A 121,896-nucleotide genomic window follows, 5' to 3' on the forward strand; every position below is an offset into this window, starting at 1 on the left:
TAAAAAAGATAATTGCTTGGTGAGCAGATTTTCTTCATTTCTATACTTTTTTTATACGTTATCTTTACAAGGTGCGAACTTTCATTTGCGTAGAAAAATGATCAGACGACCTGGCACCGGGCGGTGTATTATTGACAGGTATAGAGGCATATCTGTCTCGTAGTTTTGCAACACTTTCTACTCACGGGCGGTCAAAGCCGCTGTGACGTCACGGGCAAACGTTTCGTTCACGTTCGGATAAAAAAAGAAAAATGTAGAAAAAAACAGATGACGAAGGATAATCGCGGAACGCTGAGATTACATACTTTTAAATGGAAGGTACATGAGAAGAGAGAGAGAGAATTCATGCATATTAAGAAATTGTAATTTAACATACGTGAACAATTTCCCTCGATGGCAATTTGCTGCGTCTATAATAGCTTCAAGTATTCGCAATATTAGTACACATAGTTTTAGATTTATTTATTGGCACATAGTAGCGCGGATATGATTGCGAAAGTATTCGGTAGATTTCACGTTGTTCTATCTATAACAGTGTTTGTAGCAGTTATTATTACGCGTTGGGCTGGTACTATAAATTTTCCTCTTTGTTCTTTATCAGCGTTTTTATTTCTTGGGTATATCAAATTCTTTTTTCAAAACTTGCTGCTGGATAATCGCGGCATCGACGATAAACGATTGAACAGCAGAGTCGTTAAAATTTTTTATTATTTCTACGCTGCAGTATAAATCTCCAAGAGTTTTCCTTTGCCACAACCAAACTGTATAAGGGTATGAATCAACCGTCAAAGACAACGTAGCCACACTTGCTTCTCTTTCTCGATATTTCACTACTTCTTTTTTTTTCGTTTTAATAACTTTCGGTAAATGTCGATTATCGCGGATAACGTCACTCTTTCGGAGTTCTTCCTCCTCAATTTTTGCGCTATTTGAATGTCACGTGGCTGTAGTCCTTAACGGTCGAATCGCGTGCGATTCGCTCGCACAACTCTTTGATCGCTACTGAGTCAATCGTACTCTTGAGTCGCCGATTTATACGCGGTAACGCTGCCGCCGTCTCAAAACGTTCTCGACGTGTAGGCGGACGTATTTGTGTATTTTATGCGTGTGTATAGGAGGAAAGACTGAAGCTCTTAAACAAGAATTGCCGCAGTTTTGTCATAACGCGTCTTGGAGTTTTCAAAACTTCTGACCGTTTCATTTCCCGTGTCTCGTCGATATGCAATTGTAACAAGGTGAAATGGTGTGTAAATTCAGCTACCACGAAAAATATCGCCACCCATTCAACATCAGGAGAAACCAATAAATTGATTGTGCCATTCTAAATCGTGCTCGGATGTTTACCATTTTTCTCGCTTGTATCATAGAATTCATTTATTCTAGTCAGCGAACTTGTCCAGTAGAATAATACTTCCGTCCAGATTTCATATTTCTATTACACAAAACACGACGTCCATACTCATCTTCATTTTGTTTCATTTTATAATTATTGTTTTTCACACGATTTTCATTCGCATCACGTTGACTCTGCTGCTTTAACGACGCTTGCATTGACTTGTGGTAAAGCGTTGTTACGTATGTTATACGTAAGATGTACATCGACGAGAAGTGACTAAGATCTTCACTATTTTTTCCCCTCTCACCCGCGTTCTTTCCCTCCTCTTGTTTTCTACGTCGCGTGTAAAAAAATAAAGGTACGAACCTGGAAGCGAAGGGCTGAAACTTTCGGAGTACCCGTTCCCTCTCTTGATAGAAATGTCTTGGGAAGAGACGCGATGCACCAATAACAAACACGCGTCATCCCGCACCTGATGATAAAAATAAGGCTAGCCACAGCAAACCTGGTACATGTTGCTCTGTAGCTACTAGGTGAAGTTTACCGCCGCCTAAATGCTACATAACATTGTTATTAATCGTCTCGCACCTGTAATGTATGCATGTATATCAATCGTATCTTCTTAATTCGTTTACAAGTCCTCGAAGAGCACAAACACGATATCTATCTTTTGAATTTCAATTAGAGGGAAAAAAAACTTCTGCTAATGGCGAGAGAACCTGATGGAATCCTCCCGATAACGACTTATGTAATCAATTTATTCGGTTATCGAGCGAGCGAGGCTCCAGAATCTTCTCACAAATGATTATGCTGTATACAGGCTTATTCGTCTTTCGAGATATTTGCCTGGGTTTAGCACATTGGTATAGACCTTACATCTTGCAGCCGGCCAACTTGCCAGAATTTAAACAAAAATCTGAGTTCCAGAACATTCACCGATCATGATTATGTATAAAGCTAACAATAAGCGCTACGCCGGATTGACATCGTCAATGTACGTGTGGCATTTGGTTAGAAATAGTGGTTCAGCTTATTCGCAAAAGTAGTATCTGATCGGTCTTCAAACTAGGGACATCTGTCATCTCGTTGTCAAAAAAATGGCGGTGATATTCCAAGCGCGGTGCACCTCTACCTGTATTTTCACACGCTCATGTCCATCAACAAAAGAGATGACAGGAAAAAGAATGCTGTCCAATCCACTAAATGTAAATTAATTCGACGCACAGTTTCTTTTTTCATTTATTACGGCGTTGTTTCTTGATTCTTTTTATGCGCAGTGCCGCGAGTATAGGCGCATATACATTTGCGCCGGTTAATTATTGCGAAAACAAATAACTTCGAACAACTGCCCATACACGTATTACACATGTAAGGGATACTATAAGTAGTTTAAAGCGAGAAACGAGTTTACTAAATTGAGTCAAAAAAACAAATAAACAAACGATTCTTGCACCGAGAACAAATTCTGGTTAAACCAATCGGAACGGCGGTTACGGGCGGGGAAACGTAGATTTTGTTACATTAACTCGCTATCAGTGAACAAAATTAAATGTTTCCTTGCCCCTTGCATCTGCGGCAAAATATTTAACTGTGTCAATTGATATTTAGATAATGTAACAAAATTTGCGTTTCCCGGCCCGTAACCGCCGTTCCGATTGGTTCAACCGGAATTGTTTCTCAGGGTGTGGCTTCGTTCTCTCAACGTTTAGAAACTTGCGAACCACTCTGTGCAGTTGACTGTTTACTAGTTCGTATTTCAACGTGCAGAACCTAGCTCATCGTCAGCCCAAATCGCCCAATGTCACGGAACAATAATGAGGTGTCTCAAAATCTGACGTGAGAGTTCAACGTTCGTCGAAAAGGTCGCCCGCATAGCGTATGCAATTTGCTGAGAAACAAGTTCCAAACTAGTGTTTTTACGCTGGTCCACATATGATGTTTTCTTCGTTATTTACAGTTTCTGTGCCGCGGGCCGAAAGAACAACAGTAATTAACGTCGCCGATGTACACGGCGTGCAAGGTGGGCGAGTTATATTACACCGTAGAAAAGTCTCCATTCATATCCGCGTGCACTCATGCCTGTTACGGACATCAAGCTCTAATTTAATGCTCCGTGTACGACATTACACAATCGCGTGTTGTCCGCGAGACAAAACGTATGTTGCTGTCGACTGGAGGCGATGAAAAAAATCTGCGCATGATTTTCGGAACGGAAGTCGAAGCGCAAAACTGTTCTTAACGATGTCAACGGTTGTTATTATAATAATTCCAATAATCATAGTTGAAAAAGTTTCGCCAGTTTTGACCCTTACGTAAGTTATTTCCGTCGTGACAAATGCGTCGAAAACCGTTATGCTCATTTTTAATGTCGACTGCGTATAGTACAAAGTGTTCAAAGATAAATGGAGTGGGAAACGAAGCGAATGGCATCGAAGCGCTTCAATTTAAAATATCCTTCTTTCGATTGAATTAGCTGCATAGCGTAGCGGCATGTCGTTTAATCTAGGTACGAACCGTCAGCGAAAAGTATAATAGGAGTGATGAGTGAGGACAAAAATATGGAAATATCAGAAAATTGAAGGGTCGCAACATCGAATTTTTAAAGAAGCGAAGGCTTGATTTATAGAATTTAAAAATGTTGAATGTAGAATTATGGAGAAGTAAAAGAATAGAAAGTTCAGAACGTATAATGACGAACTACAAAATTCTCAGAATTCCTCTCGATGATACAGAATCGTATATAAATTCTTGACTTTGCCGTTTTATGGTTTGACCTTTGTATATTTTGTCATTCTGTACTTCGACTTTCTGATTTACAATTTTCTATACTTGAGCGTTTCACATTTACAAATTTTATGAATAAGATTTTCGCGTCTATGAAAATTCGATACTCTGGTCCTTCTGTCAATCGACAATTCTAGTTTTTTACCCCCTCCCGGAGTGATTGGAACAATTGTAAATCGGGCCCGCTGCACTTGAAATGAAAGCGGTATTATAAATAAGGTGCACCTGAAGCATAATCATAACGATAGACAGCGAGGTGTCCCTGACCTGGGCAACGCTGAAACAAGGTGATGCCGGTTTCAGCCCTCCCATAGAGCAGCAGCAACCTGCAGTTCGTCTATCGCTCGACTCAATCACCGTGGGATCATTTCCACCCGTATCGCGAACCGCCGACTGTAAACAGAGCTGATTTTATCCCCGTTTACGGACCGCACCTCTATCAGCACTCCTGGCACCGATCGAATAATTGCTCATCGGATTTCCCCGATGTCGCAGGCATGAAAAAATAAAACGGAACCACCACCTCGTCTGCATTAAGAGTGCAGACGTGCACGAGGTTTCCGTGAGGTTTGCAGGACCTGGACATGCGTTCGTCGTTATATCGACAGCTGAACAGAACAACATCGTCGTGTAACATCCTCGGAATTTGATTAACAATAAACCACATGGTATCTCAAAATTTCAGTCGAAAACAACGTGTCTTAGAATTTGCTTCAACAACGTCGTACAATCTCAAGTCAATATTTCGTGTGCCGTTGGCGTTGTTCGGCTCTTCGTCAGCCACGGATGTGTATGATAGAACTTCTACAAGATGACGGATTACCAGACTGCAAGACATCTAATTTACGCGTGTGCATAAATATTGGTATGTGGACGTTTAACTAATCGCGGGTTTATTATAGTGATAAGTCCAAGACCGAAAAGCAATTTTACACGCAAGATATCACGGCTGCCCGAGGAAGTGAGATTCGAAAGACAAAAGAGGCTGAAAGAGTAAACCATAGGTATCAACCGCTCGGCAAATTATATCGAGTTACCGTCGATCGAAGGATACGTAAAAAAATTATGAACCGCAATGCGATATTGTAAAACTTCGATTGTTTAATTTCTCTTGTACATTTTGGACCATAATATAACCGTTGCAGCAGCTTAAAACCTATTTTCATTTCTGTCCGTATGCGTGAAAAATACCATCCTTAACAATACCCGTGATTCACTGATGCCAGCCAGCGGTGAATCAACTTATATCGTGTCCTGCGCGGTGTAGGATAATGTACTAGGTAAAAAGGACCCGCGGATAGGCGTTGCAATTGTAATTCTATTAAATTGTAATTGTAACACCGACGGACTTGGCCTAGAATCCCGGGCAATCGTATAAGGCGTCAACGTCTTTCCATTCCATTTTTATCGATAACTTTACCATTTCCAGGAGTTGAGCCAAGGACCGCACGGCGTGGCTGCAGCCGATCCTGGGCGCGCGGTGTGGATGTTGCAGGGTATCGAGGAATATACGACAGATCTAGTTTCGCGGTCCGACACTCACTGGGAGAAGAACGGGCGATTTTTTTAAACCCCGCCAGGCTGCCATTGAGAAACGTGCCCAGCGTATGTAATACCTACACAACTGTATGAAATAAACAAGAAAGATGCAACCGAAAAACATAACGACTCGAATTACTACGTTACTACGATAGAATTCGATTATCAATAAATTTACACACTTTCCTACCGATTCTTGCTTCACGGGTATACATACAGTACCTATGATAGATACGCTTCCGCATTAGTCGAGTACCGTATTCCCGCGTTCTACTAAATTCATAACGATCGGTATGAGAAATCGGCATACCGTGTTGCACAAAAAATTTCAAATGCTGGACCCGCCCCGCGGTACTATACAATGATCCCGATTACATGCCGAGGATAGAAAGTGTTCGACCAATTCTGAGTGGTGGTACACGGCCACGTTCAAGTTCGTGCGAAATTCTACGAAAGCCATTCGGACTTCATTTCGTTCGAAGGACATTCGTACTCGAACAGTTCTCAATTGACCAAATTTTCACACCACGGGTACTTCACAGGTATATAGGTATATAGGTATAGACCTTTTCCTGCCCTCGGACAGATTCGAACGGTTGTTGGCCGCTACGTTCTTGTCGTTTTTACTTCTCATTTCTAATTCATTTCGAACGCTGTTCATTCTGGATATAATATCCACGAACGTGAACGCACATATATTAGCATCGCGATAAACGCGAACGACGGCGAATTGCCGCTTTGAGCGGGGGGAATAACATATGTATACATATACACCTGTGTACATATACATACATACAGGTGTGTTCAGGGCAACTTCCGGCCGGAGGATTAACCTACTTCCGGACACAGGTAAAAACCTTGGACCTTATTTCCTACGACGAGACATATCGATATTATACGAAGCAGGCGTGACCTCCTGTCGAGATCACGGCCTGGAGATAAACGACCGCGACTGCAAGAAAGGTGCCGTCGGTTAATTATGCTCTTACACTCTTGGATGAATTGCTCTGTATGAAATTCTGAAATCGACTTTATTCAGCCTGTAACACCAATGGACCCATCGTCGGTTTCCATGTACTATTTCATCGGACGATCAATCGATCCACTCGCGCATATTTTATTTACCCCTCATCCCATTATATTCCCAAAATTTTCACCGTCGCGGCGTCGGTATCAAAATACTTGCGAAATTCGCGCACTTCAAACCCTCTTATCGTGCGGCTGTTCATACAGCTTATTATATTGCAGTTTTTAATACGTTAAACTTGACCGTACTTTGAGTCGAATGAGCACGTGTCGAGAGTTAAAACAATAACACGTGTGTTAAAGCAACGCCACATTTTGTGTACATGAAAATAACACGGAATTGTGAGTGGACCTTCAATAACCAGGTCAATTCCCCCTCTCTCTGTCTCTGTCTCTCTTTCTCTCTCTGTCTCACTCTATGTTTTCGTTTTGTTTGCTTCATTTTTTTATTTTTTATTTTTCTTCATTTGTACCAAGCAACTGGGTAAACTTACTTCTTTTTCCGCGATTGTTGTTTTTTATACATTTTCCCGTAGTTATCTTATCGCTGAAAATAGATAGCATAGATACCTTCGCAGTGCCTGAACGTACTGTCGTCTTGACACAATTTTTTGTGCCAAATTGTATCCGTTCGCGGAATTATCTAAATGGGTTGTAATATGCAATTGCAATTAGTTTTATCGGGAAATCGATGCATGTATACTTAATTTCACCGATTAACAATATATCTACGAATTCACTGCAATGATTAAAAATTATTTTCAATCATTAAAATGTTTACGCAAGAACAGGCGGAATAATTGACGTTACGTCGGCGCTCTCTAACAATAAATCGAATCGGAAATCGGCCTACGTTCTGTCCCGTTGCGTCACACGACGAATGTTCAGAACCGAACGGTGGCGGATTTTCTAAGCCTGCTTTTGAACGGACTGCAAATGGAATAAAGGACTAAGTATCTTTGTAATTACACCTTTTTATACGTGTTGCATACGCATACGATTTCCGCACTCCAGATGTTTCGCACTCGCATAGGTACTCATATACTTCGTAGCAATTAAACGGTTCAATCGGATTCGCATCGCGTCACTCGCTACACTGGGTCGTAACTATGATTTTCTCCGTAACGTCGACCCGAAACTATAATTACAACACTATACGTATGTATTATATGTAAATAATGATCAACTACGGCTGCAGAAAAATCTCAACGGCCGATTGCGACATATGGCATGCAGCTACTACGAATGTTAAGACACAACAAGACGGATGAGAAAATTGGACACAAATTACGTAAGAGGAAGAAAAAATTGTTTCTAATGAAAATAAATCTCGTGAACTAAGAGCTCATAAATGATTATTTAACGTAATAAGCACACGTTGAATCGTAACAGCGAGTTGTAGAATGATGATTATTATCTGCAACTGATTATCACGTAACGCGCCTGCACAAGAGAACTGTGCAGCGTTGATGGCGATCAAACATGATATTATACCAATATATGTATATGCACTTCATACGTGTAAGAAAGAATTGATTTTGTGACGTTTTTTACACTCGGGAGGTATACTTATGGGGAATAACGAATATATGTGCATTGTGACGCGCACGTCACAGTCTATACCTATGTATATGTTGTACCCGACGGTAATTATACTGCCGTTGTACATTTTTTTCATCATTCCATTTCGTTGATTGTTCTGTCTTGCTTGTATTTTTTCTTCGCGGTCGGACTTGCGGCAATTATATGGATGTGTTGGCCGGTTTGCGAAAATCCGCAATTTTCTCGCTCAGTAACTATAACTCGTTACGAAGTATTGCGGGTATAGAAATTCGATAATGCTGTATCATCGCATGGAAATGAAAGAATTGCTGAAAATTGTATCAATTAATAATAATTTAATTACATGAAGAAAAATAATTTTTATTTTGATTATTAAAGAAAAGATACTTGAAAATTGGACGACCAATCAGTATCCACTTTATCACCGGTTTAGTTTTACATTTTCAAGCTAAATTCACAGAGATTCGTACTGTACAATGTGCAATAAACAATTGCGTTAGTGAAAAGAATCAATTTCGCGTCATCAGGGTCGTCAAGCGTTACACCGGGATTGCAGCGTTCTGTTGGGCTGGTATTCGCCACCGGTGATCTTATCCTTGACTTATTTGAAATTAGAATACAGAATTTTATGATAATCCAGGCAAACGGAGGTAAGAAAGAGGAGGAGATTGCTCAGAATAAATGTCAACAAAATTGGGTACGATAAGGCAGAAAGACCAAAAAAATCTGAAGAAAAAAACAGGAATAACGTAGAGAAAATATGCATATAGGTATACAACTTGTATGACTGGAAGCGATTGATTTTTAATGAATACTTCACGGCGAGCACCACCCACGCTCGGCAGTAGCTGCGACGTTTGGCAATCGTTCAACCACGTATCCCGTATAATAGCGCAAAAGAATAACCCCGCTCTTTTAACATAATGTCGAGGGATTGGTGCGCGGAGATAAATGACATGATAAATTCATAAATAACGCAGCATAAATAATTCATCGGGGAGGTCGGCATCGAATGCATACGATGCAACTCGAGCGAAAGTGCAAAACGATAAGAGGCAATCAAATAAAAGATCTCTGGGAAGGGGTCTTCGTTATTTTTACAGACCGGCAAAGGTTGTGCGTCCCATTATGTCGGCGGGTGTTGAAAATTTGTGTGGGAGAAAATTTATTAACACAATATATGTATAACGTAGTTATCTGATCGCCGAGGCTTCGGGATGATCGTTTAATTCGTAGAGATAATGCGCGATGATACTCTTTCGACATTCGATATAACGTGCCGAATATGTCTAACAGACAATCGAGTTTAAGGAGAACCAGATTTGACATGGTTAAACGGCGCGAAAAGTGTAAACTATTTGAACAAATTTTGCATTCACTTTTTGGCTAAGTTGTAATTTCGAAATCCCTCAATCGAGTTTTCAGGTCAAAGTCAACCTCTCCACAGCCAATTGTATGCATAGTACCCTTATACATAGGTTTTGTGTACATACGACGTGGTAGCTGACTACCTACCTATCTGCCGTCGCGATTTCTATATACCTTCATTTGCATACAACCGTGTTATGGGCGCATGTATGCAACATGTGCCGAGGAAAAAACGAATATATATAACGCGTCTTACGCGTTGTTTCACGCGTGTTTTCTTCCATATCCAAAGTACCCGTCTCTATGACGACAGAGTGAGTCTGCGAATGCGCATGCGCGGAGTTCCGGAAAGACCACTTTTATGTCCTAGGAGTTATAAACGGTCTTTTCTGTACCGTGCGCATGCACTGTCGCGAACAAATCTGACGTTACGCAACCCTAACCTCAATTTCGTGCTTCGTAAAAAGTCCAACATACTCTTATTATACAAGGAATCGTGTGCAACAAGGAGGCAGCGGTCTTTTCGCCTAGCGTATCTGCAATATTCGTCGTTCGCTCATCTACGACTTACATTGCAAACTTACTCTCGGCCAGAAAAGACCGAGTTGGCCTCTTTGTTACACCATACATGGTACTATTGTTAGTTCGATCAATTTCAGTAGAACAACTGCGACAGAGACGATAAAGGGAAGCGGTGGTCTCGACCATTTTCCAAAACAATGCGAAAGAAGTTGAACAGCTACGCCGCGCTGCGCAAATACCTTCGTGGTCGTAGTCCAATAAATTTCACAACTGTATTCGCATGAATGTTATACCTACCAGACGCAAAACTTTCGCGTGGGAGAGACACGGAGACTGACTCATTCTGAATCGCGGTTGAATTTTCATCTCTATTGTAAATTGGGTACGGTAAAGTGACAGACGATTGACTGATAATATTGGCGAGAAGAAAATGAAATACGGAGTATTTTTACGAGAATTCCGCAAGAATCGTAGAAAAGACGCGAGTCGAGGGAAAATGATTAGCTGGATGGACTGCTGTGGACGGATAGATGCGAGGGGGGTATGTGTGTGTTTCATAACGTATGGATGCACATTCGACATGTGACGTTGTTAATGTGTAGATACGTTACACGTAACGCTATTACACAAGCGGTCAGAAGAGGAGAGAAGGCCTTGGCAATGACCAGGCACACAATGCGGAGAGACGCTTTTGCGATGTGGTAACGATGTTATTCCGTGTATCGTGTGTCATTAACTCTCTGCCGAGCTGCATACAAGCCTACACCAAATAGACATTCGATATAGGATCAAATGCGAATTGTTTGTGCAGACGACGATACGCGGATTACTTCCCATTCCTTGTCTCTGTTCAAAGCGAATCTTTTTCATCGCATGTGAGTGTGTGTCGTGTATCGCCATGTATGTATTAATACCTGTTCTATACATTTACATATGCCAAAGCTAGCAATGAGATATGATTTCAATGAAGGAGTCGTGCACCTGATGGAATATTGTACACGGCCAGATAAACGTCGACATTCTGTAAAATTACATCCTGCTCCTGTTATTGTCGGACATGAAAAAATAGTTTTATAATTAGATAAAAACTAGAAGCCTTAGAGAAGCTGTGCAAGAGATTAGAATACCTGAATTCGAAAACAGAGGTATTCCACTAAGCGTATGTACAGGGATAAATATTGATTACAAATGAACCCATGATTACATGAGTTGTTGTTTTTACAATTGAGGATTAGACGCGTGTAATTCGCACTGTGGTGAATTATTATTGAATGAAAATCAGTGGGAAATTTGATTTTCACATTCAATATATTACATGTTGTTGCTATTGTGTTGGTAAAAGGATAAAAAAAATCATTCACGAATGGAAGAGATGTGAAAAGAAGTGCTAAAACATCTCCAATGATAATAAATTTTTCAGAGATAAACTTCGCCAACTTAACAAAGTTGGTTTCAAGAAATAAATGTGGAATCACTGCGTAAATCAGAAAGTTGTGCCTATAGAACTTGAATCAAACTCACGTAATAAATGGTAAGATATTAGTCGTCTCCGTATCAACTTTGCTCAGGAATTGCATAATCTGGAAAAGCAGCGGTGAAGACTGCTCGATTATTTTGAGGAAAAAAAAAACAAAGATAGAAATTTTGTTTAAAAAAAAGTTGATAATGTAATACTAAATGAACGACGTTGTTCGCTTTGTTGGTTGGTGCAACTTTAATGCGTTATTTATACACTCAATCTGTACAGTGATACCTTATCGCCCAGGTAAACGCGACGAATGCGAATTCGACACTACATTTCCTCGCTTGCTTTAAAACTTTCAAATTGAGACCATTAACAATAATTGAAAGTTGTTAACATGCACGCTGGATCATGACAGGGTTAATTAAGAAAGAAACTAAAATTTTCGTAATCTATATCTTATCATGGGAGGATAAGAGCTCTATTGGAAGTTTATTCTCCATCCATGGAGTTGATTTCTTCGAGTGCCTTACGACTGTATCTGTGATACTTGGCAATGCCCGGTCTGTAGTACCATGCCTGATAATCAGTCCTGTCCTTCATCAAGTTTAGGACACGTTCTTCCAAGTGACGGAGCTTTGTTTTTTCATTTTCTTCCCATAAAAAGTGCAATGCTTTTTCGTAGTCCTGCTGATGCGAGGTGAAGATGTAACGAGACAGAAACCGGGATATTGGATTCTGCAACGGGATTTAACTCCAAGTTAAATATTGGTTTCATTGTACGTTACACAATAAAAATAACAGCCAATTTAGACTATCGGTATCCTCGACTATTCACAGCTATTTTTCTCTACCAATGGAAGAGCAGTCCTATAAGCTAGAAAACTAGCTGAGGATAAATTCTAAGGATCCACAGAAAAACTATAGCGTAAAGTATGTTAAAGTACTGTAATAAAGTATGTTACGCACTCTGTAGTATTCCCAATGTTTCGGAACGTAGCCTTCAGGGATTTCTTGCAGAGTGGCAGGTCCGATAAAAATGTAAGATCCTGTAACAATGATGGCGACAGGAATGAGTCCCAGCATCATGTAAAAGTGAAAAAGGTCCTTGGTCTTGTTCCACTGCCATCTGCTCGGCTGAAGGGGGAATATGCGTGGACCATGATCTGACATATTTCTAATGGCTCCTGAAATCGATAGAATAAAATCTCTTGTCGATCATTCTCAGTATTTAAAACACAAAACATAGAATGGAAAACAATCCTAGGAAAATTCCATAAACAATGTAGAATAAGATTGTTTTTCCAAATTCGACAAGGTTCCATTGTTATTTTCATTGTTGTCTAAATGGTCGAAATTTGAACACGTTCTCAGGTCTCCTCAACGAACAATACACGTGAAGTACCAAGCACTTGGTTAGGTTGGAAAATTGCTCCGATACTTGGCGAGAATGAATGAAATGAAAATTGAAGGAGAAGCGAGAGTTGCGTAATTAAAAATTGCTGAATGTGGAACGGAGCATCATCATCTCGTAAAGCTGGTGAACTTCGTAAGTAAGTCCACTCATCGGTGGCTGAGTTATTGACATTGCCTCCGGTCAGGCGAGTTGCGTAACCTTGTTTCATCCGTTTTCACCGAGTCCGGAAGCCCGAGGCCACGACACGTGAACAAATTACGTTAGCTTGTCATTAATGCCAACAACTCACCATTGTTTGGAAATTTTACCGGCACGGTTCCGCGATGTTTGACAATATTTTGACCCAAGGTACGGAGCATGCTACTCCACACCGCCATCTTGGATTGTCTGCAACCCGAAGACTGAAGCCAGAGGTGTGATGAAATTAGGTTGGCAGAGGTTTCTCTCTGTTGGCAGCCACTGACAGACGGAATCTGTCGATCAATTACCGACCGAGCAGGTATGGCGTGGTGATCGCCGGTATTGAATAAAGATTACTGCCGGCTAGTGCCACCGCTCAATTCCCGGGAGAATTTGACTTGAAAATAAGTGAAGAGGCGTAACAATCCGATCGCAATGAAGCCGATTGTTATTTGAACTCGGTTAGAAAATTATCTCGAATTCCGAAGTGTGAGAAGAATGTCTGTCGCGAACTTGGTAAGTATTTCGAGATTAAATATGAGTTACGAACAGGATATGCACAAATACCTTCGCATATTCTAATTGCCATGATCTGTTTGTCGGGACTCTCATGCGATATATTTAGATATCATATATATCCACCGAAATCGCATGGATTTGCGGAGAAATAAAAAATGGTTATTTATTCTCTGAATGTGTATGCGTGAATTTTTGTCACATGACAATCATCTGGACCACACGACATACATGCAGAAAAACAACGCTGCTGTCGGCACACATACCTATAAGAATATATGATGCCTGATGAAATTTCTATGCAACTAAAATATTCCACGAAGCTTGTAATATGTAAATACCTATAAACGCACACATAACACGCTGTGCACACACGTTGTATGCTGCATACAGTACATTAGCACGAATGTAGGTATAATACATATTCGTTTTAACATACCTATTATTAAATGGTGTGCCGAAGAGTCACGAGAATCGTGAGCAATTACGTGAGAACAAGCAAATACTAATTATAATTACATGTTTATCGTCAGTATAATTGTAGCGGATAATCTTTTTACGCTTAGCTCTTCCCCAGTCTCTCTCTCTCTCTCTCTCTGTCTTTCTACTCCTCATCTAGTACGGAAATCTCGCTCATTGTCAGTCTTGCAATGAAAGAATATTTACACAAAATGCCGCGTTACGTATGTGCTTTGGGTATACGTACAATATACATGCGTCAAAGATTCGACTATGCACGAATTCACTTCGGGCCAGCTACGGACTTCGATATCAACCAGTTCGTAATCTGGGACTCACAATCAGATCAGTATTACCGTATTATCAAGCTAACCCGATGAACGCAGAAAACAAACAAAAACTATCTTCTGCATGATGGTAGACCGATTCGTAAGAGAAACATACGAAAAGTCGAAGAAACGTAATCCGGTCAAGTACATATATCGACAACAGTACAGCCATGAATATAAATTGGCATAATAACTGCAGTGTCGGCATTTATTTAAAAAAAAATATTTCCTTTTTCTACCGAAAGTGAGACATTTATACCATGTTGTAAACAGGTTGGAAAATTATCTTTCGTTCGAGCAATACCGCATTCATGTGATTATACGTGTTTGAAGAACCCCAAGGATGAAAGATGGGAGACCGAGCGAAAAAAAAAGAGAGCAAATGCGTGCGAAATGAAGTAACTTATTGTCAACTGATCATCCCCAACTGTTCAAAGACTATAATTTACGTTAGGTATATATGCGATACACACCTATATACATAATGGTGGGGCGATTAAGTGTATCAGGGAAAAATTTCACGTTCTCGTGTCAGTTCATAACCGCGAGAGTGTGCTCTAGCAGTCGAATGTCATGACCCTACCGCAACATCATCCCTAATTGTGACGGTCCTGATATTAAACTACGCGGGGCGATGAGGACCGAAAGGTAATTTTTCACCATTTCTTTTCTTCTCGCGCTTTACTCCTTCGCTTCAATTCCCAATTATTACGCATAATTCGTACCTGATATCTAGTTAACGTCTATTTTATAGCGCAGATTAACATTATGTAGATCTTTTACGGCCCACTTCACCTTCGCATATCGTTCTTACATGGAAAATATTGTGTACCGCGTGAAAAATAAAAAAAAAAAATGAAATAAAAAATGCGTTTGAGGAACAAGAAAAAAAGAAAAGAATTACCGGAAATTGTGCAATTGTTGTGTATAGTCGCGTGATATCCGTACTTCCAAAATATCTATATCGGAACTTTACCCGCTGTTATCAAAGAAACAATCGCAAAAGACATCACGAATTCAACGAGAGCGATTGAAAATTGAAATTACGTCAATAATTATAATTAGAGCTGGTTACACGATCCTGCGGTTGACGTGAAATTGTCCTTTTTGTCCAATTGTCACTATAGCTGATTATTCAATTCTGACAGGGCTATAACGCAAACTGGTAGAGATATCGCGTATAAAAAGCTGAAATACGTTCGCACCCTGGGCTTAATTAATTATACGGTGTCACGCGCGGGGTCAAATGGATTCGGCAAATTCTAGGCCAGACATACAAGAGATGCCGATAGTATACTCTACTTCATTGTCGCATATTCATCTTTTCACGCCAAACGAAGAAAAACGGCATTATAATATTATAATTATATACAATAGCTAGTTACGCTGTATTTACGAAGGTACGGAGTACAGGCATACCCATATATCTCGATATACATTAATACACCTGCCTCTGAAAAGAATCACAACGACGCGCAAAACTGATAATTATAAGCTTGCAGGTAGAAATCATGAATATTATTACGGTATATTATATCTACGTGAATTGCGCAATAGCAAAATTTCGGAATGACAAGCGAGGATGCGGGGTAGAGAGGAAGTAAGAAAACGGCTTGATTAAAAAATCGCGAGATAAGAGCGAGGAACGGAAGTGGTGTAACTCTTCGAGTAGAGGTTTCTCTTCGCGCGAGAATTCGCGTACAAGATATTATGTTTTAATATAAGTCAGTCACGAATCTTCGTACACGCGTGTGTATTATTTGATTTTTTAAATATTACAACGTAGAATTTGGTTTCCTCAATTATAAAAAGATCGCAAACAATTTGTATACACAACTTTACGATACAATGATACAAGCATATATTAGCGTATGTATACCCGTAACCTTATATTACAAAAAAAGGCAGGCATGTCATGCCCCTGGCTTCCGTATGTCTTTGGGTATATAATTTATACGGACTTGATGTACTACGCTACATATAGATATAACTACCGCGTAGAAGTGGCGATAAATTTTTTCTAAAAATAAGTAAAACCTAATCCACACATGAGTAATTATACGTACATTTTACACCTTGTGCCCGTACATGTATCTTTAAACTATTTAAACTAAAGCAAACAGAATATTTTTGCAATATAAATATAAAACAGTGTCAACACGCGACAGGCAGATCCATTGTTTACGTACCTACGTATTATAATTATGTACATAATATTATACGATATATGCATAGATCGTATATATATATATGTGCGTGTTATTAAGTATGAGCAAAAATTTCATCAGTACCCATTATTTAAAATCGGAGTGTCGTCGACTTCGGGTCGCAAAGATAGCCGCGTTATCGCCTGTAAAAATTTCGCGGAATTCGCAGACTCACGTTCTGTATTGCTCGCATTATACTAACTGTCAGTCATACGATACAAGTATAATTATTTATTCGAATGCGATCTACAACGATTTCTATCGTCAACGGTGTGGCTGAAAAATCGTACATGGTGCAGAAGCGTACAATAAGAGATTTGACAGAAGGTGTCGCCGCACGGAGGAAATGAAATTTTTAAACGGCTGCCCTGCGGAGTAAGTTGACAAAAAGAGAAACTCTTTCGAATTTCCATTATTGACTAACATTTATTCTTCGTTTCCCGTAAACTACAGTGGTGGATACGGTAAATTGGGTAAATTTTATAATTTAATTTAAGAAATGGGAATATATTATCGATAAAATGTGTAACGAACGATATTTGGTCACTCTATACACGCGGCTGACTGATTCATGTAAAATATACTGATACAGATGTGTATATACATGTGCACATACATATACACATACACTCGACTCTCAATTCATTGCTCACATGCTGTCTTATCGTTCGGTACATAATCACGAGTTGGAAACGTATTATGACATGTACGAAAGGCGTATAATACTAATCGAGATTTCAACAACATTATAGAATCAATTCTGTAAGTTTTCGAAATATTCGTTGATATCTTTGTTGTAAGAAGAAATGCATTCACCGAGGGTTTCGAAAATTTTTAACTATTCGTCAATAATTAATTAAACAAAAAACATAGATACCTATATATAAATAATAAATACGTTTCGCCACTGCGCATGAGTGAATTTTACGTTTAATCACTTATTTATTCGTTGATAACGCTCAGCAGCTGGTCGCTAGTTACATGAATATACCGTTCGCCAAATTTCATATCCCGTGCATTGTTTGACAAATAAATAAGCTACGACTGAGTTCCGATGTCTACAGGGTACACGGATGTGTGAAAACAATCGCCGTATAGATGTACGCAGTTTTCATTTTTTTTTTTCGTACATTTCATATTTTAACCTTCATATCACGATAACGATCCGATGCCTTATAAAGCCGCATCGCATTATTTCACGTAAGATTTACGATGATATTGAATTGTACGGAGAGCCCGCGTGCCGTTTCATCATCCAGTGGTATCGCAATGGCGCGGGTCAAGTGCCTCGTTGAACCTTATAAACGTTCGCAAATTGTGACGGCATGGCGTACCGAACATCTTTACGGCCCTGTCTCGCGATCCCCTCACAGACAACCGATCGTCATACGTACGTAATAAACGTGCATAACATACAACAATCAAGGGTATAACCTGGTCGCTGAAAAAACGGCGTCGTTTTAAATCACCCACGCGATAAAAACCGCACAAATCGGCATATTTGATCTTGTAATACAGCCGACGAAGGCGACAAGCGTATATCGTCGAAACAACGTGGAAAAAAACGTAGATAATTGGATAATTTCAACGTGTCAACCTGATCTTACGCGAACAACTTGGCAATGAGATATTTCCAACTGATACGACTGATCGCATTGTGCTATACGAACTATAATATTGCCGGATTCGCGATCTCCAGATAATTATTAAACACATACTCATATGTGATTCCGCGTATCGTGTTATAATATTATTTTATTAATCAATGTAGACCTGCGTCAACGCCGTTTGTACAGCACACCCATCCCAAGCAGCCCACAGCTAATGAATCATTGTCTAATTAACTATCGCCCAACGTGGCCGTATATACGACAGGTAAACATCGTATATATTGTATCTATGTATGCGTATGTGTGCCGATCGCCTTATTATATCAATTTATATTTTTATCACAACAGTCGAATAAGCAGCTGTTTCGCGCCATATGTATATAATACACGTAACATAACGTAACGCGAAAGCCATTCGAGCGGTATGAATTATACTTGGCCAAACATGCCTAATTGAAATAAAATCAAGAAAGACGGAGCCATCGGAATAATGTGGACACGAATTACTTGGGAGAGACCCCGTGCTGTGATATAATTAATTATACGGATATAGGCTGTCGAAAATAAAAGAGTAAAGAACGTTACAAATACTTGTGTTGTTTACTTTTGATAAAATTGTACCTACACTAGGCTGATTCAAAAAAAATGGCTAATTTTTTTTTTTCGAAATCCCCACATAAAAACTTCCGAGAAGGTGTGAAAAGACGCCTGTAAAAAGCAGAGCTCTTAATATTATTATTTAGAGGTCGCGCATCGGGAATTTCTATTTCCCATTTAAATAACACAGGAAGAAATTTTTTTAAATTTTGCAATTTCGTATTTTTGCAACGGCTCATTGAATCAGCGGACCAAAGCATATTCTTGTAGGAAATTTGACGCTCTACAAAAAAGGTCCTTACAAAGTTTTCGATAGACACACTCCTTCAAAAGTTATTCGAGGTCAAAGTTGAACTTACAAAAAAATTCAATGTTTTTTTTTTTTTCGATGATACTATGAATCTTTTCTCATTATTTTGTTATAAAGAAGATAGATTTCGGAACAATTACATTTTTAAATAGTCAAGTGCATCAGTTATGGATTCTCCATGATAACATGTTTATTATTTAACATCGCATTTTTGTAAGGTAACTTTATATTGACTCGATGGGAAAATTAATGATTGAAAAAGCCCAATTAGAGTAAGATGTATTTATTAAATATATATTTATAATAAAATAATGAGAAAAGATTCATAGTATCATCGAAAAAAAAAAAAAACATTGAATTTTTTTGTAAGTTCAACTTTGACCTCGAATAACTTTTGAAGGAGTGTGTCTATCGAAAACTTTGTAAGTACCTTTTTTGTAGAGCGTCAAATTTCCTACAAGAATATGCTTTGGTCCGCTGATTCAATGAGCCGTTGCAAAAATACGAAATTGCAAAATTTAAAAAAATTTCTTCCTGTGTTATTTAAATGGGAAATAGAAATTCCCGATGCGCGACCTCTAAATAATAATATTAAGAGCTCTGCTTTTTACAGGCGTCTTTTCACACCTTCTCGGAAGTTTTTATGTGGGGATTTCGAAAAAAAAAAATTAGCCATTTTTTTTGAATCAGCCTAACCTACACTTATCGAAACTGGAGTTTACGTTTCATAGATTTTTCACAATCGCTGCATTCAAATCTTTTTACTGTTCATGTATAATTTTTTCTTGGCCTTGCACGCGCATCCAGGACAAGTTTTGGGGAAGGGGAGAGGGGTGGAGGGGGCAAAGATAAAATTGCATGATAAATTTTATAAATACGAAAAAAAAACGTATATTTATTACTGTAAAAAATACTGCAAATCATGACTGTATATTAAACTTTCATACTTTCAGACTTTAAACTTTTAATCAAGGTTTGCCTTGATAAAACTTATTGCTGCCTATTTTGTCAACAACTAATACGTGAAACAAATTAGTACTAATAGCTTTGACCCGAAAAAATTTTTTCAAATCGCTCCGACCCGATATTCTTTTAGCAAAAACTACTGTGAAAAGTAGAAGTTACCTTGGCCGTTGATATGCAAATGACATTTATGTAACACAAAGATATTTTTTTTGTTCAAATTTGAAAAGTACTGTGGATCAGTTTGTTTTAATGGTTGGGAGTTGAAAGAAAAATTCGGAAGTAGCAAACAAAAATCTTCATGAAGGTTTGTATGCTCAAGAAGCAAAAGGTAAAGTGGAACAATCGGCTTTTAAAACCATATAAATTGGTGAAAGTTCAAAGTTTCTCGAATGCTTGTTTTTTCTAAAAACCGCTGTGTAATCACACGCCCCAGTTGTCGGTACTCTTTAATTAACCTTTGTGAGATTACTAAAAATCGCTAATTTACAACAAATTATTGCGATTTCGAAATCCCTTCACAACGTTTGAAACTTGATTTTTATTGATTTCACGAATGTATTTCAAAGTAATGTAAATTGAACTGTGGACAATTTCATAGAATAAATTTTAAAGGCTCGTTTTCATGGAGCAGTATATTGCAAGCAATGTTGTTTTATACTCACAATCGATTAATTAATTACTTGAAGGAAAAATCGATTAAAATTATAATTATAATATTGATGTCACCATATGTTACATCGTTGAGATAGTTATAAAAAGGCCTTAGGGGGAAAAGTAGAGTGAAAATTCTTCTTGCAAATATCAGAATGATATTTTATGGATAAGTAAGTACTATTAAAATACTAAGATCCTGAAAGTATCGGAGCTCAATATCAATTGGGTATGGAGAAAAAAATAAAATAATAAAAATTATTAAGTGACTAGACCGATTTATTTGAAAAATAATTATATTATTTTAGACAGACATTTATATATATGGGTCATTCCATGTCAATTCAACGACGTTGCGACGGTAACCCTCTTAGATTTTTATGATTTTTTAATATGTTATTATACATATAGAAAGAAGTCCTCAGCTAAATTTTTAGCTCTTTATCTCTTCCCATTCCGGAGTTGTCGATTTTTGAAGAAATTAACGAAAAAAATTCATGTTTCTGACAACAATTGAAATGACCTAATTAAATACACAAATTTTTAAGTATTTTTTTATGCTTTTTATAATGGGACACTTTTGATTTTATTAAAAAAAATTTACCAAATTCTACGTTAAAAATCAAAATTTTCGAGCCAAATATAAGATGGGCTTTCAATAACTTCTAGTTAAAATAATTTAAAAACAAATTTTTTTTCGGTAATTTTGATTTATTTTCCGAAAAAAAATTTGGTTAACCTAATTAAATACAAGAATTTTTAAGTATTGTTTGATGTTCACTCAGAAAAAAAATACAAAAATTGAAAAAAAAAATTTCTTCATGCTTTTTTGGCCATTTTTAATCGAAAAATTGGATTTTTAATTGTTTTTCTGAAAATAAATCAAAATTACTGAAAAAAAATTTGTTTTTAAATTATTTTCACTAGAAGTTATTGAAAGCCCCTCTTATATTATGGCTCAAAAATTTTGTTTTTTAACGTAGAATTTGGTAAATTTTTTTGGATAAAATCAGAAGTGTCCTATTGAACGAAAATCCAATTTTTCGATTAAAAATGGCCAAAAAAGCATGAATAAAATTTTTTTTTCAATTTTTGTATTTCTTTTCAGAAAGAGCATCAAAATATACTTAAAAATTTGTGTATTTAATTAGGTTATTTCAATTGTTGTCAGAAACACGAGTTTTTTTCGTTAATTTCTTCAAAAATCGACAACTCCGGAATGGGAAGAGATAAAGAGCTAAAAATTTAGCTGAGGACTTCTTTCTATATGTATAAAAACATATTAAAAAATCATAAAAATCTAAGAGGGTCACCGTCGCAACGTCGTTGAATTGACATGGAATGACCCATATATATATTTAAACAGGGTGATATTGACAACGTCAAGAATCTTGGTAGACACAATGGACAGATTTTGAGCTTCTTAAATTCATGATAAGAACAATTATTTTCTCTCAAATTTTTGTTCCTTACTGTGATACTTTTCGGGCATAAAGACGAATAAACTAAAAATCTGTCCATTGTATCTGTAAAAGCTCTTGACTCTCTCAATATCACATTAAATTTTCAATTAAATCGGTCAGGTCAATCCTGAAAACAAAATTATTTTGTACTTTATGTATTTTTTTTTTTTTTTCTCACATCCAATAAGTTTACGTCTGATACTTTTAGGTCTCATAGTACTTTAATTACGCCTTGCGGATTCCCGAAATCTCGGAGGGAAAAAGATCGGATTCGAAACGGGTTTGTATCGAATCGGGTTTTTTTACCGATACCGGAATGGTCGGGAAAGTTGAAATCTTCGGGAAACTCGGGACTGTCTGACAACCCGGAATCTTCGTAAAACCCAATATCTTCGGGAAACCAGAAATTGTCGAGAAACCCGAAACGCGGATAACCTAACTCATCTAATATTGGACATGTAATATTGGACAAATGCTAAATACTAATAGTGAATAGTATATATCTAAGTGACATCAATATTTTCAGTTAAAAGTCATCTTTCATCGGGAGATACTGGCATCCCGGAAATTTCGATAAAACTGATGTTTTCGTGAATCCCGACATTTTCACGAATCCAGAAGTTTTCGAGACCCCGACCCGATACTTGTAGATTTTTCCAGCCTCGACCCGATCCGAAGAATCCTGATACCCTCAGAGCCCTGATTGTAATAGTAAACACATGGAAATTCATTCCGCGACAGCAAACTTTTCTCCCTAGTTAATTACGTTGGCAATGAACTACGATCGGAGAATTGCATTTTTATCTTGTTTGTCCCTCTATGGCCGTTAATTTATTGGTGTGCAATATTCTTAGGTAATGTTAGATCAGTGAAAAAATATTTGTCGCGGTATTGGTTCATCAAAATAAGTCTCAAGATTTGAAGACCTGATTTGTCTCAAAGCCGAAGAAAAGTAATTACACATATACGAGCTCTGCTCCCCCCCGGCCATGGATTCGCGCCTGGTCCTGGGTATTACCTTTCTTATTTATCGGATCACCTACATTTGTTCACTGCCTATATATAGCAGCAATCACTTAACGAACGTCAATTTTTTTCGTTGCGTATGCCAAACATTCTCCACGAAGCAAAATACTCGCATGAGGAATACAAAAAGACAGTAATTCAGCAAAGTAAAACGTACAAATAGACTCCAAGATAGACCGTCTACAATATGTACATTATCCGTAATTAACGGATTTTACGGATAGGTACTATACGTATTTTAGACGGTCACTCAGACATTATCTGTACGCGTGTTCTATCTGGGTTCTTACGACATTTCTTTAACCGCATGAAACTCGACGGTCAATTATAACTGGGGGAATCAAATTATTTGCACGTATACCAATGCACGGATCAGTTCGGAAATATCGTATCGTATCGATGTGTCCGGAGCTGCGAATGTTCCAGAAACACTATCCGGCTATCGCAGGATGATATGCTTTGTGCTTGTACAAGTATAGGTGCGCAAGTGAGGATTTCTGAAATAACGAAAGAGTACAACAACTTTAGAGACACGGTTTTCTACACCTTCCGTATTTCGAATATGTACACGTATATCTCGCAAAGACGCTGCGGCAGGAAGACAAGAAAACAGACCTATAATATCATCGCGACGTAAGGAAATGTAATTTACAATTACAAGTCAGTCCGATCGTAAGTAAGCACAGCCCATTGCCAAAAAACACGTACGATTGTCGGAGGCAAGAGATAAAGACATTTAAACACGATATAATAATCATTTCCAGTTGGTATTGTTCCCGATGTTGTTCCGGGTAATTACCAATTAAGAAAATCGTGTATCTGATAAGTGATCCGATCTAGTATCGAGCGATCGGTACGTCGTGTATCTAATACGCGAGATCGGCGTGCAATTAGCGTGAAAATTAAACGGATTGGCGAGCGATAATGTCGACCGGCGTCATCGGCGGAATTATGGGGCGGCTGGTAGCCAATGTCTGATGTATGATGACTGTGAGGAGTACTGCAGCCGGCGCATGCCGTTCCGGGGTTGGCTCATTGTCAGATCTCCTGAATTAAGAGCCGGTCCGTCGATGGTCCGTAGCTGCGAAACTCCAGAGGTCTGATCAGTCGCGGTTGTTTGGCCGTGCGGTCCGGCAGTCAGTCGGTAAGTCAGTCAGCCACCACTGGAGAGGGTCACACGCATACATCCACTCGCGGTCTAACGCTCTACCTACGCATCCTCATCCCGACCGAATAACACGTTCGTGTCCATTGTCCTTTGCACTCCCGTACGTCCTAAGCTTCCTCTTCCTTCTTCGTATACTTCTCCTAGTGCTTCGTGACTTTCGAACTCGTCGTCGTCTGCACGAGTATTCGACAATTTAACGCGACCCACTGACTTTTGGTGGAACAAGCGAGGAACGATCGAAGGAAGGATTAGAAGGGAAAAAACCCCGGCGACGCCTGAGCGGAGGGGTGAAAGTAAGTACGGTATTATTGTATGATGTACATAAGCGTGTGTGTATATAAATTGAGGATTGTACGAGCGACGGCGAATGAAATTACAATTACTTGCTACACGTGATAAATCGTATACTGTATATCGTAGCCTGGCTTCTTCTCTCACTCTATGTTTTATACGGCAGGTTGCTTTACGGCACGATAACGACGCGCGAAAATTTTACGAGTATTCAATAACGCGTATTCGAATCGAGACGTTTTTAAATAGTTTTATCTGTTCGACAATCGAGAGAGAGAAATACAGCACCGAGAACCTGGAACGCGTTGTATCATGCGTTGATAACAAGAGAAACGTACACATCGCGCGTAATCTGAGAAAAACATAAATTTTGCTAAGTCTCCGTGTAACGTGTCAATAACGCCATCGTCAATCTCTGGTTGCCCGAGATAAGAAAATAAATCATATGTGTCATATCGTGCTCTCCTATCTCTCGATAGTGTATAACGCAAATTTCACTTCACGGACATAGACACGGCACGCCTGTCGTATATACGCCAGCAAGGATATGTACTCATGCATTACATTATGCGGAACCTGCACACCCGACCGCGGCCTTAGCAACTTACAACAAAGGCAAAATACAAAGTAGCTCGGCTCTGCAAATGATTGCTGCTGTACACCCGGTATATCGTATTACGTACAACAGCATTGGCTTACGCGAGACTTGAACTCGCTTATCGTCAGACGTTTTGTATCTCGAGCCTTGGACGGTGTCTAGTGTTTTAGAAATATGCACGTGACTTGTGTCGCGCGAAATTAAAGTCATCCTGCACGTAAGAAGTAATAAATATAAAAAATATATACTGGAACAACATTTTTTTTCCCTCGTTACACTATACGATTTATCATTGTTATTACAGTATTGTTGCGTTTGAAAAAAAACGTTCGATGTTTCTTCACCCACAGATTTGATCTCTTCTTACGTTTCAGGAGGTAATATGAAAACGAGGTTTTCACCGCACCGGAACGGAAGGAGTTGACGAGAAACAAATTTTTAGAACACAGTCACACACACACATACACACACACGCATTCGACTTTTTTACTATACGTACAGATGAGTGAATTTTAATTCGAAGACATATATCCACACACCGCAGCAACCGGAGACCAATCAAGGTTAACCATAAAAAGAAGAGACGCGACAAGAAGAGCGAGAAAAAAAAAGGAAAAAGATACGAAAAGCCGAAACTAAATTTAACAGAGCGTGAAGTGTGACATACGCATGCATATGCATGTGTCTACATAATTCGTAAATAAACAGAAGAGGCAACAAGGCGAAAACTCCCAACTAGTACTACACTACCACCACCACCACTACTACTATTACTACTACTACCACTACTACTACTACTACTACTCTACTACTATTACTACTACTACCACTACTACACTACTACACTCCAGCTAAGAACATGGATCCGTACTCGCTGAGGTGAGTTGCACGTGTAATTTACCCACACATACAATAGGAATCGGCCGTCCTCGAACGCCAGCGGCAACATTGTTCAGTAATTCTAATCCATCCGAGGATTGTATGACGATGATACGAAAATCATGGGAATGCAAACCACGCGCGGCACGTGTTCTCCTTTACGTCGAGAAAGAGAAAGAGCCGGTATCAACTGTTGCACAGCGTGGGGCGGCATTGCTGTCATCGTTTCAATCCGCGATCAGAATTCCCCGCAAAGTCAACGGAAACTTTTACAATCGTTGACGACTGGCACGAGATGACGGCTTTGCGGGCGCGTTCTTTTTCTTCCACGTAATATACGTTCACTCAACGTTTACCGCTAGTGAAGAGAAATAAAAAATAAAATCATTCAAAACGTGTGGTAAAAATCAGAAGGAAAAGAGAAAAAAAAAAGAGTAAAAGAAAATAAATAGAAGAACGATACTCATTGTCAGCTGGTAAAATTGCTCAAAGCAATTTGAAAACGTGTGCGTTTGTAATGCGTAAGAATCTGTGGAAGCGTGAATGTATTTCGATTGATACGTTTGACCGACAGATATGGGGGGCAAAAAAAAAGAGAGAGACGGAGGGAACCCGACCCGATAAAAAGTGTAGCCTCTTTTTCTTCCCACCAACTCATTGTAGGTATATATCTATAAGTAACGGAAGGTATATAGTATACACGTAGCGAAATGTAGGTATTCGTGCGAGTCGTAGGAATGATTTGCAAATCTGACTTTCTACAGTCGGGTTTGTTACATATGTTATACATTACAATCCGCTGCTGCTGATATTTTCACCCCGAGTAAAAAAGGGATTAATGAGTCGACAAAAAGAGAAAGAGAGAGCGTGAAGGCGGAATGATTAAGTAATACATATAGTAAAATATGTTATCTAACCAGACATTATTTGCAAATAAAATCCTTGATATACGCCGCGGCGATTGATATATGTGTCACGTACATATTGGTTATCTGTAAATATACTTGTTGCGGTGTATTAAGGCCAGGGCAAATGGAAAACAGAAAAGGTTAGAGAAGGAACACTACTGAAAATGTTTATGTGTCAAATCATATCATGTTTTCAAAGAATTCAGCGTGTAATTTATTAAATGATTTATTTTGTAAATCCGATAAGATATATAAGAAATAACGTAATAAATCACGAAAGCACGAATCATCAGATATACTAGATAAATTTTGATCCAGTATATTTGATGATTCGGGCTTTCATAATTAGTTATGCGATTTCTTATACATTTTATAGAATGTTCCAAACAAACCGTGTAATAAATTACACGCTGAATTCTTTCAAAACATTATACGACTTGACACATGAACATTTTCAGTAGGGAAGACACCGCACTGTCGATCGCAGAGAACCGTCGTTCCAAAAATAATTGAAAAAAAAAAAAAAACAATCAACGGCATGTAATCTCGTCGTAAAGTTGAGATATAAGGGAAAGGAAGAATCGATTCCACGTGATAATACATGTTCGTCACGGCGGAAGGACGAAAGGTTGGGTATTCTTTGGAAGGGGATATGCAATGATCGATCGCGCGCGGAGAATACAGCTGATCGTGAGCTGCTACACGTGCGCGTGGCTTTTGCCGCTAACGCCGTAAAGTCTGACAGAGGCGAGTGCAACGCTCCTCGACCTCCCCCCCACTCCCCGACTTGGACACACATGCATGTCCCAATGCATTATGCATGTCGCATGCTACTGCAGGTGAGTGCATAGGTGTAACGGAGAGGGAGGAGGAGGAGGAGGAAAGAGGAGCTTAGGTACATACACTTTAACCGTATATTATAACTACTTCTGACGCTCCCCGTTTCAGTGAGTCTTATATACCGTGTAAGATGTAAAGTATGATAAACGCGTTGCGAGTATAAATCAGACCGTTTTTTACATAGCTATTATTGCTTCCTATTTGTTATTTATTTATTTTTATTTATTTTTTTTTTTTTTTTTCATTTGCATTTGTCAAATGATTGATTATGTAAATTTTTTTTCCGATATGGATCGGAAACCGCGGGGGGGGGGGGGAGGGAGGGGGGGAATCGCGTAAAACAACGGAAAATTATTTCAAATCATTTTCCTCGTTACCATTTGTAGCTAATATACCTAAACGTTACGCGGCGATGTCTATATGAGCATGAAGTGACGCGGGGTCTAGAGTTACACAAGCATAGCGGGAGATGAGACAGGAAAACGGAGAGAAAATACAAGGTCACCACAATACACAAGAGCCGTACGACTGTATTTACACGTCGATAGGAATGCGCTATCGATCCTTCGACAGCAATCATCGGACGCTATCGATTCTTAAGCCACGGTGTTGCTCGTATCTTGTTACCTACCTCCAATGCTGCCGTTCCGTTTAAAAACAAACGATATATAACGATGTAGATTGGGGCGGGGGGGGGGGGGGGTATCGAGCTATTATTATACTCGCAACAACTTTTCTGGGATAGGATACGATAATTAATATTCCGTACGTAAGAGAGTCGAGCGAACTTTTGGTCAGTTGGTTTTTTCTTCACATACATTAAGCATTTCACACCAAACCGACCTACGTCTTACCCTACCATCGGCGATTTTTTTATATATTTAAATATCGTGTGTAGTGTGCAAAAAACAAAAAAAAAACCATATGTATATATATATATATATACGCACGCACGCACGCACGCACGCGCATATATAATGACTCGAAGAGACAGATTAAAATATTTTTACCGAGACTTGTTCATGCTGCAAAAAAAAAACTTGCACGCATTGCATATATGTACCATATTACGTGAATGCGCGATTTCAATATAGGTATTCAATGGGAATAAATTCAGCTGCAACGCTTAATTAACGAATTACCGACTTCTCTTGCGTCGCGTACAAATCGAATCAGGTCTTGTTGTTGTCGTTAACCAACTGGTCATTTACAGCTTATACGTACAACACGCATCTGTTTGCCATATAGGTATAAGGATTATTCTGCAAGATTCGCACCTCTCTGAAATTTGTTTTACGTACATTATAAATACGTAGTATGTCGAATATTATTATCTGGATACGTACCTGGTAGCAGTAGGCCTAGGCAAAATTAATTATCGACGGTGTAAGATCCGCGCGGGAATAATTATACACAAAGCTCCTGTTGTTCGACACGTCGGCGTTTGGCCAAACTACGTAATCGCGAATGAGAATTGAAAAAAAAAAAACGATAAAAACGATAAAATGTCATCAAACGAAAGAGAAGATAAACACAACGATGGAAGAATTCACTCGTCAAGTGCGAAAGGATGAAAAAATATTCAAAGCTAAACTATCGGGATTTTTCGTACACATATTTTGTAACTCTTTCCTTAGCCATCGATGCCGCGAATAAACGAAAAAAAAAGAAGTAAAACAAACACAAGTATAACGACACAGCGCAGTGAAACTTTGGACTTACTTCCTTGATTCACGTGCCAAGTTTGTAGTCTCGCAATGCTGGATGGTTCAAGGGCTCAGAGTTCTATTGATGTATTACATACACCTACGATGTAGATACCCGAGAAGCGAAATGTTGTCGACAATGGCAAAGTATTTTTTCCAACAACATACTCGAGGAGCCTCCTTTGGCCTTCTTTTCGTTCGCGATATATATCTCACTGCAGGATATGACTTGCACCTATCCTATCGTATTATACCTACTTCTCAGAAGTTAGATTTCCAGTTACTGAATACGAAATTGCGAATTCGTAGGCACATAAATTAAGTCGTCCCGAACAGCTGACGATAATAGTGACTATTTTTTTTATATCCCTAAGCTGAACGAATATATCGTTTACATATACGCTCCCAACAATCAGTCGTTATTGAAAATATCCAGTTGCGAACAGCCTGAACTTATCGCTGTGACATTTATTTATTGCACATTTTATATTCAGATGCAGGTATTATTCCACTCAACGATGTATGCTGAAAATTTTTGCTGCCGCGTATTTACGCGTACGTGCTTTGAGAATTATGCTGACCGGAAAAAATGGCGAACCGATTAAAATATCTTAATTTCTTCGTCTAGTTTTCTTTTCGCTTCAAATTGTTTCGCATAGAATTGTGAACAGTGTTCGTAGCAGTTGAAAAAAAAATTAATACAATCGTGATAAAAAGAGCCGACATCTTCGCGTGTTAATTCTATATTTGACACTAAAGGCTTAGATTGCTTGTCGGAAAAGGTAACACGGTTTAATTGACACCAATTGGATCTAGTTGTTATATGTTGTCTGATTAACAAGGGTCTTCGAGTCAAATACATAAGGCATATGTAAGATATTGAATCAATGATTGATTGTGTATAAAAAGAAATGCAATACGTCTTCATAGGCATCGTCTTTAGACAAGCTAGAGATCACATCATATCTGCTATATAAACTACAGTTTGGATCGTTACAGTAATATATTTCCAACACGTGCGAGCATAATCGCACATGTAATATAACCTATTTAATTATTTTTTATCCGCACAGTCCGATTCGCGTCTTCGTCGTCACATAAATTTCACTCGTCAACATACACATAAGTATATAATGCCTACTCTATTCCTTCGTTGTTATTATTATTTCAAGGTTTCTGGCCATATTTTCTTAATTCCGACGCCGTAATGGGTGACAATCGTAATGGGAAGAACTTTAATAATAATCATGGTAATAATAATAATAACCGTATTAAACTGACGTCGCTTGAAATCAGTTTTAATTGCTATTAATTCTGGAAGTTGCGGTGTGTAACCGCGGACCAAGAGCTCGTAGTATTTAGCGAAAATAACACGCGTTACCATATAGGCAGATCTTGCAACGTATACGCCTATTTATTACCATTATTACATATTCTCTACTTAGCTATTCTGCAGCAGTTGAAAAATAGGGATTATTATTCTCGCTACAATGGGGAAAATATACTCGAGAGAGTTCGTGGAATGTGATTGCTCACAATTCGGTTTACACTTAGTGCGGTAAGACTTGATCTAATGGCAGGCGAAAAGCGGTGAGAAAATAAAGGGGAATGAAAAAATGTACAATCTTGAACCGTTGTATAGAAATGAGCAAATACAATAGGAAACACGATCGACGCTGTACATCATAATCTGATACTCGAGCACGCCCTGCTGCTGAAACAGGCGTCGTCGTCGTAAAAAGGAGACGTGTATCCATCCTATAAGCTTCAGATTTGGCAACTAATAATTATTCCTGTACGGCTGAATATGTATAAACATAATGTCTAATTGTATATACGCAGTAAACATTGTCTGGGCTTGATACACGTACATACAGGCAGAATTCTGTTATCAACGCAATACAACCGTATTTGATGTGCTCTCTTTCAAATCTGGATATTTAAACCATCCCCAAATGCTGGTTCTCTTATCTTTGCGTTGATCAGCTGCCAAGATTTTATTAGTTTATTATAGGGCAATGCTGTACTGCACGGTGCAATAATCCTCTACAACTCCTCTACTAATTCCGATCTACCTTCCTTAAATCCCTTATTGTTAGTCTCGACACTTCGCGATTATCATGTCTGACAATATCTGTGTCATTTGTTCTCGGTGAAAAATAACACATACAATCGTCCACCTCGAATGGCGCCGTAATTTACACAAATTTCTGCGCACATTCGTTCCTCCGCTTCCTTACCCCTTAGATATGAAAAGAAACTCTCCACTTGTCTACCAAATCGTTTAACTGGCCCATAAAGATATGATATCTTACTAATTGACTTGCGACGACAACGAATTGCTTCAATTTTGACGCAATTTTTCAATGCCACATGCAGCACATAGGTGAATATTGTGTTTCACGTCACGGTTAATCACAGCTGACCGCTGTCGTTTTTTATCGCAGCACAAGGCAGCGCGTGTTGGCTGTAATTGAAACTCTGCAGCGCTTTTTCCGCAGGCCTCGGCGTTGAAGAATTGTTCTTCATTTCCTCTTCGCGTAAAATGAAAGGAATTCCACAATATAGTGTTTCAAACGATACGCGAGTCTTGGTTGCATGAATCGGAATTTCCGAATAAATTTCTAATCGAAGGATCATTTTATCGATATGAGCCTCGTGCAGACTTTTAGTATTAGTATTACTAAATTGCTATAATTTCGAAATACCATGCGCTCGACATTAATATTCAATCGACGATTGTGCAATACTCGTGGTTTACGTTATATTTGTAGACAAGTGCCATTGAAATTGCAGTGGCGTAACGCGTCGCGGTCGCAAACGTCGCGCAATCGACGACCACAACCTCGTGATCGCGTCCTCCGCAATTCGGATGGGGAAAAAAGTAGAAAAATATGCAACGTCTGTTACCATGCGAAACAACGAGGAAACGATCTTGTTTTCGGCAATCCGGATTATCAGCGAGCTCTATGTTTTCCGGGTGAAGAGTAAGAAAACGTCGCGGTACTACTGCCAGAAGAGCGTATGATTCTTGTTTTTTTTTCATTGACAAAAAAAAAAAGAAAAACAAATTTTATAGCCAAAAGGGCGTATATACTTTTTTTCAATATTTAGCTTGAAAGTAAGTCTACGGAACCACTGGCGATAAAAAAAAAATTATACACCCTTTTGGCATTAGCACCGCGACATACCACCGTTAGGAGTGTGTCCAATTCTTATTTCTCGCTTGTTCGTCAATGTTTTAACAAACGCCATCGACGCCTGCACCAAATCGGCCAGTGACCTCATAGTGTCTGTTAATGCTTTATACACAAGTCTTCACGGTGATACAGAGATGATCCCGAATTGTACTCGCGAATGTTCATGTATATATGTACGTAGAAAAACGAAAGAGAAACCGGCGACAAAAGCTTGGAACTATTCTACGAAACGTATAACATATTTCTGCAATTAGTAAGTTCTTTGTTTTCGCGAACAAGATGAACCCAATTACTACGAATAGAATCTTATTGTTTGATCCGTTCTATTTTCACGCTGTTCGCGTGCCGGTTCCAACTAACAATAATACGCGACAGCGGCGCTGCTCTGTATCACATTGATTTTCATTATCTGAGTAGCCTGGGTTACATAAATTCGTCCTTCGCCGTTTGCAAAGACTCACTTCAATTGATACGACTCCTGCGATCAGACAACCACTCTGGTCGCTTTACCTACGTACATACCATGTACTTACGTATGCATACACACGCTGAATGCATCAATCGAGTTAGAATACCAACATGTATACCTAGGGTATTTATGTGTATGTATTTACGTATTGTGAAACCATTAAAACGATTCGCATATTTTCGAGAGCTGCGCGTGAAAAACTCGATTACCCTGTAATTACAGAATTATGAAAGTTGCTGTACTAGCACGTGGGAAAATTATACCTTCATTCCTACTGTTGTGATACGCGTTTATTTCGAACCGACACAAGGGCTGATGTTCAAGGTTTCATTGGCTCTTTGGAGCAGGCGCGAATAAATTGGAAATACGATTGAATCGACATGCTCACGTGCTGAGCTGAACCGTCCGAGAATCGGGCAATAACCTAAAGTGCGACAACAAAAACAGTTGAGGGCTGATTGACAAGGTTGAAGTAAGTAACGTTAACGTCACGAAACATCAGGAAGAATCTCATTATTTGGCCATTTTGGAGTGACTTTCAAGAAGTTGGCTTTTGAAAAATATGGGTATGTTTGATTCAGTATGGTTTGCTAAATCTCAGACAATTCTAATGGTGCGAAGTAACGATTTTTTTTTGAACTTGCAACGTTACAGTAACGTTACTAACTTCAACCACATGCTGATTACGGGTATTGATTTGAAGACGTTCGAAACTTCGAGTTGTAAACTGCTAATTTTTAAACTTTGCACAATTATTTAAATAGATCATCACCAACGATAAGCGAACGATTTAATTATTTGACGGAATTCAATGCAATGTATTTAGGGGTCGAACAATAAATAAAGAATGCAACTATATATTTATTAATGTGAATTAGTTTCTATCCCACCTACATTTATGTTCCCTACTCTGTACTTGCATGCATTGTACGTAACAGAAATAGAGATAAACAATTTTAACGAATTGATGCATAACATTTAGAAAATTATAACCAATTGGTCCGCTTTCGTGTGAATGTAAAGATGTCATTTGTTTTTGCAGTGTTGAGAAGGAGGCGTCGAAAAATATCGAGGAAAATGAACGAGAATGTTTTAAAGATGCAATTGTCTCCTCGCGAAGTCTCAATAAGGGGTTCAGAGAACCACCTTCCATCAAGGCTGCATTGCCACAGGTATGATACGTATATGAATAAAAGTTTTTGGAACAAAAAAATAAATTGTCATGCGTTACTTGTTTTTTTCATTTTATAATCATTAAAAATCCCACTACTTAGTTTGCAGCCTGCGTGATGGCAACGTCGTTTCACGTCGCTGTCGGGATAGCCATGGCATATTCTGCAGTTTTAGTTCCACAGCTCGAGAAGAATCAAGAAGACCTTCCCACTACAAAAACCGAAACCTCATGGATGGGTATGGTTTTATATTTAAACAATGCGAAGGCGATGCCAATATGCCTTGTATACAATGTATGTTACAAATAGGAATTGAATTATTACCAGGGGATTGAAATATTAATTACCTCTTATCATCTATATAATTGCTCAGGAACGAAAATACTTATCAATTAATTACGCATAAAAGATTAGATTTCTATCTCATCGCTCCCCAACGGAAACTGCCAATTTAATGTTTGACACAGTTACCGATGTTATCTCACTGTATCACACCACTTTTACCTTGAGAAATGATTCGAGGTGTTTTGTATGTAATATTGAAAGTACTCAACTAATTATTTGTTACAGCCAGCATTGTCGTGCTGAGTGTGCCAATTGGTGCACTGATTGGCGGATTCTTCACTGAAGCTATCGGCAGTCTGAAAACAATTCAGCTTGCTGCAATCCCCAGCACCATTGGTTGGATAATGATTGCGCTAGCTACCAATGTTCCAATGATATTGGTAGGTCGAGTCCTAACCGGATCGGCTTCTGCTATGGGAACGGCTCCAGCTATGGTTTACATCACTGAAGTTGCTGGACCGGAATTCAGGGGATCTCTGCTTGCAGCTGGACCAGGTCTGGCTTCCTTCGGAATGGTCCTATCTTATATTAAGGGTGCATACTTGGACTGGCGCGTTATTGCTTGGATCAGCATTATTTATGCTGCCATACCATTGGTATTATTAATATTTTTACCAGAATCTCCTATGTGGCTTATCGCGAAGGGAAGGCCCGATGCAGCCAAGAAATCCCTCGAATGGTAAGAAAATTCGAACAAGAGTATTGAAATTTGTTCCTTTTCGCTTAGCTATCCAAGTTTTATAATTCTTAAAAAGTCTGGCTTTTCTTGCCACTCCAAAATAGTGATCCAATTATAGTTCAGAATCCTCATGCAACAAATACTGAAAGATAGCATGCAGCAAAAATATGGATTTTGAATTTTTCCTTCCGTTCCAGGATATACAGATTTGCACCAAAAGTAGGCAAAGTCACGGCAGCTGAGGATATGTACAATACAATTTTGAAAGAACATGAAATTAGACTAAGCGAACAACGAAGGAGCAAGCATGAGGGTACAAGTGCTAAGTTACGCTCCTTCCTCAAACCAACCGGTTGGAAACCAATGTTCATTTTGATACTGCTCTTCCTATTCCAACAGTATTCCGGGATCTATATCACTTTGTTCTATGCGGTTACATGGTTTGAGGTTAATATTTACGTTTCATCTGAAACAAGTCTTATCATGAAGCAACATATTTTTAAAAGTATTGCTTTAACGTTTTCAGGAAGCTGAGGTAAATGTAGATCCATACAAAGCGTCGATCTGGGTTGGCTTGACCCGACTCGTTTGTTCAATAGGTAACACTTATTTATTGAGACGATTTAAGAGAAGGATGCTATGTATAACATCGTCTGTCGGCATGGCAATTTTTATGCTGATATCCGGCTATTATACGTATTCTATGAAGATTCAGAAGGTTAACTTAGGAGACTGGGTGAGTTATCATTGGTACACGGTTTTTAGCCTTGAGCACCTCACAGCCGGTCAACTAGAATCGGCTCTTTGTGTAAGCGATAACATTGTCGACTACATGTATTCTTTCAGATACCAGTTGCGTGTTTACTGTTTTACGTTGCCACATCCATGATCGGGATGTTGACGATACCATGGACCATGACGGCGGAGCTGTTTCCAACGGACATCCGAGGTTTAGCTAATTCTATTATTTATTCGATAGGAAATGTTCTAATGTTTGCGGCAGTCCAATCTTACAGAGGTCTCACCGATTTGTTTGGAGGTAGGCATAGGGTCCACATACTTGTAAAATGAGATTTCAAGAGGTAGACTGAAACTGTAAATGTGATATTATTTTCCCAGCAATTAACAACTCTCCTTCTTTCAGGATCACATGGTGTCCAATGGTTCTTTTCTGCAGTCTCACTGGGCACAGCAGTCTTTGTTTATATTATGCTCCCAGAGACTCATGGCAAAAAATTATCAGACATTGAAGAATACTTTGAAAATAACTTTGTGGCAATCGGTTCACAATCGAAAGTAAAGAAGCGAAATGTTCACAAGATCACCAAGCAAGATGCAAATGCAGCCGTGTCTGAACCTCTCAATCCAAAGTCAAAAGAGATGGTATAATGTGTATTATAAATTCGACTGTAGGATATGGTCGAGTAGAGTATGTTTAGAAAATTTATACAAGCGACTCGTATAACAATAATATCAGCGATGACACCATGAACTTCATTGGACAACTATTCAGCTGAGAATGTTTGAAATCACGTTTACAAATCTTACGTATTAATTTAAATTGTTACTTTGTAGATTTTGGTTTTATACTCGAACTAAGATACTTCGTGTAATCTGGCTGATTAACTGTATTGTACGATAGGTCTTACCTCAGATACATATAATTGTATGATAAAATGTTTGTACTTAGCGGCGAGAGAATGACAAAGAATTTGTTGACCGTATATCCATTTTGATATTAGTGAAAAACAATTTAGATCAAGATTTCTTCGAATCAACATTTCTACATATTCGCATACCGTTGCAATAACAAAGCTAGGAGTTAGACAAGATTTTGTAAACACATTCCAGACAAATTCAAACAAATGCAATTAGCGTTGTAAGATGCTAACCATACAAATATATGTATAAATATTTATAGCGTATAGATAGAAGTAATTGACAAACTATTCATTGACTAGAAATTCAAATTCGTCTTTTCAGTGAACACTACACTTGTTATTCATCATTTACTTTTAACTTATAATTTATAACATCTTCAAACATATTTTTGAACATGAACCCGTTGTGACCTCTTTGCTGTAGAAGTGTTACTCGATTTTCTAGTAGCGGCAGGTCAAAGATGTACTGAGTAAATATGGAGAATGGTGCCTTCACTACACGTATCTCAAATCTATTTATTATGTTGAAATGCGAAAGCAACACTAGTTGTTACATAGTTGAAAATTACGCGAATCCGTTGTGTTAAAAAAATTAATTATTGTAAATTGAATTAAAATAAATGTGATATACATGTATTAACGTCTGTGTAGTTTCACGTCAAAGACTATTTATGCTACTGCTTGGAATATTAAATTTGCCTTCGAGGTAGATGCATGAAATCCAATCCGATGGAAATGACTGCAAATCATTTCCGAGTAAGATTCTGATCGATTTATTACGTGATTGATCATCAAACTGATACTATACAAATGAGGTAAGTATGACAATATACATGCACCACGGCACCGTTAATGTAACATTAATAAGTTTAATTTACCGTTCGTTTACAGACACAGCGATACTTTCTAACTTCATTCATTTATTACGTCGTACTAATTCATCGATGTATACGATACGAAATTTGAAATATAATTTATATGAATAGTTTAACAAAGAGAGACAGATCCTAAAGGCACATCAAGACTGCAGTTTACTTTCTAAAGCGTTGTGTAATATCAGATCAGTTATATTGCAATATCTAATTTATGTGATCATTGATTAAGACAAAAAATTTGGGATATGTAATTATTAAGTATAATTGGCAAAGTGAATGCTATAGTTCGTAGCAAAGTGGGAACCACAGTTTAAACCGAGAACTTGGACTTTGCCTGTTACAATTAGTGTGACAATTTGTTAAGTATACTTATTATTCTGTAAATCTTTGCCTAAGATACTGTTGAAGAATAACAAAACGCCTTAGAAATTTTTAAACTGTTTTAAAATTTAATCTCTACTTATAATATGTAAAAACACTCAACAGTCCATTATATTTAATATAATATGCATATATATAACTATAATCTTATCATTTAAAATTTCGTTAACATCAGTTATTAATTGATTACTAGTAGCTATCTGATAGTTGGTTCCAAACAGTATCTGAATTTAGCTAAGAAGCCGAATTTAGTCCATTACAGGAAGATTTTCCTTGTGAACTTTACAATTTTCACCCATTTAAATTATCATCTTTGTTGGAATAGATATAAAATATAACGACAGTGAGCGACAATGACAGAATTTCCAAAACCGATAATTGAAAATAAAGCATAATGTGTATTACGTTTAAATAGTGCAGATTCAACTGTAATGAATCGAATCATCAATCACAGCTTTGTAACAAATTGAGATATTCTATCGTACATTGTTATAAGTATTCTTATTCATTGTTATAAGTACTTTGGCATAAACCGTGTATCTAATATGATTAACCATCAAACAAGTAATATCTTCATTACATTTTTCTGGATCGCCTGGCATCTCATGTGTTATATATTATATAATCTCTATGACTACGAATGACTAGTGTGCAAAAAAAAAACAAAGTCATTGACTTTAGAAATTCGAGCAATTAGCTGATAAAACAAAAGCAATATCAGATTCTCAACGATAAATTACAGAGCTAATTTATGTAGTTCTCAATCAGTGTTCTCTCACTTTGTTTTCCTGACATAAACAACTTATTTCTTATACTTATAAATTATACAAGGTATGTCAGTTATGACGAACTTCCGTTTGTACGTATAGAAGTAGGATAGCTCGGAAGAAAAACAAAATTCAATATACTAAATTTGTGTCCCAATATCAACCCAATGCACATACTCTGCACTGTATGGATGAATTTCCAACGAGGACAAAATTCTTTTTTTTAAATTCAGGACAATGTACAAGTAGAGTAAGATTTTCGCAATTTACTACTTACAGTTTTATAGATTTAATGTAGCTAATAATTGATGACCTGTTGCGACAATCAACGATTTTACATGGTCCGCATGACCTGCTCGACGACAAGCATCTGTGTAGCGCTTGTATGCTGCTTCATCCTCCTTTGGTAGAACTCGGCAGAGTTCATCCAAAGGTAAAGTTTGTGCCAAATACGTCAGTGTGTCTGCAGAAATAACAAATGGATGATTGACATGAAGTGAGTATAGGATAGGTATCGAATACTAACTGAATTTTCTTGATTTACGTTTGCTACCAGATACTTTACCTTTCATTATTTGATCAAAAAAGCACTGTTGAGATTCCTGACCCTCGTCCAGCATTGAGATTTCATTTTGCAGCAATTGAATCAAACATTTCCACTCAGTTTCCTTGGTATATTTATCCTGTGGATTGAATGTGATAAGATTGAGTTTGAGGAAAAAAGTTAATCACATCTGAGTATTAGAGTGTTATTTTCATTTTCTTTCGCATCAAGAACAGATAAATTTAAATAGAGTTTGAGAAGTGATATCTTTTTTCCATGGTTTTCATAATTTAAGCAAACCTTTGCATACTGTAGTACTGCCTGTGGGTATTCTATCATAAGCATCCGTGTAACTATCTCATTGTCGGTTATGCATAGCGATTTTAATGCAAGATGGCCCTCGATTTCTTGGGTCTCCAAAAATTGCTTTACTTCTCGTATGCATTCGGCAGGTAGGTATCCGCTGGCCAGTAAGGCTTGCAGTTTTGGTACTTCGCTACGAATTGATTTGATTACATCACACGTATTGTTTATTTCTTCATGACGCTGTACTCTTTTACACTCTGTTGAGTAGGGGGGTAATTTATTAAGATACAAAGGCCGTTTATTGGCAAACAGGTACGCTTTTTCTTCATTTTGATTACAATCTGTAATGTTTTCTACTGTTTTGTATACTTTCGACTGTGTCAAGTTGCCCAGATATGATCTCACCAGGATTCGGAAGGCTTCCGCAATTGCAAAATCGTTTGCTGTCTTGGTTATCGAACAGCAAGACCGCTCCAACGATTTATCACCGTAGAAACATTGAAAGTATGTTTCTATAAAGAGCTGCAATGCTGCTGCCGCATCATGACCATCCCTCCCAACTCTGGATGGTAAATACTCTAAAAACACTTGCACAACTTGATGCAACGTTAGAATACCATCATCGATAAGCTGGGTCAGAACCTCGGCGAATATTCGTGTTTTCAGTTGCATCAAAATACCGGAGAACTCCGAGAAGGTTGGCACAGCTCGGCTCCGTTTTTTCAAAGCAGTTGAATCGAACAGAAGGTGCCAATGCTCGAGGACCATCTTCTCAACGAAAACTTCTGATATTGGTGCCAATACTTCCTTGGCCACTTCTTGTTTCTCTGACTGCAGGTACAGCAGCACGGTTGCCAATCTTGCGCAGTCGCTAGATACCTGTTTCGATAAAACATTAATCAATTTGTCAGTCGCGTATTCTCTCAATATCGAACTTCTCAGTATCAAAATTGACAATTCTTCGACACTTTCTGAACTTAATAAGTCTACTACATTGTGAGTTTGGAAAAGGGCATCCGCTTCGGGTCCGCTTCTCATGTTTGCTAAGCTTTCACTCAGATATCTGACCAAACCAGGAGCATTGGCTGTTGATTTCCTTGAAATAATCTCTGCAGTTCTTATCTGGGACATTCTGTAATAAGGAATACTCAATTCCCATTCTGTTTGTAAATCAGAATTGACATAGAAATCCCCCAACAAGGCGCACGACTGGCTGTATAAGCTCTCTATCCTAGAATCTGGGACATCTTGACTAATATTTGACGTATCCGTAATGGATGTACCAGTGAATCGCTTAACTTCTTTAGACAATCTCAGTATTGTGTGTGCTTCGCCGAGCAGGTGCCTGTACGTAATTGGGCTGGAGTTTTTGTGATGTTTAGCAGTGTTCAAAAAATCCAAGTACAAATTTTCAGAGCTTGGTAAATTCAAAGAGTACAAAGTCCAGGAGTTTTCTGCTCTGGCTAGAAGAACGAGACAACTACTGGTATACAATAAGTTTTGCATTCCCAAAAATGGGTGCAGGCCAATCAGGCAGACAGGCTCCGATACACTGGGGCATGAGATTTTGTAGTTATCGATGTAGTTTAAACTTCTAGCTATGTGGTGGGACAACCGTAAAGTATAGGACTCGAGTCCAGCTTCGGTGAGCGCGTGAAGGACAGTGTTTTCCAAAGCAATATGACGAACGGGTGCAGTGAATGGATAGGTTGTCAAGCAAGTCGGATTGGAATCCTCACAGTTTGTTGCCGCAAAGTGGTAGACATATCCCTCTTGAGTGGTACAGATAATACATGTAATACCATGAAGATATTTAAACTTATCGGACCTGAGTATAGACTTCTTTAAGCAGAGACTGTTGCACTCCCTTTTTAGGTACAGAGGTTTTAATTCAAGACAAGTAAATATCTCTGACTCCCCATCATAGTTTGAGTTCTTGGGTTGGTTCGATATTTTTATACGGAGTAAATTTTTCACTGCATAATTTTCTGACCAACCGTCGTCCGGTGATGTTGTTTTTATCACAACGTCCATGTTGCTTGGATTCAATATAAACGGATTCAAGGTGTGTCCAGGACTTGCTCTCTCCAAGCTTATAGACGGTAGATTAACGGTAAATGGAAGTGAATTCGTTTCCACGATGCCCCGTGATGCTAGCCTTTGTAATTCATTGTGTTCGTTGCATACCAATCTTTCCCAATCTATGTACGGGTTGGAAATAATTTTGGATCGTACCTTGTTAGGACCCAGCCTAGAGCGGAGTAATTTATTGTTATTCAAGTTCTGGTCTACATTCACTTTTGTGCTATCCCGAGGGGATAATTTTAATCTAGAATCGCTAGTTACCAGAGAATTCAAATCAAGGCTAACAGCACCGGATTGTTCATGCCCTCTATAAGTAGTTTTGAAATTTAAATTCTCAATTGAACGAGGAGATGAATCCTGTTGTCCGGAACTTGATGTCTTCTCAGTTTTATCCAGTGAAGAAAAATTTGTAGATATCGAAGTTTTGTCAACTGAAGACGAATTCGTTGAGGCAATAGAACTGAGCTGATCAATGTCATCGTACATTGGATTCGTTAGGCGAAAGGCGAGGAAGTGCGTTGAATTCAATATGCAAATGAAATCTTCTGTGATTTCCATTCGAGTAGGAGAAAAACTGAAGCCCAAAGACCAGGGCCTTGCCTCAAAGTCTATAAATTTTAATTTCGAAGTTTGCTGAGTCTCTACCTTAAACTCGTGAAGAATAGCGCTACAGCCAATTGCAACAAGTAGGTTTCCTGTCATCTGACAGCATGCTATAACCGTTGGCTGACCGTTGAGAGGCAATTCTATCATCTCCAGACTATTCATAGGACGGTTTAAGCTCGGTGTTACTCTGCCTGCTATTCTTGCTCGCATGGCATGTCCTTGACTTTCTACTAGTGCCCAATTAACATAAACTCTTACAAAGTAGCTAGTCGTAAGACCATCTCTTGATGTTTTTGATTCCAGAGTTGCGACATAATCGCCTGTTGTGCAGTGGAGGATTTGACATACCAAATCGACAGTTGGAAATACTGTGAGAAGTTTCAGGTCAGACGTTTTGAGATCATGAACCTCGACACAATGGGTTGGTAATGCCAACAACAATAATTCTCCGTGAAGATTACATGCTACACACGATGCAGTGGGCTCTTCTATTGTGGCCACGTTCTGGCTCAAAAAATTATGCACTGGAATCACACGTACCATTTTTAATTCTGATGTGTTAATTATTCTTGGGAAATGGCTTCAGTTGATTTTGAATTACATTAAGCGTAACTTTTTGTCACAGATAAGACTGAGTAGATGGATTAAAAATTCGCTTTTGGGTGTGACTGAACTCCTTTTTTCGTTGTGGTGCGTCAGGTGTGTTATTAATTACTCGTGAGCACGGCTTGCATGACGTACAGAACTGGGAAGGGCTTAAACATCAGTTAAATTGCGATCCGCGTAGTCTGTGTTCGTATTATTTTTTTGTAACTTCACAAGATTATATTACCAGTTATTCTCTACAAAGGGGAGATTGCAGATCATCACGTTGAACTGAACACATGCCGTGAGAAATGCAGTTTTAAACATACAAATACGGAGATCCGAATTGAAATAATTTTCCATGCTGTTTTCATCGAGCTGTCAAGTGACGGATGGTTCCAAATCGTGACTGAGAACTGAGGCAAATGGGAAGCCGCAGAATTGAGAATCATCTGATGATAAAGAAAAACTACAGCATACGACATTATCGTCAGAGCCGCAATGAGCCGCATTCTATTGGCGCAAATAAATTTGAGCATCCCGCACGTGCTCGTAGATATACGGTACGAATTAATATAAATAAATAGCAAAATATAAATCGTAACAACTTTTAAGCATGTAAATAATAACTTTCGTTACGTGCATTTTCGGCTTTTGAAGTAAACCAGCGGAACTAAACGTGAGACACAACGCGTTTATAGAAAGAATTGAACGAATGCGAGGACAATACGGCGGTATTTCTGGCGGTAATTGAAATATACATCACTTGAAGTTTCTGGTGAAGCGCAGCCGTTGTGACTTATATTGACTCTTCTGATGATGCCTCAAATAAAGGATTCCGATAGAACAATTGGCGGTCATAGCTTGTGGTTATAATAGAGACAATATTCTTATCACTTATTTCATGTCCATTTTTTTTAATATTGAACTTTCCAATATACTTTAGTTCTTTTTTTTTTTTTGCTACTTCTGACAGTATACTAATATGTATCATCAAAACTCACAAGTGATTAATACGTTGCAGGAAAATCACTCCTGCAAGCTTATAAATTATAGATAAATTGTACGCTTTTGGGGTTGCTCTCCACACTTTCAATGATTATAGTTTCGATAGCTCGCGAAATGGCATATCGAGTAATTAATGGTAAGATTGACTTTGCAAATATAATTTACAGGTATGTGCCATGTAGAAGATTATTCGAGTACGGATAACAGGTTTCGATTTGTATACGAACCTTTTTTTAAACTGCACATACAATTTGAATATCCTAACATGTTTCCTTCAATGATCCACAAATTGTAAAGTTTAGGAGCGGACAGATAGGCAAAGACGCGTGGCCTGCGATCTTTTAGGTTCCAGGGATAGCGTGGGTCATTCAGCTTTTATCACTAACTGTCTCGGCATGGAGAAGGCCGAAAGTAGATGCAACGATAGTATTTGGTAGTTCAGAAATGCGACGTATGCTAAATTGTGGAACACAAGTTTTAGCGATTGAGCGTTAATTTCATAGAGTGAAACTGAGCAAAACGGAGCGGAATATCCCACTAGATACGTAATTTATATTCAATCATTGACGTAATATCTTTGATAATCTTTACTCGAATAAAATTTTACACCAAGAACTGCTTGAATATTTAGATAATGGAACATTATCTTTTTTATTCTTATCGATACTTTTGCAAAAAATGCAGAATTGACCATTGACTTATCATTGTACATTTTGAATGAATCACAAAGCATGATTATGAAATTTATTTGATGATTCATTTGCTGGTTAGTGATTCATAAGTGATAGGAATCTGTGTCTCCAATAGTTTGAAAGATGACGTTAATAATTATTAAATAGGCAGTTGCCATCTTAGATGCTGATATTTATACGAACCTTTTTTACCATGGTCACATTTCGCAGGATAAAAGCTGTGTGAACCACAATGTGTAAATTTATTACTGACTGCCACAGGATGATTGGATATGAATGATTCAGGAAGATATCAGGATTAATGTAGGGATCTCCGAGTACCAGTGTGGAGCAATCCTGTGAAATTTGTGTACCATATTAGATGCTAGAAAGTAAAAAATGCACGTTATAATTACGTGTGTCTAATTGGCTACGACGGAGTTGAGATATCACACGCGATGGCTTTTCTATAAATTAATAGCTGTTTACTCCAATGTGTCATTAAATTGTTATTCTGACGTGACAACTGATATTTATTTACTCTCAGGTTTTACTTACGATAATTAATTACAGGATTTACAGTTAAAAAAATATCCACTAATCAAAAAAATATACAAAACTTCTAAACTCGAATTAGACCTTCGCGTTACCATCGAATATTTTGATTCAATTGTGCGATACTAATGGATATTAAAGCAATCGACGATAGAAAAAACCAATTCCAGTAGACAGTATCTCTAGGAATAGAGAAAAATCACATCCGTTCCTTCACCATCTATTCACTTATCACATAATGATGTGTTTCGTATTCAAGTATCACTGTACTTCAACAAAGAATTTAATTTTGCATCGGATATTTGGAACAAATTTCGCATGATTCTAATTTCCATTTTAACGTCTCAGAATATGAACACATGAATACAAATTATGATGATACGTCAAATGCCATAATGCGAGTCAATGGTCAGATGTACTTCGTGAATTTGCATTTTGTTCAAAGTATAAGTCCGAACTGTAAGGAATGCCTTTATCCGAGATAAATTAAAGTGTAATGGGAAATGGTAAATCGATAAATGAAGGCTTTGAAAAACTGAAAGAGATTAATATGAAAAACGTAACGAAAAAGTGCTGGATTGCGAGATTTTACAGTGGTTTTAGAATTATTTCTAGACACATTTCAATGAAATTATTCCTTCGAATATACTTGTCAATATCGATAGATATATTTCAATACAAGCACTTGATCGTCTTCAATGTTCAAATATAAAACCTTCAAGCGGATAAGTTTTCAAGTATACATATTACTAGCTACTGACCCTATAAAGTATATTCCTTCGTAGTATTCCGACGTATTTGGTATCCAATACACTTTTCCATATTGTACTATTAGCGCTCATGATCTCTCATAACAGTAGTAGCACATAAAAAAAAACCGTGTGTAAGGATCAGCAAACGACGATTGTCGTCTGTTCGCTGCTGTTGGATGAAAATAATTTAATACTTTCGGCAGTCCAATGCAGTAACGCTCCTTGGCAAACAACACTCCACACGTACGGAATGAAAAATTCTTCTGGTTGTTCCTCTTCCACGTACTTAAACTTCAATTCCGGAAATTTCTAAAAAGAAGCATGGCCGAAGAATAATCCTACCATATTATACATTGGAGTAATGATGTAAATATTAGATGGTCTCTCAAATTTACCCTCATTCGGTCTTTCGGCCATTGAGTAGTCCCTTGTTCTATGGTTGCTAACACCTGACTAACGCCAATATGCGACTGATCTCTTTGTTCTAATTTGTAAGAGAAAAAGTTGATCACCTATAAGAGAACGGAAAGACGAAATCGATTGTTTAGTCAACAATTTGAAAATGAGAAGAGATTTATAAACTTTATATAACAATCATATTCATAAAAACTTACAGAGTCTATATTTTGAACGATATCTTGAAAGGCTGAATGCATTCGGAAAGGTTGAAATACATCCTTTTTGTAAAGAAGAGTATAGACGACATTAGGATTGTGAGAAAGCTGGTACGTTAAACAACTGTTTATAATTTCTAACACCATTCTCAGTACTTCTTCAAGAACTGTCAAGTCTTGAATCTGAAAAATCATTACAGTACAACTGGTTGTATTTTCCAGATTTAATATATGGCATAGAAGTGAGTTATCATATTTCTCATTGATGTGTTACTTGCCATGTCCGAACTGACTACATTTCCATTCACGTTCACAACAGCGCTGTCAGCATTTCCCGATTGCATATGTATATTTGATTCCAGTCTTGCATATTTTTTTGCCAGTGTTTCGAATAAGCTTAATAACCTCTGACTAACATACGGATGCAAGGACCTGAACTGAGCTGACATGTTGGCCAAAGCCGCCAAACAATTAGTATGAAGATATTTGTCCTAATAAGTGTTTAAATTCCTTGAGTTTATTACAAGTATTCGCAATTACTTATTACAAGAAATGATCTAGGTAAGAATGATTATATTATCTATTTGAAATTAATAACTCACTCTCATTTTCAGCATATTGTATTGTATGGTTCGAATGACTACTAGAACCAACAATCCTCCTAGTGAAATTTCACTTATAGATCGCTCCGTATACCACGTCACACCTCTCAACATCTAAGTACATAACCCAAGTATTAATATCGAGAACAGAATCGCAATGAAAAATACATTCATTATTTAAATATACTCACAATTTCATGTACGTTTTTGTTAAATGTATCATCTTCGCTGAGTATTAGCAAAATTATTAAGGACATGTATATGTGATGAGATGTGTTATCAGGGGCATGATACAATATTTGTAGTATCGGTATCACCTAGAAAAAGGTTTATTAAACATTACTTTTCGTTAATAATGTTATGGTACTAACAATGAAGTTGAAATCATTTCCAATAAATGTTTTACATTATTTATGCTCACCAGTAACTGTATGTCTGCCCTTTTCATAATATATGCTTTAACTGTTGGATTTCGATGCAACAACATGTAAAGTAGCAACGTTGTTTCATCCGTATTCGGAACTTTGCAAATAGTAGTATACAACTCATCTAGATTAAATTTAAAGGACATTGCTGCTTTCGCCGGTGTCACAGTACAGTCATCTACTAAGAAAAAATGTTAATTTGATGAATTGGTAGTGGAATTTCTTTGATAATTTATTCAAATGAAATACCTTGAGAGTCTGTGAAAGTATATAATGCATCTCTGTATGGATTATGAGTTGCCGTACAGTGGTTTGTGAGAACCAACAGTAACAGAAGCGATTGACTAGCAAGTGGAGTTTCTGTATCACGTTGTCGTTCCTCATCCTCCGTCGTACCAACATTCGAAACTTGTACGTTTTTTGAATTTTTTGCCATGCCCATTGTGATAACATTCCATAAGCCAGCTAAAATGTGTTTTCTTACTACACCTGATGGTCAATACTTGTTTCAGATTAGTGTTGTATAACATAGTTGCATAGATACTAGTGTTAGCCTTTCCCCAAATTTATAATAAAGTGATGAAATTCCTCCTCTAAAATCGAACTTATTATTTTGTAATTTACCTGCAATACTTAGGACTAATCCTCCTCCATTTTGCTGTGTAAGCAAACCAGGAGGTGCATGATCTTGTCGAACAAAATTATGCAAAAGAGTATAGACCATTATTGAAGCATGCGCGCTTTGATCCTCATGCATAGCTATTTTGTATACACTACTGTATTCTGCTGGAGTTTGGGAAAATAACTGTACAGATAGTAATACTAGCAAGCAGTTTACTGCTTCTAGGTGTACGACATACGTAAATTCCCTGAGAAAGAAAATATACATGAAATCAACTTCAAGTATACAGAATATTCCTATTTGTGTATGGTAATTGTACAGTCAAGAAAGTTACACCACAAAATCCACTGAAAACTACTCACGATAAGGGTACATCGATAATAGTTTCTACCAAGGCCTCGAAGAACGATTCAAGCCTAGAAACTGAACTTTCAGGTGCATTAGTCCGCTGCGGCATAGATTCGACATGCCGAATCATTTCCTCCTCGCCAACCGTTTCCAATAAATATTTTAGTACACATCGTATTGCAAAGAGTGCATTGTACGTTTGCCAAGCAAACATTATGCTGCGTTAAAAAAGAATGATCGCAGGTATGAGGTAAGGTATAATTGCGAAAACGTAAAGAACAATCTTTGAGTAAACTTTGATGGAAACTCTTTGAAAATGTAGTGACTTTTTGTTTTCTATTCTCACTTTTGGTCCTGAGAAGCTGCAAGCAATTCCGTAGTTCGTTGTAAAAATACTTGTATGAGACTGCCAAAGTTTCCTGTGTTAAGGTTATTGGCAAGTAACTGCTGACACGTTGTGTCCAGCCTTGAATCGAGTTCAATTTGATCATTTCTAGTCACCGGGGGACGGATGTTGTATGATAAAAATCTATTCCAGAATTGATCACTCGGGGAAATAGCTTCTTTTCCAGAAAATTTAATGAGGAATTTGTTTTTGGAGAGGTCCTCGTATCGACTTGGTGTCGTACCCATTGCTTCACTCGTAGCTCACCTAAAATAGTATGAGAATGTAATGATATTCAACAGGTAGATATGCCAGCAAGTAAGAAAACTGCGATGCGTCATCATCACTTAACTTACAGTAACTTACCTTTCGAAGGCAATTATCTCTGCAAATCGTAAGTCTCGTGTGCATGGCAATGCTGCTCGAGCTTATGCCACTATTTAGAAGCTCAATATGTTTTGAGACGTTTTCTCAAAACATTTCAATGGCCAACGGTTTTTTGAAACGATGTCTACGCTGCAAGAAGCTGTGTGATCAGTAAGAATGCTGTTGTGTGTAAGTAATTTTCACATTCACAGCATGCAAGTGATGGGTAAATTAGAATTAAAGCAACGCTCAAAGCTGTATGAATGGTGGTGAAATTTTCTAACAAACAGCGTAGCAATATGTGCTCGCAAATAGATCAAAGTGATCGATCATTTGTTAGTGAACAAATGGTTCATAAATTTCCATTGAGTGTAGGAGATAACAAATTGCAAGCCAGTGTGAGAAAGACTGAGGAAAATGTGTAGGTTAAAAATAAGTAACCTATACGGACTTGACGAATAAACATTACTATCTTGAAATACCGAATGTTAATTCCAATTCAGCGACGATAAATCCAATATGTATCGATCATATGCCGTCTCGTTTTTAGGCAATAATGGTGACCCTATTTATAAACCACTTACAAAATAACATCAATCAGGAGGAACATTTAATACGCAGGGCATGACAGACAGTAGACAGCAGGAGTAGTATGGTTAAAAAAAAACTTGACAACTCACAACAGTGCCGTCAGATCCGATCACGATCCGATCGATATTCGAGATATACTGCAGTAAAAAGCAATTCGAGTGAAATCGACAAAATTCGCGGTCACACGGTGGTCGCTAGTCGTCGAACCACTTTACAACTCATATAGGCCATGAATCGTGCTACACAACGCGGTGCCATATGAAACAGCGGAATCGTCAAGCAGTTTGTTGGCATGTGTACTTCTTTAATTATTAATAAAATCATATCTAGCAAATGAAACAAATTAATTAAGTTGAACTTGGCCTATCGTTAGTGATTAAACATATAATTGCTTTTCTAAAAATTTAGATTAACAATTAAAATACTAGTTTTCGTATCATTCGTACAAACTCTTTAGTAATTGATAATCTAGAAGTCTTATTATCATGGACCTTCAGCGTTGTTGCGTCTAATAGTGTAAATTAGGAGTGTAGAGTACTACATTTATATATATACTCTTGAATTATTTGTAGTGGTATTGATTAGTATTCACAAAACTGATCAACTGCCCGTATTAGAGTAAGCAAAACACACAAATTACAAAGGATCATCCTAATAACGTAAGAAGGGATACTACGGTTATTTACAACTAAATATTACCAAACACCCTGTATATAGTAAAATAATTACATTTTTCGCCGAGGTAGTCTTCCACAGACAATTTCATAATTTATGTAAATCTTTTTCATTCGATTTAATGCGTGAAAAGATGTATAAAGACTGCCAGTCTAATGCTAGTGTTTTGCATTACAACAAAACACGGAATACGGATTGTGATTGGATTGTGTTCCGAAACCGATACACAGCATCTGGTGATAGAAGCTGTTGTGATTTCGACCTTAAAATCCCTAACTTACCGACAATTGAGCTACTTTTCCATTTCAGGTTGGCAAATCTTTCCGTTCGAATCTCCCGGGAAGTCATCGTCGCGTGTGTCTAACTTCATACGTTAACTGAAGATGTGTGTATCGGCTTCGGAACACTGTGACGTCGAACGGTACCTGGTGGAAATTTCCAGATGCTAGACACCGGAATCGTTCACACAACTACAGTTAGACTCACATCAGTAGTTTGGGTCACCAATTACCGATAAAGTATTGAAATACACCGGACAACGGGCATTCTGTCGCTCTAATCGAACGAACCGAGGAAGGAGTAATTATTGGATAAAAGATTTAATTAATTGGCTTACCTTTTGAGAATAATCTGGATATGATGACTTGCAGCGTAGATTGGTGAGAGGATTTAACGGAATGACTGATTTTAATATATTTGGATACTTTGATTAACTTGGATTTATTTTATAAGTTCAATATTTCAAGTCACAAAAACGGAGTTACTTACAAGGAAACGTTTTCAGGTGTCCCCCTCCGATTTCGATGAAACTCTGGTATGTTATAGAGGGTCAAAATCGATGACATACGTATTTTTTTTTATCGGCCCAAACTCATTTTAAAGGGGTGAAAAACCCCTCCAAAGTTGACCACCTCCCAAGATGATTTTTCTGTTTTGCATACAAGGAGGGGATTTTGATAACTAATAATAATAGTAATAAATACCTTGTCAAAAGTGATGAAAAACACACTTCGAATATTCTCAAGAACTCTTTATTTTAGGGGTTAACTTGTATATACAAAGTTCATTTTTTACATTAGAAACAAGATGTTCATCAGAACTCAATGAATCCAACAGCACTGTGAAGAGCATGCAAGAATACAGAATACGTGCTTTCGATTTTTTCCCAAAAACTGAATTCTTATCGACTTTTTTCCTAATATTGCGGATTATGTCTAGTATTTAGCCATGAATCATTGAATAACATTGTTCGAGGCTGTACCGGAACAAGATGACGAATCTGGTGGTAGAAACCAAGAGGACGACCCGATGATCGGTCGCCGTTTTTATAGGTGTCGATCGTTGCGCAGAACGATCCCCTTCTTTAGATTTTGTCAAATTTTGTGCACTTTCCCCTTTTTCTAGGAATTACAATTAGGGCACGACATTTTCGCCGTATGCACGCCTGTAATCTTAGTTCTTTAGCCATTACTATATTGCAAGCTTTTACATATGGTATAACGCTGCACTGATGCGGTGGTGTAGGTGCAGGGTCGTTGCTCTGTAATTTTCCATTCTGCGTGGGCTTTGGTGTTGGGGCAGCAAGCCCCCGTTGGCCCCTCGGCTACCGTGCTTCTTTCCCCCTATGGGCGTTAGGACTCGAGCCGATTTTAGCAGCTATTTCCTAATATGGTAATCGCAGTGCGTATGCGCTAATGGTGACCCATGTTTCGTGGTGTATTTTAGTGCCATGTGCATTTTCGGGTTCACGATGCGCTGAATTCTAGTTCCTGTTTACTTCTTAAATATTCTTACTATCCTGTTCGTTACAAAGTCTGTATATTAAGATTGTCATATTGCTTACTCGTCGTTTGTTAGTTTTATAGCGTGTAACTATATAAAATTACATATGTATTATAATTGATTACTGTCGTTATTCACCTGGAGTACTATAGCGATTGTTTATGAGACATAGTTGCTATTTGCTTAACATTATTAGAATCGCGCTGCTGCGAATATTCTTAGGTGTTTGTGTTATAACTATCTTAACAGATTTAGGGTATTTAACAATTTGATAATTCGTAGTTTTAGAGCAGGTTTACATGTGTGCTTTCGTATATAATTATCTTCTGTAATTATTAATTCTTATATTGATATATATCGGCTTGGAAGCTTCTAGAACGTTTTTCTTATGTTTGTTGGTTGCCTGTTACTGGGCGTTGCCACGTATGCATCTTTGAGTTTATTGCGAGTTGATTTACCTTCAATCGTTTCGTCGGTAAGTTTCCTAATGTGTTTTCTAGATGAAGCTCTGTATGGCTCCAAATTGGAGATCTGCATTGCCTTCAAAACGTTGCGCGTGTTGCCTACAATACGGCATTACGGAGGAGAGTATAATTCATGCTCGATAATTAGTATTCACGGTTTTGAAGGTTTTGCGGTCTCTGGTTTTATGGATTATTGCAGCAGTGCCATCTTTACATTATATTGGTTATACATTTATCTATGGTTTTACAGTCTTCTATACTCCAGGCTATATGGTATAGCGTAAGTTGCTTACAGTATAGCTCTCAGCTCCGAATGCACAAATGGCATTGTCGAGTGTTATATAATAATTGGATATAGTCGTGTTAGTTAATTATGGTGTTAATATGATAGTGATATATAATAACGTATAATAATATTATAACTCTTTGTAGTGCGAAGATCTCGTAACATGGTTTTTAAGCTTTAATCAGTGAATGTCATAGTTATTTCCATCTAGGGATATTCCTAATAGTTAGACAGTTGCTTTAATTCCTTATGGTTACAAGATTCTCGTACTTCGAATTTGGTTAGTTGATAAAAGTAACATGCAGTAATAATAGTCGATAAAACATACGGACGTTCCGGTCGGATGTTACAACACTATCTTGAAAATTTACGATCTCGATTGCGATTGGTTGACAAATCAAGATGGCCTTCACTTGGAGCAGAACGCGATTGGTTGTTACAAATGGCTGCGCAAGAACACACCTCATCTTCCTTCATGCGGCGAGCTGAGAAGTGAGGATCAAGCTGCCAGTCATTGTTAGCAGAGAACATTTCCAATATAGTTGTTGATTAACCAATAGAGCAGAGTGTAAAAATGGGAGCTGTGCGTGTTATCAACGACGACAATCATTTCCTTGGGGAAATGAGTCGCGCGGGGACGAAATTAGTCGTCGTCGACTTCACCGCGACCTGGTAAGTTTCTCTTTTTAGGTTATCCCACCTTCTCACCTCCCACCGATAAGGACTTCCAACGAGGATCTCGACTCAATCCTCTCAACCATGATGCGACAATTTAATTTTCAATCTAATTATAGTGTACCCATGCATTGCCCTAACTTCAAAGTCTTTCGATTTGCTTTCATTTTCAGGTGTGGCCCATGCCAGAGAATAGCACCGATCTTTGAGCAGCTCTCAACAAAGTATCCAAACGCTATATTCCTAAAAGTTGACGTGGACAAGTGTGCTGAAACTGCTGCTGGTCAGGGAGTCAGTGCCATGCCAACTTTCATCTTTTACCGTAATCGCACCAAACTGGGCTCATGCCAAGGGGCAGATCCAACAGGCTTGGAGACCAAGATTCAGCAGTATTATGGATCAGGAGATGCAGAAGAAACAGAGGGGCCAATTGCTGGACATGTACGGGATAATAAAGATAACATCTATTTCCATATATTCGGAATGATTTTCCTTGCGGTAACATTATACTACTGGAATAAGTCACAGTAGAAGAAGACCCTGCAAACAAGTTCTCAAGTGAAAAATGAAAAGACACCATCTTGCACAATTTCACTCACTGCTCAATCCGGGATAAATATTTGTTATTTGTTCATATTTAACGCCGGTGGTGCCCTATTCAACCACAATGCTGAAAGTAATATGTACAAGTTCCGCTGGAAAATTAGTTACATACAATTATGCAAAGTATTCGACTAATTTTCATAGATTCGTTTTAAAGGTAACTTTTGCAGTTACATTCTGAGCAATACCATCTGCTGCTATTCCGCATTCCATATATTTCCGTTTAATTAATACACTGGCATTTCATCATTTTGCTGCAAATCCTAGCTTTGTTTAATGTCAATTCATTTCACTAACGTATAATCCAATGCAGTCACAGTGCCTAGATATTAATGTGAGTCTGGATCTTAGCACTAACCGAGTGACATTTATACTATAATTTGAAAATATCGAACATTGTTATACATGGATATTATATAAGTAGTAAGGAGACGAAATTAAAACAAATAGTAACAAAGTATTTAGTATTATAACTCATCTCATTAATCATAGAAACACGTTCATATTTGTACAATCAAAAACAGAAAAAAAAAGAATAAGAAAAATGAGTAAAACCTTTGTATTTCTTTATCTTTGTGATGTGTGCACGAAGAAACTTTTGACCTTGATTGTTTGACCAATTTAAAAAAGGCAATATCCACAGAACAGCAACCTCTGCTTTCAGATGGATCTGAGCACATTCATTATGAAGGGGCAGTGCGAATGCCTGAATGAATCCGATGAGCATCCGTTTTTGCAATGCTTATCTTCAGAAGGTGGTTACCTGGAAAGTGACTGTGATGAACAATTGATAATATCAATTACTTTCACACAAGCTGTCAAGGTCCATTCTCTAAAAATTAAGGCACCTGTAGGCCAAGGGCCTAAGAACTTGAAACTTTTCATAAACCAGCCGAGAACCGTTGACTTTGATATGGCAGACTCTTATACCAGTGTACAAGATGTTTCGTAAGTAAATTGTTACGCATGTAATCTAATGAGATAAGGAACTTCGTTCGTTCACAAAAGGTAATTTTACATATACCTCTTCTGTCATAGGTTGAAGGCATCGGACCTCGAGGAAGGAAATCCAGTACCTCTACGCTATGTCAAGTTCCAAAATGTACAAAATCTTCAAATCTTCGTCAAAGACAATCAGGGTGGCAGCGAAACAACGCGAATTGATCATCTGGTGATCATTGGTTCGCCAATCTCAACGACCAACATGGGCGAATTCAAAAGAGTTGCTGGTAAAAAAGGGGAAAGTCACTAATGTATAATTCCTGGTTATTTATAGACCAAAACTGAACCACGCGATGTCTTCTGGTAATCATAATCAACAAATAGATGATCAAGAATCAATTCATGCAAAACTTGGTGATTCGAGAATTGCCTACTGATATGACATTGCACCTTGTTACAAAGTCTATTCAAATATATTAACCAGCATACTTAATGATGATATTTTACTACCGAAAAAACTTTTTTTTTTATTAAATGGATATAAATCCATATTTAAAACAATCTTTATAGGTCCAAGTTGTAAAAATTGAGAGGCAATTAACCATTGTACTAGTGTGATAAATCTTTAACATTGTTGGTTCTTGCTCTGTGTACAGCTACATGAGTAATTTTCATGTGTTTTTCTTTATACTTTGCAAAATGGGAATGCATTTGTTTGTACAAAAACAAGGGTGAATAAATTTTGAATACTTGGGTGAACTACAAGAAAAAATATCCGTATATATAACGACCACTGCCTCCAGACATGATTGAAGTCCCAAAATTATTGAGCTTTTGCTTCATTGGCTGATGATTAAAACTGATTTATCATGATGTAGTGTAGTGGTGATTTGAACTTTTCTTTTGCTGAAGCCGAACTGCTTCGCCACTGGACATTTTGCACAGTCACTGATTACCGATAACTATGAAACTGCAGTATTCATAATGCGTTTGTGAAAGAAAATTTGATTACAACCACTACATAGTTTATTTGTACAAAGGCTGATGAAATCAAATAAATTACAAACCTCTCATATACTAAATTTTTTCATTAGCTTTTCCACCATGTTCTCGTAAAATTAGTTTATTCATTTTCTTACAATTGAATTTTTTGTTTTATCTCCTAAATTCTTGCTTCTGATTGCTCTTCTTCTTTTTACTACTTGTTCTTTGTTTGTCTACACTGTGATTCACTGTGTTACTATTGGCATTTGCACTTTGAGTATATTTGCTGTGTTTTTCCACGCCATCCACTGTTTTTGATTTACTGAACAACGCACTAAGTTCCACCATTCTGTTCGTATGATTGAGGCGAATAGGTTTAACATTCAATTCAATTTTTTGATTGAACAACGATAAAAGTCCCCAGTCATTCGCGTTATTGTCAGCAGCAGAGCAAAACAGCCACGCTGCATTTCGCGCTTCAATTTTTAGCCGTTCCATCTCCTGGGTATTAATATTTTTAGCCACATTTAGACCTGGCTCAAACGGATTGTGAATATAAACAGTCGATTCCGCGGGTTTGGGAAGCGGCATACCCGCGTTTAGGGAAATGCTCTTTGTTGTGAAGTCGAAATTCGAATAGTAAATAAAAAAGTCTGTCAAAAGTGTTTCCAAATCATCCTCGTTCCTAGAAGATGCTTGAGGTAGTTTTGATATATCACGTAAAAACGTGCAATTCACGTCACCATCTGCTATCCGAACATCGTTTTTATCTGGTATAAATATAAAATATCCCATTAACAAATAAAGTTTACCAATGAGATAACATATAACAGTAGTTTTCGTACTAAGGTAGTAAAGCTCAACTCTACGGCTGAGTGTGGATCTTCACATCCATGGATTCCGAGATCCACGCAAGGCCGGAAAGTAGTACGACTGTGATGCGAACATTATTTTTCAGTATAGTTGCTGTAAACTACGCCACATGGTCGCACTTGGAGCCATAAAATTGAACTTGCACACGTGCTCGTAAAGTTCAACTTTACAGCCATAAAATGCAACTGCTATGGCGTACTTTACGGCTACTAAATCAAAAAGATAACTACTGAAGGCTGTAAAGCCCTAATTTCAGACTTCTACGATTCAGAAACACATCTGAGTCAATGTTAAAATATGTATATTAAGGTGGGCCAAAAAAATCGACTATTTTTTTTTTCATTTTGTACTCCGAAAACTTGGTTGGTAGAGACCTCAAAAACATTCTCTCCAAGTATGAGCTCTTAAGGGGTTAGGTGGGTTTCAAAATTTCAAAAAATCGAATTTTTTTTTTTTTTTGCTTATCTTATAATTGAATATGTTGAGAATATTCCTTTAAAATTTTAAAACGATCCAAGTCATATTCTAAGAGATATAGCCTTTGGATGTTTCACCCATCAGGCTATAACCGAGCGTGACGCGGATATATGGAGGCAGATATATCGAGGCAGCTGCTTAGCTATTGTTCGTTTATTTTTGTGATGCGAATACTAGGCTTAGGACTTGCCGGATGTAAAAAATTCTGTGGTTTGATGGATATAAGTTCCTCATTCTTGAATGCATCAACGTACAATTTTTATGTTGATAAAATACATGAGTGCGTCATAATTGTTGCCGAATCAATTTTGTTGTCTGCTGCAAATCAAGAAAAAACATTAACGTGTGATGAAAATAATGTTGAAGATACGACAGATGTTACCGTGTCAGGTGATGGCACGTGGAAAAAACATGGGTTTGCATCATTATACGGTGTAAGTACGATTATTTACATGTTATTTGAATGTAAATCTTCAATCGCGTTTTTCTAGAAACTACATTTTTGAAATCGATAGTCACGATTTTTCGAAAACTTATGAACTGATCTCTTTCAAATTTTGCACACCTCTTCAAAATAACATTATCTCGTACTTGATCGAAGGAATTTTTTTTTTTTCTATTCCAAGTAATTTTTCAAGGCCATGAAGGGTGCAAATTTTACTCAAAATAAGGGTTTTTTGTTTTCAACGCCGCCAAAAATGTAATTTTTGTTTTTTTTTTTTTTTCCTTCGTCCAAGTACGAGTTTTAAACATCTACTAACAGAAAATTTTTGGTTTTTGCATTTCAGATGAATCTGTCATGAGTTATCCTGACTACGCCGAGAGAATTTTTTTTTGAGGGGTCATAGCAGACGACGTGTCCATGCCTTAATTTTCAATATTTTTCAATGAAAATTTCACAAACTACTTATAAAATATGTATCTTTTATGTGTTAAATTGATGGAATGAAATGTTCTGTTGATTAAGTAAAAAAAAATTCATAAAAATGTACCTATTTTGAGCTTTTGAAACCCACCTAACCCCTTAATTTTAATAGCAAGGTCCTCCGCCTCGCAGTTTTCTATTTTTTTCTTATGGTGAGGAAGAAAAATACATATATCGGTATCTACTATTTATAATATAATAGTGTGCATTGAAGTTTGACGGTGAATATCTTCTGAACAGTGAGGTATATAAAAAAAATTGTAAAAGACTTTTTTTTGTAGAGAATTCAATTTCCTACGAAAATATGATACATATTTTTTTTTATAAATAGTAGATACCAAGATATGTATTTTTCTTCCTCACCACAAGAAAAAAATAGAAAACTGCGAGGCGGAGGTCCTTCCTATTAAAATTAAGAGCTCATACTTGGAGAGAATGTTTTTGAGGTCTCTACCAACCAAGTTTTCGGAGTACAAAGTGAAAAAAAAATAGTCGATGTTTTTGGCCCACCCTAATGTATATATACACAAACGCGTACACACGCACACATACGTACCTGCAAGTTCAATTAATTTTTGTAAACTAGGTAATATTTGTTTCTGCTGTAAGTAGAACAAAACGAGAAGTGTCAGGGAAAAATTAGTTATCCAATGGCCAGGATAATTGTTTGTTAACTTCATGTATCTTGCCCAAGACCTTACTGTGAAAATCAGGGGTCTGACTCTCCAATCTAATTCACCATAAAGGTACAACAGTTCAGACATATATATACTCGTCCTGGAATGAATAATATTCCAAAGTCAATAATATTGTACACGTGAACTATGTTAAAGATTAACTGAGCTAGCAAATGAGTAAATGAGTGAATATTTCAGTTGCCCATGAACTCCATGCCATATTCATTTCGATTATAAGTAGTACTCACGTGTTGCTCATACTGAGATCACATTCCAAGTTGGTCAACGTTTGATTGAATTTAATTATCGGTACCCGCGCATGTAGTATTTTTTTTACACTCGATATCCCAGGAAGAAAGTGATCAATGATATTTGCTATTATTTCCATCACTTTCTGTGTTTGAGCTCTGTCAGGATTCGATGATGCCTTTGTGTAATAAACCAACCTACTTTGTACATTTTCCTGGAACAATCGTGAAGATTAGGAGATGAAGGTCTCGAAGTAATCTCCTATTTTTTGCAATTCAGTCTTTGATATTGTGAAACTCAAGAAGAACTTACCTTCAGATGGGGATGCATCTGTAGTACCAAGTCGAGATCACTCCCCAGTTTACCACAGCCATTAACGCTGGATCCGAAGGGGAGCACTGTGACCTCAGAAAACATTCCTGACAGGCACAATTCGATTTGACGTGCACTTAGAAAGCGTAACCTTGTACCAGTCTCATTTAACTTTGTTGCATTGTGTAACAATGTCATTTGGTCAGAAACCTATAGAAAATAAAAACGAACCAAAATAGTAAAAAAAAAAGATTTTTTATGATCAATGATCGAGTTAGTTGCATTTCCAATATTGTTCAACTTACCGACTCTGCCTTAAACAGCAACATATTCATGTCATCAGGCGCGGAAGCGACATTGGCATTTATTACCTTCAATGGTATGTCCTTGTCAACAAAATCCTTTCGCACCCGATTCGGTACAACTCGGAACCACAAAAAAGGCGATGTGACAGGAAGATTTTGATCCACTTGTATATGTGTTGAGGCGGAATTTATGGCCTCCACGTCAGATAGCAAATTGAACTCAATTAAGATAAAACTCTGTGCAAAAATAAGAGTATGTACGTACATGTCATACATGTCATCTGACTGTCAATGAGAATGATTACCAAACATGTTAGATAACCTCAAGTATAGCTCACCAAGTTATCGCCTATTTTATAATGATGCATTTCTTGCACCTTTCCAAACTGGGAACAGTAATCGTAGAGTTCGTAGCTTGAATTTTCTGATTGTACTTGAATCAGAACACTTCGTCTAGCCTGATCTCGCCTCCTCGACATAATTTCTTCATAGAATACATATTTGTCTTGTTTTTCAGTGGATGGGGATTTTCCTGAAATATGATACGGAATTTTTACAAACTCTGTTTGTACGTGAGGCTTGATTCCGTTGTACGAGTTTATTCTAAATAATGCGATAACCGGGTATGTGTAACAAAGTTGTTTATAAGGAAAATCTGAACTTAACCTCACTCTTTGGTGAGGTTAGTTTTCAGTCCGGTACCTGAACTAGCATACCGTGCGCTTACACTACTCTGTATGCCCGAGGTAAAGCTGGTTGGTGCTTTTCTGTACAATTTCGAGCATACACAGTTTGCGTAAAATTTATAAAAACGATTATTTGAAATTTGCCGAGTACTGCCGCTCACACGAGCGAGCAAAGCCATGTCTGAACACTACAGCACGAGCCGACATCAAATATTGCCGTGATGTCGTATTGTGGCCGCCTTACTCTCTCTGCCATAAACCTCGAGTACTAGCGGCCTCTGAGGCAAAACTGTTTTTGGCACTATGGTAAATACAACGGTAGATACGCTCTGCATTACTTACTATTGATAAAGTAGACACAGATCAGTTACCGATTTGTACCCTTCGAAAATTACTTTTGAAAACCTTAGTATTTCATAACAGAGAGCGTTAATATGGGCTTCTCCAGCCTGCTCTCTTGATCAGGTATTTGATCGTGAATTGAATATAGAATGTGGAATAGCCATAGATTTTGCTAGGAAATTTAGTCTAAGTAAGCATTGATTGGTATAATTGATATGTATTAAAAGATACTATATGGCAACCATTCGTCAATCTTAAGATTTCAAAGTATTGTGCCGTATTCGTATTGCGAAACTGATAGTTCACCGTTCTGAGATGATTCCATTTTCTTGGCTTGCAAGTCTCGTGTCATATGTATATATCTCATCATTCGAGGGTTGATGGTATGCTTTCCCAGGTAGCACACTGTTGGCTGTTAATTGACATAATAACGACAGAAATTCTCAGTGAACTATTTCAAGTCAACTGGGAATAAGCATGAGCCTATTGTTGACTGTATACTGACTAATAGTGCGCGAATGTCCTCTGAAATGTCATGGTAAAGGCAACACCCGACGTCAACTATTATTCAGTATTCAGTTGACTGTGAGCAGTCAAGACGAAAAGGCAATAATTTGCAAGTAAGCTAATTACTCAAACTAATAGTCAGCTGGCGTCAAGTATATGAGATAGCGTTTAGTCAGTCAAACTACCACCAGACATTGACGTTCATTCGGCACATGAATGCGCTAAGATAAACAATTATTTGTCTGAAAACCATCAAAAACTTTTGACTTAACCTTCCCGTAATAACAATAAGGTAACAACGAGTTGTCTGCTCTATTTGCCTTATACTTGGCATTTCAGAGAACATTGGTAAACATGAAGTATACGGCATGTCAACGTCAAGTTCACTTTCTTGTCGATCTATGGCCAATCAAAAATATCCGAACGTTTGTCCATGTTTTGCCAACAATGCGTCGACATTTTTTTTAATTGGACAGTACGACAACTTTTTGTAGTCGAATGACAGTGAGCCTCTGGATAAGTGTACTACCTAGGTTCGGAATGATCGACTTATCATAAATTTACTATGTCTCTCATCGAATTCTTGGTTTTTATGTTGAATATAGCAGAGGGATCAGGTTGCGCAAACCATGTATGTATGCATGTATGTGCACACATACAAGCCGGTTGCGAGCGATGGTTAATGTGTCCAATTTGGGCGATGACTCGATGGAGCATCGTCAAATCGGGCTGAGGAGGGGGGGGGGGGGATTCTGAAGGTAAATGGATGACGGAGGAGGATACCTTTCGCCAACACGCCAAGATCAAGAAACGTGCGATGGGCTGTGGCGTTGAAGGAGAGAGAGAGAGAGCGAGCGTCCATGCCTCTACCGATGAGAGAGTAAAATAATACTCGAGACTTCGAGAGCCCGCGTATACTCCGTTGAGAAACCCAGGGGATTGGGTACCTTGGGTAGCCAGTCTCGATTCTCCCGCCGAACGGTAAGGACGCCGAGTGTTGTGCCAGCTCGGAGTCGCAGAGGGCAGAGGGATAATCAATCCCGAAAGCAAGTGTAGTGTCGTGCCCGCAAAATGAATTTACAACAACAACAACAATAATAATAATACTAATGACAACAACTGTATGAACGACGACGAACGATAAGCGAAAGGATTCAATAATAGACGAAAGAGTCGATCGACTGCAAAGCGTGTATATCATTATAACGCCTGTACGTAAATCGAAGGTGAACGGATAACTGCTCGCGTTGGAAACTGAGTAAAAATTGTCTTGTAATCTCGAGTAATATGAGGATCAAAGTTTGGACGTGATATCAAAAACATCTGGAAAAAGAAAACGCGGTAAAACCTGTACGCTATATTAGATTGCAATACATCGATGTATGATTCGACAGCTCTTTAGCATTGCCATAGAAGAAATCGATGAACAATGAGTTATGGTTTGCTGGTGAATATTACAGCGGCAAGATTAAATGAAGGAAACCACAGTTGTTTATCGAATTATACCGATGCACCATATACATTGTCAGTGGAAACCTGAAGGATGATGGATTTGATATCAAGACACGTGTTGAAGGTTTATAAATCAAACACAATCGATCGATTGGAAGCAGAAAGGAAAGAAGTAAAAATCATTCATTAGTCCTAATAACAATCGTTGTCGTTACGACCGAAAGCCATAGTCTGATGATTTCTTGCTTCTATATTGAACAACTGTGCACAGTTTTATCAGACATCCACACCACGTGATACTATAACCTTTTACGCACGTAAATGAATCCAACTTTCGCGTAAAATTCGATATTCCCGATAACGTTAATTATCATTTGATCGTCAGAGCAGTGTGGCCGCGAGGTGACGGATTATTAACTTTTGTGATGAAAGTTAATTTTTTCCCTCATTTGGATACATTTACCTGCAAAAAGTCATACCAGCATAAAACAGGTAAGATTTTAAATGTTGTTAATTTTATAAATGAATGAATAAATAATAATTTTCCGGTGGTGGCGCCCCGAGGGTTGCTCAATACTTCGACGTAGGCGTTGAAATCACAAGTCGTGTAAAAGCAATTAATTACACTGTGCTATAAAAAGGAGCCCAAGGTTTCTTCGCTTCCTCCGCACATTAATTATATACGATCCGAATATAATCGGCTGCAGGCTGCAGCTCGGCATGTCCGCACCATGTTATATTTCCGCTGCTGCATGCTGATGTTACTGTATGCTCTTTGCCATTGTAATCGTCACATGACTACATCGTCTAACGATGAGGATGAAGTTAGTAACGTTACTGTAACGACGCATGTTTAAGATAAATGGCTAATTCGCATCTTTAGGAATGTCCGAGATTTCGTATAAACAAAGCAAAAACCAGTATAAACAAAATATAATTTAATTTCGAAAAGCCAACTCCTTGAAAGTCATTCTTAAATTACCCAATAATGTTCATTTTTTAACCTGAGGTTTCGTTACGTCAACGTTTATACTAACTTTAGCCTGATGTGTAGTATGCGTAACAGTCACTTTTGCCAGATCGTATACGTTGTTCCCGCTTGTTCCGAGACCGTATTGAACACGTACAGAATAAGGAAGCCGAAAGTGCCAAAACAGCCTGAAATTAAACTCCGCGTTAGTAGATAGTTGCACTCGTAACTAAACCAATCGCGCGTATGCGTATCTTCTATAACAGAGCTCCGCGTATATTCAATACCACTCATATTACCGCACAGCTTGTGTAAATACGCTGTTGTAACGCGCTACGATACACATTTTTTTTATACCGCATGTTCCGCAGACTGTTACGAAATTTTTACCTATACGTTTATCGCCTACATGCCGTGGACAATTATCGAGAATTCTAGTTCGTCTTCTATAATATGACCGGCAAACGTTCGTTGAAATTAGTCTGCTCTCCCGTCGGCCGCTAGATTTTTCAAATTGCGAGGTCGATCGGAAAGATCTTGGCCGCAAGATTACCCAGTTCTCCGTATTTAATATCCAGCCAGGTAGTCCTACGGTCGATAGACGATACTTATCGACGCATCGAGCAATGCCCACGTTGCCTCGACAGTCGTCCTTCAAACGGGGGACCGGAGACTCGACTGTTCACCAGACTGCACGGATAGAGCGCAAACGATATCTCCAAACGCGCATACCTTAATTATTTATCCTTGACTCGCACGGACGAACAAATCATCACGTGTCAAGTATTTTCGTCCATAGATACTTGATATTTTCATTCTCGGCGAGTCTCCTCACCGACGAAATATTGCGATATTCGAATTGTGCTCCTGCTATTTCGAAAGGCATACACGTACAACAATTTAGATCCAGGTAAACTCTCCGATCTTCTCTGCGAAGCACTTATAGTTGGATGCCCTTCAGTCAACCGTGACCTTCAATTCCCTTTTTCTTCTTATTTTCTTTCTTCTCTCGGGTTTTAATGTCATCAGGGAAGAATGTTTAATCACGGATGCCCGCGACGAGGCACCTCGAGGATCCTGTCTGCAGGTCGATAACCGAGCGTAGGGAATCTTTTACGAAAGTGCCTGCTCTCGTCTGGTTCGGTTTGATGGTTGTGGTTGTGGTTCTCCTGTAGGAATGAGAATCAGACACGTGTACATTGCACCAACATTCACGGTGTTTATTTTTTTTTTTTACCGTCCACCTGCTTCCGGAGTAGAAATCGAAAGGTGCACGGTGGGAATCGCCTCATCGCTTCCCCCCAACCCGACTACGAAATCAATCTCAATGCATGCTTTTTTTAGGATTTTCTTCATTTTTATCGGAAACGCTGTTCCCATGACCAGATTTTTCTTCTAAATAATTATTATTTGAGCGTTCAGCGTTCCTACAATATACAGGAGTTACCGCAGCCGCGGATCGAGGATTTAACGATTTCTTGCGCAACTTATACGGTATTCATACGCTACGTGTAGTTATCAGTTATGCAATTCGAGTTCCCGGCAACAATGAGTCGACGTCACCTTATCCCGATCCGTACGTGTTCGAAATCTTTCGGCTATGGGTACACGTACAGATGTACTAAGAACTTGGCTGGCTGGAGAAATTGCCGTTGGGAATATGAGAAGAGGGGTGTTCGAGGAATAGTCAGGAAACGGTTCTCCTCTCTGCTTCGTCAAACTTCATAACCGACTATCCAACGTGCTCGGGGTACGGAGGCGTCCACCGTAAAATTTGACAAAGAACATTACGGTTCGCTCCAGGAGCTGTTGTACGTACTTTACCCCGTGCGCTCAGCTTTTTATGATCTCCGCGATCTTTACCAAGTAAACATCAGCGAACCGATCGACCGTGTTTTATTCCCCGATGCACCCCGGGCTCTGATATTTCCTCGTGCTCAACACGAGCATCCGAAACGTCTGATTGGTATGTTTTGCGACGTTCGGACCTATTTCCGGTAATACGTACACAAACCGAACAGGAGCTACGACAATTCTTGCTCTGCACTGTCGTGATCCTGTCATTCTCACAGTCACTGGACGAAGAAAAAGAGGGAAAAAACTAGCGTCCGACCAAAATACGATTTTCAGTCGAAACCGAAACCGAAACTTATGTAGTTAAGTTAAAATTTACATAGTTAAATTTTCAACATACCCGGAAATCTAGTGTTTTTCCTAGCTTTGTAACAGATTATTCGATTAGAAATAAAAGACCTTAATTTATTAGGAAATCACTTTATTTTGGAATTCAATGTAGGTGAAAAATTAATTTCGAACATACCCGACAGTGCCCGATACGACACGAACGCCAGTTCCCGCCGAGCCAAAGTTTCGGCCAATCCGGCCGAAACTGAAACCAAAACCGAAACTTGAGTCTGTCTTTAGAAAAAACACAGCCCATGTATCTGCGTACAAATTTCACGGTGGCGTAGATTCTTCGTGGGGCATTGTTTCATCGCGATCGTTACACGTTTAGGATTAGGGTACGGATGCGAACAGAGTTTCCGAGGTCAACAGTCAGCCGTCAGCTGTGCCGGTCCGCAGGCATGGTAGTCTAAAAAGTGAACGCAATTTATCCGCATTTAATGTGTTACTTTCTCAAGAGACCGGGGCCACTACTAGCTGAGGCGAAAACGTTGATCGAGGTTCACGAATACACACGCGAGATCTCCTCGCCGCCTGCGGAGAACAGCTTGTAGGCGGAACCGTCGGCTCGCTGACTCCAGGAGTGAAATCTCCGCGTCTCGTCGTTCGTGTCGGTACCCACTTCGCGATATACTTACCACCCCGCGCACCATCGTGCAAACTGTAACCAATATGCAGATATTAGAAAATCTATAGAAAACTCGGAGAAGACGAAAGTGTCTGCGGTGTGGCTATAATAGGGAAATTACATACATGCAATGTATATACGTGTGTAGTGTACGTGCGAGCAAAAGGCTTACACTGTAGGCGCAATGCCGCCGCCTGTTCGACCCAGATATTAATAAGACTTTCTCTTTTATTTTAGCCATGGTGAGGCGAGAGGCCACGCTGCTAATTCTATTGGTGAGTAAAACAATTATTACTGATCATCGTTTTTTTTTCATTTTACCCATAATGCTGATTATCATGATCATATAATCCATGCTCTGCGTCAACAAACAACAACAGTGCGATCGCTCGAATTTTTTTTTTTAATATATATATTGCTGCTTGTACCGTGTTGCATGAATAAATTACCAACAAAAGTTGAGCGATTGCATTTTCTTTAATGTTCCTCCGGAATTTACTTTATTATCTCAAGTTTGCAGATTGCCTTCTGCAGATGATTTACCGAGGTGCATAAACACCAATTAGTGACGACGACCTTGCCGTTGCATTGTAAAAAAATTTCTTTTTTCGTTCAGCCTTTTCCAACCTGGGCGCTGCTGCTACAGTCAGGCAAGCGAGGATAAAAATATGAGTTCGCAACAACTAAAACTCAAGTATCATTAGATAATGATTATTGCAGTCATACACCGGTAGGGATAATGAAGCCATGTTTTCAGACCGCGTGTGCCGAGTTCAGTGATTCCTTTTCTTCTCGTACAATATAACATATCCCATACATCTATGTGTTACATCTGTATGCGTAAACCGCGCACGCTGTCCAGTTGTGATCTTTGCTGGTTCTATTGACCCGTTTAAGAGCGATATACTTATATCCGTACGCGTTAATAAGCCCTAATTTTTTCACGAATGACATCCAGCGAATGGCGCGATTTATGCATTTATTTCGCGTTGTTTATCAATTATAGCACAAGGCGAATAGTATTATTTTAGCAGTCGAATTGAACTACAGGGTGTATACAAGGTATAGAGTATTAATGACTTTATTCGTATATTTCAATGCCAAATGCTAAATACGCTTGGCTTATTGTTTCGGGCAAGTGAGTTCGAAGCACACTCTCTACACGTGATATATTCTTTCATTTTGACGGAGATGAAAGTGAAATTAACTGTTAAAAAAAAAAGAAATTTATTATCAATCCTTGCGCTATCAAGTGTCAACGTAAAGGGGGATTTAAGTATCATGTACATGAAGTTTTCTCATGCTGCGGATAAAGATTAAAGAGTGGCCCGTGAGCAAATATGGCCAAACGTCGCGAGACACAATCTATTCGAATGTCGTCAGAGCCCCGCCTACTTTTACTTCTCTCTCCCGCAAACGGCGAGTTTTGCTATCCATTCATACATAATAAGATGATAGGAAGCTACGGCGTGTACGGCAAGTTAGTTGTATGCAGTGATGGTAAATTGCATGAAGTGGAAGCAAAAAAATATGCCAAATTTGAGGATGGATGAAAGATAAATGTGTCGAGGATTGGAAATGCCGTCGAGGCGCGACTACGCATCGTTTGTATACTGCATACCTACACCTATGCATATACGCGTACTTGTATTATTATATATACTCGCATGCATTGCGTAATTGACCGAGTTAAATCGTCTTGAACAGCGATTTGCCTACTTCGGAGGCTGTCTTCGTCTTTTGTGGGCATGCGGCACGTTCTACGATACCACGGCAGCTACTCACGCGCATTGTAGAGTGCAGAGTGGTATCGCAACCTTGCGTTAGACCTCCTCGAAGAGGCCCAGTCTTTGCACGTAATCGGGTTTATTATATAGGTATACGCATAGATGTTTTTTCTATTACAGGATGAGTGCTTCTGGTCACAGTGATCGCCCGGTAAGCCAAATGAATGTAATATACGGAGAGAACTGACGAATACTCACGAACAATGAGTATTAGATTCGAAATTGAGTACGTGTCGATGCGTCCAAAACGTCGTCTTGAGAAATTGTTAAAATTACTTTCTAGCTCTCGTGTATATGTGTAATACGTACAGACAAACAGCATGTATTAATTGTTGTTGCCCGTACTGTTATTGTCACGATTGCCGCGGTACAGTCACGGATCTCTGCAAGTACAACTTACACCTATTCGTGCCGATTTCTGCGTAGGACGTCATCCTTGGTGGCCCGCCTCTGCGATACTCTATAGCCATAATATGCAATGTATGTACGGGGATACATGTAAATTTTTTTGCGTATAGATATTGCGAGTATATAGCCGTGTGCGTGGACACGTATACCGATTTTTATACGGGTATCGATATAGCTCTGCGAACACGTTTGGCGACATCGCTGCTGCTTCGTCTGTATTCCAAACGCATGGTCCACGAGACCACGACGCCGACGTAGCAGCAGCAGCAACAGCGTTTCAAGTGACGTCAGATTATCCACGTACACGTATATATAGGTATAATAGTGGACATATAAGGACGCCCACCACTGCGACTTGCCTTGTGAACTGGTTAGTCATCCGACGAACTGCCCGGACTTGGCGTATCTTGTCCCTCACATGCTGCAAAGTCTCATACGTAACGCTCTTATACAAATCGCGTACAGTTGTTTATTCGCGTTTATTCAAAATTTCACCCGATGTATGTCAAAAACGATGCGATTTGGGTTTTTTGCAAGAAAGCTGATCATGACTGTTTCTATAAAACATGAAGAGAAAGTTATTCGGGTATGTAAAGATGACTGATTAAAAATTCGCAACGCTGCAGATACTGATTTTGATGCTTTGCTGAGACCGATTTTACAATATTGCACTTACTATATAATATTAACCTCCACATTACTGGATCCACACTTTCGTGCAGATTTTTCTTTGGCGTATACTCAAGCCAGCGCTTTACATCGCTTGGGCCATACGTCTTTTACTCCTCCCTTTCGAATTCTCCCGCTCCGCTGCAGCCGTGCCGGGTAAAACTCGCCAAGGTTCTCGTATCTCCGCGGTTCTCGGCCGTTTACCTTATATAGCAAGCAAGGCATATAAACTTTGAAATATACGTCCGATTTATTCGTATCACATTATATCATTCATTTATTCTCATAATAATAATAATGATGATAATAATAATAATAATAATAATAATTCTTCATTAATCACAATTACGTTTTCAAATACATGGGAGTAAGAGTAGAGTAAAGCAATGGGTTGGCGGTGGTAGTCGAAACACCCGTCTTTACACGAGGGACAAGGGAAACTGCCGAAAACCTTGTCCATACGGTCGGTAATGAGAGATTTGAAAATAATGTATCGACTGCATTTGATTTTACAATTCAGGTAGCTTTATAAATTTTCAATTCTAAATATATCATACGCAGCATTATTGACATGGAAGGAAGGGTGCCTGCAGCTTGCAGGGCACTTTTATTTTCATTTATCAATCCAGTCCGTACACGGCAACTTGGTATAATATAGCACGCGTCGTTGTCCCCAAGAGATGAAAGTGGCTCAGCGAGTGGTTTGTTCGATCCCGAGCCGGTTCTAAAGTCTCCGAACAATTTATTGCCGAGAATAGATACTCTTCATCCAAGTTATCTGAGTATTTCATCAATTATCGCGGTATGGCCGCAGGACAACTGCTCTATTCATCGAATCATTATATCGAGCGAGTCACAATGCGTTGGGAGCCTTTGTTTTTCAATCACTCAATTTTCAACGATCGATTCTTGACGTCATGAAGTCAAATTTTTCTGATCTTTGTTCCAGGTCACAATACTGAGGCACAGTACTACACATGCCGCCCAAATACCTGCCCTACCGACCAGTGAGTATGCCATATTCAACAATAATCAGATAATGTGGAACAAAATATGTTGGAATTGAACTTTTCAAACAAAAATAAGGAACCGTACCTACATAACACAACACCGTAACACCATTCACTGATGTATCTAACAAAGTCCCTAAATGCGAATAATTTTTTTTAATTATCGTGATCTTTGTTATCGTTTTAATGCGTTGCAACGTTATTTATTTTTTTTTTTTTTTTGAATTACGGAGCGCCTTTCCGCTTACACTGCATGCATTGAATCGGTGAAAATAAAAACTTCTCTTTCAATGTTCATCGTCATCTTTCTCTTTCTTCTTCTCTCTTTCCCCTCATTACTGTGTACTGTTTGATAATGGAGAGTATGTAGTGCCAAGACGGATGCCGTACCTGCAGACTCATTCTAGACTTGTATGTACTCTCGCGTGGATGATCTGAAATCTAGGTCGCACGATTCTGCGCTCACCTTCCTCCTTCCCTCGAAACGGAAGGTCATCGTTTCTCGGTCTGGTATAAAGAATGTGTAGGTAAGAATGTCGGCTCACCCTCACAGCGAGATCCACTTCCGCACCGGATCAGATATGTTGGTACGAATGTCGCGCCATTAACTTGATCAATTTCACAACCTGTGACAAGTGGAAAAATTACATGAATGAAACACCACGAATAATCTATGAAATTAATGAAAAAAGTTCTCGGATTCATTGACAATTATCTTGCAAAAGGAAAAAATGGCAAATTGCATAGTAACAAAATGTTTCAATTAATCCTACATGTCGGAAATTCGAACGCGCTTTCGTGCAAAAAAAAACTTGTCAAAGGTGGCTATTTTTACAAGGCACCTGCCTAACGATGTGGTAGAACTTTGAGGAACGATAGAGTTTCTCGTATGCTGTAATTTCGATGTCTGGTAATATAGATTCAGTATTTTTCCTCCTTCTTGTTCTAATATTGTTTTACAAAAATTTCAACCAATAATTATAGCAACAATAAAATATTTCCCCAAAAGTGGAGATATACGTGGCATTCTACCAACTCAACCCACCGCGAATCTTGACATTTTTAATTTAGCTGAAACTTGGCTATCTTTTTGCATTCTGTGAAAAAAGGTACCTGGATTCTTTTCAAATTTTTTTGACAAACCGTTCATGAGATACGAATTTTGGAAAATTTTAATAATTTTTCTTTCAAACACTTATAATTTAGAAAAAAATCCTTGATTTCGAACGTGTGTGTGTGTGTGTTTTTTTTTTTTTTTTTTTTTTTTTTTTTTAATTACCTATTGTGTGATTCAAGTGTACTTTTTAAAAATGCAATGTAAAAAAATATTGAAAACTTTTGCTTGAAATCACTCTCAATGTTAAAGATCAATCTTTGTTCAAAATCGCGCAATAGAGTTTTCGAGTTTCTGCTATTGTTTTAGTCCTTGTACCTACATCGGATATTAAGATTATTGGCAGCTTTGTCATAATTTGCAATTGTTTAAAACTTTACTTTGATGTTTGGTAAGCTAGTTGGTTTTTTAGACCAATTCGCATAGCGCTTGACATTTTCAAAATTTGTTGATTAAATGGCAACTGAAGAATAAATGAAACTAAAAAAAAGAAAGCTCGTGCTGCTGCTCTTTTTATCCCACCGTCAACGCCGTCGCAAGGTCCTTTACTATGATGGTTCGCGAGAAATGCCATTCGGCATTTATTTCAAACTATTCTTCTCGATGGCAAATATTTATAAAATTTTTGTAGTTTTTGAACTGTTGTCGAACTTCATCAGAAAAAATAATAAATTTGTTTAACATTTTTAGGCAAGTGTTTAATAAAGTTAGTGATAATTCATAAAAACGTGAACTGCATTTGCATCATGGGTGATACGTTGAAAGTGATTTCAGGCTTAAATGAAAATCATTGATGTAAAATATTCAAACGATAAAGATATTAAAAATAAAATTTGATAACAAAAATCGCGTTCTAAATACTGATTCGTTATTTCAACAATTTTTTACTACTCGTATGTTTAATAAGACATTTTATAGAGACATTGCAAGTAATGTTTGAAGTTTTAAATAAACAAAATGGATTCCATCAATTTCAAGAATTCAAAATCGAAAGTATGAAAAATCAAGTTGAAAAAATTCATATTCATGAATTTTTCAAAAAGTCATAAGCAGTTGAAAAAAAACTTGAAATTTTTGAAAATTCATATCTCATGAACATTTTCAAAAAAAAAAGTTTTTCACAGAATACAGAAAGATAACCAAGTTTCGGCCAGATCAAAAATATTTGCAGCAGGTTGAATTGGTATGGAATGCCCTACATACCATACGTATGTATAATATACATTCCACTCTGATGAAAATTAGCTTGAATGAATAGAAGTTTAACTAGTTTCTCCATTGTTAAGTACCTATGTACTACTATACTTAATTACAAGGGTTTCTCCGAAAACGGTCGAGCACGTTTTCGCCGGCTTGAACTACTTTTTTTCTTTTTAGAAATTACGGCTACAAGAATAACGATTTCCATAATAACTTACGTCCATGCCAGATATACAAATCTGAACATGCGATATTGCGAGTTCTTGATTCCGTACAAAGGTATGAAAAAATCTGTTATTACTCGGACCAATTACGTCTGCACGTCTTCACCGATCAGTCTTGAAAATAACATAACTGCGAGTCATGGTGATAAATAAGGCGATGCGAACAACAGCTAGGAGCGATCGCGGATATAATCTACCTGTACGGGATGGATTATAGATCCTGTGTGTAACGTGACTCGGGTCGATCGTCGTGAGGTAGGATGTACGAGATAAGAGACGTGTGATTGACACACGCATCGGTGGCAGTTATAGATGCGTGTATGCGATAACCGTGTATGTCCATACATGCAATGCAATCTCGCATCACGTACCACTACTTCTGTGGGGGTAAGTTTTTGCTCCTCAGCAAGGAACAAATTGGCCCTCGCGTAATGTTTGCATAGAGGGGGTATACCTGCGTACACCATTTAACTCAGGTACCTACAACAAGTGTATAACGAAGGCACCTGCCTATGAATGTTACAGTTGTTGAGACTTGGAGATATTATGCTCGACAAGTTTTTTGCCAGCTTTGGAGATGATACAGCAACTGGCCTTTTATTTTCTCTAGGCTCGCTTCGCCCCGGGATGTCGTGTTGATTGCAAATCTCCCATTGTGATCTGGCGTAATATAGCATAGCTTGGAACAATACCTACGCGGCTACCTGTTTATACCGCTTATACACTTTCGAAGCGTTAATTAACAACGGACGAGATAAACATCCTTTGCAGCGGGCGTAATTCACTGTGACGAGGGACTTTAGGCTTATCGTATAATGCCTCTCCCTACCCAGCTATATTATGCGTAATTGGACTCTATGCACGCGGACTATACCTGTAGAATACCACCGTCTACACGATGGCCAACTTCCCTGAGTGTCAGAAAGTTGAAAATATATTAACATCGGAGAATCGGTAAGTTGGTAAAAGGCACAGAGAAGAACAAGGGCTTTGTTTGGTTCTTTATTCCTATTTCCTGTTTTCGCGGGCAATCTCCGGCAATGTGCATGTGTGTACGTATATTCAGGTGCAAAGAAGTGAGCGGCAATCGGCTTTGCGCAGAAAACGGCAAGGTCGATGGTGTTGAGAAAGAAGAATTCCGAATTATTTGTTGGATGTTGGAAAATCGCACCAAATCGTAATGTATATAATATATGTTTATACAACGCGAGAATGGTTTACGCGTTTTTTCATGCGTATTTACCGTACACAAAGAACCCGTTTCTATGATGGTCGAATGAGTCTGCGAATGCGCATGCGCGGAGTACCGAAAAAACCACTTTCAAGTCCTAGGAGTTAAAACGGGTCTTTTCCGTGCTGTGCGCATGCGCTGTGGCGGACAAATCCGACATTACGTGACTCTAACCTCAGTTTTGTGATTCGTGAAAAAACGCGTAACGTACTCTCGTTGCGTAAAGAATCGTGTGCAACAAGGAGGCAACGATCTTTTCGCCTAGCGTATTTGCAATATTCGTCTTCTGCTCACCTACGACTCATATTGCAAACTTACGCTTCGCCTGAAAAAACCGAGTTTGCGTCCTTGTTACACGATATACTATTCTCGCGTATTATTCGTTCCTGGAGATATACGCTTATACGCACGGGGTCAATTAATCCAATTACCCGCTGCATATCCGTGTACATTTCCAGTATTATAGGGTATAAGGTACAGTTATATACGGAGTCAATGAACCTTGATTTGAGTCTGGCAAATCTATTAACGTAATACGTAGATGCTACACGCATAAGTGTGCATGCCTGCGAACAGGTAATTGCTTGGGGCTGTTTCTAGCTGTTAATAAGCGGTAATATTTCTCCACGAGGCTTCGGTCGCTATAACGTTTTCGTCCACTAATGGGAATTTATTTTCATCTGTAGTTAGGTACATATAGGTATGCAAAAATTTATGGTCGCCGAACGTGTTTAGCTTATAGAAACACCGAGGACAACTGTTATTATTTCCGTTAAATCATCGCTAAGATTATACATTCTTCCCGCATTGTCGATATAAAAACTACCGTGGTTGCCTGAGCAGAACCGAAAAAAAAGAAGAGAAAAAGTTATAACGAAGCAAGAAGAAGAAGAAGATACCTATTGACGTAAAATTATTTACCTACTTGGAACTGAGTTCCGAGTACGTATTATACACAATACTCTACACCGGTATATGCGTATGTGATAAGTAATGTAAGGTCCTTGATACTTTTTACCTTGAACATCACTTCGTCCATCTTATGAGGTGGGGAAGAAACCGGTGACCGGTGATGTCTGGGACTTTGGAGTCGTAAACAGGAAATGAGCGACGAATTTTACGTTTTCTTGAAGTCGTTGCAGATGAGCGCAATGATTCGTCATCATCCGTCTCAATCCACCGGTAGACATATGACGTCATCCGTATGTAACCTGTAACTTTGAACATTGTTCGTATATGGTTTAAGACGAGTTTCATCCGCCATTTAATATACGCTGTCACACTTGCTTTCTGTTCACAAGTTCTTTTTTTTACTGCTGTTACTATATTGGTCTTGTATGTGTGCTATTTTTTATTGCTCCAGACAAAAGGTCCGTTAGAAGTTATAGTTCCGATGTATTATATTATAAAATGAGAGCAATGAACGAAGCGGACGACGAGGCGTGATAAAGTGTAATTGGCCGGTGCGAAGTGTCGTATCGATCATCAAAGAGCCGGGATCCTGATCGTGAGAATCGCTAATTACCCGGCTCCTTGCCAATCTTGCTGACTGGACACTTTAATCGTGTGACTTTTAACATTATCTACTGTATATAAACGTCCAAAGTTCGCCGTGCATGGTTAGACCGGAGTATATAACCACATACACGAGTATAATTACAGTTGATGAAATCACATCGTTATATCCGCCTGGTCATCTTCGCAAAAATAAAGAATAAGAACAGACTATGCTCAAACGCCAGCAAAAAAACACGTTCTCATCCTTTTCGTTACGGGTTTCTCGTCTACTTCGCTTATATTTTATATGCAAAAAGCTTTGGATCTTTCGAACCAATTAATCCATTCTAATTATTCATCATTACCGCAAGTACAACTATTCGTTAAAAGCATGACAGCGGATGTGAGACCTCCAGAATGCGGCACAACGGAGCGGACATACGATTAGCGACTGAAAAAGAATACCGGTAATTTCGCCAATTATCGACCACTTGCAAGGGCGTAACATATATCTATTCAATTTGAGGACACCGATATTACGTGCTTGGCTGGTTTATTTTTTACATTACTTCCGCCAAACACTGCGGTGCTCCGAGCTCTCTGCTTCGGAAGGCAAACTCTACGGATAGGAGAATCCCGTTAGGATTTTTCTCGTCTCTCCGAATCAACAGAGTATAGTAGATAGGTAGGTAGGTAGGTATAAGGTACTATAAAGAAACGGCAACCGGCTCTGGTATCAGGAGGCAGCGGTAAAATCTTCGGCCGCCCGCGGTTTATGCAATAATTATCCCCACTGAGAGGCTGTGGCTGAACGTTTCACGTTTCTTTTGCTTTCTGTGATTAATTTTTTTGTCGGATTGTTTTTTATCTTCATTTTCCGATATTCTTTGCAGTCGCGGAAAGACTTTATTCAGTAGGAATGTGGGGCTTCGCTTTTAGTAAATACCTGTAGTGTACAGTATAATAATAGACGAACCGGACTGCCGCTGACCGCGCATAAAGTGAATCTGTGTATAATATACCTTATAGTCCGTAATATCACTGTGAATACTTATACCTATACGGGAATCGACGTATTTATAACGGATCTGGAAGACACGGTACGACACGTGTTAACCTACATTTCGTGATTAAACCGCCCGCAAGAATCGATTCTGTATTACAATTAAGTCTATAGGTGTAAAACTGTAGTTCGCACGCGTAACGTGTGTATTCGCCGTATAAAACATTGGGCGTAATTTTGAAGGACTCTAATGGCTGATGACTTTTCAATCCATCTCCGCAATTTGTTTATTGTCGCGAGGGCTGTTCCAACTATAACCAATATAAAACTAAAACAATATATAATTAAATGAAGAATTGGATAAATATATCTACGACATAATTGCGTACAACATGTACGTCGAATTACTGGATTTTTTTCTCCTAACACGTAAAATCATGATACTATCTGCCAGAAACGTGCAAATAAGTGCAGAAAGACAACGGGAATTGAATTTTACGATCGCGTTGAAGACGCGCATCGCTTCCGCAGGTGTATATGCCTACCTAAGAACCGAGGTACTAAAATATTCAATCCGTCCTCTTACTGCATACACGCGGTGGATACAATCGGCAGGGTATACGTACGATCGCTGCCTACAACCGGATGTCTGTCGAGTACCCGACTTCCGGATGTCGCATCCCGTGAAGACTACAGCCATCCAACCGATATAATTCGACGATTGCACCACGTTTATATCACGTATGTTTTTTTTTTTTTTTTTTTTAATGCATACCACGTTCTTGACTTCAAACTCAGGTACAATGTGCGCGATTACCGCTGACTTTTCAAAATTCCCCTTTTTCTTTTGAAATCCACCTTTTCTTCGTCCTCTCGGAGTAAAAATTCCAAGACAGGTTTACAGGCATCGAACGCGGTTCGATGTTCCTTTGTTCTCGCGCGGGGCGTCGTCTTCTTCTCGGTGGTGAGTCATCGCCCGAAGGGACCAGTAGACGGGACCAGACAGGCAAGTTGAAGACGAAGAAACAAGAAGAGAAGAACGAAAAAAACAGAACTCTACAAGCCTCCGAATTGCAATACGCAGTTATTCCTTGACTAAGTGATTGCTTGTATATTCACAAGCCGCTCCGTACTTTGCGCGGGAGTAAACAAAAAATCCATTTCCGCTTGTGCAAGTCGATCTTGAGCTAAGGAAACAATAGATCGGAATTCTCAGAATGCGTCGGTACCAACTTCCTTTTAAAATCTTTCCCCTATATAGCTTCTGCACTTTGTCACAATATTTTTGCAAAATATTGCAGGTAGACGATTAAGGGGGGAGCCTGCTTTAGAGGCTTCACAAAATCGATTTTTTCAAGGATTTTTTCGGGAAGGAAAGAAATATCCGATTGAAACGAAACTTTCAGGTTTTATTGTTATATATTTCAGCAGTCTTCTTAAATTTTTTCATTAAGATATATGTCATATTATGCCTGGTACAAGCATTTCACCGAGGCGTCTGTGCATTTGTCGTGCGGCGGGAAAGGTGCAGGTCGCAATTTCCATCTGAAACAAAGAACCCATAAAAATTTTTACTTCTCAATAGTATACCTTCTAGTTAAACCAAGAAAATTCAACAAAAGTGAAAAATTCAACAATTTTTCGCAAATTAAAAAAAAAATTCACTTTAGATTGTTTAAAAAGTGGGTTAATCTTAACTTTCTTAAGGTTTTTTAGGTTCAACTAGAAGAGAATTTAATCCCGAGTACAATGCAATTTGTCTCGTTTCGATAGGACGTTTAGTTTTTTCCCTATCTTTCCCGCCAATTAGGAAAAATCGTAAAAATGAAAAACCGAGAAATCGTGCGTCAAAGTTTTCGTATATAAAAAATTGTAATTTTCTTGAACTTACCGCATTAATATGCTAATCAGCGATTCCTGGTCCATAGAGTTGCCCTTCAGACTCTTCAAAAAACTGGTTCAAAACTTCAAAAAACTGGTTCAGACTCTTCAAAAAACTGGTTGAAAACTTCAAAAAACCGCTCGTATACCTGCTCGACGCTTGCTCACTATTTCTTCTGTAACTCCGAAAATATTTCGAATTTGCGTCTGAAATTTTAGGGACACATTCTTGGATAGTTTGGGAAGACATTTATGCAAAAAAAAAAAATAGATTTTTTGAAGCCTCTAAAGCAGGCTCCCCCCTTAAGGGGGTATTCTAGTCTAGAGGCCCGAATTTCGAGCATTTTTTGACGGTGAATAAAATAAAAGCTATTGATATTTTTACTATCCATTTTTTTATCATTTATTTATATATATATTAAGAGCACACAAAATGAATTTAAAAACAAAAAAATAAATTTTCATGGAATTATGCGTCCTTGAAGTGGAAGGGGAAAACAAAAGGCAGTATCCTCGTCGCCACGATTTCTACCCTTGTGGTCATCAGAAAAAAAAAAAAAAAAAGATTATTAATCTACATAAATGCAGCTATCGTACTAACCAAAAAAAAGTCGAAAAAAAATTTTTTTTTGCCAAATTACGGCTGTCCGAAAAAAATAATACGTTTTTTTTGACTTTTTTGGACGTTTCTGAATTTTTTAAAAATAGTAAAAATTATTATTTCGTTATAATAATGGTTCGTGCGATAGAGACATGTATTGAGAAGATTCTCACCAAATTTCAAGTAAATCGGTTCAATAGAACTTGAGAAATCATGTCAACCGTTTTGAAAAATGTAGTTTTGAGAAAAACGCGTTTAAAGTATTCGTTCCAGCCGAGCCAGTATTGAAGACGTGTCACTAAAATAGCTATATCTCTGAAAATAATTGAAATTTTGACTTGTCCTTTCAAGGACACATTCTTAAAAGGTTAAGCTTTGAAAATATAAAAAAAAAAAAAATCGATTTTTTCAAATTTCTACACTAGAATACCCCCTTAAGCCGATCGTCCGATAAAACCAAGTTTGAGTAACGATCGATCAAGCCTTGTACATTATATCTCAAGTTCTGTGGCCGTTAGGATGAGCATGCTGAGTGCGATCATGTGAATACTTGCCGTGAGACGACCGGAGGAATAAATTAAGTAAACGATTCGAAACGATGAGAGGAAACGAAAAAAAGAGCCACCATTTAATATATGCAAAAGCACATAATATATAACTGCAAGCGATATACAGAAGCGTTAAGAAATTGTGTGTATTAAGTTAAATTCGTTGCGACTTTATATTCGATACTAATTCATTTCTTGTATAGCAACAGTCCGCAATAGCTGGACGTACTGCAGCTTCGCTCATTACTTACAATATTTTCTAACTGCCGACGTCACTCTTACAGTCGGGGGAACGGAAACCGCAATCGTATACAAAATTGCATGCAGAAGAAATTCAATCAACGTATTTTGCGTACTACGTGCTTCCTAAAGTTCATATCCTCTATATACATCGTATCTTTAACCGTTACAATAACTCATTAGGAGGAACGGAAGTCGATTTTTAAATTATCAGACGAGTATGATTATATGGAACTACCGTTTTATTACCACGTGATCATGTACGTATCAGGTATACGTAACTTAACGACAGCATAGTACGTATTATAATACATGTAATATTTCTATGGCGGCAAAGTTCGCGGGATAAAGATGAAAAGAGGAAGAAGAAGGAAGCAAATTTCTTATCCCTTGCTTGCACAGTCATCGGTCATCGATCTTAAACTGCACCGACAATCCGCGCCTTAACGTCCCTCCGTTTCAACTCGGATTTCCTCGGGTGATGGGCGCAGTTTAGTCCGTGCGGTCAACGCTGCGGGGTTACTGACCTCTCCGCCTGCACACCTCGTCCCTTTCCATCTCTTCCTCTCTTCATCGCGAATCCTGCGGCTCTTCTCAGGTCCAGCTCTCCGCGTCTTCATTTTTTCCTTCAATTTCTCCGTTCGGTGTTTATTAGAGCTTGGCTGGTCAGCATCTACGTGTTCGACGCTGTGTGATATCCGCAACTTTTTACCCTGCAATTCATGAAAATTTTACGTATTTATCATCGAACACAAGCGACCGCGACAGGATTACACATATATAGCTTTAAGCCTATGGCATCCCGCAGGGATGGATATAGGTACGTTCATATTCCCCGGTAGTGCAGGAAGCCTGTGCAACGAGGGGAATTAAGGGCCGTCTTCGGAGTCCATCCCGGTCGTCGTCGTCGTTGTTCTCGTCATCGTCGACGGTCTCGAAGTACAAACCGCAGGAGCAGGGTTATTATTCTAGCGGCATATTACACCGCGGGCATGTAGCGCCACGTGCAGCATCGTAGAACCATGACATCATGTATACGAGGTATGCTGCGCCAAGTCTGGCGAGGACAACGACGATTGGTCGCCGTGTCAACCGTTGTATTATATCTCGGTATAATGAGCTGCAAAAGTTCGACTGCGGAACGTCCGAAGCACGGGAGACGGAGGAGGAGGAGGAGCAAGGTGGAAGAGGTCTTGGACTCCGTTGCACGTTGCAGGTATGAGCATACGTATCCTCACCTTGCCCACTACCTTGCATAACTGCTCGTCCTCCGCCCGCTCCACGGCTGTCGCTTGTTAGTTCGTCATGCGGTTCGATTATACGATTACGCGATTACGCGAGAGCTCAGGCCTAGCGGTCCGCCTTACAACTGCACCTCCTGGGTTTCGTCGCGCCCGAAGTAACTCGGTGATTAGCGTTGACGCTGTTACGGGATCCCTGGTAGCACTTTATACGGTTCCGTAGATGAAAAATTTCACAGTTCAGCCTGATACGCGTTTGTGATCGCAGAAATCCGTTTCTCCGAATCTTCTGCCAAAATTTATGAATTATTAAATTTCGAGTACAATGTGAATAATATACCAACGATTTCCCGAGACTTAATTCTGTTCACCTAGTACGCTTCCTCCTTATCCTTCTCTCTCTCTCTCTCTCTCTCTCTCTCTCTCTTTTTCTCATATATATACCTATATCTATTTTCGAGTTCGAGAATACATGCATCTGTAACGGGGAAATTACCAATTATGACGCTACAGGCCTTTCATCCGCCAGGGAAAGTTGTACGTGAGATGTTATACTACATCTTTGAATGGGTTTGAGAGTGTAAGAAAATACCTTTGCAGGTAATTGTAAGTGAAGGTATGTATGTACGTATGTAGGTACGCATATGTATGCGTACGTGGAATGAAATTTCTCTGATTGCAAGCGAGCGAGTGAGACGGTCAGTCAAGTTCAACACTATCTCATCATTGTCTTGGCGTCATGACACTTACCGCGAATCTCCGATGTAATTCAACCAACTTCACGCTTATACATTTACTTCTCGTATGACACTCCTTTTCAGTGATTGTGTGAAAATCCCTCAGAAATCGTAGCGGCGAGAAACAATGAACTTTTATTTTAGGACCTTTGAGGATTTTGCACTCTACGGAACCCCGCAGGAACATGAAGCGAATGATAGCCAGCGATCTCGAATCGGGCAGAGCGATATTAACCAACGTGGTTCGTAATATTGTAGCAGCACGAGAAGCTGAGAAAAAGCTGCTGGGTCGTTTCTGAGGCGTGTAAATCATTTTTAACCGTATACACAGCAGGCACATTCGATCATTGGCCTGCAACAGTGAATATCGAGCACCGTTACACATTCTGCTCTGGGTAAAACTACGTAGTCGTTGGTCGGATTGGTCCAGTTTCCTCCAGACGTATCCCGAAAATAAATTCACAATCACGCGCGGTGAAACAAAAGTTGTCAGAAGATTTTGAAAAAATAGTAAAGATTGTGGAGTGCAAGTTGTTGGAAACAAACTAAAATATCTTCCTCTAACGGTTGGATGTATACCCGTACGCTGATTACTTGGATACATTCCTTAGAATTTTTCGGCGGTCATTACGACCGTAACAATCGCGATAGTTGAAGTTTGTTCCTGGCAAAGTTAAGCCGGTTTACGCGGTAATCCCAAAAAACTTAATCTTCGGGACACTGCGGATTGCAAATTTTTCCTTGGCACACATATACTTATACAGTCAGTCGACCTTTCACGCGTTCAAGGTGATTAACCCTTCTCCTCGGTCTCGATTTAATTATCAATTGGTTGCTCATGCCTTATATTATATTGAATATACTTTAATTTCATTATCTTCTTCTTCTTCCAGCAACCGTGGCGGTCGCAAGCACGGTGCAGATCGAATGCGCGAGCGAATCAATCATCGTGCATATTTCGACGGAGGGTAACTCCGCGTTTCACGGTCTCGTATATCCACGAGGCCTTTCGAAGAACAGCTCGTGCCTACAGGAATACAGGAGTCAGCCGGCCCCCATCACCTACACCCTGCCCCTTAGGTCGTGCAACACTATGCCGACCGAGCTGGTAAGCCTAATTATAACAAATTAATGGAAACTGGAAAATGACATTCGAAAATCGATCGAAACTACCTGCGAACAATATTTCTATGTGTCTGCAGCGAAGATACAGGGATGGACTTTCTCACTAATCAGTTCATTCTTCGATGGTTGTATCTTTGATTCTTTGAATTACCTATTAATTCAATTAAAATTCATGCTAATTTTTTCTTCGATATTCCCATTTGTCGGTAAAGTTCGGATCACCGAGGAATTACGTGCGTCGGATAAAAAATGCAAACGTGCAAAAAAATCTCACTCGCAGAAAGAGAGAGAATATAATCCGGTGTATACACATACACGAGCAAGGTATGCATAGGTACGGAGAACGGCGTGTAAGTGTACCCATACCAGAAGAGGGCCCGGTCACATAACGGTCCAGTTATGGAAGCGAGGAAGCCATCGCCATCGCCATCAGGTTCGCCGTTTGCACCACCGACGACGACATGGCAGCTGCCATGCCCGTGCATTCGCGTTGTAACAGACCGTTCTCTCCTCGTCGGTTTCGTGCCAATATATGAGGCAGATGTCGACTTTACTATTTCATAACCACGTTACACGGCTACTGGACGTATTGAACACTAAACTCTCCACGCCGGATGTCTGAGTCGCCGATGATGCATTACTCAGAAATCTACAAACCTCGGCATCGAAATTCGAATATTCCCTCAGCTTGGAATTGAGTAACACTCGTCTAGGAGTTACGACACGATGAACCTGCCTTGTTTATTACGCCTATACCTGTTTATTGCGTGAATCAATGGGAATTGGCAATAGTAAATTAACTTTGATAATTTGAAACCCACGCTGACGAGGATAGCCGCGTCCTCATCTTCTTACCGCATCTCCATATGCGTAGGCGCAATGCGTATACTATACAGTACATTGCATGGGGTTTAAATTTAATCCCGTGTCGTTGCCACTATGCAATACTAATCTTACTCGTTGTAACAGGTACCAGAGTATGATAAAAATAAAATCCCGGATCGTAAGTGATGATCTCATTAGCGATATGGATCAAGCAGCATTCGTCAAGGCACAATCACAGATGAACAGCAGAAAATTAAAAAACCACACTGATGAATTTCGTGAAACTTGCGCATGATGAACGCGATATTCCACGATTTATGTTGAATTGGGTTAGTCCGCGCATCGCGACTTCCTCGCTTCCGCCTCCACCTTGGCGCTCTGCTTAGACGTGGTCGCGGTCCGCTAAAGAAACCGTTTCATTATTCCACTCTTCCATTCCATTACATTCTCTTGACGACGCCGGCGGGGTTAGTCTTTCCATTCCGTAGTTGTCTCACGCGAAGTTGAGTAACGGCGTTTATGTCATTTGTATGCAACTATTTAAACCGCAACGAGTACCATCTAGGGTATAAAGTACCGACTGCGTACCTAGATACTTTATGGTAGATCTGCGGCCCTCCATCGATTCGTCCCTCGGTCAGAATTTAATCACAATTACTTAGTAAAACTTATCCACGCTTAGATGTATGATCTACGAGTAGATCGAGAATCTGTAACTTGTATAACAGCACCCACATCAGCGTAGGTGGCTCTAAGGTCGACGGGTGAATTATTATATCGCGCGTACATGAAAATACCCACCACCTACGGTTCCATACTCGCTCTCGCCCGATGCGCCCACAGCTCAAGTTGAAAAACAAAATGAACAACAGAAGACACAGAAAACAGTCCTGAACACCGCATATATTACCATGAAAGTCCTTCTCCCAGAGGTCAAAGACTTTCCGCGAGGTCGTTTTTGTGACTATAATGATGTATCGATCGATCAATCTTCTTCCGCGTCACATTTTCGATTTTTGCACGCGGAGATATTAAAATTATACGGGATTTGATCTAACGAAGGATTACAGCGTAGTGAAAGAAATTATCTTGACTGACAACTTTGTAAAATACCACTACGCCCACGCGTTATTACTCAACCTTAAAATTCCACAGAAAAAAACCAGACACTTCATGAACCATTGTTCACTCTTTTTTTACACACGTTTGCTCTGGCAACAGGCCAATTGGCTTGATTATTGGTTATTGACAAGAACGATGTTTCGTGAACGAAGTAAATATTTAATCCAAAGAACAAAAAGAGGAGATCAAATATCGCAACTCTAAAGACAAGAGAACCTTTGATACTTCAAGGTACTCCTAATAGAATTCAAATGATCTTTCCTAATATTCTGGTATCTTATACTGGTATATACGAGCTGATTAACAATAAGTTTGATGAACGCGTGTGTGTAATTATACATAAACAGTGTCGGTATGTATGTACGTTAATACTCGCCAAGTGCCATTTTACGCAATTGCGTAAGCTTACAAGCACACACGTGTTCACGCGGACGTGTATAATAGTATTATCGTCTATTGTTTTCCTTCGTCGAAGTTGCGTTATTCCCAGTTGAATCATCAACAGCCCCTCCTGATCTATCTAGCGATGAAACTGCGACGAAGTGAGTATTATTTGTTACTAAGAAAAAAAATTGGTGAAATATTGTCGCAAAGAGGCTCTCATCATCGTCATTGTCATCATGCCCAAATGCCGTGTGAGGGAACCGGAGCTATCTGTTAAAATTTGGACGAATGAACGCTTGAAACTTTACAATTCGCAGCCTAGGATTAGTCATCGACGACGGGGAAAAGGATACTCGGCCCTGAGCCTTCGTCGTGGGCTGCGCAGCCGTAGCTGACAATGAGTTGGCAATCACCTGATCGGAGTCTTGACTCGGCCGAATTACAAAAGTAAAAGTTGCCGCCAGAGCCGATAAAAATATCATTTGGTGAACGCGTGAGAGTTACAAAGCTTTGTGATACCTAACGAGACAGAATAAATTCGCAATGTCGTATAAGCGAGAGGCGCTAAATTTTTGACAACTAAAAAATTCTCCCGGTCGTCTCTCTCCGTAAATGGCGCGTGGTGTTGGAGTCGTGTGGTGAAAACTACCCACGCTGAAACTCGTTTGACTTCTCTCCTTAAAGCGTACCTCGGATGTGTGCATGTACAATCCTGCCGATAGTGGCTCTACGGTTGCGTCGGCGAGCGAAACCCGCACCGCAACGCGCTAAACCTACGACTCTCCTGCGATTCGCCAAGGTCGCTCGAAGGACCGCGACCAGACCGCGGACCGGATACCTGGAGAACGCTGAGAATCGATTCATCGGCTATTTCGAGCTATGCTCTCGCGCGATGCTTGCGATCATACTTGTGCGCTCATACTGAGAAATTCATTTTTCTCGCTCATCCCAGCTCAAGAATTTACTTTTAATGATTATTATTTACACGTTAAACCTATAGGCATATTAATGCCATAGAGGTCGAGGATTCGTACATCGAAATTGTTTTCGAAGTCCGGCAAATACGGCGACGAAAAACATTACCAAGAATTCATTAATTCTTGCTAACCTTCGACGTTCCGACTACTTTTGTCTTCTTTTTCGTTTTATCGACTCGGTCCCCCACGTAAACCGTATTTGTTTTCTCAGCTCTCGTGGGATGGCTTCGAAGCCGAGCCTGCAAGTGACTTGACCAAAGTGAAAGTGAAATTTCGGAACGACGTCTCTTCGTAGGCGCAGGACGAGGTGGCATAGCGAGGGGCATCTTTGTCCGGCGGTTCTTGACTCTCTGTCCGACTAACTCTCCTTTGTAGGCTCATCGTCAGCAAGTCCGTCCGTAGCTCGCTCGCTCACTCGCTCGAGAGAGTTTCTTCCCAAATATATCTACGGCACACAGAAAACGATAATTAATATGCGTACATGGATACCTATACTCGGTTAAACTTACAGGTATATAGCTAGAAAGTTACGAAATTGTGTGGACAGATTATGGGAATTTACATCAAAATATTTTGTATTGATGATTCAATATAAAAACAAAACAAGTATTCCATGAGCGTGAAATACGGAATAGGATGAAATTGCGAACCGGAAAAATCCCTGAGTAGATGATGTTTGTCCGTGCGGTCAAGTTACAGACTGAAATCTTGTTAAAAAACATCAGATCCCCGTTACTTGCGGTATGCTTTCACACGCGCTTTCTCAATTGCATACAAAAATCATCGACTGATTCCTTTCATTTTTCAACGGCATGCAATATATCCGACGCTTGTAAACTCGTAATACAGTATATAAAATTTTAGGATTTTCGTTAAAAAATTATATCTCGTATTAGGTATAACCGCGAGAAGAGAATACGAGGAAGTACTTGTATCCTATCCTCTTCGCGATACGTTTAGACATAAGAGGTACATCATTCGGCGGTATGGGTGTAATATATCCGTACTCACTGACTATCACCTATCAGCTTCTTCCCGAAATTTTTAAGCAATTCTGCAGTTGCTATGGTCATGTGACCTTTGCATGGGTTTAACAACCCGATAAAAAGATTCATTTCGTTCTGCGGGTAGGTGTTTTCCTACAGTGAAGTGGAACGAAAGACCGTACGTACGTTATTATACATACAGGCATAAGTGCGCACATGAATAGGCGTATAATATATGTTAAGATGCGTATGCGCAGTGTTCCGTAAGTTACCATAGGCAAAATAGGACGCTTTTCGCCCCGCAGCGCGGAATATGTTAGTATGTACAGCACAAACGTTCTGCAGCTCAATACTCCCGTATTTCGCGAATCGTCGGCCAACTCTGCATGCGGGCGAATGCAAAGTCAGATCGCGAAGGTCAGGCCTGAGGTTCATCCGCGATAACATGAATTTTATTTCGTTTCTTCGTTCACGGATTCTACTGTTCAAATTACGGCAGCCCATGTGTTTTCTGTAAAACAAAAAGGCGATTTACTGCCGTTAATACATACCACCACCACAGATCGAAATGATCTGTGGGAAACATCCCGATTCTTTGGTAAAACGCCCTATCAGCCCCTGGACGCTCAGCACAGCCGTTTTCCAATGCGTGCGATCTTTAAGGCTCATAATTTACCGTGCGAGGAGCAAATCGAGCTACGTAAACGAGTAAATTGACGGTCAGTACCGTGACTCTACCACAGTTAAGTAGTAGATTCGCAAGTTTAGTCGATATAATAACAGCCGTGGAAACTGGATGCGACCTTTTTTCGTTTTAAAGATGCAGTTTAAACCGCGACTAACGATCATTATGTTTGACCTGCTATACCTAATAAATCAAAAACACTTCCAATGCATTCACAACCTGCGATCAGAATTTAAGAAAAAGACAAGAGTCCGTTAGACGTTACAGCCAAGTTCAATGTCGCAGTGAGTTACACTCAAATCAGATCTGCATAAAGTTTTGAATACCGACGAGATGACAGCGAATAAGAACTAAGTTATTACAATCTTCACGGCGCGGCAGTTATGATCGTCGTTTCACGGTTAATGTACAGCACAAAAGTGATGCGTGTACATGTGTATAACGTTGAAGATACTTCCAACCAGTTCTGCCTTAGTGTTCGCAATATTTGCACCTACGTCCGTGGCACAGGCAGCGGGAGTACAGGAGGGATGTTCTTCGACGCGAACCTGCAGTAGGACCGGTCCCTCGAGAATCTCGCCACCTTTGTCTCCCCCTACGTGGCTCCTTATTATTTTCTTCCCTCTTTCTCGTCGACTCCACAATAAGGCCAATAAAGGGACCGACGGCGACGTGACGCGTTCCTCGATGACGTCAGCGTGTGTGGCGAATCGTTCGTCGTAGAAGGTACAGCTGCTCTTTCTGTGGGACATAATCACCGTTAAATAACCATAAGATAAACTCGGATAATGGTGAATTAGTTGAAAGAGGGCGGGGAAAATTACAACTATACAGAAAACGGACCTCGTCCTCAAGGATACAACCGAGTCAGGATTCTGGAGGATATACAGGGTCGAACAAAGGTTACAGCCGTGTATAACGCGCATAGTAAGGAATTGAGGAGTAGATACATCGGCAGTCTAATCGTCCCCACATAAACATCCTTTAAACTTGCGACGTCAAGGTCGCATTCCTCCTCAATCCTAGAGTGCCTGGGACCTGCGAGACACTGTCACAAGCCCGGTCTTCCGAACCGGCTCAACGACTGTTTGTCGCCTGCTCCGCGTAATCTTCGCAAACGAGTCTCGCACCGGCCAGGGAGAAAATCCTTCTCCGTTTGCGGTATAACATAAGAAGTCGTAGGCGTATATTTAACGGCTGGGATGCCAGATTATCTTCTGGATCTACGCGATTCCATATATTGCTGATGGTTTACGTTACATTATCATATACGTACATGAAGATCGCATATCAAGCGCGTCATACCTAATCGCTTATACGTGTTACATAAGCTGAGATTGTCCTTCAGGAAGTACCTGACACGTAACATTTGCACGAGTACGATAGATATTAACTATGCGGTTTCCGAGTCAAGTACGTCGGGATTTGTCGTGTATAAAGAACTCCGAAGATAGACGCGCGTCATCGCTATACCTCTATACATACGTACGTTATAGGTAAAAATTTATTTTTGTCATCTTCTTTTTCGACTCTAGATAAGATCATGCAACAGCAGCAGCACGGCAGCGGTTACAGCAACGTTTTACCGAGGCCTCAAGGTCTTTCCTCGAATGTCGAGTTTCACTAATCATTGGTTGGAGAATGAATGTTGGATGTTGTTGTTAAAAACAGGCATAGTTAAACGGTACGCGCAGTTACGTACATCTTCGATTCTATAAAACGTATTCGCCTGTATGTGTGCACATAATACATGATGTCTCGCTTCCATAGGCACGGGACTGTCAAGCCGCGGCATTAGCACTTTTCTTAATTCTTTTATTTATTTTTTATTCCTCGTCCACCTATGACGAACGATAATTAACGTTACGTCGATGCGGATGTATAATATCATCTTCGTGATGTCTCTAACGGGAACGAGGCTGTGCAATTTGTCCGTGTCCGGCTGCTGCTGCTCCAGCTGTTTGGACATAGTCATCTCCGTATAGCTATGATATATATTTATTACAGTATGCATAATCCCGATGAAATCCGAGAGAGGTATAAGTAGAAACCAACATGTTTTCGATAAAATACCTCTGTAGAATAAATCAATCAACAGGACTGTCGGGTTTTTCCATATTCAAAAATGATGTTATTTTTACTCTTCTTTCATTTGACAATTGAAAAAACTTCTCGACGGGATCTCGAGTGACTGAAGGAGAGAAAGAAGAGGCGGAGGAAAAAGCGTGGGTTTAGAAATACGTGGGAGATGTAGAGGAAATTGGCTTCTCGCTGGCCCATAAGATCGGGAATCACGTAATGCTTGCTGAATATCTTGATCGTATAATTCGTTTTAAATACACACACACACACACACACACACACACGTGCACACACTTACGTGTGCATATCTTTGACAGTGTGCGCTGTACCCGAAGAGTTTTGTGCGGGGTATAAAATCACTTATCGTTAGTGCCGAAGAAGCGGAAACGCGATCTGCGGCCGCATACGATGCAAAGTAAATCTATCCGTACGTACTTGCCCGTAGGTGTGTATTATACCGGTCCGTACTGTACGATATACTTACCACCCTGTAACGTGGGTGTTGATACGATATACAGTATGTATGTATGTGTGCAGGACTGGATATAGGTACAGCTCCAAGTATGCAGCCGCACGGACGAGAATCCTATCCTTAGCCGTCGAGTACCTCGGGCGATGCACTCGCGATTGCAAATATCCTTGCTGAGGACGGTCTGGTGGAGGCTCCTGCTGCATGGGCGAAGGTCGTTGCCAGGAACACCTATATATATAACTTACAGCTTATTATTTCCCCGTATACTGGTCGAGGCGGATGGTTTTTTTAGCTAACGCGGGATGCGGACGCCTACTCACCATGATCGCCTTCTAAGAATCTTTACGGGGGAAAAAGCGTTGCTTGTTCTTGGTAGAAAGGTACCCGCAGATTATTGCGCGATTTCACCTTAATCGCGAGGGGGCGGAAAAACGCCGTTGAAATGTCGCGATTTCTGATTCTCATATGATGATCGAAGTGCACTGAACGAAATTTATCGTCCGGAATGACAGTGCAAAACTTTCTCGGAGAAATGATTGAAAATAATACTTATTTTTTATGATATGAAAGTAAATTTCGTACAAGAAACTATGTTAATGAGTTACAGTAATAATATTAATAATAATGGATGTGAAAACAACAGCAGCAACAAATATGCAATAGAAAGAGAAATTGCTAATTAATATACAACTTCATCAAACCGACCACATAACAATAGAATCAAAAAAAAAAAAAAGGAAACAGAGTCCTTGTATGAAATTTCTCTGGATATACAACCTTCCGTTTTTAGAAGGGACTATTCGTGTGGTCGTTATCGCAAGCATTTGACACTATAGATGTACCTCAGATATTCGCATAAGATAATATTTGTATATGCTAATTTTTGGAGCCATAAATATCGAATATCCACACACTTTCAAGTCCTAATTTACAAGAGAACGATTAACGGGCCTGGGTCCTTGACGGATTGTGCCTTTTAACTCGAATCATACGTAGGAGGTACAAGATATATTTTTTAACAATATTATGCGAAGAAAAAAAAAAGAAACCGAAAGTTTTCGCGAAAGTTGCACGGGTGACTGCGAAATTACATTGAAATCGGAAGGCCTTGCTATGTGCAAACAGATAAAAAAAGGCAACGAAATCGTATGTTTACCGAAATTTGAGGCCGGGACTGTAGAATCGGAGAGCTGTTATTTGTTGAAGGTGGTCCGGAGAGGCCGGATCCCAACCTCTGAGCTGCCTCGACTGACCGGACATCGAACCCTGCAAGAAATGCAACAACAGATATAACCGAGATATACATATACCAGTGCATACCTGCGTAATGCATATGGACATAGATGTAATGTGCCGGCAGGACCGTGAGCCGGTAATTGATCCTTGTTTCACATCCCGTTTATCGTCTACCGAAGACCCTGCAAGCGCCCGTTTTTTCGCGAAGTAAGGGGGCTAAAGTTTGGAAGCATATTGAAGTTAGTAACGTTATCGTAACCATTCATGGTGAGGAAAAACCGTTACTTCGCGATTTTTGAATTGCCTGAAATTCAGTAAACCGTAATAAAACAAAACACACTCATATTTCGAAATCTTAGTTCTTTATAAATCATTGTCAAATTAAGAAAATAGTGATGTTTTGTTACGATAATGTTACTAACTTTCCAAGTATGTAGTTTGGAAGCTTGTGCGGGCATTTACAAATTGAAATTTAGTTTGCAACGTTGGCGAATACGTCGGATTTACCTCGTTTGGCAAAGCTAACTCGGAATGATTTTTTCCGAAATAAGGCCTGCCAGAGCAGGACAGAGTCCGTACGAAAATCAGGCGCGTGCTAACGTACATACGTGTTTGAATGTGTCATTTGTGTTACACACACATATTGAATTCTTAGCGAGCGCGTTTATACGACTCCTCACGGGAACGTGACAGCGTTTCGAATGAAGCCTTAATCGATGCAGAGAAGACAGTCGCGAGGAGATAGCCGTACAATTCCGCTCAACAGTCATGCAAAAATGTGTTGGATTCTCTTGAAAAAAACAACGCAAAAAAGAGAATATGTGTCAATTAGATTCGCAGGTGGCATTCCTCGGTGCCCCGGGACCAGACGAAGAACCGCCGACACAATACGAGAAGAGGGAATAGAGTCGAGAAAATAAATACCGTACAGAGTTTACCGACATGCAGAGTTATCGTCGTATCCATACACACGAGTACACATACATGCACACTTAACAGCTGTTTATACTGTTACGATATGAATGAATAGCCGCGATGGCTTACAATTAGGGCATTCCTTACTCAATGCTGTACGAAAAAGCCTTGTAACGCGTTACGCAACCCGCGGAGAACAAGTATACTATATACTCTTCAATTCACCAATTGTCTCTCTTTTTTCTCTACATATGTACTCTAAACACTGTGCTGCGGATATTAGGTAGTCAGAGTGGCAATTATCTGTAATGCCTAATTAGCACTGTGACCGTATTCCGTCCAGTTATATCGGAATTTTTCATTATCCTATGATACAAGTAGTTGAAGGTGCAACGACATAAGAAACTAGCCCACTTTTAATTAAACCTTGCTCAGTCTAATACTGACCTGGGCGATGTTTCGGCGAGTCTAATTTCCGATTTCTAATGATACTGCGATGTCTACGTCATCACGATTTTGGATATTGCAAGAAAAAAACAATTATTGACTACAATTACGTCATTCGGTCGTTCCGAACGCGACCAAATTTCAATTGTGTTCATATTTGTTTTCGACATTTTCGAATCACCTCACCTAATGATATTCAAATATATTTGGCTTTTTCAGGATGACGGTGGAATCGAATACTTCAACACAATAGTCGTCCAGCCTCACCTCAAATTAGTCACAAATCAGGGGAGAGGTTTTCACGTGAGATGCCGCTATCAAACTAGGGATAAAATTGTTACAAATGACAACACGCACGTCGCGATGTTACAGTCGCTTCCGCTTCAGGTAATTCAACGCCAACCAACGGTACACTATCTTGGGAGGTGTACATACATAGCAATTTTAATTTAAGAGACGCTACACTTTTAGACCATAATACAGTCTTCCTGTAATTTTTTTGGCTTACACCGTAAAGAGTTTTGGGAAGAACGTAAATATATTCTCGATGGAATATATTTAACAATTAAAATCCGTTAAGTATTAAAGAATAAATAACAATCATGGCCTACAATACCAGCATATTAAAAATACTTGTTATTCAACACCATCTTTAGGCAACTGCACCGATGCCTGGCTGCACAATGAAAATTTTCAGCGGAGATCCGACGCAGCACCAAGTCGCAGAGAATGTGAAGATCGGAGACCCGTTGACTCTGGTTATCAGCATTGACACCCAGGAGATGTATGGCTTGAGGATATCAGATTGCCTCGTCCGGGATGGCTTTGGCTGGGGTGAACAGCGGCTGATAAATGACGAAGGGTACGGGGCAGTAAATTGTGTGGCATACTGTACTATATGAACAGATAGTTAAACTGTGTTCTAAAATTTCTCTTATTCACCTTCCAGCTGTCCAGTGGATAAGGAAATAATGGATCAATTCACCTACAGCGAGGACAAAACTAAGGCACAGGTAAACTTCCAGGCTCACAAATTTCCATACATAGCCAGTGTCTATTACCAGTGCAACGTTCAGCTCTGCGTTAAATTAGGAAGCGGATGTGAGAATACGGTAAATATGATAATTGTTTTCTCAACTGAAATAATATTGAAATTACGTGCATTATTGAGGTTTATTAATTATGTAACGTAGATAGTTTTCAAACATTGGAATATGAAGTTCTCACATCTTTTTCAATAGCCACCGTCGTGCAACAGCAAAGGAAGACGGCGCAGGGATTTGCCAAGCAATAAGTCGAAGGGTGATACTAATACGGCGGAAGGCTTACCTGAAGGTGAAACACCGGCTACGATCGAAGTCTTTAGTGGACTTTATGTGAACGAAGCTTCAGACACCACTTCAAAGTCGGATTACTTCAATGAAGTCTCTAAAGAAAGGGTATAAGACATTTACATGAGTATTCGATAATGTACTCAATTATTACAGAGTACATTATCAAAGCAAAAGAGTAGATTGCTATATTTCTTTACCTGAAAAGTTTTTATTCTCTGCTGTAATCTACACGTCGAATAATTATTTCCTCCTTACAGACTATAGATGATCCGAACAGCATATGCATATCGCAGAGGAGCTTCGCAATTGGGATAGCAATAGCTGGATTGATCCTGATGTTGGCGGTGGTTGCTGCGATTCTGGTTCTCTTAGCAAGGCGGCGGCACAAGAGTATTTCAACAACAGGATCATCGATCTATAGCGGCCCTTACACAAACACTGCCTACAGTCATAGCAGTTAAGCTGTTGTAGTTTTACGGGATGTTACTCATATCGAATAGGCAGTATTTTTGGTTTGTTTTGAATACTATGTCTTTGGGGGCGAAATCAAAGTTCAAAAAGTTACTATATGTACATATAGCAATGGATTTAAGAAAGACAATCTCAACGTTTGCTGAACTTCTTATTTTCCGGCAGTACTTTGAAATATGAGGCTACCAAATCTTGGTGCCTCGATGCTCCATCTTGTCAAAGTATATTATATAAAAATAATAGATGGAACAGTTGAATAATTTGGACTGGTACTTCGGCTACAGTGCTTGTTCAATATTATTATTAATACAAGAACGTATAAGTGGGAAATGAAATTAATTTTAATATGTGGGCTAAGAATAAGTATCCATTGTTCGTCTCTAGATATCCATGCGTCGTATACTAGTCGGATATACACGCTCCTAATCCAACAATTAACTTTTCAAGGTACTAAAACTGCACTCACACGGATGAACACAAACAAAACATAAACATTCCTCCCGTATTAGCCGTCCATTAAAAAGTAATATTTATAATTTATAGCAATTAGTACGATAATTATATACGAGTAATTCACCTGCTGGCTTATCTGGCAAGAGTCAACTATTTCCTAGATTGTTTACAAAGCTCGTGACTAAATCAAACTTTTCAATGATAAGGCCATCAATATTCCTTGTTGGTTGCATTTTTGCACTTTTTGTTTCCTTAATATTACGATACGTTTGTTTATCGTACAGCTATATTATGTGATTGATAAAAACACACAGTTTCTAGAGGTAGCTACGAGAGACGGTCATTATTTGTTGCAAGAAATACAGTGTAAAGATTTTTTAACAATTCAAGTTGTTAGCTGAAAGCAAGGATATCTCATTTTTATCCTCGTGTTATTAAATTTGTATCAACCACCGGTGTCTCGCAATCACCTCTTACCGTCAACTATATATACTATATAAAATCTGTTATGAACAGAAAACGACAATCAGCTGCTACTTAGTCTTAACTCAGAGTATATTTACTTAGAGTATAATCCAATAACGCTTATTCATTTAATATTAACTAGGTAAATAAAATCAAGGTGCTGCCCTTGTGTTACTGCTCTTGTAATGGATCTAAGGATTTTCAATGGCCAATTACTCGACTAGTTGTAAGTCGATAATGATCCTACATATTGAAAGCTGCATAACGCAAGAGTCTTAACATTAATCCAGCTAAAACAAAGCTAGGCTTATAAAATATCTATAACTAAATTAAAATTAGGGAAAAACATCGCTGTGCATGAAAGCAGTCGAATAACTGGGTCTAATTCGGTGGTGGGTATATGATTAAAACATCGAAGCAAAAATTGAAAACGATAAAAAAAAAAATTAAAAAACCATGAGCGTAATAGATCATGAAAATCGCTGGAATGCTTATACGATGTTCCGATTCAAAAAACGAATGTTAGATAAGAATTGCACAAACGTTTATGCTACGAAGAAAAGTTTCCGGCCAATATATTTCTCAGATATCATAAGAAAAAGGAGATAATTAGAACTTTAAAAAGGGGAAGAGAACCTGACCACATGAGGTATATCGAAGAAAACGACTTAGAAACTTTCTCGTAGTATTGACGGGGGTTGGAATTGTTTGAGAAATACTTTTGCAGGTACTGAAAAAGTATTTTTTTACGCAAAGTGGCGCTGGTTCAAAGTAACATTTTGGTATATAGATATAACTGTATAGAAACTGAAAAGAAAAAAAAATAAGAAGCCTTAAATGATACTCTGGACCCTTGCCAAAGACGACAAAGTAAATTGTAAATACGAAAAATGTTATAACTATGTAATAACGAATTCATAAGCATATTTTCATAATTAAAACGTATTTAACTGTATTATTAACTAATTTTTTGCCAATTTACTTTTCCTCCTGGAAATGAGCCAAACTGCATTCGTGTGCTAGTGATTTCGTCATAGATAAATTATCGACACATATAATACTATAGCTCACTTGTCTCAATTTTACGAAAATTTTCTGCTCACAATACCGTAAACGTAAATACCTCGAGGGTATTTCAAAGTTAACTTCACTGGATATTCAAAATGATTTCACTCAAGGATCCATTTCAAGAGATCCTCTCTATGTACTTTACTCGACTTTGTGAAACAATGATATAATGAATCTATGCATTGGACAAGTTTCACTGTGTAAAATGTGTGCAAACATCGCGCCATTCATTATTTAGCAAACTAATCGCTCTTTCGATTATTAGTTACAATAAAACACTTTGGAACAAAAAAAATGGCATCGAAATTTTCTTTATCTTCTGCATAAACAGAATATGCAGATTTAACCACTAAATGGAAAGAAAAAAAAATTATTACAAAGCAAAAAAAGTACGAATTTAAAATAAAATTTAACTCAACATTAGACAAAATATTATTTCACCAAGCTCAGTTTAATTAAACATGAATAGCGCATCAATGTCACAACACAGGTGCATATTTTGCCAGTTCGCTAGACCTCATTTTATAGTTCGCACTTATTCTTGTCCAACCCGCATCTTTAAGAAGCTGATCATTTTGCCAAAATCCCCAATCCTGGCCAGTAGTCGCTGGTACTCTATACATATCAGTTGGCCCTACAAGTTTCGTTAACCCCTTTCGAATTTGAAGTCTTAAGCGCTGGTGGCTGCCATATGAAAAGCCATTCCCAATACCCAAAATTGGGTCCAGCTTATTGTAAATCTCACTGAAACTCAGTCGAGAATTGAACCTCAGCCGTTCTTCCAAAATATCCTTAGCATTAGGAACTTTTGTCGGTTCTACGTAATCTGAAACGTAATCACGTTTATTTTTCTCATACAAGCTGAACAGGGGAGTCTGAATCTAAATTGCGATGAATCGGCGTAAAAGTAGTACCTTTTCTCATGACATCCGTAATATAATTACCATAGCCAGAGAATGTTATTCCAAAAAACTCCATTTTAGTTTGGTACAATTACAAAAATTCGCATCCAAATATACATATTTCCTAAGTGACACAAGTAATGTTATTCAGCTGTTTGATTTGACCCAATATTTGTAGAGTAGGTGTTGTTTTTCCAGCCACCTCCGACTGTGTTCGTGTCGTACAATATAATTCAGGCGTTCCAGTATATTTCTCAATTGGCACAGTATTACTCCCATAATGAAGACGACCATATAAAAATAACGATTTTTTAAATCTATAGTACCTACGAATTCACAGCCTGTCGGTAATTTTCTTTCCAAAAGAGCACATGATGCTCATTTGTTTGACAAATACAAATAAACAAATAATGATGGTTCAAACGTACAGAATTTATACATTTAGCATTCCCAGTTGTCGGGACACAGCTGATTTGGGATGTGAATTTTTCTATACTATTGCAAAAAAAAAGAGTTGTACATTAAAATTTTCTTGTTACACTAATTTTTAGCCGCGTTCCTCATTGTAATGAAGCAATGACATACTGGAGTTAGAAAATTCATCGGACATCTTCTGGTCCATTGTAAAAACTGATGGACATTTCGGTTGGTATTGTTCGACCGCTTCTAACAGCGTGTCTGGATATCCCGGCGAATAATATCTGGAATAATAAAAACCAGCTTCAGAATGAAATGTGTACTTCCCTCCATTTGTGAATCCCAAACAGCAAATTTATCGAGCAATGTCAGAACAGATGCAAAGTGATAGAATAACTATGTAACATTTGAGGGAAATATTTTCCTGTATATAATAACTGTAAGCAGAAGGTAAAACCAGAGAGCAGCCATAACATAAAGAATCGCTTGGCGATCAATTATTTGTTAATGTGTACCTCAGTTCATCATTTCATTGAAATAGCTTGAAGTGGTGAAACAATATTTTTCTTTCATGGTATTTGAATGTTGAATGACGGGTAAATATTTTACTATACATTGCAATTCCACATTTGGTTGTAAGTGCATACGTTTCAGTTTGCTGCTATTAGGAAACAGTACTGAAGTCATGTACAATTTACAGTGGGTAGGTGAGCCTACAGGTGAGAATATACATATATCCAACACAGAGATATAGGCATATTGATCCATTGAATACTTATATACGGTTCTGGCACACACCAAACACCCAACAAATATGGTGGTTACTCCCAGTACTGCATATCAACTGCTCAATCTAAATAACAAGAACTCATGAGGAACCAATGAAAAATATATCAAAGTATTCAGTTGATTGATATTCATATCTCTGCTTGACAATCAGCATGACTTTTCAACTAAATGTGAGTGGTTTCACTTCGTACTAAAATGTGACAAGCAACTGGTGTTTTCTTCTAGATGTTTAGCCATTTTCACTTGATTAATTGTTATTTTCACGTCACTTAATTTGTTTTTCAGGACAATCTAAGTTTCAACTGACGATTTAAATTGGTTACAAAATCCAGATTACTCATTCATACAGTATGGATTCCTTGCAATGTAATTAGTAGCTTTACAAACCTCACGATTTCCTCAGGGAAACAGCAGTTAATGATAGTTATGAATTCTAGTAGCATTGAACCAGGTTCAGCTTGTATTTCCTGCACTTTTTTCAACCCTCCAGTGGTAACAAACATACGACGAGCTCTAGCATCATTAGGTAGAATCTATAATTATAAATTCATTTCTTAACATGTTTGATTTATGAAAACATAAATATGTTCAACATTATAGTCAAGTTACGACAAGAATCTCATAACTATTCTTAAATGAAAGAATGTCATAGCCGGTGGATTATATAAATAGCTAATTTCTTACAGGATTTGCTAGGAAAACAATTTTTACAGTCTAAATCTAAATAAAAATATATGCGAAGTAGAATTTCTACCAGTGGTTCCGTTGAGCCTGTACTTATTTATACTTTTCAGTTTTTATTAGAGTTAATAGATTTCATAGCATACATCAGCAGCGCAGAGAAAACAAGTTCATAAATCAATAGAGTTCCATTGAGTGGCCAAGTACCCTAAATTGTTTTAAATTCTTATGTATCAGTCACGTACGCATGTAAATATGTGGACAACAAATACGTATGTTGTGAGTCCAAAGCACAGCATGTATCGCATAAGTATTTCAATGTATATACATGTTTAGTGATCGAAGTATGAGAAATCATTGATTGTGAGCTTGTATGACAGAGGTTTATATAATTGGCTCATTAATAACAATCATATAAGTTACATTACAACGTGAAAACGATAATAAGGCTTCCGAAGCCTGGTCAATAGTCAGTCTGAGTTCTTACACCTCGTATGTAACATTGCTTGTCCAGATTACAAATTGAATGTTTCAATTTGCTTTTTTGCGCCAAGATATTTATGTAACGTGGATACAGATAGAATCATTACCAGGTAAACATCTATCTAAACATGCCATGGCATAGTTTAAAAGTTACTTTAATTTTTTTTTCTCGCTCTTGCACTTTGTCCACATAGTTTTTCACTCTCGCTATGTTCAGGCATTTCCACATTCGCATACATATATGTTTGGTATGCATATGCACGGACAAATATGTAAGTAAGTATATTTACATAGGATTAAAAAAATATATATATTAATTTCCTCTCTCGCACCCTATGTACTAAAATAACTTTATTAAAATAAACTTTAGGACGGAAATGTTTTCACGCTAGCTTGTTGACATACAGAATTTTGGCAAGCACGAGAATTTAGCCTGGTTCATACTGTTTACCAAGGATCTAAATATATCTTCATGAAAAAATAGCCGATTGACTTATTTTCTTTCATTTTCATTTCAGTTGCAGCACTCAGTATAAGCTTGGAGGTCGAGAGATTCAGCGGCTCTGGTAACAACAGATGGATATATCCTCCTCTTACATTGAAACTTCATTAATTTCACAGAAAGTGCGTCAAGCAGCACGTCAAATTGAAAAAAAATCCAAATAATGAAGAATAATTTATCGAGCTGTAAGAGTTAACGGTAAAAACATTAATGTGACTTATGTGATTTCTAATCAATTTTAATAGTGGCCGTTGTACGTGGATTTTGCAATTGATACAAATTTGTGAATATCTTAAAATAATTTAACATGCAAGGCGAATGAAGTGATGGATTTGCCATTAAAAATTGACTCTAATACAAGCAGTCACGAAACAAAAAAGATCCGGAAGGATTTCAAAGCTGGAAAATAATCTAAAAAGTCAGCATTTGTGCGAACTAATAATCAATCACTATTAATTCAAATTTTCTTGTTGACAATTCGTCAGAAACATATTTTTCGTCAAGAATATATGTTCGCAGAAGGTCAGATAAACATTGTAAACACAACTCCCAGTTACGTGCCTGAAAATAATTCAATGTTGATTCTGAGATAAGATATAGTCGACAGAGTAATAAGCAAACTGAAATTAAAATAAGGTAAATTGACGCAAACGAGGTTTAAGTATTTAAATACTCCTCCTACGAAGAAGCAGTGCTTATGATCAGACCGTTCTCTTGGATAGTATCCAGGTATAAAAGTACCGATAGCGTGCTAGGAAAGACAGTAAAACATCGCAGATACTGAATGAGTGACGAGTGAAAAATAACATGAACACTAAATGGCAGAGAGTCACATTAAACTAAAGGAATCAAAAACAAAATCAAGAACCATTAAAAGTTTCCAAGTAAAAAATTAGAGTGAGGTCAAACAACAAGCCAGTGGAATTATATTAGCTTGGAATTGACCTCAAGTAATAAATACAAGCTACAGTGAGACGGAGTTATTAATTGTAACAGTATACACATATATGTATATATATATACTCAAATGTGTAACATTGCATGAAGCATCGAAATAGCATCCACACGTCTTTAAATCTTGAAAAGTAAATTTTGCGGGTCCAAAATACTCCTGAAAGGTACACAGAGATTTGAAGACATAATTTCAAAAATGATAAATAATCAGCATCGAGTAATCGTCAATGTTGGAGAGGCTCATGGCCATCAACCTGTAACAGCAAAGCCATCGGTAGTTTCGGTATCTAGTATAGACTCAGATGTAAGCGACAGAAGGGATGTACGAGAGGCTTTGTATTCTGGAATTTTCAGAAGGCACAGAAAAACGATTTTGGTATTGGGCAGCTTTTTGAAGATGCTAAGGGTAAATAGAAACATTAATACATACGCTAGCATTAAGGCGAACGACGAAGCTGATGAATAAGACGAAATACTATGAAGAAATATCGAAATTAGTATACATTATGTTATGGCAGTTGATTATCTGTTTTCACGAATATATAGAAATATTAAATAAAGGTTAAATGGCAAATTCGCTCCAGGGTCCTAACATTTCTGTGTGAAAATGCTGTCTCCAAAAACAAAAATGCGTCATGACAATTACTTCAAGTATTCAATGACAGAGCACCCTGTACTATCATACATGATACGTTTGGATTAGATAGAAGTTTGCTACTCTAAGGGCACTAAGCGCAGAGTTTTTTTTATCACCTCAGACCTAAATAATGGAGCACATATAGCCATACCTACGATTACCTATCTCTCAAAATTCATAATTCAGTAACGACAATGTTGACAGATCAATTTGACACTCGATGAATAAATATCTATTATATACATTTTGTCAATTTTTTTTTTTTCAATTGAGAACCCAGGGAACCCAGATTTCAATTTTCTACACAAATGATTAATAACAATTAGTAGGTAAAGAACAAAGCGTATAAAGAGTACAGCTTGTTTTCGCAGCCAGCATTTTTATAGTTTATAAACGCCAAAGTAAATATACAATGAGTTTTCAGCATAAGTATATCATCTACGACTATAATTTACAGAGGCAGAAAGCGATGCCTATATTTATACTGAAATATGCCATAAATGTGAAGCGGAATGTGTATGGAATAAAATGAATCAGCAGTACATGCAGTTGGCTAGGCGCCAGAAAAATATACGGCTCGAAAATAATCACAATGACGACTATTTTAGGCTTCTCATCACGAATATAGACAATTATGTATTGGACGCATTCTATGTCTTGGCAATAATAATAACGTCTATACTAAGAAGAGAAATAAAATTTAACTACACACGCTATATTTAACAACAATAACATGACTATAATACTATGCACATTTACTATACATATGTGAGCAAGGTAATTATGAGCCATAGGAACAAAAGTCATGTTTTTCAATGTTCCCCCTTCTGGTATATCCATAGTTGTTCAAGCTTCAGCCCTGATATTTTTTCATTGAGTATTGTTAGCCGTAGTTACAGTTGAAATCCTTATTTATCAAGTATACGACGCATATACCTTGCAAAATACAAAGCTACTATTCAATCAGTTCAAGTGAAAGTAACATAAGTCTGTAATGTCGCCACTTATTCAAATACATAACTACGAATTTGTAAAAAAACAGTATTGTAACAATGATACGTGTAGCAAAAGAATCAATCAATGAGTTCTAAAAAAATCACCGTCCTATTGACACAAAGCCAAAGACTATATGCATTGACTGCCGTAGCTGCCGTTGTGACTCCTTTCAATTGTATTTAAAATAAAAGGCTGTATATCATCTCCATAGGTTTGTAGATAAACGAAACTAAACAAAACTAGAAAAATAAAAAAATAAAATCAAGTAATCGCAGAGGAAAACCTACATAAGAATTGTGTAAAATAGATAACGTTAGTTTGAAGTTTATTATACATTGTACTGTAAATGGCCAACGAACAACATGTGATTTTAATTTAGCTTATTATAACATCAACTCTGCTCTCCTTTCAAGTCATTTTAATTCAGTCATATGATTGAATTCGTATGCATTGAATAGTGTTGGTTCCTAACTCACTGATTTGATTTTTTATGTTTTACTTGCAACTAATTTCATATTACTTTATTATTTTCAGGCTTACCTGGACAGAATGCATGCTCTGGCCCAGGTATTTGTCATCGTCACTCTTTGAGTTAAAATCGTCAGTTTGGCTTTACAATACCCCGTTGAATAGATCACGATTACATTTGCATTTGAATTTCGTGTTTTACTTTGCCCATATTTTTATACTTTCATCTGTAGTTGTTAGCTCCGATTTTTTCATTTTTCACTTAAAATCTATATTGATGCACTTACTGTGCATCATGCACTTCTCATGAGAATTTTTTAAACCGAGTAGACTAACTATGCAAATACATCTCATCTAAGGTGAACGCAACTTCATGATGAGACAAACCGGAGTAAGTCATTTAGAAAGTATTTATATTTAAAATTCGTAAGCTCGACCATTTGCTACAGCTGCATCAAGAGAAAAGATAAACAATATCTAGACGCAGTTTTCAATCTCTAACAATCACTAGACCCCATTTTTTTTCATGAAAGTTATCAAGTGCGTATGTATACCATTGCATTTAATGATCCTAATAGATTAATGAAAAAATAACAACAGAAAACCGAGAGGACTTGTATAATAAGAAATGTAGGTAAAAATAATGTCTATAAAACTGAAACATATATATAATATATAGGTACGCTACTTTTCAAACAAACTGCTAAAACAGTAAGTCATTTTTTTCTACGAACTACGAGCTTGATACAAACTTATTAAAATTTTAAAACTCAGCTACATAGAATAATGATGTAGTTTGTAATCTTGAAATTAGAAATTAAGGTTTGTACTGTATAGAGTTAGAAAATGATTGAGTGAATATCAAACGCAATGCCTTATCTGTCAATATTCTTATGTGAAGATGTAATTGACGCGATAACACTGTATGTACGTCAAAAGTTTAAGATAACAAGTTCAATCACTTTGCATTTAATAAAGTATGTTTTCTCAGTTCGCTCTATTTTCCCATTGGTGGAACACTGTTAGAAAACTTGATTTAATAAATGTGAATTATAAATGACATTTTCGGAATAAAAAAAAATTGTCATCTTCCAAACTTATATTAGATTCGATTTCTAACACAAAGGAAGCGGAGATATTTCAACTCATACATGAAAATGTCCTCGATCACGGTAAATGCAGGAATTAGACCAATGCCAAACGATGCAACTATGAAACAATACAAATTGAGACTACATAAATGGAGCGTTTCCGTATTCAAGAAAATACTAGCGGTCGAAAAACTCACAGGGACAAATTTATTTGGCATTATACGTGGAAGACCTTCAGAGGTTTCCTTTTCTATAAATAATTGTAACATATACTCAGCATTGTAATCACTGTAGATCATTATTAGGAAACGTTATAACTTGGTAATTTCTATTAGCGAAATTATGAGAAGAAAAAAAACACAGTTATATACATTTGCCTTACAGGACTGCTTGACCAATTTTTACTAAGATACCAGATTTTTATAACAGACCATAAATTTAGATATAATAATACATTATACCTGCTTCTCTCGGATAAAAATTTTTCAAAGAAAAAAACTAACAACGATTTCATATTATTTTTTAAATATAAATAAACAAAAACAGAAGAAGAACCTGATTGAGGCATTGATCAAGTATAAAGTGATATGAATATACATAAAATTTTGAATTCTGTATTATTGAAGAGGAAAACATTCCTCGCTATATTACAAAAAAATTATAGACGAATCATTCACTATAATCATAAAAAATAAAAAATCTGGCAATGTAGGAACAGATTACATGTTGAACTTTGTATACCGTATTATAGCTACTTATTATTTATAAATTATTATATAAATGTCAAAACAGGAAGCCATTGATATGACCTTTAATATATTACATTGTTAAAATCCATACCAAGGTCTTTCATTCCATTACCAAGCCCTTTCATCCCTACTTTATTGCACTCAAGCCTTCTGTTAATTACCAACAAAAAATTTGCAGAACTCACTTTACTGAACTGGCCGATAATGTACTTTAGGATTTCGGGAGGTGCGTCGCACAGAAGCGGCTCCAAAGCTTCAATGTGCATGCATTTCTGCAAGACTTGTTTCATTGTCCCTTTGCACTTGGCTTTTAGATCCTCCGAACTTCTAGGTGCCATGTACAGCTGTGATACGTAATAAAATCTGATAGGCTTGGTCGAACATCATTCACGCAGTTTCATTGAACCACCTACCTCTAATAACTTGCGAAACACATCAGCGACGGCCAAAGCCTTGGCATGTTCCGGAGTATGTTTCCCAATTTGACCGAGGGCCCAAACTGTTATAGATAAAATGTGATCCTCAGTTTCTTCTTGAAGTACTATAGCCAGTTGGACAACACCCTGTAATTTAGATTCTGAAAATTTAGGTACACCTAAAAAACTGAAGTAGATCGAAGGTTTTTGCAACCCTATAACAAATTACTTTGGACCCAATAACTGCTATTGCCAACTGATCCGAATGTCCAGCAATGTAGCCCAGTGCCATGATTGCGGGTAATCTGGAATCTGATTTGGATGTGCCGACGAGTTCGACAAGCGCACCAATACCCCCAGTGTTGACAATTAGCTGTGCCAGCTAAAGAATGAATTGCAGATGTCAATTCACATAGAAACTAAGGTACATGATTTATCCTACTCTCACCTCCAGAGTATGTTTACACACATCTCTGGTAAGATTGGCCGCAGCTCTATCGACATTATCGTCAGGGTGTGCCATGTGGACTAAAACATCTGGGAATACTTCGGCCTCGACAATAATCTCAGCCAATTCAACAGAATGCTTAGCGATACTGCTTAGAGCAGATAATACTTGCCTCTGAAGAAGATAATAGATGTTAATCTAAAATAATAATCATCTCAATTTACGTTTGCGATACTTGTTTGTTTGGTCAATTCATGAGCTAACCTTCAGTTTAGGATCAGGATTAGAAATAGCTTTTGCCAAAAAAGGTACAGCTCCAGCGTCAACGACAATTTGAGCAAGATCTTCAGAATGTTTGCTTATATCGCAGAGGGCAGACGCACTAATTTGTTTCAGACATAGTTCAGGCTCTTGTAAACATAGAACAAGAAGTGGAACAGCACCTGATTGTTGAATTAGAATAAGGATGTACAATGAGTCACACCTGTTAACTTTGCTCAATAATTTCTCACGATAATTCAATATCAACTACCAGTATCGATAGCAGCCTGAGCTAAGCTTTTGTTGTGCCGTGCCACATATCCCAGAGCCCATGCAGCTGCCTCTTTAACTCCTAGATCGAAGTCTTCCAGACAGATGACCATTGCCTCGAGTCCTCCTCCGTGAACGATCACAGATGCCATTTCTGGGGAGTGTTTAGCTACGGCTCGTAAGACGAACAGTGCAGCTTTTTTGAAAAATTTCTATCTAAGGCAAGTTTCTCCTTTAGTTCTGAGCAGTAAAAAATGTACGCAAAGCCAAAGAAGTATGGCTTAATGAATTATGCTTACATTTTGTTTATCAATGTTCCTAAGTAGCTGTGGCATGATGTCTCGCCTAATAACTGCTTGTGCTACTCTATCATCGTGGTTGGCCAATCTGCCCAATGCAATAGCTGCTGTTTGCTGGATCGACGGTACAACGTCGGAAAGCAACGGGCGTAACAAATCTAATACGCCGGCATTTTCCAAACAATCGACGTTTTGGGGTCTCGAAGCTAAATCCGCCACAGTCTGAACAAAGCTGACGCGTGCCTTTTGATACTGGTCGAAAACTGTAGGGAACCTTGTGAGATTACTCGTGTGCAAATAAAGAAGATTGATATTCAATATTCAGCTCACTAAACCTTGTAAAATCACTCGTGCGGTCATGTTCCAGGCGTATTTGCCTCCTACTAGATATATTTTCCACCAGATGCGGATATTCTTTGTGAATGATGCTTGGTATAGGAACTGCGAAAAGTTAGGATGTCACGTCGCGTCAATTTCTGTGTCCACCGTTTGAATGTGGCCAAGATTTTACCGCTTTGCGGAAAGACGATCGCGTTCAATACTGTGTCAAAAACTATTGATACCTCAAGCTCTGTCTTGAGCTTCAGATACCAGAAAAAAATATATTAGGCATGATGTTGCAAAGATATGCGACTTTCAGAAGTAAAGGGACATTGACGAGTGTAATTATGTTTTTTTATACGTTTACCACTTGCTTTCTTTTGATTAACGATTGTAATCTGTGAGGTTGCTACGGCCCTGACCATATGTATCTTTGTAATACAATGAAATTTAGCTGCACCCACCGACATCAGTGCTTCTGACACGAAGAAAGATTTCAGAACCTATGTGAAGTTGGCCTGCGGCCGTCGAATGTCTCAAAAATTTAACGCAAAATAATTACTCCTTAATTGCTCTTGATTGCTCTCTAACTTTTGTAATTTGCTCCCATATGATTTTCGAGAAAATTGAAAAAAATTGCATTTATTCCCGACTAAACCGAAATGTTAACTTTCGTCATTCAAATCGCTTACCTGAAAAACGGGACGAAAGGAGCATATAATTCCCTCTTATACTTTTATCCTGTAAATTAGTTTGTCAATTTTTCTACAGCTTATCTCTCTTCTTTTTCAATTTTGAACTATTTCTTTCTGTGTTATTACAAACTTTCAATAATCTTATAGTCTTTAGATTAACAAAATCATGACACTCACACATAATAGAAAAAATTATTATGATTTGTTATACACAAAATACCTTTACCGGTTTATTTAAATATTTTGGATCATACATTTCTTAAAATAACTATAATAACTGCAGGTCAAAATTGTCCCGACAAGTTTTACAACTATTTTATTACTTTTATTGTAACTGAACGTCGTAACGTTGGATAGTGCACATTCAAAGTATTTATTCTAGATAGGGGGAAGCCCCCTCCCCTGCTTGACCCGCTACACCCGACCCGCTCGCGCCAACCGACATCCGTATGCTACTATGCATTTTTCACTATTCAATTTGCCATCAATAATCACTATTCGGAATTTTATAACACGATATTGCAAAATCGAATCTCATTTTTCAAGCCGATAATGTGGCCAGAGTTAAATTGGAAATAAATTCCTGTATGCAAGACAGGAATAAAAGTCGCCTATTCTCTTGTTGCATAATGTATTTATATACCGGGAACCGCTGGGTGTTTCGCGTATTTCCAAAGACTTTCATGTAGCAAATAATTGCTCCTTAATTGCTCTAACTTGCTTCCTAATTCTTGATATTTACTGCCACACAGTTTTCAAGAAAATTCAAAAAAAAAAAGTTTTGCGTACTCAAGCCCCGGTAAAATGGCGCCAAATTCAAACTAATATTTGGAATAAACAGATGGTTATTCAAAAGAAATGACATTTCTTTTCAAGTGCTTCTTAATTTTTCCAAATTATTCTATTATTTTTATAGGTTGCTTTTGCATAGTGTCAAATAAATGGAGAAAAACCGAAAAGGGGCTTTTCACGAGGCGGAGTGTGATCAAATTGTATTTAATACGTCGTCTAAGCGAATGAAGGAATATGGAAAATCTGATAATTTCTAATAATTGCTCCTAGACTGGTTGTAATTGCTCCGCAAATATCGTAATTTGCTCCCTTATAGTTTTCGAGAAAACTGTGAAAAATGATACCAACTCACAATTGTGTGGCCGAGAGGCAAGTCGCGGCAAGTTCAAGCTCACGTACATACCTGACAAAAACATAATAATTTCACCCTAGTGCATATTGCTCCTAATTGCTCCTCGACTGTTTAAACGCAACCTACCAATTTAGCTATTTGCTCCTGTCACGTTATTGAGAAAATCGTGAAAAACCAGAGTAACTGGTCTTTAGGTTATATCGACGAGCGGCGGATTCGAAATCGTATCCGAAAGAGAAAATATAAAAATGTCGATTCGGTCCAAGTGACAATTCCTTTCAAGTGCTCCTCGATTGTTCATCACGTATCATCCAATTTTGATACTTGCTCCCTAGTAATTTTCAAGAAAACTGGAAAAAGATGATAGGAACTCATTACGTCGGTGAGGGTTGAGTCGCGGCAAATTTGAACTCACGTACACTTGAGGACAATAAATCTGAGACGGCTAATTTCTTACACTAGACAGTTATGTTGGCAACACAGAGAAGCCTACAGCTCTATAGTGGGCCGAGCGCGAAACAAACTCAATCTCAATAAATATAACATAACCCACGACCGTCGAATCTAACCTTAGAATACGCGTCAAACTAACAAGCGTTGACTGAGGATTATATACCTATATCCTCAGTCAACGTAACAAGTCATTATCTCTGCGGTATTCTAAGGTTAGATTCGACGGTCATGGGTTATGTTATGTTTATTGGGATTGAGTTTGTTCCGCGCTCGGCCGACTGTGGCGCTGTAGGTTTCTCTGTGTGGCCAACATAACTGTGTAGTGTAAAAAATTAGCCGTCTCAATACGCGTCTCAGATTCATTGTCCCCAAGTATACCTGCGACGACAAAAATGATAATTCGTCCCGAGTGCATATCGTTCTATTTGCTCTTCAATTTCTTTTATTTATTTACCAGTATCGTCATTTGCTCTCACGTAATTTTAGAGAAAACTGAAAAAAGTGACACCCTGGAATGATATATACCTACTCATTGCGTCACCGAGGGTCGAGTCATCACTGTTAAAGCATCCCGCAAGTTTTATACCCGCGCGCAGAACGTCGGCAAATGCCGCACTTTCACTTAGAACCGAAAAGTATCGAGTCAACGCAAAAACGACGCCTTCAAACATAATTTACGTTTTAGTTAGAAAACTGACTTATGAACATTAGGAGTACTTCACTTTTCTATAATATACCGTTGGTGAAATTCTTGCACGAGAAACGCATCTGATTCCCATGATTAGTCGACGAGCGAAAAGGCGCGATCGAATAATCAGTCGAACTTGTTGTAAAATTCTCTTCCAATAAAAATTCACATTCACATCTTTTTGAAGCCAACACATTGCGGTGTTACGTATACGTTCAGAGAGGAACGTTTCGAGTCAATTCTGATTCGCTGCGTGATTAAAATTATTCTCCTGACCTACGTAGTTGGTACATGTAAATCTCGGGAATCCGCTGATCAGCTCCTCAGATCTTCTCGTTCAACCCGCCTACAATTCTAAGAGTTTATCAGGTAAAGCTCGTGCCAACCATCACTACGCGTTATTGAAATAATTATTTATAACAACACTTGGGTTAACTGCACATTTATTAACAAACTCCTTCTAGTTCTCAATGGTAGGTTTACAATCGTGGTACAAGCTGATGTTAGTCACTATCGCAGTCACAAACTGTTAATAAGTCTCGGAGATTCTGAATTAATTATAATGTGATTTGATTCTAGGATTTCGGTAAAGTTCTGATCTGCCCTCTATGATGTCTAAATCTTCTCTTATGTACTCTATGATGTCTGAAGTTCTTCTATTTGTTTTTCTGTTCTCTGGAAGGGTTGAATTGGAGGGAAAGTAGGAGGAGTTCAAAAGGAGTCGCGGTTTCTCGCGGGTCTCGGATGATTGGTTAAGGATTATGAAATAATTGGGGGTAAGGTTTCTGGTTAGTGCATGAAGTCTCGGTGGTGGATTAGCGCGAGGTGGCTGGTTTAGGGAAGCAAGCGGTGAAGCGCTAATTTGTCTTATCGTCATTAAAGTGAAGCTGCTGTCCTGAATTCTGAGAATAAGGGTTTCTGTCTTCTGTGAGCTATCCATGATTTCTCTTCCCACGTTTCCGGTGTTAAGTCTACTCGATTATCTTAACTATTGCAGGTGTTTATTACTTTGGGTTATTGCGGTTGGGATCGTAAATCAAAGGTTTTATGTGAAAGCTAATGTTGAAAGGTATAATGGTTAAATGAGAAAAAAATATATATACCATATACCTATGTTATGAATTTGACTGATGAAATAACGGTTAATCTAGCGTATGAGAACTATCGATATAAGAATTTGGACGTTACGATGGTAACTATGTGTGTTGGTATTAATCTACAACTATTGGTAAGAGCACGTAAGGCTCTCTTATGGTAACTGCACACTGGTAAGGTAGGGCGCAGAGAGGATGCCGCCGTGGATACCGCCTGGCACGTAACAGCGGTATGAATTGTTGTTCTCAAATGCGAAAGCGTAGAGACTAGAGTACAGGAGTCCAATCTCTAAGGCGGAGAGGCAGAAAAAGCGTCCACGAAACTCCCAGATTTAATAGTGCACGGTTTTATCACCAGCGTCGCTCCGGACATTCTGATCCTATAAATATAGTAATACTGTGATATAGTGACCAAAATTATAATAATTATAATAAACGTAAATAAGTGCGGTATCATGGAGACTATACATTTATTATACATATAGCTATCGGTCCAGAGTGACGACAGCGCCGCTGTAGCGGAACCCTTATTTCTCATGATTTCGTGGATGCATCTTCAATACAGAGATTGGACTCCTTACTCTAGTCTCAATGTGCGAAAGTCCAGTAGGGAGGTTGGAAGACATGGATTATTGTGTCCACCGATCTCTATTATACACAGATCAGGGGCTCTATTCTGAATTGAGGACCCTAGATAGCGCATGCTAGATGCAGAGATGAGTAGGGAGATCTCCAACGCTCGGCTTTTCGTGATACCAGCTAAGTTGGAGCGTCGACGTGACACCTAGGCGGCCACGCACCGAAGGTGGCCCATTTCCGACCTGACATCAAGCGGCCATGCACCGAAGGTGGCCCACAATCGTGTATATATAGATACACTCGGCTGCTCGAGCAAGTGGTTGCCAATCGCATCCTTGTCCCCGCTCGCACAGATGTTTCCAGGAATGCAAGAATTGGGATTTTTTTTGTTTCAGTTATGAATGTCAGCGAATAAAAGTATCTCCAGATTTGATAAATCTTGGAATCAATTAGCGGACGCTGAACCAAATTAGTTAACTATTCCCAGTCCGAATACTTTTTTTTTTTTTTTTAATATATATTATTTTTTTATTGATATGAAAATATGTGACGCCTGGTATTCTCGAATATTTGTGCACGCAGTCTATGGAAAAATATACGAAGCCAGCTCGATAACATTTATGCAAAATGTGCAATGGGCAAGTGGTTGGGGGAAATTTTTTTTTTTCTCGAACTGAATCTTCCAGAGAAGCATCAGCGAATTCCAAGCAAGCTCCATAAACATACCGAGCAAACGCGCGCTCACGGACGTAGCTGTGGTGTGGCTGAGTGGATACCACATGAGGATGAATTTTCAATCACAGGTTTTTGCGCGAAGTTTTCCTGTATTTAAGTTAATTACTGCTGCCTTTGCTATAATACTGTATTCAAGTCTTAAACAAAACACTAAAAAATAAGTTAACCACTTAATGTAAAACAAAATGTTAGATTGAGCTTAAAATTTAAGCCGGAGTTACATAAACTAAGATAATTACAAGTGCAACATTGTAAATATTGTACATTTATTGTTCATCTAAATAAATATGGTTTCCTTCTCAAAAAAAAAAAAAATAAAATGAGGATGGAGTGATGCGGGACACGGGTTCGATCGCAGTTCACTCTTTTTATTTTATTTTTTTTTTTTAAATTCAATCCCGGCTTTTGTTTTTGTATTTTCGGAGAGAAAAAACAAATGAAAGAAAGAAAATTTCCAGAGCCGGTCGATTTTTTCCTTCTTTCCTTTTGCTTTTTGTTTTACTGAACCCACCCTTTTTGTAGTGGGGGTAATCCAGAAGAGAACAAATAATTGAAACAATAAAATTCCGAGTGTGAATCGATTTATTCCCCGTTTTTGGCGCCTCTTTTTTAATAAGGAAAAGTTTTGACAGTAATGAAAAATAGAGATTACTAAAAACAAATGTATTGTTTTTTAATAACACCGGTCCACAAAAATAAAAAAAAAGTGGTCTGTACTTTTGACCGGACCTACCTATCTTTATGTATTTTGACGCACTGAATCCAAATCTGAAGTCAGTTTTGCCCGTACACCCTCAAAATTTTGAGTAAATTGCAAAAAACCATAAAAATAGCCAAAAATTAGCAGTTTTGGTAAGAAAAAAATTTGTGGAACTATAGACCAAGTATGATTTTTATGCATTTTGGTCCGCTAAACCCAAATCTGAAGTTTATTCAACCATAAGCCTTTTAAAATTTAATTGGGCCGGTGTTATTAAAAAACAATACATTTGTTTTTAGTAATCTCTATTTTCCATTACTGTCAAAACTTTTCCTTATTAAAAAAAAAAACGCCCATTTTATATCAGTCTTGACGAGCATTTCTTAAGAATTTTGAGAGACGCGAGATCGGAACGACAAAATTATTTCAGTAGCAACAATGTATGGACCCCTCTCCTTTTCTGATATTGGCAGCCAGTTAAGAGGCTTCACAGTGTTCAGTTTAATGCCAGCAGCTCTCGAGGTATCAAGATGCTAAGTGAATTACATAATTATTTTACATGCATGCAAAAACCGGCAGGTTTGACGCTCGTCTATTTACTTTATAGATTAAAAAGAGAAAAAAAGGGAAGGACCTGTAGTCGTATTTTATACTTTATTTAATTTTCCTTGAATTGTCAAACCTTTTTTATTTTTGATTGTATAGGAAGAAGATGTGTAAGGAATTCCATTCTAGTGCCCAAGAATGTAGTACACATTTTCGATCGTTTTAACTTTTTTTTTTTGGCAAAACATGTTCCTCAATTTCCAAATTTCCTTAATTTTTTGATATTCAAATCGATTCTTAACAATTTTGCGCACAGGTGGGATGTCTTTAATTATTTTTTCCCTAAACCTGAGGATATTTCCTATCTGAGATCACTGTCAATAGGCGAGATTCCGGAAATCATTAATTACCTTTTTTTCTAATTAAAAAGAAAATCACATAAGGCCACTAAGAGCTCGAAATGAAAATCTGAAAAAATTAGAGATGGTTTTTTGTATTCGAAGCCATTAACGTAAAAAATCCGTTTAACGACCATCCTAACAGATATACATTGTATGTTGGGCATTTCACGTCAAATTTGCAACCCATGTACCTCACCCTCTTCGCTTTTGATAATTGTTTGGTATGATGTTGCAACCACGGTTTCAATCGACTTAAAACAGTGTCGGAATTTTTTGCAGATTTCTTTAGCCACCACTGAAATAGAAAAAAATTGAAAAACCAATTCCGAAAACGCTTCTTTCAAAATTCTGTAAAAATTCACACTGATTTTATAATTAAAAATATGATTCTTAAGCACGACACGATAACGGGATCTCAACATTTACTACTTTTCTAGCAAGTTTTTTTTCTCATGCCGGAATTGGAGTTTCTATTTATTTATTCGGTCATAAATTTCTCTATTATTGATGGATTTCAATTTTTCTGAAATCTAGAGGAATGCCAGAAGGCCTGAATATAGTTCATACCATTTCATTCTTTTTTTTCAAGTTATTCAAAGATCCAAGAAAACTAAAAACTTGCGAAAACTATAGTAAATGTTGAGATCCCGTTATCGTGTCGTGCTTAAGAATCATATTTTTAATTATAAAATCAGTGTGAATTTTTTCAGAATTTTGAAAGAAGCGTTTTCGGAATTGGTTTTTCAATTTTTTTCTATTTCAGTGGTGGCTAAAGAAATCTGCAAAAAATTCCGACACTGTTTTAAGTCGATTGAAACCGTGGTTGCAACATCATACCAAACAATTATCAAAAGCGAAGAGGGTGAGGTACATGGGTTGCAAATTTGACGTGAAATGCCCAACATACAATGTATATCTGTTAGGATGGTCGTTAAACGGATTTTTTACGTTAATGGCTTCGAATACAAAAAACCATCTCTAATTTTTTCAGATTTTCATTTCGAGCTCTTAGTGGCCTTATGTGATTTTCTTTTTAATTAGAAAAAAAGGTAATTAATGATTTCCGGAATCTCGCCTATTGACAGTGATCTCAGATAGGAAATATCCTCAGGTTTAGGGAAAAAATAATTAAAGACATCCCACCTGTGCGCAAAATTGTTAAGAATCGATTTGAATACCAAAAAATTAAGGAAATTTGGAAATTGAGGAACATGTTTTGCCAAAAAAAAAAAAGTTAAAACGATCGAAAATGTGTACTACATTCTTGGGCACTAGAATGGAATTCCTTACACATCTTCTTCCTATACAAACAAAAATAAAAAAGGTTTGACAATTCAAGGAAAATTAAATAAAGTATAAAATACGACTACAGGTCCTTCCCTTTTTTTCTCTTTTTAATCTATAAAGTAAATAGACGAGCGTCAAACCTGCCGGTTTTTGCATGCATGTAAAATAATTATGTAATTCACTTAGCATCTTGATACCTCGAGAGCTGCTGGCATTAAACTGAACACTGTGAAGCCTCTTAACTGGCTGCCAATATCAGAAAAGGAGAGGGGTCCATACATTGTTGCTACTGAAATAATTTTGTCGTTCCGATCTCGCGTCTCTCAAAATTCTTAAGAAATGCTCGTCAAGACTGATATAAAATGGGCGTTTTTTTTTTTAATAAGGAAAAGTTTTGACAGTAATGGAAAATAGAGATTACTAAAAACAAATGTATTGTTTTTTAATAACACCGGCCCAATTAAATTTTAAAAGGCTTATGGTTGAATAAACTTCAGATTTGGGTTTAGCGGACCAAAATGCATAAAAATCATACTTGGTCTATAGTTCCACAAATTTTTTTCTTACCAAAACTGCTAATTTTTGGCTATTTTTATGGTTTTTTGCAATTTACTCAAAATTTTGAGGGTGTACGGGCAAAACTGACTTCAGATTTGGATTCAGTGCGTCAAAATACATAAAGATAGGTAGGTCCGGTCAAAAGTACAGACCACTTTTTTTTTATTTTTGTGGACCGGTGTTATTAAAAAACAATACATTTGTTTTTAGTAATCTCTATTTTTCATTACTGTCAAAACTTTTCCTTATTAAAAAAGAGGCGCCAAAAACGGGGAATAAATCGATTCACACTCGGAATTTTATTGTTTCAATTATTTGTTCTCTTCTGGATTACCCCCACTACAAAAAGGGTGGGTTCAGTAAAACAAAAAGCAAAAGGAAAGAAGGAAAAAATCGACCGGCTCTGGAAATTTTCTTTCTTTCATTTGTTTTTTCTCTCCGAAAATACAAAAACAAAAGCCGGGATTGAATTTAAAAAAAAAAAATAAAATAAAAAGAGTGAACTGCGATCGAACCCGTGTCCCGCATCACTCCATCCTCATTTTATTTTTTTTTTTTTTGAGAAGGAAACCATATTTATTTAGATGAACAATAAATGTACAATATTTACAATGTTGCACTTGTAATTATCTTAGTTTATGTAACTCCGGCTTAAATTTTAAGCTCAATCTAACATTTTGTTTTACATTAAGTGGTTAACTTATTTTTTAGTGTTTTGTTTAAGACTTGAATACAGTATTATAGCAAAGGCAGCAGTAATTAACTTAAATACAGGAAAACTTCGCGCAAAAACCTGTGATTGAAAATTCATCCTCATGTGGTATCCACTCAGCCACACCACAGCTACGTCCGTGAGCGCGCGTTTGCTCGGTATGTTTATGGAGCTTGCTTGGAATTCGCTGATGCTTCTCTGGAAGATTCAGTTCGAGAAAAAAAAAAATTTCCCCCAACCACTTGCCCATTGCACATTTTGCATAAATGTTATCGAGCTGGCTTCGTATATTTTTCCATAGACTGCGTGCACAAATATTCGAGAATACCAGGCGTCACATATTTTCATATCAATAAAAAAATAATATATATTAAAAAAAAAAAAAAAAGTATTCGGACTGGGAATAGTTAACTAATTTGGTTCAGCGTCCGCTAATTGATTCCAAGATTTATCAAATCTGGAGATACTTTTATTCGCTGACATTCATAACTGAAACAAAAAAAATCCCAATTCTTGCATTCCTGGAAACATCTGTGCGAGCGGGGACAAGGATGCGATTGGCAACCACTTGCTCGAGCAGCCGAGTGTATCTATATATACACGATTGTGGGCCACCTTCGGTGCATGGCCGCTTGATGTCAGGTCGGAAATGGGCCACCTTCGGTGCGTGGCCGCCTAGGTGTCACGTCGACGCTCCAACTTAGCTGGTATCACGAAAAGCCGAGCGTTGGAGATCTCCCTACTCATCTCTGCTAGATGTCTGAAATATCGAATGCGATATATAAAACTGTATTTTTGAGCTTAGGTTAGATAATCGTACACGATAATGATCGTTCACCCTTTATCGACTGGATAATACCGTGCGATACTGCACAGTATCGTACACGATTCATTTCAATATCTTCAACTATGTTTTATTGTACAATGCACTATTTCATGAAGACCAATAAACTTACCATTCAATTACGTATTTCCTTGAAAAAACTGTATCAGGGACATAAAAATGAACATGGATTACTAACATAGTGGTAATGGAGTAGATATAGATATTGCACGAAGTATTGCACTAAGTCTCGAAATAAAGCAAGCCATGATTTTTGTATATGTGAATAAAGCGAGTACGATTTTTTCGTCTTCGGTTACATATCTGCATGTTTTCTTCACAAATTCTGATCTTTTTTATACACTTAATTTATTAAAATTTCATTTTTTATTGTCCTTCCTAGATGATGTTTATGACGTTGACTGAGGACATACCTATAAAGACTTATAACCCTGGGTTATTTTTCGTAACAGTTTGCCGGGTCTGGCCGAGTTTGGGGGTATTAACAGTTTCACGTATTATCAACCAAGCAGCTGATCACGTCGGTAAAAGAAGTTCTGCATAACCAACAACTATGTATCGCGTGCAAAACGTTGGTCACGTGCCGTTGTCATCGTGAAACTGAAAAGTTGAGAAAATCCCGTACAATTAATATCATGTATGCCGAAATTATGCGACGAAAAAATAAATGTCAATCAAGTACATGCATCTGTATCGTTTATATTTACCTGAAAATATAAAATCTTTTATAGGCGACAGTCGCATCTCTAAGATGCTCAATTTTTTTTTTCGAAGTTTTTTACGTAAGCAATTTCGATCGGTAAATATTTTGAAAATTTTTTGAACTACTTCATTTTCAGTTCTAGTCGTTTCAGGAATGTTCCGATGAAGAAGTATCTTATTGCTTTGTTGAGCATTTTTGAAATTGTGACTTGAAAAAATTTGATGTCTCAAGTTTTGAAAATGACCGAAAATTTCTGAAACATCTTTCTCTTTGCTAGCAACACGTTGAAGATATGTCGAAGGCCTAATTTAAGAGTTTTCCAAAAATTTGGAAGCGGCGATTGGGTTTTAATTAAGAAAAATTGCGCAAGTTCTTGAATACATATGAAAATGAATCTATCATGAGGTTCGTTACAAATTAACTGGAATGAAGAATAAAAGTCTGACAAGCTGTTAACATTGTCTTACAGTAATACAACTTTTCGGAAATATGACGAAAAATATATTTTACCTTCGACATAAATATTGAAGTACTTATCGAATCATATTTTTCTTCTCAATTGTTGAAATGCTATATATTAATTATTGTCAATTCATAGTTTCTCAAAGTGCTACAAAGTACAGGTGAAATCTGGTTTTCACAGGGCAAATTTTGTGATGTTCAGAATTATACGAATAACATTATTGAAAAATCCATGGCTCTTTGTTAACAACTGATTTTCAAGGGAAATCATCCCATAGCTTGCAGATTAGTAGATCCTGTTTCCAACGCAACATTATCCGTGAAGTCAATTTTTATCCTGTCGGCTGAACGTACTACTGTTATATCATAGTTATAATCTGCTATTGCGCATGAATAGAAATTGACGCGAGTCGGAATTGCTAGTTATATCATTATTAATATACGGAGAAACTTTTTGTGACAAAAATTCCAGTACTGACTGGTAATTTGTGGGCATTGCGTACAACTTGACAATATTTCTTGGTCAAAAAAGCAAAAAATATTTATTTTGTCATGAATAACATCATAAAAATACGATTTCCTATAATTCCGACTAAAAAATATCGACAAAGCTTACTCGGTGTCCGCAAATTACCAGTCAGTATGTGGATTCCTATTACAAAAAGTTTCTCGATGATAATATATGGTTCACTTTCTTCTCGAGTTTCTTTAAGAAATAAAATTATCCACTATCTCACAGGCATAATGCAGGATTTCAAATTATTACACAATCGTATCTTCTGGGTAATATTATTATTAGGAATTGCCAGAAAAGTGTTGAAATTCTGGGTAAAATAGTATCGGCTTTATTGGAAATACATATACTGAGACTCGAAATTCGTAATAATCAACACGGGCACCGCTACAAATGTATAATGGAGCGGACAGATATGGACAATTATAATCTGCTTGGTCAATATAGCTCGAGATACGGTTGAAATTACAGAAGCAGACTAATAGAAATTTACAGATAATCGGAATAATTCACAAATATGAAAGAATTACTTATTCGGCGCGGTCACTCAAAGACACGGAATTAGTCAACTATTGAAACCATGCAGTCACACGACTTAACGCGACTCAGAGTCGTGGACCATGATTCTATCGAAAACTGGCATCACACGATGCAGCCAAGAAACATGAATACGAGAAAAAAAAATAGAATTTATGAGCAACTTCGTAATGATACAATACAAAGGCAGAAGCCACGACTTAGCTGATGACTCAGGCACACAAGCACTGATTCTAGTTTAAATTAAAATTGTCTGTGGCAAAGAAAAGGGTAAAAAGGAAGGTGATCGAAAGGAGAGGAACGATATAAACGATAATGCAAACGGCAGGCGAGTTGTGAAAAGACGGTAGCGATAGAACAAACGATAGCGATGGCGACGAACGAAGAAGGGAAGGTAATCGAAGGAAATAAAAACGAGAGCAAGATAGTAGTGAAGCTGTCTCCTGGCGGGTTGAGCATGGGTTGAGCTGAGAATAAGCAGACTAGCAGAGTTCGGAGACCGGATCACCGACCTCACCGTGTCGTCAGGTAATCTTTCTAGTTGATTGGTAGTAGTATAGCAAGGAGAGTTCTCAGTACAAACACCTTCTTTACCGACCGAACCGCTCCGCAAATCCCGGGCGCAAGCCCTTGAAGGTTACCCCCACTCTCGTCAGATGAAACGTGCTTTGCCGTACCGACTTGAGGTCAAAATCGTGCAATCTTACCGACAGTTGTATCGGTCAACGGTAAGAATCGCACTGCTTTGCCGGCGATTCTTATCAGTTGAGGGTCGAACTGATGCTGTTT

The 121,896-nt window shown here is 38.3% G+C and overlaps 9 protein-coding genes, 4 long non-coding RNA genes and 1 pseudogene across 34 annotated transcripts in view; 5 read left to right on the forward strand and 9 right to left on the reverse strand.

Annotated features, from left to right (window-relative positions):
• LOC124302188 (facilitated trehalose transporter Tret1-like) overlaps positions 1-5,558 on the reverse strand; it is a 14,733-nt gene extending 9,175 nt beyond the window's left edge. Inside the window, exon 1 of one of the 2 annotated variants that reach the window (XM_046758053.1) lies at positions 5,541-5,558. In XM_046758053.1, coding sequence (XP_046614009.1) covers positions 5,541-5,543 — 3 coding nt within the window. In that variant the 5' untranslated portion in view covers positions 5,544-5,558. Of the gene's footprint in view, positions 1-376; positions 1,018-5,540 lie in introns of those variants that run through there. The other variant, XM_046758050.1, reaches the window with a different exon arrangement.
• LOC124302189 (uncharacterized) overlaps positions 1-5,670 on the forward strand; it is an 8,032-nt gene extending 2,362 nt beyond the window's left edge. Inside the window, exon 4 of the long non-coding RNA XR_006907653.1 lies at positions 5,550-5,670. This is a non-coding gene — a long non-coding RNA (uncharacterized LOC124302189). The remainder of the gene's footprint in view (positions 1-5,549) is intronic.
• Positions 5,671-11,833: 6,163 nt separating this feature from the next.
• LOC124303810 (NADH dehydrogenase [ubiquinone] 1 beta subcomplex subunit 5, mitochondrial) lies at positions 11,834-13,461 on the reverse strand. The gene is made up of 3 exons (XM_046761505.1): positions 13,307-13,461; positions 12,570-12,787; positions 11,834-12,338 (listed from the first exon to the last, which is right to left on the reverse strand). Exons 1-3 carry the CDS (start codon positions 13,392-13,394, stop codon positions 12,093-12,095), a joined length of 552 nt encoding a protein of 183 aa, XP_046617461.1. The 5' UTR covers positions 13,395-13,461; the 3' UTR covers positions 11,834-12,092.
• A 1,570-nt stretch (positions 13,462-15,031) lies between these two features.
• On the forward strand, positions 15,032-37,883 carry LOC124303809 (facilitated trehalose transporter Tret1-like). 3 transcript variants are annotated; one of them, XM_046761503.1, is made up of 9 exons: positions 24,366-24,792; positions 25,763-26,267; positions 34,433-34,562; positions 34,665-34,800; positions 35,133-35,586; positions 35,784-36,033; positions 36,113-36,322; positions 36,433-36,625; positions 36,731-37,883. In XM_046761503.1, the coding sequence occupies exons 2-9, from the start codon at positions 26,248-26,250 to the stop codon at positions 36,973-36,975; spliced, it is 1,638 nt and encodes a 545-aa protein (XP_046617459.1). In that variant the 5' UTR covers positions 24,366-24,792; positions 25,763-26,247; the 3' UTR covers positions 36,976-37,883. The 3 variants fall into 3 exon arrangements, with proteins under 3 accessions (XP_046617460.1, XP_046617458.1, XP_046617459.1); XM_046761504.1 differs by lacking the exons at positions 24,366-24,792; positions 25,763-26,267 and adding an exon at positions 15,032-15,149; XM_046761502.1 differs by lacking the exons at positions 24,366-24,792; positions 25,763-26,267 and adding an exon at positions 16,809-17,083.
• On the reverse strand, positions 37,649-51,472 carry LOC124303807 (Hermansky-Pudlak syndrome 3 protein). 2 transcript variants are annotated; one of them, XM_046761487.1, is made up of 4 exons: positions 51,418-51,472; positions 40,115-42,813; positions 39,836-39,953; positions 37,649-39,733 (listed from the first exon to the last, which is right to left on the reverse strand). In XM_046761487.1, the coding sequence occupies exons 2-4, from the start codon at positions 42,761-42,763 to the stop codon at positions 39,552-39,554; spliced, it is 2,949 nt and encodes a 982-aa protein (XP_046617443.1). In that variant the 5' UTR covers positions 42,764-42,813; positions 51,418-51,472; the 3' UTR covers positions 37,649-39,551. The 2 variants fall into 2 exon arrangements, with proteins under 2 accessions (XP_046617443.1, XP_046617442.1); XM_046761486.1 differs by lacking the exon at positions 51,418-51,472 and having other exon boundaries at positions 40,115-43,909.
• LOC124303808 (dymeclin) lies at positions 44,968-50,510 on the reverse strand. Of its 12 annotated transcripts, none has more exons than XM_046761497.1 (13): positions 50,425-50,510; positions 49,745-49,894; positions 49,340-49,645; positions 49,008-49,211; positions 48,648-48,892; positions 48,273-48,512; positions 48,020-48,204; positions 47,790-47,915; positions 47,599-47,712; positions 47,275-47,487; positions 46,997-47,179; positions 46,778-46,894; positions 44,968-46,691 (listed from the first exon to the last, which is right to left on the reverse strand). In XM_046761497.1, the coding sequence occupies exons 3-13, from the start codon at positions 49,624-49,626 to the stop codon at positions 46,521-46,523; spliced, it is 2,085 nt and encodes a 694-aa protein (XP_046617453.1). In that variant the 5' UTR covers positions 49,627-49,645; positions 49,745-49,894; positions 50,425-50,510; the 3' UTR covers positions 44,968-46,520. The 12 variants fall into 12 exon arrangements, with proteins under 12 accessions (XP_046617453.1, XP_046617449.1, XP_046617457.1 ...); XM_046761493.1 differs by having other exon boundaries at positions 49,745-49,904; positions 50,425-50,501; XM_046761501.1 differs by having other exon boundaries at positions 48,020-48,201; positions 48,273-48,488; positions 50,329-50,478.
• A 2,523-nt stretch (positions 51,473-53,995) lies between the features above and the next one.
• Positions 53,996-56,839, forward strand: LOC124302184 (thioredoxin-like protein 1). Its single transcript, XM_046758042.1, has 4 exons — positions 53,996-54,214; positions 54,391-54,658; positions 55,485-55,768; positions 55,859-56,839. The coding sequence occupies exons 1-4, from the start codon at positions 54,117-54,119 to the stop codon at positions 56,070-56,072; spliced, it is 864 nt and encodes a 287-aa protein (XP_046613998.1). The 5' UTR covers positions 53,996-54,116; the 3' UTR covers positions 56,073-56,839.
• LOC124302183 (poly(A) RNA polymerase, mitochondrial) lies at positions 56,293-61,469 on the reverse strand. Of its 3 annotated transcripts, none has more exons than XM_046758039.1 (7): positions 61,267-61,469; positions 60,903-61,096; positions 60,565-60,801; positions 60,260-60,469; positions 59,947-60,161; positions 59,578-59,798; positions 56,293-57,516 (listed from the first exon to the last, which is right to left on the reverse strand). In XM_046758039.1, exons 1-7 carry the CDS (start codon positions 61,427-61,429, stop codon positions 56,918-56,920), a joined length of 1,839 nt encoding a protein of 612 aa, XP_046613995.1. In that variant the 5' UTR covers positions 61,430-61,469; the 3' UTR covers positions 56,293-56,917. The 3 variants fall into 3 exon arrangements, with proteins under 3 accessions (XP_046613995.1, XP_046613997.1, XP_046613996.1); XM_046758041.1 differs by having other exon boundaries at positions 61,281-61,420; XM_046758040.1 differs by having other exon boundaries at positions 61,231-61,367.
• A 1,944-nt stretch (positions 61,470-63,413) lies between these two features.
• Positions 63,414-97,290, forward strand: LOC124303671 (cuticlin-4-like). Its single transcript, XM_046761179.1, has 9 exons — positions 63,414-64,043; positions 67,571-67,608; positions 71,147-71,204; positions 83,618-83,832; positions 94,200-94,367; positions 94,637-94,842; positions 94,930-95,092; positions 95,222-95,419; positions 95,572-97,290. Exons 1-9 carry the CDS (start codon positions 63,977-63,979, stop codon positions 95,773-95,775), a joined length of 1,317 nt encoding a protein of 438 aa, XP_046617135.1. The 5' UTR covers positions 63,414-63,976; the 3' UTR covers positions 95,776-97,290.
• Positions 80,971-90,225, reverse strand: LOC124303674 (uncharacterized). Of its 3 annotated transcripts, XR_006907958.1 has the most exons (5): positions 89,672-90,221; positions 89,326-89,569; positions 87,289-87,602; positions 81,985-82,276; positions 80,971-81,459 (listed from the first exon to the last, which is right to left on the reverse strand). It is a non-coding gene; the product is annotated as an uncharacterized LOC124303674 (long non-coding RNA). The 3 variants fall into 3 exon arrangements; XR_006907956.1 differs by lacking the exons at positions 80,971-81,459; positions 81,985-82,276 and adding an exon at positions 86,314-86,328 and having other exon boundaries at positions 86,534-87,602; positions 89,672-90,225; XR_006907957.1 differs by lacking the exons at positions 80,971-81,459; positions 81,985-82,276 and having other exon boundaries at positions 87,078-87,602; positions 89,672-90,051; positions 90,134-90,148.
• Positions 91,266-94,282, reverse strand: LOC124303675 (uncharacterized). Its single transcript, XR_006907959.1, has 3 exons — positions 94,167-94,282; positions 92,539-92,648; positions 91,266-91,610 (listed from the first exon to the last, which is right to left on the reverse strand). It is a non-coding gene; the product is annotated as an uncharacterized LOC124303675 (long non-coding RNA).
• A 169-nt stretch (positions 97,291-97,459) lies between the features above and the next one.
• Positions 97,460-98,750, reverse strand: LOC124303672 (uncharacterized; annotated as a pseudogene).
• On the reverse strand, positions 98,692-108,528 carry LOC124303670 (sperm-associated antigen 6-like). 3 transcript variants are annotated; one of them, XM_046761176.1, is made up of 10 exons: positions 108,470-108,528; positions 108,135-108,397; positions 107,837-108,047; positions 107,569-107,747; positions 107,305-107,478; positions 107,086-107,238; positions 106,854-107,003; positions 106,626-106,784; positions 100,267-100,412; positions 98,692-99,374 (listed from the first exon to the last, which is right to left on the reverse strand). In XM_046761176.1, exons 1-10 carry the CDS (start codon positions 108,492-108,494, stop codon positions 99,221-99,223), a joined length of 1,614 nt encoding a protein of 537 aa, XP_046617132.1. In that variant the 5' UTR covers positions 108,495-108,528; the 3' UTR covers positions 98,692-99,220. The 3 variants fall into 3 exon arrangements, with proteins under 3 accessions (XP_046617132.1, XP_046617131.1, XP_046617133.1); XM_046761175.1 differs by having other exon boundaries at positions 107,305-107,502; XM_046761177.1 differs by lacking the exon at positions 106,626-106,784 and having other exon boundaries at positions 107,305-107,502.
• On the forward strand, positions 100,390-101,741 carry LOC124303673 (uncharacterized). The gene is made up of 2 exons (XR_006907955.1): positions 100,390-101,319; positions 101,562-101,741. It is a non-coding gene; the product is annotated as an uncharacterized LOC124303673 (long non-coding RNA).
• Positions 108,529-121,896: the final 13,368 nt, after the last annotated feature.

Source organism: Neodiprion virginianus, chromosome 4 (genome assembly GCF_021901495.1).
Source record: "Neodiprion virginianus isolate iyNeoVirg1 chromosome 4, iyNeoVirg1.1, whole genome shotgun sequence".
NCBI lineage: Eukaryota > Metazoa > Arthropoda > Insecta > Hymenoptera > Diprionidae > Neodiprion > Neodiprion virginianus.

Bases quoted from the DNA above. Each gene is read 5' to 3' on its own strand.
- LOC124303810 (XM_046761505.1), bottom strand. From the start codon at position 13,394: ATGGCGGTGTGGAGTAGCATGCTCCGTACCTTGGGTCAAAATATTGTC. The intron at 12,788-13,306 runs GTGAGTTGTTGG...TATCGATTTCAG, and splicing joins GGTAAAATTTCCAAACAATG to GAGCCATTAGAAATATGTCA. The intron at 12,339-12,569 runs GTGCGTAACATA...ATCCCGTTGCAG, and splicing joins AACATTGGGAATACTACAGA to AATCCAATATCCCGGTTTCT.
- LOC124303809 (XM_046761502.1), top strand. From the start codon at position 17,055: ATGAAATTTTTAAACGGCTGCCCTGCGGA. The intron at 17,084-34,432 runs GTAAGTTGACAA...TTGTTTTTGCAG, and splicing joins TTAAACGGCTGCCCTGCGGA to TGTTGAGAAGGAGGCGTCGA. The intron at 36,323-36,432 runs GTGAGTTATCAT...GTATTCTTTCAG, and splicing joins AGGTTAACTTAGGAGACTGG to ATACCAGTTGCGTGTTTACT.
- LOC124303807 (XM_046761486.1), bottom strand. From the start codon at position 43,354: ATGGTACGTGTGATTCCAGTGCATAATTTTTTGAGCCAGAACGTGGCC. The intron at 39,954-40,114 runs GTTTGCTTAAAT...TTCAATCCACAG, and splicing joins CAGTACTACAGTATGCAAAG to GATAAATATACCAAGGAAAC. The intron at 39,734-39,835 runs GTAAAGTATCTG...TTATTTCTGCAG, and splicing joins TTTTGATCAAATAATGAAAG to ACACACTGACGTATTTGGCA.
- LOC124303808 (XM_046761497.1), bottom strand. From the start codon at position 49,626: ATGGGTACGACACCAAGTCGATACGAGGACCTCTCCAAAAACAAATTC. The intron at 48,893-49,007 runs GTGAGTAGTTTT...TTTCTTTCTCAG, and splicing joins ATTATCGATGTACCCTTATC to GGAATTTACGTATGTCGTAC. The intron at 47,488-47,598 runs GTGAGTTATTAA...AACACTTATTAG, and splicing joins ACAATATGCTGAAAATGAGA to GACAAATATCTTCATACTAA.
- LOC124302184 (XM_046758042.1), top strand. From the start codon at position 54,117: ATGGGAGCTGTGCGTGTTATCAACGACGACAATCATTTCCTTGGGGAA. The intron at 54,215-54,390 runs GTAAGTTTCTCT...TTTCATTTTCAG, and splicing joins GTCGACTTCACCGCGACCTG to GTGTGGCCCATGCCAGAGAA. The intron at 55,769-55,858 runs GTAAGTAAATTG...CTTCTGTCATAG, and splicing joins ACCAGTGTACAAGATGTTTC to GTTGAAGGCATCGGACCTCG.
- LOC124302183 (XM_046758039.1), bottom strand. From the start codon at position 61,429: ATGGCTTTGCTCGCTCGTGTGAGCGGCAGTACTCGGCAAATTTCAAAT. The intron at 60,470-60,564 runs GTAAGTTGAACA...TATTTTCTATAG, and splicing joins TGCTGTTTAAGGCAGAGTCG to GTTTCTGACCAAATGACATT. The intron at 59,799-59,946 runs GTGAGTACTACT...TATTCATTCCAG, and splicing joins GATCTCAGTATGAGCAACAC to GACGAGTATATATATGTCTG.
- LOC124303671 (XM_046761179.1), top strand. From the start codon at position 63,977: ATGAAAGTTAATTTTTTCCCTCATTTGGATACATTTACCTGCAAAAAG. The intron at 94,843-94,929 runs GTACGGGGCAGT...TTCACCTTCCAG, and splicing joins CGGCTGATAAATGACGAAGG to CTGTCCAGTGGATAAGGAAA. The intron at 95,093-95,221 runs GTAAATATGATA...CTTTTTCAATAG, and splicing joins GAAGCGGATGTGAGAATACG to CCACCGTCGTGCAACAGCAA.
- LOC124303670 (XM_046761175.1), bottom strand. From the start codon at position 108,494: ATGACCGCACGAGTGATTTTACAAG. The intron at 108,048-108,134 runs GTAAGCATAATT...TGCCTTAGATAG, and splicing joins GGAACATTGATAAACAAAAT to AAATTTTTCAAAAAAGCTGC. The intron at 99,375-100,266 runs GTTTGTAAAGCT...TTATTATTCCAG, and splicing joins TTCCCTGAGGAAATCGTGAG to ATATTATTCGCCGGGATATC.